The following is a 130,237-nucleotide window of genomic DNA, read 5'->3' as shown; positions in this document are numbered from 1 at the left end:
CCACTCATAGACAAATTTAGAGAGATTCTCCTTTTTTATTTGATTTTCGAAGGAAAATGAAATCCTAATTTTAGTTATACATTTTCTCTCACATTTTCTATCATATTTTTTTTCCATCATATTTTCCTCAATCCAAACAATCTAAGTTATAAAATATGAGGGATTTCTATTTTCTTTTCCCTCATATTTTCCGGGTTCTAAACGGAGCCTTAGTATATCTGCATTATTTAGAGTAGAAACACGTGCAGTCAGCTCAATTTAGGATCCACATACTCAATAATTTTAACAATGGAACCAGCTTTAACAACGCATCATAAACATCTATCACGCAAAAAAGGAAAACAGAAGGACCATGTGGCAAGTAAACTTTTCTTACTATGTTGCAGCGCTAAAAACAAATTAAAGGCATAAGTCAACATCCTTGTACAGCTGGGAAGATAATACTAAAGAATTCGTATTCCAAGTATGAACTATACTTTTTATAATTATACAAATGCTCATTTTATTCAAATTTCTACGTTCAAATATAGCCACGTTTTTAGGCGCATTTTTTGTGTGTGCATAACCCCCAAGGGCTTCTACTGTGACACGGTATATCAGTAAATATGATGTTGATTTGTCTCCGACCATACTGCATTTCACACGCCAATTATACCGTGTGATATTGTATCACACTATATAATGTGATACTGTTCACACACGGTATATCTTTTTTTTTTTTAATCTTTAGTTCGTATATTTGACTACCAAAATTAATATATATATATATATATATAGAGAGAGAGAGAGAGAGAGAGAAATTGCTTAATTTGTCATCAATTTCATAACATTTTTCCACTTTCCACCAAAACGCTAATTTTTCCCAAAATGTCACTTCTATGTCAACAATGTTGACATCTAATAGTGAAGGGTAAACATAGATGTCAACATTGTTGACATAGATGTTGATATTTTGGAAAAAAAATTAACATTTTGGTGGAAAGTGGGAAAATGTTATGAAATTGGTGGCAAATTAAGCAATTTCTCATATATATATATATATAACCCTACAAATTTTCATAAAACACCAAAACTTACAAATTAACTACAAAAATACATTTAAATAAATTTAAAAATTCAATTAAAACATAAATAAATTTAAACATAGATCATAAATTTAATCATCTTGTAATATTTATTTCAGAATATTATTATTTTTTAAGTTAGTACATTTTAATTTTTGTTATAAAAGTATAAGAATTATAACTGTTTATTGAAATATTTATTAGGATAAATTATAAGAATCCCTCCTGAACACAGGTCTTGGTACCGCACCTCATCTTCAATTTGCCACAGAAATTACTCTGAACTCTTGGTTTTCTCTCACGTTGCCCTTTCCGTCAATATTTCTCTGTTATCTCAAAAGATTTTGATCACGTGAGGATGATTTCGAGGTTATAATGATATTTTAACCCAATCGAATACATTTACCTATTCTTTAATATTTGAATAATTTAAAAAATTGTTTTAATTTAAGTTAAAATGCGTAAATATATATATATATATATATATATATATATATCTGATATTAAAATTAAAAACGAAACAAATCCAAAAATCGTAAAATCTAGGATTTCGACAAAATGGTGAAAAAGCTTCGTGGAATCCTCCACGACCCTTGAATCTTAGCATTTCTTGTTTTCGAACGAAGCCTCCTACGAAGAAGAAGAAAGCCCAATCTCCGAAGAAGAAGACGCCTACTAATGTTGAAAAAAAAACCATAAAGATAATTTCACTCGAAATCGTCTTCACGTGATCAAAACGTGCCGAGATAACAGAGAAATATTAGCGGAAGGGGCTACGTGTAAGAAAACCAAGAGTTCAGAGTAATTTTTGTGGCAAATTGGAGATGATGGTGAACATCGTTACCAAGACCTAAGTTCAAGGGGGGTTTTTATAATTTATCCTATTTACTAATAAAGTGGTTATTTAGTTTTAATAATATAATAATAGAGATTATTGTTTTTAGTGGAAAATTTGGTGCTATGACTGGAGTTGGAAATAAAATTAGTGCTAAAATACACAAAAATATTGTGATTTTAATACCAAATTTAGTGTTAGGGTTGGAGATGCTTAATTACCATTCAAGTACTTACTAGACCTGCCAGGTGTCAGATTTGATAATTCATCTCTCGTGGATAATCTCGTTTGATTATCATGATATGATTTGGCTTAATTAGTTCACAAGGATTAATAAAACCAAGGTTCAAATGGATGCATTTTTTGGTGAAATCGACATACTAATCCCAACCTTTCTTCCGTGCTCAATCGTTCATGCCTATTTATTTTTAGTTGGATTTAATAGTATTAAATTCATCATTAGTTGAAACTTAATAATTGATTAAAAACGTAATAGTTCTACTATGTTAAAGTGACTACAAATTGTGACGTTTCATCTTCAAACCAATTTGCAAATGAAAAATGAGTAACACATAAATTTTATAGTTTTTGTTACCTAAGAGTTGGTATAGTGATCACGCCATTGGTTATTTACAAGAGCTGCTGTTTTCAAGCCCTTGAAAATATATTAACTGCCAGTGTTTTTCAGTTTCCAAATATATCATTTTCTAACGACAAGTTATCTCATTCATTCTTATTTCTTCTTACCAGGCAATGTGTCAGCATGTTGTGAATTGGCGAAGATAATTTATAATATTACAAACAATACACAACGGTCATTTTACAGCTTTCAACTAAGGAAAAAATTTATTGAAAAATAGATGTATATAGCAACGAATCAGTTGCTAGCAGGACAGGGTAGTGTTCCATCTTTTACATACTTGCAAGAGACGCAACCAAACGCGTATGTGGTGTGGAGAGCAAAACAAAAGAAAAAAATTTCCATATCCACTTCGGATTTCTCATCTTCTAGTCGAAAAATCAAGAAAAGGAATTCAATTTCTTCTCGAGAAGCTTGGCGTTTCGAAGCACGTCCAAGGCCTCGGCCTGCTTCCCCGAACGCTTCAAGTGGATCGCTTTTAGCTTCTCGGCCTTTATCTGCTCTTCCAGTTGAGCCCGCCGCTCTCTGTCGGGACTATCGTTGGTCGTAGCGGCGGTCGGTTTCGAGGGCTGTGATCGATCTGGGACGGGCGGCGTAGCTCTGGCATCGTCGATCCCGATCGCCCTCAGAGCCGACAAAAGCTGAGGGTCGAGAAAATCTTCGACACCGAGATTATCTCTGTCCGCTTCGGCTCCGTCGTTCGGCGCCGATTCTTCCAGCCGGGCCTCGAGCGATTTGGCAAGCTCGAACTCGGCATCTGCTTCTTCAGCCCTGCCTTCTCTTCTCAGCTTCATAGCCTGACGCTTGTGAGCGAGGGACTCTTGCTGGAGCTTGAACCGGTCGCGGCCCGAGAGTGGCTTTGGTGGGATGGCCGACGAAGAGCCCGCGGCCGATTCCTGGGCCTTGCTTGGGCTGGTTGTGGGCTCGGTGTCGTTTTGGGAGCCACGCTTCTCCAACAGCTTGGCTTGCCTCAGCTCTTCCCGAGCTTCGGCTAGTTTCCCTTCTCTCTTGAAAGCGAGCGCTTTCCTCTTCCGAGCCAAGATTTCTTGCTTGAGGGTCGTTTCGTTGTTCGGAGAAACATGTTCTTCGGCGGGATTTTCTTTCTTCGCGATATTTTCAGTACCCACGTCATTGTTTCTAGAAACAGAAGCATGTTCATCGGTAGGATTCGATTCGTTAACGAGCGGCTTCTCAGCAGCAATTTGAGGTCCGGCCCAGTAATCACCGGTCAACAAATCAATCAAATTTTCTGAGTTTCCGGGTGGAGGAGGGACAGCAGTGCTTGCAACTGGCGGCGAGTTCAAAGGAATCAAAAGATCGGAATTTATGATTCCAAGGTTGGCCATCTCACTACCTATGCTTCCACTATCAGTTTCAGAGTTACTCGGCGGTCCAAAGTTATTTGGTTTCTCATCCTTTGCGGCTTCTTGCATATACACCTGTTGTTTTGGGGCTTCGAGTTCTTCGAGCTGAGCCTCGAGAACCTTTGCCGCATTCTGCAATTCTTCGGCCTCTTCTATTTCTCCTTTCCTTCTTAGGGCAAGGCCTCTTCTTTTCAAATTCAAAAGCTCCCTTTGGATTTCGCCTTTACTCCTCTTTACAGTGACAGACGTGGCATCAGAATAAACAGCAGACTTTGAAGCATTTTCGTTACTCTTTTCGCTAGTGACTAAAGTCTCTTGTGCACCGTCATTCCATCCCAAGTCCTTCAGAACCGATAACATCGCCGGGTCATGCATGTCCTTTTCTGTGACCATCTCTGCATCACCACGGTCTTTATCTGCACTTTGTGGCACTTCTGTTGTTGGTTGTTCCAATTCTGCGATCTGGGCTTCTATATCTTTTGCCTTCCTCGAAACTTCTTCAGCCTCTTCACTCTCTCCCTGACGCCTCAGTGCAAGGGATCTCCTTTTTAGCCCCAAAAGCTCCCTCTGAAGTTCTGCTCTGCTTTTTCTTGGTCTCGCAACCACGGATTCGCGTACTGGCACAGGAGGAGAATCAATTATTTTACGGGGCTCGGCTGAAATGTTCGCTGGAGGGTCGTTATGTTCCTCTTGCCAACCTAAATTCTTCAGTAGAGAGAGATAAGACGGGTCGTTCATGTCTTGATCGGTCACATTCTCGTCCTCCTCATCTACTCCCGGTAGATTGTCATACGCCAAATTTGGGGGCTTAGTGCTTGCAGACACGGGCATCGCTTTCGCATTTGGCGGAGCTTTATCCATCTCTTCAAGCTGCTGCTCGAGAATCTTTCCTTTCTTCAACTCTTCTTCGGCCTCATCCAATCGCCCTTCCCTTTTCAACGCAAGAGCCTTCTTTTTCAAACTGATAAGTTCTTTCTGAATCATCAACTTACTCTTCCTCGGCGCGGGTTTCGATTCGAATCTCTCTACGGCATTTACACTTTCATCGCTCAGGATTGTTTGCGTTGACGAGTGACTAGCAGCTTGAGAAGTAGAATCTTTCGCGAAATCTCCTTCTCGTGACTCAAAGGTTTCAAGATCCTTTTCAAGCAGTTTCGCCTTCTTTAGCAGCGACATCGCCTCCGACACATTACCTGCTCGTTTCTGAGCCAAAGCTTCTCTTTTCAGGGACAGAATTTCTTTAGACAGTGCTTCCGTGTCAACTGCAGCGACCACTGGAGCATCGCTGCCGTGATCATCATCAGCCCATCCTAACGAATTCAAAGCTGCTGCAATATCGGGGTCTTCCATATCCTCTTCCGTCACATCGAAATTACCGTTCATTATTTGATCGGCATCGCCAAGAAGACTGCTTATATCAAAATCGGGCCTTTGCTCATACTGATCAACAGACAAGTCTTGATTATCACTGTCCAAACTTCGGAGCAAAGCAGAAAGCTCGTCGTCGGAATCTTCAGCTCCAGCCAAAAGTTCCTGTTCTTCAAGCTGCTTTTCTAAAACTTTAGCTCTCTTTAGTTCCTCCTTGGCCTCTGCCAGATTCCCTTCACGCTTCAGCTCAAGTGCTCTCTTCTTATGAACAAGAACCTTGCTTTTGTCTATTCCGAGATTACCACCTTTATCTGTTTTTGTCTTTTCTGCCACCTCGCCTAGAAGAGAAGAGAATTCGCCTTCCAAGCTGGTGTTAGCCTTTTTCTTATCTTCACCCTGCAGATCCCTATCGGACCACCCGAGTTCTCTGAGCTCGGCCGCGAGGTCGTCTTTCTCTTTACCCTCTACACGAGCGACCTTATTTCCTCTTCTAGATCCTCCGGCGTCGTCTTTATTCGGGCCCTCTTCAACATTTTGAGACACCAAAGCCTTTCTACGATTTTTCCTTATAGATATCTCCAACGCGTCGGCCTGCCTTTCGAGCTCCTTTCCTCTTTTGAAAGCTCTTAGAGCCTCGTCTGATTTCCCATCCCCTTTCAATACTCTGTACTTCTTTTTCTCTTCCACAGCTTGCCGGCGCAGATCCTCGGGGCTAGCAGGTTCTTTCTCGGCCGCTTGACCATCATTAAACACATCAAGAGAAGCGCTTCTGTTCACTTTCTCTCCCCTGTCAATACTGGTGCTTTCATGAGAAATCAGCGACGTTGCTCTCTCGACGCTTGAAACACTCTTGCTGCTTGATCCCATTCCAGGTGCAAAAGATTCCTTTTTGTCGTTACCCAAAACCTCACTCAAAATGTCATCCTCAGACTTCGGTGGGGGCTTTGAACTTGCTGCAAAAGAGAAATAGAACATGAAAGAAAGAAATCATAATTTCTGATCAAGCAGACCCATGGCACAACCCTTCTAGATTATCTCATTCAAGGGTGTTCTAGCTAATAGCTAATCAAAACTAATCGTTTGCAAAAAAAAGCCAAGCTTTGTCTAAAAGTTGTGAAATAGCCAAAATTTTCAAAAACAAGCAGGCGTCTAATTTTCCGACTCTTATCAACAATTGTTTTTATTGACAGTGTCAAAATACAGAATCATAAAACATTAATTTGACTATTTTGCTAAACATCTAAACCTTTGGCTATGTTGCTAATCAGTAAGTTCAAAAGGCTAATTTGATTTTTTTTTTTTTTTTTATTCAATTTAAAGCCATCATTTCCATGTGCCATTAGATGAACCAGAATGAAACACGGCAAAATAACAGCAAATTAGTTATCTACATTAAGCCTTGTTTTTTGGGCTACAATATCAACACAGGTGATCGGAGGCTTCAGATTCCCGCGACTCATTCAATGAGCGATCATTATGAAACGTGAGAAATAAAGAAGAAGAAGAAGAAGAAAAAGCTGTTACCTTTGCCAGCTCTAGTTCTGTTACCGTATCGCATCTCGAATCTCGCGGCCTCCTCGAGCGTCTTGCAGGGCTGGCAAATCCTCACCGGAGAGTCTCCTTGTCCCCTCAAAACCATCCTTTGGCTCGTACAACTGTTGCAGAGCAAACCACCGCATCGCCGACAGTGATGCTGAGATTTCCACAATATCAAACTCTATGACTTGTTCCAATATTTTTTTTATAAAAATTAATTGAGAGAGCCATCCGTTAATTGAACTGCATCGGATGAATTCAAAACCCTATGATCGAGAACGGGATTAACCTTGCGGTTGATGAAGGAGAACTGAGACGAACAGCCCTGGCAGTGCGAGGCATCGACGACCCAGTTGTTGCCTCGCTGAGACGGCTTCGGTGGGAGTCCGATCTTCTCCAACATCCTTCGCTCTCTTGATGCTTGGCTGCTCAATCAAACAGCATTGACCCACCACACAGAGGCCGATCTTCCTCTTCGAAGCAAAGGTTTCCTTTCTTTATGGCCTTCTCATATTTAAGAGAGAGAGTGTGAAATCGGATGAAACATCAAAGAGGTTGTTATTAGAGAACCGAGAAACTAGACGGAAAGTTGGTTGTGACTTTTGCGCAAGGGGGCAATTAAATTTTAATAATGATGACGAAGATGCAGGTCGACTCGACTTGATGACAGGGAAACGACGACGGATTGCGTCAAAAACGGCGTCGTTTGTCTTCTCTCAAGTATGTCGTTTTGTCTGGGAGAGAGTAAAAAAAAAACTAAAAATGGAAAATTTTCTCTATAATGAGAATGGTGTCTTTTATCACGTGGGAAAATATCGGAAAAATAGACTGGATTGCCCCTTATTATATTATAATAAAGTTGTAGGTTTTTATGCTCAAAAGTTTTTTCTAATTATGTCCCAATACGCAGAACCATTAATAGTTACCGAACGAGAAATTATGTCAAATAATTATTTTTAACACAGTTTTTAATATTTAAAACACTTGCTCAAATACTAAAATCTATAATTTTTCAAACACATCTAAAATTTTAAATTATAATTGAAATAAATATTAAGTTTTTAACAATAGCATATATCGTAACTAGAAGTATCGAGTGAAGTAACTTTAATAGCAAAACTAGTAATCAAATATATCATACAAATGTAACTATATATAAATTTATAAGTAATGACTTATCAAGCTTGCTAAACAAAAAAATTATGGGTACGTTTGATTATCAACTCAAAAACTGTTTTTGAGTTTTTGAGTTTTCAAGAAGTGAAAATAGGAAACAAAACTGGAAAATGTGTTTAGTAAGTTGTTTTCGGAAAAAAATTTCAAAAAATTTTGAAGTTGTTTTGGAAAAAAGTAAAGAAAACTGAAAACAAATAAAATGTGTTTTTGAAAAAAAAATTCTTCTCTTCTCTCCTCTTTCTCCTCATCTTCTCTTTTCATTCTTTCAAAAACAAAAATGAAAACTATACCAAACACTTTTTTCAGTTTTTTCACTTTCTAAAAAAAAAATGAAAACTGTACCAAACAGCTTTTTGAAAACAACTACAAAACAGTTTTTCAGTACAACTACAAAAATTAGAAAACAAAAAACAGTTTGAGTTAACTACCAAACACAATCTATGAGTTTTAACATTACCAAAACCTCTAACTAGAGGTATCAGTCGAAGTTACTGAAATTTTGAAAGTAGCAAAGATTGTAACCGAAAGTATAACAGAATGTATGTATACTAAACTCGGCGACGAGAGACTCGCCGGCTATTTTAACCCTAACTCGCCATTGTTTTTTGTCGGAACGACGACCGAAACACCGATCGGAATCATTGGCAAGAAGCTCTTCTCCGATGTAGATCGGCATGTAACCCGACGGCACTTCCGTCGCCGATGAGGCTCTTCGCAGGAGCTTCACCCGAAACGACTCTGCTCTGCTCACCGGATGATATGATCGATCTCCGATGATCGGAGGATACAATACTGTGACGAGACCGCAGCTTGCGATAGACGCCTTATCAATTGCTTCATTTGGTCAAAGGGATAATAAGTTAACCGCCCAGTTAAATTTAACCGCGATTGATGCGGTCAAAGTTTACGTTAACTATTATATCGTGGTTAAAATTAATAACTGCGGTTAACCATCGGGTTTCACTTGTCGGCTCGTGAGTCGTGCCACTCATGAAATTTCTTTTGCCATCAATAGAGCCCCACTAAAGAAGGCGCACATACCTTTGATTGCACCACATACTTCGACTGGAACTTTATAAATGACACTCATAAAGTCATCCAAACGATTCCCACGTACATTATGGGTTCATTCAAAGTCTCATAGTGTAAGTACTTTATAAAAATAATGGTCCGAAAATTAAAATAAATTGAATAATATATGGGACGCTAAACAGGTCAAATGAATTAAAATTTGAGAAACATGATCAGATAAGCAACAACAAAAATCTATAGGCAAAGAATGTGTGTCACGAAAATAAATATATCGAAAACAGACGATTCCTAATAATTTTCTTTACCGTGTCCTATATGTATCTACCAACAACATATCATAAAAGTCCTACCAAAAAACGTCATTAAAATGATTACTTTTTCCTACTAACTAGCACCCACATAGCTTTGGCAAATATCTCCCGGACCCAGATGTTCTAGTACAAGCCATTTTCTGTGTCGTCGTTGGACAAACCTTCTTCAATTCAACTTCGTTCCAGCCAAGAAGCGCTTGCAAATCTGCTTCAAATTTTCCGTTACCGTCCTCCTGAGAAAGATTTTTAAACTCCTCGAAAAGGTATATTTTACGGATCAAACTCGTGAGATTAGAGCTCTGTGACGTGAAAGCTTTCACAGAAACTCTCGAAGGAAACTTAGAGTTTGCAGCCAAATGTCTCAATGCCTCCGTCGAAAGCTTCTCGTAGTTCAAGGCACGACATAGACTTATTTTCTCTTCTTCGCGCAGCTCTCCGTGGACCTGTAAAATAAAAGAAATTATTTATCACGTCACATTTTATCACGCGAGTTATTTATTTATAGAGTGACGTAGCTAAATAACCAATTTAAAGTCATTAATTTGCAAAATAGTCAAGATTTATCTTAATTTGATAAAATAACAAAAAATGTGTAGTAATCTAGTTTCAAAAAAAAAAATTGACCCCAAGATTAATTTTTTTGAAGTACTAAATTGCTTATAATAATCGTCAAAATTTTGAAAACGTAAATTTGACTATTTTTCTGAAAAGTTGAAACGTTTGCTATTTTGTTAATCAAGAAATTTCGAATAACTATTTTATACAATTTTTCCTTATTTTTGAGATGAAACATGTAATACTTGACTTGGTGTCAAAGCCTAATGTACTCAAATGAGCGTTTGGTCCAAAAATAATCGGATCAGACCTAAAATGAGTGAATCCAAAATATTCCACCGTCTTGAAATGAATATGTTAAGAATCTCGCGCTAAAAAATCACGGAATTCAAAGTTCGATAAGAAATATGAGCAGGAAATAAAATATATCCACGTACCTCGAAATACATGTCGATGGCTTGGTAGAGACGGTCATGAGACTCGGTTGCACAATCCGGCAGAGCCGTGACTAGTTTCAAGAACTTCGAGTGTGTGATATGCGGATCCGAGGCGACCTCCGATAGGTACGAGTCCATCAACAACCCGACCTTATTCAATCGCAAACCACATCGATCGAAGCTCGAAAGAAACCACTTAACCAAGTTGAGAACGAAATCGACGTTGTACGCGAAATCACTCCCCCGAGGAGACGGGACAAGCAAATAGCCGAGCGTGACTCGATCTAGCTGCGAGCCGATCAGGCTCTCCAAGGCACGCATGTGTATCTCGCTCACTCTGACCCTCGAGGCCTCTTGGTAAGCGTCGAACAAGCCCTTGAAAGAGACGGACCGTTTATCGAGCAGAGAGAGAAGACTAATGACCGCCTCGGAGGTCTCGGTGCTGTGACATTTGGACTTTCGATAGTAGAAGAGAAACTCGGAAACCAAACGGTGGTTTAGCCCGTGGGATATCATCGTATTTATCAGCTTCTCGACGAAATCGGGGTTCAAGAACACGAGATCTTCGAACCACCAAGTCCTCGGAGAGTTCCTCAAGCTTCTGGACTTTCTTGCGGTGGAAGGTAATTGAAACGCGGAATGATCTGAAGGACGAGGCAAAGCGAGCTTTTCGACGAGACAGTCCAAGACCCTCTGAGTAATAAAAGGACTGTTTTTGCTTCTAGGAAGTGTTTCTTGACACTCTTTCAGAGCCGTTACGAGCTCGGACCAAGTCCACTCTATCATGTTTAGAGCCAACGGTTGGAAATTTTCGAACTTAGATCTCAAAATATGCTTTTGATTGGACAAAGTTGTGAGATATCGGCCAATGAAAAGCAGAGATGTTATAACTACAGAGAAGAGCAGCTTATATATCGTACCTTAGCCATCACAAAACTTGCTCGCCATTGACGTAGACTGAGAATTTATGTACCAAAAACGACTGATCAACCACGCTTGCCAAGCGTTTACGTAATCTTGGAAAAGGCCTTCGTGGTCGTGTAAACGAGATTAAGGCACTGTGAGAGATAATTAATATCTGTAGTAATTGAAGGTTTAGGAAAGAAAATCAATTCAAGATATATTTGTGGAGCCCGAAAGGCCTGGTTTGTGACAAGGTGATTGAAATGTTTTCATTATTTTTCATCCTCTTTTCTGTATTATTGATATTGGGATTTTGAGCAACATAAGGTCAGTGGGATATGGTCGAGTCCAACGATCTCGATTTTGTTCGTTTTGCACTTGTTCAATGAGAAAGGTATAAAAGAAAAATAGAAAAAGAAAGGAAAAAACAAATACAAGAAAGCAAAAGCGATCTTGAAATTAAGAAACCAAATTAGAAAAAATAAAAATAAAAAAAGGAGGAATAATTCAGCCTCGTCATTAGGGTCCATGCAAAACCATGCTGGTTTACTTTAAGAGTATATTTGGTTTGACCTAATTTTTAGCGTCCATACGATAGATATAACAAAGTTGTTGGTAGTAATTTTCTTTGTTCCGTTACTTATGCCGCCAATTTAACGCTGTAGTTTTGACTGACCGTATTATCTTTGAGGTTGGATTCCACTAATAATTGGAGGAATGTAATTTATTTCTTGATAAAGATTTGACTTGTATCACTTTGCATCTGAATACGGATTTCAATCAATTTTAATCAATTTGATATGTGAAACGAACGCTCATCTACATCAACCACTACTATAATGGTCCCACTCGGTACATGTTGCTACTCCATCCTAGGAAATTCTTAGACCAGAAAAAGAAAATGATTAAACGCGTGTGGGTTTTCAAAGTAATGAATGTCTATCACTATTCAATGGTTGCGGGCGTGTTAATTCTGGATTACTAATGCGAATGTGCTACACGACTTGCAACTCCGTCAATTTTGTGGAAATTTATATATGGTAATTTTTTTTAAACGTCTTTTTCAAATTATTAACAGTTTTTTTTACAAATCTTTACTATTTTGTTATCTATATAACTTTAATTTTATTTATAAAGAAAATGACAACCTACCACTTAAGAAAACGTTATTTAAAAAAACAATATATTTAGAATAAGCACTATTTTGAAAATGTGCACTTTTAATACACTCTTTTTGTAATTATAAAATAAAATAAAGATCAAATAGCACATAAATTTATATGCCAAATTTCTCGTGCGAGTTATCTATGATATCACGTATCACCAAAATCTGAGATGACATTGTACTCAAATCCATTAACCCCTGAGTGCGTTACTGGTAAATCATTATCACGAACAGAAAAATATTATACAGTTAAGAAACATAAAACACACGTAGGCAACTATAACATCACATCACTTTCTCTTAAAAAGTATGAGAAGAATGCAGTACTTGTAAGCCAAGAAGCTCCATGAATGAAAGATAACAAATGGTTTAAGAAAGTTGATTTAAAAAAAAAATGTCCTCTTCCAAAATTTAGAAACTTGAATCAAAGAGACCATTTTCGATGAGAAACAAATGGGCAACCACTGTGCTCTTTGGAAGGGGACAGGTAATTAAAAGGAAAAAGGGATGGTGACAAAGAGGACATTAAAGTGTGTTTTAGTAACCGTTGATCTGAGGCTGAGGCCTTGGCGTCGGACTCGCCAATCGCGAGAAAGGTATCTGAGGCTGAGGGCGGCCAGGTAAATTCCTTTGGGCGGTTGTCCGGTCCTTGGGACTGGACACCGATGACTTGGAGAACGACGTGGCGAGCTCAATGGCCGACGCCACTTTCCCGTAGCGCGGACCGGAAGAGTCGCCGGAGCTCGAGTTTGGCCTCTGCTCGTCGGGTTTACGCCAAGTCTCCGGCGACGGAGCTCTCTCCGGTTGCTGCTGAGGCGCCTTCTCTGTCTCTCTGTTGCTCCTCCGGTTGTCTCCGCTTCGCCAGTTTCTCCGATCGGACTCCGCCACCTGTTCCTTCCTGTCAGCTTTCCTTCCGAGCCGTTGGTCGGCCGCGGGATTCTCGGTCCTCGCCTCGACTTCCCTTCTATCGAATTTCTTTCCGGTCCGCGCGTCGGTAGCGGGATTCTCGTTTCTTGCGTGACCGGAGAATTTCTCGACCCTGTCAACAGCGATTGATGAGTGTAAGTTGACGCTCTCCCCAAGCGAATTTCGGAGAGAAAAGTAACAGTCGGGATAGAGTCTGGATTAAGTAATCACCTCTCGGCATTCTGAACAGTGTCGTGGTTGATTACGACATCGTCGACCCCTCTTTCTTTCAGAACCTTAAAACAAATCAAATGAACAAATTCAACATCAAGCAGAGAAGCCCAGAGTCGCTAGTGATAGTAATTCATTCAGTAGAAGACCATGACAGATGAACATATTCTTGAGATGAGAACTAAGGTTCAGTGTTATATCTTGGTAGAGTTACAAAATAACAATTAAAAGAAAAATGCTAGAAGGGTGTCTGGAGCGGAGGATGCAACATAAGACTTTCAAAGGCATATTTTGTTTGGTGTTAGATAAGGTCTAAAGAAGATACTTATTCACTAGAATCAATTATGCGATTGCACACCTGATAAAATAATGATAATGTATAATAATGTGATTATACACTTGATAAATTAATGATAATGAAATTATACATATGCAAGATTAATTTACTCACTAGTTCGCGTGGACGAGCACCCCCAAATACCGATTTCCTACACCATTGACAGATACAAAAACGTGAGCAAAATTATGAAGTTTACACATCATCAAATAGAAATCATTAAACGGCGCACTGCAGGGAATTAACTCAATCTGCTAAGCTGGAAGGTGTATCACCCACACGGAGAACAAAAAAATAAAAACAGATTCTTAAGATATCTGAGCCAGTTGAATACAAATTATGCATCCACACTAAGGTAGTAATAATGATAACTCAATTCTTCGAACATATTCCGACCATAAAATACATTATAATTTATTTGTAAACAGTTGGTTTGTGTAAACAACCTCCACGTCTTTCATGAATACTGTGTTCATTTTAAATCTCTAAGCATTTTATATTCAGACAAGTAATTTAAGTCAAACTGAGTTCTGCCCAACACTGTTCTGACCTTTATCTTATAGGTATCATAGTAAAGGATGGATATGTGACACATGCAGATATCAATACGAGAAAACAAATTGCCCAATAAATAAATAAATACAGAGAAAACCAATTGTCATATAGTGAGAATCGGAAAGGCAATGGAAACGTGAAACAGGGAAAGGGAGGGGACAGGTAAAGGACGCAACTTGTGTTGTGTACTACACAAGGGAAAAAGTCCAACCAGAATAGTGACAAAAGCTAGTTTTACATTGATGGTTTAATGTAAAGCTTCAGAAGAAAAATGGTCAAAGACAGCTAATAAACGGAAGAGATGTAGAAACAATACAGTCAGCAACACACTGAAATTCTAGCACCGGTAATATCGAACACAAATGATCTTTATTCCAAACGGCAACATATGGTAACTGCACCAGAGAAATTATGTATTTGGTCTAAAAGCCAACCAAATCCAGACACTTTTTTTTTATCTCACACACAGAAAATGATATCTACGCTACAATATCAGATTGTTTGACAGCAATAAGATAACTACAACAAATTAATCAAAATCACAATCGGAAGCATTCAGACTACTGACCTTTCACTTTCAACAACTTCCACTTTCTCAACAGGCTGAGTCCGCGGCTTTAAATTCAACTTTGGGCGCTCTACGGTCTGTTTTTCTTTTTCGCTTTCAACGCTCACTGGACTGGACTTTGCAACGTTCGAAGTTCCGTTCTTTTCAATGTATTGACTCGGACGAACTTCAGTTGCCTGCTGTCAATTGATATCCACAAAATGCATCAGAGATTGAACTCTATTCTCTTTTCTTGTCTTTTGTCTATTACGCTGATAAGAGTAACAACTACCTGAATAACAGGCTCGACTACAGGAGGTTCCAGCGTCTCGAGCGGCTTTGTTCTCGGAAGCAACTTCAACTTGGGCCGCTCCTCAGGTTCCGAACCAGTTTGAGTCTCTGAAACCCTAATGTTCTTCTCCAAATCACCAAACCCCTCGGCCACATGAGAGCCGACCTCTGGCTCCGGAGACCTCACGAGCTCTGTGTCGGCCGAGAAACTTGCGGACGGCTTCGATTGCCACCGCCCCGATGAGACCTTCTCGAGCGCACTGGCGTGGGCGAGCTTCGACACCACGTCCGGAGCCGACCACGCCGGGCGGGCCCGCTGCTCCACGGGGCCCGCCGCTGCCGCCTCCTTCCTCGCGGCCCACGCGTTCTGGTGGGACCCTCCGGTCGGGGGAGCGGGGCCCGGCGACACCTGGCGGCCCCACGAGGCGCCGGAGGAGGAGACGGACTCTCGCTTCGGCTTCGGCTCCGGTCCCGGCCGGAGGCTCTCGTCGCTGACGGTCCTGCGGGGAGCGGAGCCGCCGTCGAGGGGCTTCCTCTCGTCCTCGTCGAAGTTCCGGCCGATGTTTGGCGTGTGAGTGAGGAACGGAGCTTTGTCGTCGAAATGCCTCGCCGCCGGGGAGGTGTGAGGCCGGGGACGATTGTCGGCCCGGCCTAATTGGTTCCCCCACTGGGCCGGCCTGTCGTAACCGGGACGATCGGATGGCCTCACGATTCTGCCCAACAAAATCCCCAAACCAATCGAATCGTATCAGAAATGACAAAGCAACAGAGAAACCTAGGGTTTCGAGTTACAGATCTGGAGGAAGGTTAGTTTAAGGAACTCAAAGGAAATGAACAGATCTCGAGCGGCGATTTAGGGTTTTGATGGCGAGAAGATTAGAAAGGTACTTACAAACCAGGCGCGGAAGGGAGAGGGAGATCGGAGGGGATCGAGCCGCCATGGAAATCCTTGAGCGTCATGGTGCTGCCAGCGACTTTCTTCTTCGACATTCCTTCTCTGTAGGATGGGAAATCCCCAAATCTCAGAGATCACAAAGAAGACGATGATGAAACGCTGTTACTGTGACGCCCAAAAATGGGGAGATTCGAAAGAAAAGGCTTTTGGAGAGCGTATGTCAAAACTAAAAATCTCACGATCTCCTATTTTACTAATATTATTATTATTATTATTTTTTCTTGAAATGATCAATCTTGTAAAGGAAAATGATTGTAGGCTTATGTTAAGTTACTTAAGTCACACTTGAAATCCATGTCGAACCCTTTTAAAAACAAAAAATTTTATTGGTAAAACGTCTAAAATGCTGTTGTTAAAAAACTTCGAAATGATTAAAAGGATAAAAATAAAAATTTCGAAATCACTAAAAAAATAAAGACAAAATTTTCGAAGATATAAAAATAAAAATAAAAACTTTGAAAATAAATTATTTTGAGAATATTGATTTCGAAGTTTTTTGTCTTAATTTTTCTAATCGTTTCGAAAGTTTTGTCTTCAGTTTACTAGTGTTTTTGAAGTTTTTGCCTTCATTTTTTCTCGTGATTTCGAAATTTTTTAAAAAGACATGTTGGACATTTTACCCACCAAAAAACTTGATTTTTTTTAAAGTATTTAACATAAAGCTTTGGTTGAAAGTGAGGAGCACTGAGATTGGTTACTCAAGTTTTCCTTTCAGAAAAGTTGGAGTTCTACCATGAGTTTTATGATAATGACGATATTATACCTTAAATTTTATAAATATGCCGAATGTATACATTTTTTTTACCTTTTTATTTTGACTCTTGACACTTAAAAATACACTATCTTGCCCTCACTTTTTTAACTTATTAATTCAAAAAAATAAATAAATAAGAGAAAAAAAATCTCTCTCTCTCCTAAGTTCATAATTTAGAGAGGGAGGGGTTTTTAAATAAAATTTTTAAATAAGTGAATGCTAAATCGGATTTTCAAAAATTTATCAGAGTCAGTCAAGAAAATATCAACAAAAAATATATATTCGGCATAGTTATGAATTTTAAATATAATGTCGTCATTATCATATAACTCAGAGTACAAGCTAGATATTTCTGAAAACCAAAAGATATATATTACTTAAATTAAAGGTATAAATACGTTATTTTCTCATTTTATAGAGTCCGTTTGAATAATGGCCTATAGGTGTCTGCGTTTAAAAAAAAAAATTATGAACATTTCGACCTCTTTAATCGTTTGATTTTTGTAAACAATCCTCATTCACGGTGTTGAAAATAGGATTATATGTTTTTTTTTTACAATTATAAATTAAAACATTAAAATAGGCCGTCCACTGTGACCATTTTATCAAATATATATTATATTTATTAAAAAAAAAATATGTTTCAACAAAGTTCAGGGGTTTGTTGAAACATTTATTCGAGCTCAATCTCTGCGATTCTCAGCACTCTCTTCAAGCGCAATATATCTATTCGAACCTCAAGCGGATCCGGGTTTCTCTCGGGTTTGGATTCGGTCGCCCGAGAGCGAATGCTATCCGAGAGATCGAAGACAAGGAAAATGGCGGAGACGAACGACGAGCTCGCCGATTCTCTCAACGATCTCTTCACCAGCGTCGTTTCCATGGTCAAATCCGAGCTACAGGTGATTGATTCTATTCCAATTCACGAGGAAGCAAACAGAACTCAGTCGTGAAATTTTCCTTTTCGCCGCTTCTCATTCTCCGTTTCCAGGGGACGAACAACCATCTGGAGCTGTTGGCGAAGATGAACGATCGCCTCACGGAGGAGTACAGAGGCTACGGCGACGTGGCTTCGGGGCTTAGGGTTTTCGTCGAGCAATTGAAGTCCAAAAGCCGTAGCTTCGACGACTACGTCCAGCAAATCGACACGATCGAGCAACAAGTCACGGAGTTCGAAGCTGTCATTTCGATGCTCGATAGATACGTCTCAATGTTGGAGTCCAAAGTTCAATCTTCGTATCGCATTTCTTCTTCTCCACCTCATACTCCGTCCTCTTCCTAAAACCTCCATCAATCTTTTATCTTTCCTGCAAATCAAGTCATTGAAAGAATATTGTACTTATATTTTGGTATTACATTGAATATTTTAGGATGGCTTATATCAAAGAAAATCAAACTACTGTCATCTGATAAAACTAAAAATTACAGTACGTAATTCATTCTGTTACGTGAGGTACAATTGTGGATCTTGGTACTATCGTGTATAAACTTTTCCACATTGTACTTTCTTGGCAATGTGTAACACAACCACCATATATTACATAAATATCTACACTTTTTTTTAGAAGCAATCTATTAGTTGTGAAGTAGTTTGTCACGAGGTGAGAGAAGACAATGTTCTCCGGCGAGAATAAGTCGGTTGCCGATATCTTCGCCGCCGTCGGAGAGGGCGTTTTCTCAAGTTCTGAAGCATCAAAGCCCTGGTTTTGCCGTCCGCTCGTAAGCCAAAAGTTTGCATCTTTGCGTAGAGTTTCTTCGCCAAGTTAGCCTTGCCTCTCAGGCACATTCCCTGTATAGCCACGTTATAGAGCGACCCGTCCGGCGAACCCTCCTGCGGTAGAGAAACACAACAAATTATTGGACTTTCGGAGGCTTAATGTTATAATTTACCCATAATGGTTAAAATTATAAATCATACCAGTCAAGCCCTTTTTGTTAAAACAAAACCAAAAAAATCATATCAATTCAGGAGTTATGGCTAAAATTTAAAATTAACAAAAAGACTAAGCTGATAAGGTTTACGACTTATCGGAACCGGAACCAATATTCAAATAGTAATCATCCTAATACTCTCTCTCTCTCTCTCAAAGTCAAAATACAATGAAAAGATAGGCAGGGCTTACATTGAGGATTTGGTGTACATGGTCCCAGAGAGAGCCCCAAATGCAGAGCCTCAAGATGAGCAGGCGAGTGAAGGTGTCGGGGTCGGAGAGCATGTGGTCGTAGACTTGCAGAGCGACTCGGGGTTTCCTTGCCGTCTCGCAGGCGCCGATGACGAGATTGTACGAAGCCGTCGAGGGCTTCACTCCGCTGCTCTCCATCCGCCACAAGATCTGCACCGCTCTCTCCCACGACCCGAGCTTCGAGCACGACGCCAGAGCCGCGTTGAACACGTGGAGGCTCGGCTCCGCCACCGCCCCGAAGACCCGCAGAGCCTCCCCGTGCCGCCCCGCCCGACCGAGCGCCCCGAGGACCGCCCGCCACGTGTACGAGTCGGCTCGGTGGCCCAGCGAACTCATGGCCTTAAAAGCCCCCAGAGCTTTCTCGGCCTCCCCGGCTTTTCCCAGCGAGTTGATCAGCGCGTTGCAGGCCACGCGGCTCGGCACGAGCTCTCTCCTCAGCATCGCGTCGAAGACGCCCAGAGCGAATTCCCATTTCCCTTCCTTGGCGGCCGCGCCGATCGCGGCTTGCATCGTGTCGGGATCGGGCTCGAGCTCGGTCATTTCGACGTAGGCGTCGAGGGCTAGCTCGTTCTGGCCGCACCGAGCGAATGTGCAGACCAGGACGGAGTAGGTCACCCGGGTCCCGCCGAGGCGGCTCTCCCTCATCGATCTCCACAGCCTCGCGGCTTCGAGCCAGTTGTTTTCTCTCCCGCAGAGGGATATCATAGTGTTGTAGACGATCGGGTCGAAGCGGCTCTTGACATCGGCGTCCTCTTCCATTTCGCCGAAGAGGTCTATGGCGGCGTTGCAGCCCCGGGATTTGGCGACCCCTTTGAGTATCAAGCTACACGAGTGCCCGGTGGTGATCTTTTTCCTCTTCATGTATCCGAACAATCTCATGCCCTCCTCGACTAGGCCGTTCCTCAAAAGACACGACAAGAGCGAATTGCAAGCGTGTGACTGGGGACCAAGCCCCGATGACTCCATGGAATTCAGCAATTCCAGTGCGCTTCTGGGCTTATTCGTTTGACTCAGCGTCAAAATCCTCTGGGATAAGATTTCCACATCAGTTTCCTCCAAGAAATGAACATTATCTACACTTACAATGGCCGGCTCTTCGAGAACAGTCTTTCGCTGGTCTGAAACACCCTCTTCCACATCTGGGTCCTCGTAATTATCCAAATTACCCCAGGGAGGCAATATATTCTCAGAAAAATTGGCTTCGAATTCGAATTCTTTGAGGTCTTCTTCGTGTTCTTCTTCACAAGGATATCCGAACTCATCAGAGGTAACCGCATTCACCTTTGCGGACCCAATCATCGAACTTTTCCTTGGCACATAAACCTCATTCAAAAGGGCAAGCTTTTTACTTGCATTTGAATCCAAATGAGCATGCAAACCCTGGTTTATAGCGTAATTAGGTCTGTTGTGAACAGAGCTAATTGAACCATGGTGTAGTACCAAGCACAAACTAAACCCACTTGTAGAAACCATTTTCATCACATCATAGCCTACAAGATGTAAGGAAATTAAATTATTCAAAACACTCCAGAAAAAATGTGTCCTTGTATGAACACCAACTGTTCGAGAATATGACCAACCTAGAGAACAACAACACCGCACAAACAATAAATAAAAGGAAAAATGACATATTTGCCCCCTATATTATGGCAGATATTTCAAGTTAGTCCCCGAATTCTGAAAACGATCTTATTCATATTTGAACTTTGTTTTTGGACCCATGTAGTCCTTCCGTCATAACTCTGTCAGTCAAATAGGCATATGTTAATCACGTGACAATGAAACAAGGGGCAATATAGTAATGATGCATATGAATTCGAATTGTTTTAAGGAAATTGTTTAATAAAACGTTTTCTTAAAATAACAAATAATTAAAAAAAAGAATACCAAACGTTTTGGATATATGAAGAATTATTTGTTACCCATTCGATTCGACAGACAGAAACCCTAAATCGTGATGGTGAAAAAAAAAGAAAAATCGCCGATGAAGGACAAGCCCAGTTTGTCGAAGTCAAAATCTCCGGCGCGGGGGAAAAAGAAAGGAAAATCGCCGATGAAGGACAAGACCAGGGCGTCGAAGTCAAAATCTCCGGCGCGGGGGAAAAAGAAAGCACAATCGCCGATGAAGGACAAGACCACTCCGTCGAAGTCAAAATCTCCGGCGCGGGGGAAAAAGAAAGAACAATCGCCTTCGAAGGTCAGTCCTCAGTCAAGAAGTGGGAGAGAAGAAAGTTATTCATCATCGACGCGGCAATGTGCATCAAATCGGACCCCACGTGCATCAAATCGGACCCCACTTCAAACTGGGTGTTATGGTAAGTAATAAACGACAAAATCTCTACTGGATTTCTCTTTTGCCGAAAAGATGTTGTTCTATATGGGGGGACCAGTTTATAAAGGAGTAAATATTCTTTGTCTTTGTCCTTTGAATCCTTTTTACTTTATTTGGGGACCACTGAGTCTTTGTTTTTGTGGGACATGCGGTTAGGGTTTCATATTTATTGTGTTTTGTGTGTTGTTGAGAAGTAACTACTAAATTGTTTAACCTTAAATATTTTCGATATTGTTTTCAGAGGAGTTGCTGAACAAGTTTAAACTGAATCTTTATCACGGGGGTTCCATAGCATTCGGCAATGGCACAGCATCTTACGCTGGTGGGTCTATAACAGTATTTGAGAACGCAGACGTAGACCGGATGTCAATTATATTGTTGGATGGAATACTGATGAATCAGCTTGGTTACTGGGCGGGTGCTTTGTACTTCATTAAGCCTCAAAGGCAAAGAAAGCTGGAATATGTGGACGATGACGAGACTTTGTTAGAAGTTATTTCTGATGTTCTTAAGACATCTTGGGAGGTTAACATGTTTTGTGAACACCCAGTACAATCACCAAATACATGTCATGTAGATGAGACTGACCAAGACTTGGTTGTTGCAACTCATGACGTAATTGATGTGGAAGATCACAATGTATTCCAGCAAGGTGAAGACGACACACAACCTGCTGTAGAAGAGCCTGAACAAGTACAACAAGACTGTGGTCAACCTGATGAAGAAATGCATGATGGTGAGCATGATCAAGACAAGCAACAGGGTGATCATGTTCAAGAAGGTGTAGACATAAATGCGATGTTTGAGCAGGCTTGGGATGACATGATAGAAGAAGACCAAGATGAGTTGGCGCAACAAAAACAACAGCAAGAGGATAAAATACATCGAGACATGGCAGATCTGTTTGAAGAGGCTTGGGCTAATGTAGCTGCTGAACGTGTGGATGAGGAGCAACAACACGATGATGAGCCACAACCAGTCCATGATCCTGTTGACAATGAGCCACAACCAGTCCATGATCCTGTTGACAATGAGACACAACCAGTCCATGAAACTGAAGAAATTCAACAGGAATTTGGTTTTGCGGTAAGTGAAGATGATGTACAGGTTGATGGTGACGCTGTCGACATTGGCTTGGGCGGGTTGAATAGAAAAGGCAAAAGGGTAGTTTCCGACCACGACAGCTCAGATAACGGTTCTGACTACGACATAGATGCTGAGATAGGAGGTATTGCGTACTCGACAAGCGAAGACGAGGTTGAAGCTGACAATGGTGCTAGCACTTCAATTCCAGATAAATTCAGGGATCGCCGGAATGTGCAGAAAAAGCTTCCAAGGTTTCAGACTTTCAGAGAAGACACGGACTTGAAAAATCCGACGTTGAAGTTAGGTTTAGTTTTCCCTACGTCAAAGGTATTCAAAGACGCAATTCGCGAGTACGCAATCCGAGCGGGGAAAGACATACACTTCAAGAAGAACGACTCAAACCGAGTCCGAGCGGAGTGCAAGGACCCTAACTGCACGTGGACGTGTTATGCGTCACTCATGGCCGACACAGGTATGTTTATCATAAAGACATACAAGGCTGAGCATACTTGTCCAAGAGTTAACAAGAACAGGTTTGCTACCTCCAAGTGGTTGGCAAAGACCTATCAACAACATTTCAAAGACAGTGAATCGTGGTCCGCAGCTGACTTCATGAATCGGGTTCAGCAGGATTATGTGCTTGAGTGTAACCGGGTAAAAGCGTATAGAGCTAAGAAGATTGCTAATCGTGCAATTGAAGGCTCTTTCAAAGAGCAGTACGCCGGTCTATGGGATTACGCTGCTGAACTCAAAAGATCTAATCCTGGATCAACTGTTGAAATAGAAACCGAGGCGGGATCTGATGGTCAGCCTATTTTCAAGCGGATTTATATATGCTTTCACGGATGCAAAGCAGGGTTCACTCACTGTAGGCCAGTAATTGGCGTTGATGGGTGTCATATTAAGGGTCACCACACCGGTCAACTTCTATCGCCCATTGGAATTGATGCCAACAACTCAATGTTCCCTATTGCATATGCTGTTGTCGAGTCCGAAGGGAAGTCGTCGTGGGCATGGTTCTTGAATTTCTTGAAAGAGGATTTGAGCATCAACAATGGTCATCATTGGACCTTTATCTCTGACAAGCAAAAAGGATTGGCAGAAGCATTGAGCGATATGTGGGAGGATGGCTCAGTTCAAGCTGAACACCGTCACTGTGCACGCCATCTCCTGGGTAACTTCACCAAGGTAACAATATTTACAGTCTTTATGGAATACTTACAGTATTTGAGTAATAAATATATGGAATAGAATATATTTGAGTATACACATTGATTGACAGGTATTTAAAGGACAATATCTCAAAACCTTGATGATGGGAGCTGCTATGGCGTACTCCACACCACGTTTTGAAGCTCAGATGGAGTTGATAAAAGCAGAAGAGCCAGACGCTTACGAATGGCTGATTGCAAAAGAACCGCAACACTGGGCACGATGTAACTTCCGGACTGGCCCCAAGTGCGAAATTTTGCTCAATAACCTCTGCGAGAGCTTCAATGGGACAAGAGCTGTACTCATGGCGAGGCAGAAGCCAATCCTTTCTCTGTTGGAACGACTAAGAATGTACATTTTGCAAAGGTTCAGTAAACAAAGGGTGGCGGGTCAGAAGTGGAAAGGCGAAATTGGACCAAGGATATACAAAATTCTGGAAACAAATAAGGTTCTTAGTGCAGAGAACATTGCATATTGGTGTGAGAATCAAATTACCAGGTCTCAAATGTGTATGGTTCCATGTATGCCGTTAATCTCGCACGTTCTACTTGTTCATGCCGAAGATGGGATTTGTCGGGTACGTGGATGTTCTAAATTTAAATTGAATATTTTCAGAATTATGTCATACTTATCTGTAATGAACTTCAACCTCTATATTTGGCAGGAATACCGTGCGCTCACGCAATAAGTTGTATTTGGCACAAGCATGACGATCCACTCAAGTACGTCTCTCCGTGGTACAAGAAAGAATGTTATACAAACACGTACACCAACATGATAAACCCGATTAACCCAACTGATCAATGGCCAAGAACACGACTCACTCCCATGGAGATGCCACCAGATAGAGCTAAGCCCGGTAGGCCTAAGAAGCTTAGGCGTCTTGAACACGACGAAGTTGTTCCTCAAAAGGGTACGCACATGACACGGAAATATGTGTCTATTAAATGCTCAAAGTGTGGAAAAGTTGGGCACAATGCAAAGACTTGTTACCGGAGACAACAAGAAGAACAGGTTACTCTTTTGTTTTATACTCAAGTATTTGTGCAATTTTGTTACGTATATTAAACTTGCGTATACGTGTGCACTTTTATAGAGACAACAACGTGCAAGCAGAGGCCAAACACAGCAAGGACCTCAAACTACTCAAGCTCAAACATCTTCACAGCCAACAAAGACAAGTGCACAACCCAGTCAACCAGCCGTGCTCAGGGTAAGCAACTTGCGTGCCGTAGTGTCTCCATCCAACTTGCAGTATTAAACTTCATTTAACGTTAATGACCACTTGGATATGCAGAGAAGCCCCAGGTTTAGGACCCGTAACACCAGGCGTGAACCCTCGATGCGCCCCAGAGGTTTATTCAAGGAGTAATTACAAGCTATTGATAAGCAAGTTACATGTATTTTGAAGCTACCTTTTATGTATTACATACTTGTGTTATGGAGTATGTACTCCTTATTTTGGAACAATTATCTATTATTATGTGAATGTTAGGAGTTGTACTCCTTTAAAATTATGTCTACTGATTTTAGGAGATGTACTCCTTCTTTAGAAACAATTTCCAGGATAGACATTTTAAGACTTGTAATCCTTCTTTTGAAACTATTATGGCTACTGATGTTTGTGAATGTATCATGGAGTATTTACTCTTTCTTTTAAAACTAGTTCGGCTATGATTCTATGAAGTTTTTATATGTTATATTTTGGTCATACTAGCACATACCAAGTACACAGCATTCACCACAATTACAATATCAATAAACAAATTTCTAACAACCATGTCTTTCTCATCACATTTTCATTCACAATCACAAGTTCAACAGCCACAAATACAGTCATAGACATCACAACCGTTACATTGTTACTTCAACAACAATAGGCATAATACAACTATGATAACAAATAGAAACAACTTAATTTTTCTTAATTCACTAGCTATCAGAAACCGCATATCAACTGCGTCGATCCCATCACCACCAACTTCATTATTTTCTTCATTTTTTTCGTCTTCAGCAACCACATCCTCCTCAAACATATTGATCTTATTAAGCAACCCGGGAATTATTTGCACGGATCTCTTACACATAGGAGGGTCGATCCATTCCAAAAAGCCACAACCTTTGGAAATGTTTTTCTGAAACAATATCACAATTTCCAATTAACCCAAACCTTCTACCCAGGTTATCGGGGGTCCAGGACGTTCGTTCGACACCGCTCAAGCCGCAAGTGCACGTCGGCGTCCCTCGACCGGACTCTCGTCTTCGCTCGTCGTGACCAGGATTTGTGAATCTGGATTTCTTCCGATTCGATGTTGAGGAGCTCTCACTCGCCATGGGTAAACACGAGTTAGGTCTGTGAGATGGGTTTCGAGAATAAGAAATTGAATCGATTCAATCATTCACATAAACCCAAACAACATTAAATACAAGAAAAAACTTTTTATAATATATTATTGAATATTATTCTTGTATAAGGGTATTTGCATAATTTCACCCAATTTCGACCACACCTGGCGTGCTCTAACAGACTTTTAGACGGCATTGTTGACAGAAGGATTGAACTCGTTAAAAAACAAAGTTTAAACATGAAAAAAATCGTTTTCAGACTACGTACACCAACTTGAAAAACGTGGCAAACTCCAGGGGGCAAGAGTGTCATTTATTCTAAATAAAAATAAAAGTGGAATTTGCCGTTGAAATCGCATTATTTCATTTGTATCACAAATAAGTCTAAATTGCGGAATGTCTTTTTTTTGCATATTTGTCACCTATACAATGTCTTAATTACCCTTCTATTTTATATCCAACAATAATTCATATCCACACACAAACCCTAATCTCTCATCAAATTCCCTCCCAAACCCTAATCTCTCTAGCTCAAGCTCCGACCACGGCGCCGATCGCCGCTCCGACGAGGCCACCGCCGCCGTAACCCTCGCCGGAGCTCTCGCCGGAATCACAAAACCAGCCTTCCCGCAGCCTCGAAGCCGCCGTGCTCCGATCTCTCCTGGTGTTCGTCTTCGCCGGCAGAGATTCAGACTGGGCTCGACGGAGAACCAGTCCACGGAGTACATGGTTTCAACCATGATGAAGTCGATGAACTCACCATCACCGCCTTCACCGAGGACGGCGAGGAAGCCGAGGTGGTGGGAGTTCGTTCCGATGGGGAAGAAGAAGACGAAGGAGTCGAAGTCGGCGCCGGGGAAGCGGAGGCAGCAGAGGCGTTTCCGGCGGGGTTGAGGTCGGAGGGGGGCAAAAGCGATGGCGACGAGAGGACGGAACGACCGGAGCTGAGCCGCTCGGAAAATCGCTGACGAATTCGGATCGATCTCTCTTCTTTCCGATCGTCGGAACCCTAACACAACGACACTCCATTGGAAAACAATCCCTAAGCTTGGGGCGAAAAAAAAGCAATGAATGAGTTTTCAAGGTTTGAAAATGAGATGATCAACAAATAAATAAATTGACTACGCGGCGAAGACCTTCGCCGAAAATGGAATGGCTGACGGAAGACTCTGTATCATCTTCAAAGAGGTAAGAATTGAAGTCGTGTTTTTGGCTTTGGCATTTCGTCGAACAGGTAATACGCGTCGAACAGGTAATACACATTGAAGAGGTTGGTGTGTGTTTTACGGCGGCGAAGTGAGGAGGCAAGGCGGCAGCGTCTTCAAAGGCGGTCACGGCAGAGAATGGTGCCGATAAGTTGTCCAACGGAGTCGAGGCGCTTCAGATTATCGATTTCTTCTTCTAGTCTACTTTTGTTTTGTAAATATTTAACTGTGGCTCTATTTTCTTCTTCTAGTCTACTTTTCTTTTGTAAATATTTAACTGTGGCTCTATTTTCTTCTTCTGGTCTACTTTTCTTTTGTAAATATTTAACTACGGTTCTACTTTAAAGGTATTTTGATCTAATAATAAATAAGAGTGACTTATTTGCAACACGTTCTTTGATGGTGACATAAATGCAATTTTGTTCATAAAAAGTGACTTTGGTGCAAATCTCTCAAAATAAAACAGGTCCGACACAAATAAACTTATCTTCTTGCATCGAGGTTCTTGTTGACCACTTGAGGGTTTAAGGGTCATCTACTCCAATAGAGACCCCCAACTTTAATCCTATAAATTTTTAGATATTGCATATTAGTCCTATATTTAATGATATTACTACTATTATACTTTCATACATAATATTAAAACATATTTTTATATAAAGTCAAATTTTAAATTAAACATAGATTAAAACATAAATTACACACAAATAATAATAAAATAAAAGTTACATTTTTTAAGTCTTAATGTATTTTGTTTAATTCGAGTGATAGTGTATTAAATAGTGTACTCTTCAATTATTTGTGCTCATTTAAATTTATAAAATTAATAGTATGCGTATTTTTTTTATCCATCCACTGGTAAAAATATTTCAATTGGTTATATTAAAGTAGATATAAAATATTTTTATTTATATAAAAAAAACATAAATTTACTAAATTTTATAAAATGAGGTAAATTTATAACAATTTATATAAAAAGTAGGACTTATAAATTATTCAATTTTAATTTTTGAAGATTCAAATAGTGCACCTCAAATAAAATATGAGGATGCTATTGAAAACTTTAAAATGAATCTTTTTGAGTTTTTCATTAGAGGTCCAAAAACTTTAAGTATAAGAGTTTGAAGGCTCCAATGGATATGTTCTTAGCAAACATTAAAAGATGCTCTAGCCCCCTTAATTTGTATTGAATTATTTTCTGTAAAAAGCTGCCGTGGTGATTCTTTTTTAATTCCAAAAAATACTATGCATTCCCAAACAAAAGCAATATTCTCGTAGTTTTTCTATCCAAAACAAGCAGTGAAATTTGTTGTAACTAGTCAAGTTTGTCATTCTTATTGGGGAATAGCTCAAGTTTCATTTTATTAAGTAAATAGTCCATATTTTCGGCTCAGACCATAACGCCCTTGGTAAATTCGTGAATAGGTTAATTTAATTAACCTACTGGAGTGAGTTAGGTTAATTAATTAACTTATTGGTTGAATATTAGTTTAGGTTCTGATTTTTTTTATACAGTTAATTTACTAAATGATTGAATTCGGAACAAGGTAAACAATTGAATGCTTTGAATATCAATTGACTTAAGTTATGATTTTTGCAAATTTTTTGTGAATTTCAAATCCTTCACGAATCAGTTAATTAATTAACCTAACTCACTCCAGTAGGTTAATTAAATTAACCGATTCGCGAATTTACAAAGTGCCACTCCTCAATCCCCTCTGTCGCCGCCGATTTCCTCTCCCCTCGCCGATTTTCGAGTCAATCTGAGCCGTCGATTCTCCGAGCATCGCCGCCGCTGGAGCTCGACAGAATCGACGCCGTCTATGGTGGATCTTGACGGCGTCTATAGCGGATCTCGCCGGCGACGTTATGGATCAGCAACAAGGATGGACGACGATTGGCGACGACGTGAAATGGATCGGCAGCGATCGGTGGCGTGAAGTGGATCGGTGGCGTGAAATGGACGAAAATGAGAACGAGTTTAGGTTTAGGTTTTAGGAAAATTGAATTTTACTCTTATATATGAGAGTAATTTAGATAGTGAAATATTAATTGGGTTATTCACTTAATATATTCAAACTTGGGCTATTCTCTTGTTAGGTTGATCGGGCTATTCACAAGCATGCCTTTCTATTTCCCTTTATAAACTGGCATGCCTTTCTATTTCCCTTTATAAAGTGGCGTTGGAATATCATAATTTGGGCTTTGTAAATGGGCCGATAGAAGTCCGACTTACGCGAGCATGTATGACCTAAGTTAAATTAAATGTATATATAAATGATATAAAACATAAATGATATATAACCAAAATCGTAAAGTGAAACAGGAAAGTACAAGAAGAAAAACACAAACCCGAAGATATCTTCTCTCGATCTCTCCTACCGTAAGACGTCGCTCAAGGTGAGTTTTTTCGAATCTCTCTCGTTCAATTGTTTTATCTATTTATTTATTTTATTTAAAATGGAAAAGGACGATGAGATTAGCGCGACGAAGTTGATCTCGAAAACAGGTTTTGACATTAATCGTCGAACTCGAATGCCTCGAACACGATTTTTGTATTGAATTTAAGTATAAAGCCTTTTTTTTTTCTCCAAATTCAGCTCTAATTGTACCTCAAAAAACGCCAGAATCCAAAGATCCGACTCTGAATTTCAAATCCAACTCTAACTCTTGATAATTGTATTTGTGAGCATGTATTATATATATATATATATATATATATATATATATATATATATGGATGCTAATTAGTTGAGGCAATTATTTGGTACAAACAGAGAGATGGCTGCTCCGACGACGACCCGAAGAAGATGGCTACCGAGACCCGAACAGATTTTGTTCCTAAACGACATTGAATCTTTCATGCTTCGATGTTCGTTCTTCAATGATTTCCTTGCGCCGATTCGAGAGAAACGCCAATCCCGACTCATACCCGCCATAACGGACTTTTTCTTCAATCCCACACCAACAATCTGCACCAGTACTACTACTACTTTCTCTCTTATATTCAATCAGTTCTATACATTCACAAATAAATAAATAATTAGCTAACTGACTAGACCGGGCGCATGTGTTTTCTCAGGTCCCGTGGCAGACAAATTTTACAAGTGTTTTAAAACTGGATCCTTAGGCAACGATGGATTAGATGCTGTCGAAGCCATGTTGTTCAAGTCTTTTTGTGTTTGTGAGAAAGCTGTATTCAAAAGTCATGATTATATCCAGGTGAGCTCCGAGTTTTATATTTTTTAAGTCGGCCCATCTGTCATTTGATATACCTGATTTCGATATCTTTTGCGTGTATGTAAAAAAAAAAGCCGGTTAAGGATTTGTTACGTCTTCATCGGGAATGTGGTTCAGATCGAGCGGCCTTCGTAGCTGCTTTGGAGGTTTGTATGTCAACCTGGCCATTGATTCGAACTCCTTTTCCCAAATTCTCGGAACTTGTATGTTCGATGATTAAGACAGACATATGCGAATTCTTCTATAGAACCCCTCCGCATGGTAACCATTCATTCATCAAAACGCTACAAGTATAACAATTAATCTTTGTACTATATCTAAACTTTTTTTTGGTATGTAGAACGGACCGCGAACGGTTTGGCATCTGCAATATCTGAATACTTTCTTAAGTGGTATGGCGAAGATGTTGATGCTGCCGTATTCCTAGAGGTTCATGATTTTTCCTGATACATGGTTTCTTGGCTGTAAATATTATTTTGTTACAAATCTTTTTTTTTTCTCTCCACAGATGGCAGATCAAATATTTGATATTTTTCATGTTTATGCCGAACGAAATTCTCTCTAGATGATTATTCAATCGTGTTCCGAGGCAATACACATGAGGTTCGTGGGTTGATTAATATATACAAAAATACCACAATGTGATTGCAAAATTAAATCGTGAAACTTAAACATACTTCTTTTCCCGCAGGTGGTTGAAGAAACAAAAATAGCACGAAGATAAACCATCCAAATTTAAGCTTTTTTGTCTCTTTTGTAGGGAGGCTTTAATTTTATAGGAAAAATTATATGAAATAGTCAATTCAAACTATGACTTTTGCAAAATAGCCATAGTTTCATTAGGTATAGCAAAATAGCCAATTGAGAGTACTACAACTTTTAATCCTGCCTCGATTAATTTTAATCCAGCCTTCATAAAGCTTACATTTTGTCTTTATAGTTCGTTGGGATTAAATTTAATACAGCATAGATTAATCTTACTTTGGCTAGTTTGCTTATAGTTGGCAAACTATGGTTATTTTGCAAAAGTTTAAGTTCTATTTGACTATATAGCCGCTTGACCCCATACTGAATGTGTTGCGGTTTAACTACGATCTATGGTGGTTTTTTTTTAATGAATTGTATTTTATAATTGATGTTCTTATCTTTCTGAAGAAAAAAAAAATTAGCAAAATAGCCAAATCAAACGTTATGATTTGCTATATAGTCAAGGTTTTGATCCAATTATATATTTTTCATCTCCGAAAATTGCCCCTGTTTGTGTTTTGAATTTCGAATTTTTTTGAAATTCGAATTATATAACTATCCGGAATTTTTGAATTTAAATTCCTGATTTCTTGTGTGAACATGATCAAGTCTACTTAATGATTCCCTTTATTTAGGGACTAATTTGGACGTGGCAGTTGCAATTTATTTGTTTCCTATTGTATACTATTTTCTTATATTTACTGCTTGATTTATCTTGTCTCGTTTTAATATTTAAATTTCTTTTTTTTCCAACGCACATGTATTTTCAAACGTTGTCATATCTCTCTTCCACGCCATGTCTGGGTTTTCTCTTATTGAATCGGGTGGTGTAATTTTTTAATTCATTGTAGAGGTTCATCCCAGTTTACTAATGTATTTACGTATATTTACTTTGCTGTTATAATGCAGTTAAGTTTTTTGAACGCCAATGGTTGGAGAATCACAATCCTTTGTCAGGTGGTGTAAATACAGAATGTAATTTAAATGATTTACAAACTGTTATTTACGATGATCTTGATTTGAAAAACTTCCCCATGAATTTTGATGTCAATGTCAACAACGTATTTACACGAAAGGATGTTCTCGTGTTAGCTATGAGCATGATTGCATTTCGGGGTAACAAAAAATGGGAGTATCCGATATTTACACATATTTGTTGCATAATATGTCAATTATCTTTCCTTGTAAAATCCAAAGACACCAATTCTTCAAACACATTTACAATTGTATTAGTCATACACTACCACACATTCAAACATGATTTCAATACACTACTACACAACAAGATCTAGACATTACACATCAAAAAATTTAGACATTATACCCGAACCACCAACACCCATTGCAACGATTAGGGTTTATCTAGCAGTAAACAAGGATTTACATAAAACCTTAAAAAATGGAAATCAAAAGAAAATATATTCTTCAACCGGGTTCCCCTAAACTTTTAACATATTTTCAATCACAATAGCTATACACAATGACACATGCAAAGGTGAATTTAAACCACAATAGCCGGATCACCAGTATTTCATTGTGATGATTAGGGTTTTGGGAAAAATTTAGGATAAATGAACATTAACCACGGACACATTACCCAGAGGAAGAAGAATAATCAAAACCATCTTATTTCATAACCGATCCAAAAAAATCACTTTTTCCTTGTTTTATTGTGTAAATCGATGATGAACATTTGTAAATACGAGTTACAATAGGAATAACTCTACACATGCATACCAGTTTGAGATCCCCTGGCCGAAATCGGTAGTCGGAGAAGATGAATGCAGCTCGTTGGAGAGAGTGAAGCGAATTGGAAACTTTTTTTGGGTGAAATATTTTTTTTTTGTTTTTCTTAATTGCCGAGTGAAAAGCGGTTGTGAAGTTGATCGGTTTAAAATTGAAGTAATTACTGTCCTCGATTCTCGGAATCACGTTTCCTTTTTTTTTAAGTCAACAGCTGTGACGATTGGGCGGAAAATCATTTGGGCGTTTTTGTAAATTTGGACGTGTATTAAATGACAACTGGCTATTTACTTAGTATTTACAAAACTTTGGCTATTTAGCAATTTTAAAAGTTTGAGTTGACTATTTTGCTAAATTACCCTTTAATTACGATAAAAAGTCTTGAAGTCAATAAAGTATTTCTTTCTTGTTTAAATTTACGTTTAGTCTTTATGTTTAGCAACCTTTTTCAATTACGAAGTTTTTTGAGATCCACTAAATTTAAAAAAAAATATAATAAATATTTTATCCTAATTTTCTTTGTGATCGTTGGAAGCTCGGATTCCGACATCAACAATATATACATTTTTAATCATGTATTTTGATTATGTAGTTTGACGTGGAAGACCAAAAAAAAAAAATTGACTTTTGATTGTATAATACAAAGGGGTAAAAAAAGTCTACCCGATCTAGTACCCGTTAACTTAAAATGGTGAAGTTGATATGCAGTTTTTTAGAACCTAGCTCTACATAATTTAGAATATTCAAAATAGAAGGTATTAACAAGAAAAGCTATAAGAATCGATAAAAATTTGTTGCAACTAGCCAATCCTCTATCTCATTTTAAGGATTTACTCCAAATTCTCATTTTATTAGGAAAATAGTCCACTAAGCTTGATAACCTACCCTCCTTAAAAAAAAAATAGTCAAAATTTCAGTTTATTAATAAAAATAACAGGCCGAAGTAAATTAATTAACTAATTAACTTGATTTAATTTACATCGGTAAATAGCCTACTAATCCGAAGTTAATTGATTAACCCAACCAACTTAATTAATTTATTTCAGTCTAATTGGCTATTTTTTTTAATAAAATAAAACTTTGACTAGATCTTTAAAATGAGATAGAGGATTGGTTAGTTGCAACAAATACAAGACATTTAGGCTAATAATCCAATAACCCACCCTCCTTTTAAAAAATAGTTAAAGTTTCATTTTATTAAAAAAATATCTCATCAGGCCGAAGTAAATTATATTAACTGGTTAGGTTAATTTAACTTACTTCGGAATATAGTCTTTTAGACCAAAGTAAATTAATTAACCTAATTATGTTAATTTAATTAACTTCGACTTGGTTTGTTATTTTCTCAATAAATAAAACTTGAGCTAGATCCTAAAAAAAAAAAAAAAAGCTAGATAATTGGCAAGTTGCAATAGCCGAATAACCTACTCTTGTATTAAAAAATAGTCAATGTTTTTTTTGACAAAGATGATTGCCAAAGTTTCATTTTTGCTTTCAAGGAGTTAATTTATTCTCGTTTTTTTGACAACTTGTAGGCCATAAGCGTTCTCTGGACGTAACCACTGTCTTGCAAGGGTAGATCAAAATTTTCAGCGTTTTGATGCTTGCTTGGGGTGAGCTCGAATTTCAATCCGATTCCACTGTTATTGATTATAAGAGCATATGATGTTTCTAAAAAGAAAAAGAAAAAGAATAAATAAAATAATAATAAAAAAAATCGCACTCTCTCACAAGATTTTCAATGTATATTGATATTGATATTGAATCTGAAAAGTATCGGTGGATGGGAAGCGCTCATCTTGATTTCTATGTATGTTCCAGCATTTTTTGTCCAACATTCGTTTATAACAGAGTTTTGACCCATTGAGAACTGAGCTGCTAACCCATTGAGAAAAGTAATTATGTGCATAATTATTTCAACTCCTTAGGGTCTTCAACAAGTTTTGCGCTTGAGGCGCTACAATGGGAGTATTTCTTTTGTCCCTGCTCCCGGGTCTGAGAATCACGGAGAACCCATTACAATGCTTATGGCTCAGATGAGGTGAAAGTTCAGAGTCTCGCCTACCAAGGACCCGATATCAACTTGGAGAGTATGGATTGGAGAACTGTTAACGGACCGTTTGTCTCAGTGTGGCTTCACAACGTACCGTGGGGGAGTGAAGATACTACGGCAGCACCGAAGGCCAAGGTCTGGCCTCATTTCAAGTCACCCGGTTTTTTTTACATCTCCTTTTATATGCAAATGTTTAATTTTATTTCTTTTTCTTTTGCTGATGGTGTAGTTTTCAGATGGCTATATAGACTTGATCTACATGAGAGACTGCCAAAAGTTTCCCTTACTCGCTTTGATGATGGAGATGAACAATGGAAACCATGTTAATTCGCCTCATGCTGTCTACTTGAAGGTTGGTTTTGAAACAATGGATTTTTTTTAATATAAAAAATGGTTTGAGTGTGTTTCTATTGAAAAACTGAGTTCAGGTAAAAACATTTGTATTGGAACCCGGTTTTCGAGTAGAAGTTCCGACAAAGGGATGGATTATAGACTCGGACGGAAGGAACATATAAGTGTGAATTTAAAATCATATAAACGTAGAAGTTCAGGTAACAATGAATTTTAATAATCTATTACGTACCACCAGCCAAAACATGCCCCAAGTACTTTAAAAATAATTACACTACAAATGCAATAGATTAGTCTAACATGGACCACAAAAACGTGTGGCAGCACTAGATTAGTCTTTCCTTGCGTAAAATACGAGCATGATATATTGATATATGAGAGCATGGTTTGCACATTTAAAGAATTCTTTCAATGTTATATTGATATATGAGAGCGATGCTTCGCATCGAGTTGATTTGAAAACCTCTCTATTCATACGAGCAAGTAGATGTATACTAACAAGCATCAAGCTTAAAGTTTCCCATACGTCCAAAACCAAAAACAAACCAGGAAAAAAAATATCCAAGCCCCGAGCACCGTTGTACAAGTCTTGCAGCACAGTGACCGATCAGCTTGACGAGGTCGAAGTCAGATGTCGAATCCAGGTTGAATATCTTCTTAAAAGGAATAGGAATGTGAGTATACAAGTGTTTAATACATCCTATGAGCCCCTATTTATACACTTTTAGAGTTTATAAAGTTGTTATTCCTTTCCCATGTGAGACTTTTTTTCACTCCTAGTATTTTTTAGGCTCCACATCTTCTAACACCGCGGAAGGATATGCTAGTTCCCAGCCTGCCTTCTGCGACTGGACGACCATTGCAAAGGCACATCCACAAGTCACTAAGATACACAAAGGATGAGTAAAATACATCCTATGAGCCCCTATTTATACACTTTTAGAGTTTATAAAGTTGTTATTCATTTCCCATGTGGGACTTTTTTCACTCCTAGTATTTTTAGGCTCCACATCTTCTAACACCGCGGAATGATATGCTAGTTCCCAGCCTGCCTTCTGCGACTGGACGAGCATTGCAAAGGCACATCCACAAGTCACTAAGATACACAACAAACGCTCATCAGTTTCTAATTAATTAGGAAGAATTTTTTGAATCTTCGGATCTGAGAGCAGAGATTTCGGGATAAAGAAGAAGAAGAAAAGAAGAAGCAGAGAGCTTCTTGGTTGAGGAATTTCACAAAAGAAAAACTGAATTATTATTGTTGATTGAGAAAAAGAAATAACAAAAGCTTTTAAATACAACAGTTATAAAACCGTTATAGCTGATATGACCATGATCCATATGACACGTCATTATAGCTAAAAAGATAATTAAAGAAGGTCTTCCATGTCTTCCTCGTGCCTGACGGAAATGCCAGCTGCCGATAAGGCTGGAAGCAGCATAAAGACTTTCGACACTTGTCAGAAGTAGCAGGTGTGTGTCGGAAGTTGACGGAAGGGAAAATGTGTCGTTGGGGTGAGAAGGAGAAAGATGGAGATGAAATAAAGCAGCGACTCTTTTCAATTTTTTAAATTTTTCTAATTAATCTCAACCATTAGATCACCAACGGTTTTAATCTAGACGGCTGAAAAAATTTGACCATTATTGATCGTTAGACCTCTGAATTTACACAATGTATTAAATTTTAACCCATTTATTTATTTCTCCTATAAATACATCTCATTTCTAACCATTTTAATCACAAATTAAACATTCACTTCTCTCAAACTTTCAAATTCTCCACAAATATATAATTAAATTTGTATTCTAATTTTATTTATATAGTTAAGTTTATAAAATTTTATTATATACTTAAGTTTGTATTCTACTTCATTTTATATAGTTAAGTTTATAAATTTTTATTCTATACTTAAGTTTGTTCTAATTTTTTTTTATATAGTTAAGTTTATAAAATTTTATTATATACTTAAGTTATATTTATAATTTTTTTTTATATACTTAAGTTTGTGTTATACTTAATTTTACATAGTTAAGTTTGTAAACTTTTTATTATATACTTAAGTCATACAAATATATATTATAGTTTATAAAAAGGTTATAATATATGGAGAGTCATCATCTCACTGAGGTTCTCTTCGAGGTTCACGTGAATCGTGTTAAAGTTTTAGTCGCACTCTCACGCTATCGCAATCACAACAACAAGATGAGCAACACAAAGAAGTTCAACAAACCTCTCCACCAAACCAATTTTCACAAAATTAGCTAAACCTTTCTTAAAATCTCAATTACATCGAATTCCAACGACCACAATGGCATCCTCCAAACGTCCCTCAAGAATTAGCCCGATTCGCCCCGATCTCCCCTTATCAACCAGAATATCTACAACAATTTCTTTCACAACAACTTCCTCCTCCTCCTCGTCCAATTCACGAACAATATCACACACAATATCATCATCCTCATCCAATTGATGACCAACCTTCTAGCTCCCACCAACATCCACCTGAAGACCCTTACCTCGTATAGCAAGAATAACTATGTAGATTTCAAGACTAACACGAGTCACCTCATCCACCACCTCACCATGAGCCACCTCCTCCACCACCTCAACACCAGTCACCTCCTCCATACGAAGCTCCCGAAGAATAAGAAAACCCAATACCTCAACACCGAAGAAGAAAAGAAAATCACGTTTTGAAAAATGTGGAACCACTTCCACACCGATAACATGATTAAGTGGAGCTCAAATTCCTTCTTGGTCGATAGATATGTAGATGTTACACATGAATACGTGAACAGAAACGGAGACCATGACATAACCGAAACAGACATCGCAGTGGCTAAGGTCTTTACTCATTTTCTTCACGTTTTTTTACAATGAAACATGTGCATTATCCACCGTTTACACACCCACATCTTATTTAGCGATACATAGTGTCACAAAAATTGTCTAACATCTTCATGATTACAACCATTTTGAAAACTTTCAACCACGCATCGAATCTAAGAGAGCAAAATTTTCTAAATATTGGAGAACTTCAAAAATTTCTTTCTTATATGGTTTTGCATACATTCTAAACCCCCGAATAAAATTTGAGGGTTATTTGACATTTTTACAGTATTTAAAACGTCATACTAAACAAGATTACGTTACACATGATCTTGCTAAGGTCGTGGAAGAGTTTTACTCATTTTTCAGGTATTACCAGCTCCAACATGTCCCGGGCCGAGTCCACCCTAACACTCATCAACAAGCAAATGAATATTCCGAGATATAACTTGTTTTGCACGGGACGGAAATTCATCTCCAAGATCGTCACCACATCCCCAACCCACTCAAGAGACGCTGAACACGACGAGATCGCTCTACACATCTCTCAACAATCTGCCTCCATGAACCAAGACGACCTCAACTTGCTGGCATGGTGGCGTCAACACGAAAACATGTTTCCGATCTTGTCTAAGATGGCTCGATACGTACATTCGATCCCGGTTTCAACGGTGTCATCCGAGTCCACATTTAGTAGTTCGGGTCGCATCATTGACGATCGAAGGCAGAGTTTGAAACCCGAAATGTCGAGGCACTCACCGTTTACAACGATTGTTGTCAACACGAATAACGTTCTCAAGAAACATTTGTGAACATCGATCTTTTTTATAATTTCGATATAAACTTTGAAACACATGACTATTAATGAAATGTAGTCTCATTGTAATGTTTTACTCATAATATTGTTGTAATGTTTTTATTTATTTATTTTTTTTTTAATATTAATAAAGATGAAATTCAGTTTACATATTAGTACCTTCTTTTAAAATTTAGCAGTCTAATCTATTTCATTTAAATATGATTTTTTTTATTTTTTAATTATTTAATAGAAATTAACGGAAATCCATATTTCTATTAAACCTAATGAAAATTGCACTTCCATTAAACAATGGAAGACACCAATTAGCCTAACGGAAATATCAGTTCCAAGAAGCATTTAGAAGGCCTTATTGGAAGTGGCACTTCCACTTCCTTCCAATAACACCATGATGTGAATCTAGAATCATAACTCTCATTTTTTTTTATCATTTTATTAAGAACAAATAAAGCAAAAGAAGGAGGAGGAAAAAAAGGGTGAAAGAAATCAAACCTACATGGTGATTGTTGCTTTGTTTCTCTTGTCCGAACTCTGTGAATGTGAAATTTCGAGTGATGCCGATGAATTCCACGATCGGAGTGAAATAATTCACCACCTGACGAAAGAGTTGATTTTAACCTAGACAAACCAACTTGCATGCATGCTGCTGGACACTGATACTCGAGTCATACACAATAATTGCTCGTTTGTGCTTTTTTTTTTAAGAAAAAAAAGGTGGAGACGGAAGTGGTGACCTTGCCTACCCCGCTGCCTCATGTTCGGATTTTCTAGGTCGTCCAGATCGGCATTCCACGCAATCCACTAGAGCGACCTACCAGCGCAAGCACTGGCTCCGTCAAAGCAGCCCCACCAAATGCCTAGTATAGTTCCAGAAGCCGAAGGCCACCCAGTCCCAAGCGATTCTCACTCCTCACAATGTCACACAGACAATTGATTTTTGGGGGAATCGAACTCGGGACCAAGCCCTCCAAACCACTTGGGAGTTAGCTTGGAACCACAACACTCGGTGGTGCTCGTTTGTGTTTTTTTGTGTAAATGATTCGAATCCTTTCTTTTGAAATGAGCTAACCTAAACCAATGAATTAGATTGAGAGAACTGAGAATACGCGGAGATAGAGCACGAAGAGGGGAACCAACTAAGAACTAAAAGCCCCCGTTGAGCTAAATTAAAAAATTAATTCCACTCCATGCGATAGTGTTTTTTGAACCAATTGCAAAAATAGTTCGTTTTATAGTGATATTACTATTTTTCAAGCTATATATTTTTCTTGCACGTTTGTGACAAGATAGTGTGTTTTTGTGATAAGTATGAGCAGTCACAAAATCTTTGAATCTGATTCTATTTGAAGATTTTGTAACAAGTTTTAAGCTTTTTTTTTTGGACTGTAGAACTTTTGAAATTGATATCTTGCGGGTTTAACCCCTTGATAGCTCTAATTTCTTTGGGACCGAGGGAAGATGATCTCAATCTCATGACGCGTGTAGCCGAACTTCTCCGCGATATGTATAAGTCGCAAATATTGTGCAAAAAATCGCATTAACATATACCTTAGGTTTAAAAAATATCACCCTTATACATTTAATTTATACTTGAAATGATATTTATGAAGCAAAACTGCCTCTTACTCTTATTTTGTTTTGGATTTTGACTTAATATAAATTTTAAACCCTTAAATAACCTTTATTACACTTATTTAACATTATAATACCCTCTCTTTTCTATTCCATCACTCTCTTTGTCAACAACAACTCGGCCAGTCGGTCTTTTATCTTTCGCCTGAACGGATGCTCACCAAGAAAGATCTTCGCAAAGTGCTCATCATTCTCTACTAATTAAGCCCACGCACTCGGTCCTTGCCAAGCCGAGCGAGCATCCACAGCTCGTCAAGACAAGCTCGCACAAGACCTCATCGTCGTATATCCTTTTTCCCAAGGGCTTCCCTCCAACGTCGAAGCCAGTTCCCTTGTGTTAAAACTAACCCTTAAGGTCACATTGAATATAGAAAATCGAAATATAGCTCACAATGCATCTAAATGTATCACAACACATCCATACTAAAAATGGTTTAATGCCGGGAATAAGAGTAATTGGCCCTTAAGTATATTAATTACAAATGACGAATATACATTTCTTTTCTAACTATTGTATATTTGTATCAACATCAGGGATTGATTTTTGTATGTATACGTTAATCATTGAAATGTGAAGTCTTTTTCCTTGACGAAGGTTCCGTGGAAGCCATAGGGCACACGGCGAGGCAGCTTGACAGAGGCAACAACGTCGAGGTTGGGCGATTTGGCATCCATGACCAAGAACCTCGACTCTCCCGTGCCCTCGTTATGAACGTACGACAAAACAAAGCCGTCGTCTTCGTCGGTGGCGTCGTCTTTAGCCACAAAAAATGGCTCTCCGCCGAAGCAGCCCGGACCGAACATCCTCTTTGCCACCGTGCACTCTCCTCCCGCCTCGTCGGCCTTCTCCACGTCCAGCTTCACCACACCGGATATCTTCGGCATCGGATCTCCCACCCCAGCGTACACGTATCTACCAATTGTACGTACACCAACATTTTAAAATCCACTAATTAATGAAATTCAAAGAGTAATCATAAAGATTCTCTAATTTACCTATTTGGTGATTATTTTTCAACAAAACTTAAATGCTAAGTTATATAAAAAAAATGATTGATTAGAAAGATCTACTTGACGCTCACTTTATTGTAAAAGTTTCTTTTTTCAATGAAACAACAACCATTTAAATTCCTCTTTTAACATAAAATAAAAACCCATCATTTACATATATAGTACTAATTATATGCTGAAACGAAAATACTAGAGACCTGTGTACGTTTCCGTAATGTGAAAGGCCAACCAATTCAATGCTTAAACGAAAAATATAGAGTTTGGACCACTAAATGTGCAATAACAGCCAAGAAAAAAAAAGGATATAGTTGAAAATTTTATAAAATCCAAAATGTATGACAGCGATTAGTTACCGGTTCTTGGCGGCGGTGAAAGCGGGATTGATGACACCGAAATCGAGATTGGCAGCGGACAAGGGAGTCCTGGAAACGACACCTGCCCGGAGATCGATCCTGACGCGCTCGACGACGGCGTGGATGAGCTCCATCCTCTCCAGGGTGTGCTCCACGGAGAGGATGTTCGGCGCCAGCAACACCACCGCGCCGTCGCCGTCGTCCCACGCGTTGACCGCGTGGATGATGTTGAACCCAGGAACGTCGAACCACCGCATCTCCGACTCGTCCTTCGCGTACCTCGGAATCACGCCCACCCTCGGCACCTTGGCGCTGTCCGCCGACACCGGAGACCCGCCCCCGGCGATCATCTCCATCGGGTTCATTCCGATCTGGATGTCCGAGAACACCGCGTATCTAAAGGTGGACATTTTAAGCGGTCAAAAACTTAAAATTAAACGTGGATTAATTTATATTTTAATTAATCAGTTTATTTTTGTCAAATAGTTAATTATAATTAATTCTTTTGATGGTTAACTGCGATTAATCAACTACCAAAAAAAAAAATATTGAAATTAACGGTTAATTGGAGAACGATTCGAAAAAAACAATTGGCTGAATCCAGGGACGGAGGCAATATAGGCCCAAATTTAATTTTTTTTCTTATTTTTACCCTAACTATATACAAAATATCCCCCGAAACAAAAATATTTCACTTTAACCTACTTATATTTGAATGATTAATGGTTATAAAATGGGTAAATGTTTAACCGGTCAACCATTTAGAAAATGATTAACAAATAACCGTTTAAATGGTTAAAGGTTCAACCGGTTTTTCAAAATTTACGCGTACCTCTTTGTCACCGCGAAGTCGTGGACAAACGACGGCGTTCTCATCGAGAAGATGGGGACGTCGCCGTGCTTCTCTCCCGAGGGTCCGAACCGGAAAAACGTCAGGAACGGCGGGACTGGGCCGTACCGGAACGCGAAGGCCTCGCCGGTTTCCGGGTCCACCTTCGGATGGGCCGTCATGGTCCCTGAAAGCTTCCCGTCGAAATCATGGCGTCCGACAGTGACGATGTCTCCGGAGCGAGTGAGGGCGATCTCGTAGGGAAGGTCGGACTCGCCGAGGGCGAAGAGGCGTCGGTCGGCGAAGAGGGCGACACTAGTGTTGGCCAGGCCGATGCCGTTCACTGGGTTGAATTGCCCGGCGGCGACTCTCGCCGCCGTCAGGGCGCCGCGGGCGGCGGAGGGGACGAGGCCGGCGAAGCCCGAGAAGACATTGGGGATGAGGGGGTGGCCGGCGGCGCGCTCGACGGAGTATTTGTAGGTCCTGACGTAACGGCTGCAGAGCGTCGGGGCTCCGCCGCCGTGGGGGAGGCGGAGGGCGTGGAGCATACCGTCGCCGTCGAAGAGGTGGTACGGCCCGCGGGGGAGGAACTGAGGGTTCGGGCCGTTTCTGACGTAGGCTCCGGCGAGGCACTCCGGGATCGCGCCGTGCTCGACTTCGCACTCCGTCGGGGGGAGCTCGTCGTGGACGGGAGCGAAGTTGTCGGAGAGAACCTGCCGGGGGTCCACCGAGGGCCGGCGAGGCGGGTCGATGAAGTTGTTGATTATTCCGTCGACGGCGTTGAATATCGCCCCCGGAAGAGTCGTCGGAGTCGGATCCGGCGATGGTCTGTCTTCGGTCCAGACATTGGAGATGTTGGTGGTACCGGTGCCGAGTAGTTTCGCGGCGGTTGTGGTTCTCGGTCGGAGCGTTTTGGCAGTAAAGGGTGTTGTGAGGAATGTGGATGACAATGCGTCCATTTTTGGTGTGGGCCAGTTAGGGGAGAGGCGTTGGGAAAGATAAATAGGGATTGTCAATAATGTGGAGTGAAGACATTGAGTGTTGAGATATTTTTTGTTCTTTCATTTTTTTCGATGTTCATATATATTTAAATTTGGTTTTCGCATAATAATATGTGGCGCGAGATTAGTACGACAAAGTTTCACTCCATATCATTATTCATATACGTGTCGCCAAAACGGATTAAACCATGTAAGTGACAGGCTGAATTATCATAATGTGTGTGGTGAGATGAAATGAATATGGAACGCTCTAGTGCTCTACTATGTTTGATGGAGGATACAGAAGGATTGTAGATATTTCTATTTTCTCTTTTATTTTATTTTTTGAGAAAATGCACGGGCTATCATTAGATTTAAAGTAAAATACGTTTGATTACAGGAGAAAAATAATTTACATAGCATAATTAAGACCTAAGTCGAAGTGAATTTAACACTAGATACATATAAACGTTCATCTTATGCACGTTTCCGATAAGGGAAAAATCGAATACCACATTAACATTCGAGCACTCATAGTGCTCTTTCAACATATTGATAATAGTTGATGAAATATACACTCAACCGAGGTCCAATGACCATGAAAAAAAATGAATCTTCAGCCTCTATAAATCAACATCTACCAAGAAGTCCATAACGAGACGAGGGATGACAGCTAATCCGTCTCCCATCAAAATCAAACTATGAAATTAACAATCACAAATTAAATTATTCAACCAACTAAAAAGAGGGATAAAAGAAAACAAACAGCAAAAAACCCTCAAAATACCGGAGAGAAACGAAAGCAGATCTTCTCGACACCAATGGAGAGAACACCACCGATCAAACCCCGCAGCCGACTAGACATTCCGCCATGCACCACCCTGCAACCCAACGTTTCCATCATCGCCGAGCAGAGCCGACCATCAAGATCACACAAAAGAAGCGTTGTGGACTAAATTTTCAGGCCTGTCGGAGAAGGAAATACCCATCAATTGCGACAATGGATTGATGTCGTCAGAGACGACAATGACAATGGTGAAGACCCCATTTTATTTCAAGAACTGAAAATATATAAAAACAAATAAGAAAAAAAGGTAGAAAGGGAGGGCTCCCTCCAGGTCGGAACTCACCGTCGTGGCGGCGTCCGAAGCTCGGAGGGGTCGTGGCGGTGACCGCTTCTATTGAGAAATTCTAGAGTTTATTTTTCTGACAGCTGGAAAATCCTAAAAAACAGAGCGTTCTCTTTCATTTTTAATAGATTGGTTTACAACAAATTATGTTGAAATTAAACAAGTTCGGAATAAATAAATAAATTAGATTTTACTAATTTCGAAAATAAATTATATTAACGAGAGAGAGAGTGAACGTGAAAAGAGAGAGAGAGAGAGAGAGAGAGGGATAGATAGAGAGAGAGAGAGAGAGAGAGAGAGTGAGATATCTTATGTCTTAATAATTAGAGATTTTGAATAATAAATTAGATTTTATTAATTTCGAAAATAAATTATATTAACTAATTAATAAGGGTAAAAATGGTATAAACAATGTGCCACATAAGCAGAATGGCTAGAACTTAAAAAAATCTGAAACTTATGACAAAATGAAATTCTTAAATTTGAATAGGCTTAATTAGTTACAAATCTCAAATTAGATTGCTTTTGAAAATCATGTTAGTGGCCTATAGGTCGTCTACGAGACGTTATTTCCTCCTCCGGATGATAGAAAAATGGGCAGGTGTTTAGGAAATAGAATTTTTTTTTTGGTTCAATTTTAGATGATGCCTAAACAATAAAATAAAAAATAAAAAAATCAATTTTAGGAAATGGTCCAGAAAATATGTATTTTCTAAATATACCCTCACGTGCAAATTTCGTTTATTAACTTATCATAGGACCAATTTTGCCAAAATTCAGTACGTTATGGTTGTTTTTGTTTTCTATATATAAAACATTTAAGGACTAAATGCATCAAGCAAATCGTAAATGTTTGACAGAGAAAAAATAACCATTTTTTTAAGAAATTTATAGGCGAAACACATCAAATTTATTGTTTGCTAAATAATCAACATTTTATTAATTATAGTTAATTAATCACTATTTTATTAACAACAATTAATTGACAATTTTGTCCGAATAACTCACACCCATTAATTGTCAATGAGCGAAAATTATTTGGGCAAAATTGTCAATAGATTCAGTAGCTAATCAATTATAATCATTCAAACATTGACTATTTAGCAAAGAAGAAGTTTTTTTATACATTAACGAAAATAAGAAGCCCAATTAAATTTTAAAAGTGTTCAACTTTCGAAATTAGAAAACAATAATTTTAGTCGAAAAAAAACTGCAAAATATATAAAATAAAATAATAAAAATATATTAGGGCAATAACAGTGAAATAAGAAGTAAATTAATAATAGATGTAAGGAATACGAGTATTTAGTTAATTTTAAGATTTCAAAAAGTATGGTCATGTATAGTTTAATTATTATTTATCATTTATCTTTATTTGTCTTCTCCATCTCAATAATAGGACCATAATAATTTCTAACATACTACTATCTGGTATATTGATTTCACGAAAGTAACATGATGCAACTACAAATGCTAAACGAACTCTCTCCTCATCACTCAAACAACTAACCGAAAAATATATAAAACAGTTCAAAATACAAAATCAGTCCTTAATAATTAGAAAACTTCAAACCTAGAAATAACAAAATATACACGGGATCTCAAATACCGGCTTCGAGAGGCTCAACAAGTAAAGACAACAAGCGTTTCTTGTTATCCGACACTTGACCCCCAAAGGCGTCTCCGGATTGATAGAGGCTATGAGCGACACGGGGCGCGTTTAGCATTATGTTGACGAATGGTGATACATCATTAATATTCATATCGGACGGTCCAAAACATTTCATGTTGATCTTCTTCCACGCGCTCGCAATCATGCCTCGGATGTGTTTTCGTGCCACATCCTCGGTCGCGTTCATTTCCTTCATGTAACACACGATCGATGATGGAGCATCGCCTCTCTCTTGCTCTGCCTGCATTCACAAATTTTGTAGAAAAGCGTGGCATATTTAGGTAAGTGTTGCTAATTAACTTAAGTTCAGTTTAAATTAATGGAATTTTAGATACATACACGGAGCTAGATTTAAACATAGGGGTGGCTAAAATGATTTTTTCGAAGGGGGTAGTTTGTAAATTTTCAGTGTAAAAAACAAGAGAGAAAAAATTAAATTTTGGTAAAAAAATATTATTTTTTAGGAGGGGCAGTGGTGGGTCTTAAGAGGCTCTATTCATGTATCCATACATATACCACATTTTTTTACCTTTTAAATTACTATGAACAATATTTACTTTTTCTTTTTAAAGATAAAATACCAAACCCAACAACAAACAGATATATACTTTAAATTTAAACTTAATGTATTTAGAAGCATGGTATAATTTTAACGCCTATTAACACCGGACTACATGCTCTCCAATTTCTACTTAATTACGTACTTTTTTTTTATAAACTTAATTAATTACGTACCTTGGAAGTGCCTATGTCGTTGCAAAGGCGAATTATTAGAGAAATGTTATACATGAGATCATGGTTTTCCTGGAGAAAGTCTGAGATGTCTTTATGTGTATGTTCGTGTCTTGTAGAAAAAAACGCAGAAATGAAAAGAAGTGGTCCTGAGGACGAAATCCATGCGTTGCTTAGATACTCCTCAAATGACGGAATATACCCATTGTAATACCATTCTGCCTCTACAAGTAGTGACTTACAGAAACCTGCCCACTAGTATTTATTATATCAATTATTAGTCCTTTTGTAGTATATAGTAAAAACGAAGAGGAAATATACATAATGCATATACACATAAATATCATGATGATCATATTCTTAAAAGAGATATATACCGCTTTTTGGAGGTGAGGCAACACTAGTGTGTAACCGAGCTCAGTCTCTATGTCTTTAGCTATATCACAAGTAGTGTCATGAAGCGCTTGGAAGCAAATCTTCATACAATCTGGAAGGCTCTGAGTTTCCTTGAAATCCCACCTGATAAATATGATTCCAAACATAATATTAGTCTTGTAACTCAATAAGTATATAGTAAGTACACTAATGAAAGCTGGATTGGCTGTAAAAAGATCTATTCATGAACAATCACCTATCCACGGCGTTGGTGAAGTGCTTGAGCTCTTCAAGAGAACCATAAAGGTCATAAACGTCATCAATGATTAATACGAAGTAGACAACTTTGGTGAGGTATATTCTGAGACACGTGTAGTGAGGCTGGTGAGCGAGTCCCACACTGCACATGAAGCTCTCAACCAGCCTATCTCTCGCAAAATCCACCTTCTGAGTCAACCCAACACTCTTCCACCAACTATATATACATTTAAAAAAGTTGTAATTTTTTTTTTTAAAGAATAATCTTTTAAGCTTCAAAAAATTATAAATAACGGGAAATTAAAGAAAAATATAATATAAATACTATACTGTAATTGAATTATTTGATGACGCTTGTTTCCAAAAAATAAGACGAGTATTGACATAATATGGATCCTGGTCTAACTAAACACACAAGTTGTCGTACTAATAGTAAATTCAAATAAGTGAACGTTTGGTGTTTTTGACCACAACTAACTAAGATTTTTTCAAGACTATGACTAATTGGAAGACTTTTTTATTCCACTTTTATGATTATAGTTGTCTACGACAAAAATAACCTTTTGAAGACATCTTTGTCATTTCTTCATGCCCAATCCAAAAACAACAATTACTAAGACGAATCATTAATATATTCAGAAAAAGACAAAGAGAAGGGTAATTACTAGGAATCCTAACGTTCATTACAATTTTTTTTTTTTTTTATATGGAACCCTGTCATAGAAAATTATTAATACCTTGACAAATGCCTGATATCTTTCTGAAGCGAGCCTTGAACTATGTTGAAGTTAATTCTGGCCAAGGCAACCAAATCTCTGTTCACGTGAACGACCTTTTTCTCCCGGATATTGATTTGCCACTTGACATCAAACCAGTCGACCCTCCAATGCCCAGGAAGCTCCAAAGCGTGGCTCGCCAAATCATAATTATAACCAAAACATGTTGTCAGTGTTTCTCTTGCGAAAGCTCTGGCTTCGTCCAGGGTGTTTTCGCATTCGAACCCCACGTTTGAGGCTTCCAAAAGCTCAACCATGGCTTTCTCTTCCGACGCGCTATTAACGCCATTTCTGAAGCCGCGCAACATGTCTGTGAATATTACAAACATATATAATGCATGTTTATCCGACGTAAAATATATGGTCTAGCAGTCACTATAATTGAAACCTTTCAAATTTTCTAGTTACACATTAAAATATGCGCTATTAGGTAGTTTGAATTACGTGTATGTTTTAAAATCGATACTACCTTGTGAAACTGGATAACCATGCTGTCTGAGGAGCCTGAAATACAGGGAAGTGAGATAGAGATCTTCTCGAAGGACGTCATATTTTGGTGTGTCAATAATGTAGGTGTTTGCTATTTGCTCCAGACATGTTTTCACTTCCTCTTCAAAATGATAGGACAATCCTAGCTTTTTTACGTTGTCAATAAGTTCTAACATCACTTTTAAGTCTCCCATCTCCGCAAACAAGTTTTTCACTTTCTTAATTAGGCTCTCAGCCTCCTTTGTGTGCTCCTTTTTCTGCCAAGTACACATATATCATATGTAAATGTTTTGATATTATTGATTAAGATTAAGGACGGTACGTTAACGATTTGCAAAAGAAGTATTATTATTATTATTATTATTATTATTATTATTATTATTGTTGTTGTTGTTGTTGTTTTCGATTTAAAAATTTATGGGCTAGCTCGCTATCTAGCTCATATTAGGTTTTCTTTTAAAATAATAGTCCAACTATGAGTTTAATTAGGTAAATAGTCTAAACTCAAACCCAACAAGATATAATATCAATTATACCCTTCAGAGTTAATCCGATTAACATTCGCAGTTCATCGGATTAACTATCACAGTTGATACACAAAATTGGACTTGCGACCTTCGAACGATCGGATCGGCGTAGCCATGGGACTCGTCGATGTTCGAGATCGTTTTCGGAGGAGGATCATCACAATTAATCGGATTAACCTTGAAGGTTAATCCGATTGACTATCACAGTTAATAAGCGGACTTGCGACTTTCTAACAGCCAGATCGACGTAAACGCGAGACTCTCGATGTTCGAAATCATTTTCGGAAGAAGTTTCGTCATAGTTAATCGGATTAATTGTCGCCGACGAATGAGAGCCGATCCCGAGACACCACTACTTAACTACAATCCTCTCTCACGCCTCGCTCGAAAGCGCGCTCGCGAATCTCTTAGCCACAAAGCTAAGTGGTCAAACCCTATTGAAAATCACTCTTCACGAGCTCTTCATCGGCGTCCTTTCCGGAGACGAAGTTCATCGATCATTTCCGCGACGAGGGAAGACCTGAAAGCCACGAAGGAGCGATACCGGTCCCAAAACAGAATTTCATTAGAGGCTCTGATCCAGAGCCTAGTGTCGGAGGTTGTCGCAGTTGATATCCATCAGAGAGCGAGGATCGAGGGTGGCATCGTGATGAGAAGCTCGCCGAATCGGAAGGCGTCAATTCCTATAAGGTTGTTGTGGCTGAAATCGATGCCAGAGAGGTGGAGGAGATCGATCGAATTAGCGGAGAAGATGTGGCAATCGGCGTCGAACTCGCGGAACTCCGATTTCCTTGATCGTGTGGAACTCCGACTCTAGATTCTCGTCCCAAACTTCATGGCTTTCCACCGCCTTCATTATTGTTCCTGCACAAACCCTAGAAATCGAGCGATATGTTTATCTGTTTGAGAGAGAGAGAGAGAGAGAGAGAGAGAGAGAGAGAGAGAGGTGTCAATTAATTGATTGTGATTGATATTTGATTGCCCTTCAGTTATCCGCTTGAAATGGGAGGACATTTTAGGTACATTATTTTTTTTTGCTAATTGCTTAATAAAACACAAATTTTTACTATTATTAAAAAAAAAAACTTCTATTAAGTGGCTATTTATTTACCAATCTCAAAATTTATTTCAAATCAGATAAGATATTGTGTTACATTATTATAAATAAGTGAATAATAGACAATAAAATAAACAATTACACGTTATATATAGAAAGGAAAATGATATTTTTGTTTGAAAAATACCATCTGATGAGTAATAACATCATAATATTAGGCTTGAAATGTTAATACGTCACCCCAATTTAGTGTCTCCTTCTATGGCCCCACTGAAAATAAGCAATCGTCATCACCTTAGCATCTTTAATGGTCATTTGCTTAATATTTGGAGGGACTTACTAGTAAATAGCAAAAGTTCTAAGCTACTTGCTTACCATTGTTTTGTATATTAGCTATTGATTTAGCTTAACAAATTAGCTCTATAGAACAAGTTGCTTAACCATTAGCTTAACAAAAAATGGGCCCTATTTTTTTTTTCAATCAATGAGAAGCATGTAACATGGTAAGCTAAATATGACATTTAGCTTACCATTAAAGATGCTCTATTGTTATTAGCTAGTGACTAATTTTCATTGGGGGAAACACGAAAATGAGAATGACTATCTGAATTCATATGCCTTGGCTTCCACCTCCATCCATCAGCCGAAGTCAGCTATGGATAGATCATATATATATATATATATATATATATATATATATATATATATATATATATATATATATATATATATTAACATGAACTAATTCTCACATCATATTTGCTAGTCAGGGAATCTAGGAAATCACATTTCCAAAGGCTAGGCTTGTAGTTGGCAGATCTTCTATGCTGTGAGTCATCGAAAACGGCTTGAGATTTCATAGCCAGCTGAAGAGATCTTGGACGCAGATGAACCTGAAATTGTTTCATTTTATTAATTTTACTCTATATATAGTTTTTAGTGAAAATACTAATGTCACAATCTGATAATATGTATTTGAAAAATGAGAATATGGCAACAAAAATAGGAGTGTGAGTGTGGGGCGGAGCCACCTTGCGTTTTGGAGGGGCAAATGCCCTTCCTTAATTTTTAGAAATTGCAATTTTTATCTTAATTTTTTTTAGTATTTTTATATTTTTGGTCCAAATGTATGCAATTTTTTCAAATTTGTCCCCTTGAATTTTTTAGTCTTCAAATTTTTCTCCCTACCTTGAATTTTTGGCTCCACCAACTGAGTGTTGGTGTCTTTGGCCTATAGAAAAAGGGAAATTGATAACAATAATACCATTTGTTTGTCATTTACCAAAAATCAATCAAAACTCAAATATTGACGCATCTAATATCAAATCGGGCATGAATTGCAACCAGTTCGTGATCAATATATCACAAAATCAACTCAGTTCATGACAAATTTTGTACTAAATGTATCAATATTTGATTTTTGGTAAATGACAAGCAATTGACATTATTATTGATGTCAATTTTCCATAGAAAAACTGTTTCACACTTTGAAAACAAAAGAAAATATACAAAAATAGAATTGCAAACTGAAGTTGTCAAACTAAACTAAATTTGACAAGTGAGATAGTCTATCCTATTTAGAAATAGCTCTATATTTCTAACAATATCCCAAATGTTGGGATTATATATAATATTATATATATATATATATATAATATTATATATATATATATATAATATTATATATATATATAATATATATATACATATATATAAGATCATTGATGAACGCGCATGTTCATTCAATAACATTCTAGGTATTGAAGTTAACCAAGCTGATGTGTCACAGCTTAAAGACTTGATCAACACTCAGCCATTAGATCTCAATTAGTTGAAGTTGTTATGAATCAATGGCTGAGATTGATCAAAGCATAATGTAGGTATTTTAATCAGTTAGTAGTTGAATTCAGTTCAGTCAAATCAGATCCAATTGATCCGAGTTCATCGCCAATTATTCTCTCTGTCTCTCTCTCTCTCTCTCTGCCTAGTTCATCATTTTCTTACTAGGTAACCAACGTATAAAATGAAATTACTAGTACGTAGTATTCATGTAAATATTAATAATATTTGTAAATTGACAATATCATATTATTAATTAAAAATTATCGATGTATATATATATTTATATATATATATATATGATTTCGGACTAGTAGTTCTCACATCATATTTGCTGGTGACCGACTCATTGTTCCAATGGCTAGGCTTACAATTGGCCCAAGAATGAAAAGGCGCCATAGAACTTGGGTGCTGACGAACCTGTATTATTTGTTTCATGATATTTACGCTATATATATATATATATAGTTTAGTGAAAATATGATAAAGATGATATTTGTGTATTATGTTGTATACAGCCTTATATAGGCGAAAGATTCAAAAGATGGCAAATTCGCCAAGATCGTACGGGTGTGGGCCTGTAAGACTTAATACGATGATATTAATTGTCAAATAGTCCCGACATACGTTTACTCAAATGTCACCTCCATTTAATTAGAAGCGGAATTGAACATTTAAAAAGAAATTAGCATGTTAAATTGAGATATTTCCACGAGCATATACGCGTGATTTTTTCCTTTAAAACATTTTGATACATAGATGTTTCTGAGTTTTTTTATGCGCAAAACTATTCACACACAATAAATGAAACGTATTCTCTTTTGAACAGTACACAACCACGAGAATCACATAAATAGAATGTTGACAAGACAGATCAATGAATTTCACGTTAGACTTTTGTTTTATTGATGATAGCTGCGTGAGATTTGTCTCCGCTGATACCCAAAATATCGTGGCTGAATCATTTTTGTTTGCAATTGTATCCGTGAGAAAAGTCGCGATTATATCCCTTTGACAATATTTCAAATAGCCGCGTCTTATTGTGGCTATTGTATAACCGTGATTACAACTTCGACAAATCGCGATTGAATTAAGGTAACTCAGTAGTGTCTGACCTTTTGGATTTTAACAGTTTCCGGAAAGAGCTATAAAAACCAATCAACGCTATTCTTAAGCATCATATAATTGGGTGATGTTAAAGACTTTTTACAGTGCTTTTTCAAAACCGCCGTCTATTTGGTTTCCGCGTACGAGCAACAACGGAATTTTCTGCCGAAATATTAGATGGCGCTCATGTATTAACTTTCGTCAATATATTACACGAAATATTAGACGTGACATACATATCACGTCTGATTCAGCTCTCGCTTGTAATTGTGCTAAACCAGTTGAAACACGATCATACCATCACGAGCACAATTATTCATGTTTAAAACGTAAACTGTGGTAGAAATTGATATCAAAATCTTAAGAAATACATCTCTTGTTAATTTACACCCTCTGTCGACACGGCTAAATGATTAGTCAATGTAGGGGACCCCATCAAAATTGCTTACTTGATCGGCATGGGCTACTGTATTGTGCAATTGACTTCATTTGCATGGCTAGTTCAGTCATGACAATTGACTTCTACTGAAGGTTGGAATTAAAAAAAAAAAAAAAAAACACTTGAGAACTATGAATGTCAACCTTACGTGAAATAGTGAGATAATTACTTGTATTATTTTGTTGAAATATACTTCCTTACTAATGTTACTCTTTAAAAATTCAAGAAAATGATATATTCTAATGGACATGTAAACAATCTATTTTAATTTTCAAATTTGCGTAATGAAACATGCATGTCATCATCTCACGTACGATCCAAATGTGTCCATGATTTATGTGGTCTTAAGTTTTTTTTAGTGTTTCGTTTTTGTGTTTTAAGGTATCCACAAGCTGACGCCAGGTTGGAAACCACTATTTTTCAATAGACCAAGTGATTATGGACTAATTTCTTGAGAAATTCAAAAAGAACTTAACAATGTCTTCAAGAAAATATTATGTTTCGTGGTTTTGTTGTCACGAAATTCCAAGTTTATGTGACAATAAGATCACAAAAATTTTGGATTTCGTGACCACATGATCACAAAATCTTGATATTTTGTGATCTTATTGTCAAGAAACAGAGACCATGTCGTCACGAAACAACATGGTCACGATTTGTTTTTGGGCAAATTCGTTTAGAATCACTTAATTCTTTGACAAATAGTAATTTTCAACGTGGTGTCGAGTCGTTGGAATTTAAAAAAAAAAAAAAAACAAAAAAACAAAAAACACTTAAGAACTATGAATGGTAATGAGGTCGTGAGATAATGACTTTAACCCCCACGATCTGTACTACCATCAATGGAGGAGCATCAATCATCATGAACATAAATAAGATAAACCATTGTCATTCTACAAGCTTCTCTCCTTTTTAGGCTCATCTGTATCCCACTGATCGAAATATGTATAGTCGTCAATTACCAAAGAGTCTCCCATGGATCGCAACAGTAATACAACTTAGTATACACAGATAATATGTTTAAATTCAATCAATTATTGATTATTTTGTGAGAGGCAATAGATTTATTCTTTAGTTCAAAATTTTAATAGATCAAGTATTTATTACAACTACGCAATTATTTGACCTTTTTTTAAGTATCTAATCTAAATTTCATTTTATTAAGAAAATAATCTATCAGATCGAAGTTAATTAAATTAACAGTGCATGTTTATAATTTACGGTAGATTATTTTCCGAAATAAATTAAATTAATATAATGAGTTAATTAATTTATTTAGGTCTGGTGTGGGTTATTTTTGTTTTTAATAAAATAAAGAGTTTTGTAACTGACTAAGCCAATTCAAACCTAAGAATTTCATTCTGTCATACGTTTCAAATTTTTTTGATTTATAGCCATTCTGCTTATGTGGCACATTGTTTATACCATTTTTACCCTTATTAATTAGTTAATATAATTTATTTTCGAAATTAATAAAATCTAATTTATCATTCAAAATCCTTAATTATTAGAATCTCAGTTATCTCTCTCTCTATCTCTCTCTCTCTCTCTCTCTCTCTCTATTTTTCATGTTCACTATCTCTCTCTCATCACATTTTTTTAGTCATGGACAAATGTCAAAATCATAAAAATTGCAGTTAATAATCGTTAATAACTGTTAATAGGTTTCTGCTTTAACTAATAGTCGGTAATAACTGTTAATAGGTTTCTACCAGAAACCTATTAACAGTTATTACCGATTATTAACTGCGAGATGCTGTTTTTTTTAACCTCTATTATGGCTAAAAATGTAATAAAGAGAGGGATAGATAGAGAGAGAGAGAGAGAGAGAGAGAGAGAGAGAGAGTATTTAGGTATAAATAAATTATTTTCATTTAATTTATTTTTGATAAAGAATTAGAGGAAAAAATAAGGATAATTATGTCTTATTGCATCAAAGATTGGTTAATTACCAAATATTACTAAAACGTTGCTATTTCACAATTTTAAGTTTTAAAAAGGGTAATAATCTAGAGCGCCCTAAAATAAAACTTTGCCTATTTTTTAAATAAGAGTGATTTTAATTGCCCCTTAAAAAGATTGCCAGTGTAATCGGCTATTGAGAACATATAATATGTGTGATTGGTTGATTGAGTGAGCTTTCATTTATAGAATTAGACCCCAGTCAAGTATGGCTTCACCTAATTGTTCATGTTGTCGATTTTGTTTTCAATCTGAAAAAAATAGGCATACACTTGCAAATCCTAAAAAGGTACATTCCTACCTCATCACTCACAACACAGCACAAATTAAAGACAAATCAAACGTATAGGAGCTCAGATAAGGGCAACGAAAGGTTCAATGAGTAATGATAAGATTTGTTTCTTGTTATCGGATACTTGGACCCCAAAGGCGTCTCCCGATTGGTAGAGGCTGTGAGCGACACGGGCCATGTTTAGCATTATGTTGACAAATGGCGACACGTCATTAGCAATCGTATCAGACGTGGGTCCGAAACATTTCATGTTGATCTTCTTCCACGCGCTCGCAATCATGCCTCGGATGTGTTTTCGTGCCACATCCTCGGTCGCGTTCATTTCCTTCATGTAACACACGATCGATGACGGAGCATCGCCTCTCTCTTGCTCCGCCTGCATTCACCAATTTGGTAGAAATTATGCTGTATTATTAGATTAGATTCATCAAATGGGTCCTTTATATATATAATATATATATATATATATGACAACAAGTTTTGAATATCAAATAAATGTCTAGTTTCTTTCTTTTTAAATTCCTATGTAATTGGTTTTTTTTTATTTATTAATTATGGCTAATTCAAAATATACCACGTATCATAAATAAGCCTTCACCGGTGTTGTAATAACCGTCTCATCAAGACATTCGCATTGATACCATATATATGTATTGAGTTCTAGTTCATGTAGTATATAATATTTCGAACGTAATTTATTAAATTTTTTTGATGATTAACTAGTATACGATTAAAATAGAATAAACATTTATTAGAGAAATATACTTGTATCCAAATTTCTTTGTATTTATTCCTGATTACTTACAGCGGAAGTGCCTATATCGTTGCAAAGGCGAATAATTAGAGAAATGTTGTAGACGATATCATGGTTTTCCCGGTGAAAGTCTGAGATATCCTTATGTGTGTGTTCATGTCTTGCAGAGAAATATGAATGAATGAAAAGAAGTGGTCCTGACGACGAAATCCATGCGTTGCTTAAATACTCCTCAAATGACGGAATATAGCCGTTGTGATACCATTCTGCCTCTACAAGCAGTGACTTACAGAAACCTGCCCACTATAAAATTTTATATAAAATATTAGTCCTTTTTATAGTACAGTAAACGAAGAGAAAATATATGCATATCCATATATATTATGATGATCATATATTCATTAAGATATATATACCGCTTTTTGGAGGTGAGGCAAGACTAGTGTGTGACCGAGCTCAGTCTCTATGTCTTTAGCTATATCACAAGTAGTGTCATGAAGCGCTTGGAAGCAAATCTTCATACAATCTGGAAGGCTCTGAGTTTCCTTGAAATCCCACCTGATAAATATGATTCCAAACATAATATTAGTCTTGTAACTCAATAAGTATATAGTAAGTACACTAAATGAAAGCTGGATTGGCTATAAAAAAAGATATATATTCATGAACAATCACCTATCCACGGCATTGGTGAAGTGCTTGAGCTCTTCAAGAGAACCATAAAGGTCATAAACGTCATCGATGATTAATATGAAGTTCACGACTTTGGTGATGCACATTCTCAGACACGTGTACTGAGGTTGGTGAGCGAGTCCCACACTGCACATGAAGCTCTCAACCAGCCTATCTCTCGCGAAATTCACCTTCTGAGTCAACCCAACACTCTTCCACCAACTATATATACGTTTTAGTATATATACATATAAAAAAAAAGTTAAATTTTTTATATAGAGTCTGGATATAGTATACATTAGTACAGGAAAAAAAAAAGTAGAGAAATTCTACTGTATTTAAATTGGAATATAGATTTAAGTATTTAACTTCTGTCAATTAGCGTGGAGGAATAAAACATTACAAGTCTCCGCTGCTAAATTTATGCTCATCTTATTATTATATTTTGTGGGTCCATATAAAGATCCGCCATATATTTTAACATCACACAGTGGAAGGAGCACATGCCATATCAGGCCCACCTCTGCCTGTGTCCTATGTTTGATGATTAGTCAAATTTTTGGACCGTTTGTAAGTAAAATGCTATTTAATTTGCTGACAACGTCTTTTTTTATTTTATTCTATGTTATTTATGGAGACAAGTCGGACAACGTTGTTAAAAAAAAAAAAAAAGGGAAAATGACATGTATACACTTCGAGTTTAATTAAGTAGAATACCGAATTCAATTTTCGATTTTAAAAAATGTCAGTTAATACTTTTTATTAAATTAAAATGACTAAATTATACTCTAAAATAAATAACTGTGTCAACAAATTTTATTTTTATTTGTTTTTCATTAATGTTGACTCTGATATTTATAGGTAAATCTCATTTTTATCCTTATTCATTCATGCTTTATAGCCCCATATGTAATTTATTTTATAAAAATAACCTCTAATAATCTCCTATTTTGAAATCGAACTAAATTAAAATACACTAATAAAATTCAAATATCTCAAATTGCGACTTAATTAATTTCTTGATTTCGCGCTCGAATCAGTGATTTCAATAACTTTCGAATGTCGAATTTTAATATTCCTCTAACGATGTTCTCCACAATGTTTCATATTTCAGAGATAAAATAAGATTCACATATAAATAACGGAATCAATATTCATGAAAAGTCAATAAACAAATATTTGTGTCACATGTATTTATTTTAGGGTACAAATTTGTTATTTTAATTAAACAGAATACAAACTCGATATTTTATTTAAATACATGTATCCCTTCCTAAATTTTTTGCGCAAAACATGGCATAACCTATATAATTCTGATAATTTGGCTATTAATTATGGAGTATTATAGTCCCTATATAATTTATTTAGTTGTATTTTTCTAAATAGAAACAAAAAATCGCAAACGAAAATTTAGATGTGAACAATGTAAAATATTTAGGAACATGAGGTCTCTAAGGAATTTCGTAATTTTGATTAATAGTCAAAGGCCAGGACAAACAGACATATACCTGGTTAAAATAACTAAATATCTGAAAGCGACAAGAGAGAAACAAACATTACCTTGACAACTGTCTGAGGTCTCGCTGGAGCGAGGCTTGGACCACGTTGAAGTGAAGTTTGGCCAAAGCAACCAAAACATTGCTCACGTGTGAAACGTTTTTCTCGCGGACGTTGACTTGCCACTTGACGTCAAACCAGTCAACCCTCCAGTGCGACGGAAGCTCCAAAGCGTGGCTCGCCAAATCATTACCGAAACACGTCGCCAATATTTCTGGTGCGAAAGCTCTGGCCTCGTCCAGGGTGTTCTCGCCTTCGAATCCAACGTTCGAGGCCTCCAAAAGCTCGACCATGACTTTCTCTAACTCTGAAATGCCCTTGACTTTGTCCCTGAACCCTCGTAACATGTCTGCGCACATTACAAACACGCATGACCTAATTAACAAGCGCTAAATTTTCAACCAAACTAAAGTAAAACTGTAAAAGTACCATTAATTCGTGAAAAAACAATACAAGAATAAGTTGACACTACTTATTTTCTGGTCAAAATAAAAACTTTAGTTTTTATATATAAATACCTTGTGAGACTGGGTATCCATGTTGTCTTAGGAGCCTGAAACACAGTGAAGCAAGATAGAGATCCTCTCGAACGACGTCGTATTTTGGTGTGTTAATAATATTGCAGGTGTTTTCTATTTTGTCTAGACATGTCTTCACTTCCTCTTCAAAATGATAGGAAAGCCCTAGCTTTTTTATGCTGTCGATTAGCTCTAACATGGCTTTCAAATCTTCCGTCTCAGAGAACATCATTTTCACCTCCTTTACTAGTCTCTCAGCCTCCTCTGTGTACTCTTTCCTCTGCTATGCGAAATATTGGATATATTTATTAGAGATTAATATAAACATTATGAAAGTTAATCAAATTATTTCACGTACGCTTCATGCAAACATTATTTATATAATTTGCATAGATTCATGAAAACTAGTTCTGTTAATGCGCATGCACCGCACAAAACCTAGTAATAGAACAATAAATAAATATTACGATTAAATAGTAGATATACTCGTAGAAGAATTAATAACATAATATATTTTTCTTTGACCCTAAGATGTATTTAACTAATATATACAACGATAAAAGATTATGAAATAGTTCTCACATCATATTCGCTAGTTATGGACTCTAGGAAATCATATTTCCATAGGCTAGGCTTATAATTGGCGGATCGTCTCTGCTGTGAGACATCGTAGTCTAGTTGAGGCGTCGAAGTCTGGAACGGAAGAGAGTTTGGATGCTGATGAACCTGTGATTGTTTCATGATATCGATTTTTGGCTACCGTTAGCTAGGTGAGAAATAATAAAGATCCTGTATATAGTGCTATAGTGAGATGATATATTTCTACACACAACTCGTTCTCTTATTTATAGCCAAGAACGTACATATGAAATTAGAATGATGATGTAGTAACCATGAGTGTGGGTACGTAGAATTGACGTGAGCGTTAAGCATAGTTGTTGTGGAATTGTCCTATATGCATACGAATATTTGACTTATTATTAAGAATATATGTTACACATTCCGAATGTTTGCCTAATAGGTAAAATACTAGCTAATTCTAGCTATGCATGCCTTGATATATTATAGTATAAGAAGAAATTAAACATGAGAAATAAAAAAATTAAATTGAGATGGTTATATAGATATATAGATATATATATGACTTGAACGAATTATATTTTGTTTTTCAAAAGCAAACATTAATTTGTGTAAGACTAAATATCAGGACAAAAACTCAACTTGGCCACCTAGACAAGATTGGGATTAATTAGGATATAATATTCCATAAATAACAAGCATCGACCTTAGATATCGATCAAGTAGCTTTCCATTCTTCTTATCCCTTATATTTTACTTTGTCACACATTTTTTGGGTACAGCCTTTTAGCTTATTCCTTTTGGAACCCACAAAAAAATATGAGAGAAAAGAAAATAGAATGCCTCTTATTTTTCTTTAGTTGTATTTGTATGGTAAGAAAGTAGAAGAAAAACGAACATAAAAGTGAAAATATTATGGAAATTGTATCACTAAGAAGTGATCTATTCTTCATGAAAAATCAGGTGGAAAATAGAATTTATTCAAATTTACACATGTGAGGCCCTGCATTTATTTCTTCTATGTATCCCTCTCATTTTTCATGCCTTCCCAACACACACAAAATATTGATTTATTCTCTTATTTTTCCTTTAATTTTTTTCCCTCATATGTTCGTTTTCCCTCTTATTTTGCTTTTAGGATGCATTATTAATAGAAGGGAAAGGAAAATATAAGGGATAATGCACATTAATTAATGAGTGTATTATCAAATACGACATAAATATTGATATTCCTCGTTATTTTGGGTTCCAAATGTAGCGCTAAGCCTTATTGATACGTTTCTTTAGACGATAAAACCAAGACATTCACGCATGAAGAGAATTGAAATAAAGTATTCTTATTCTCAATTAATAACTTTTCTCATTACGAAATTTGCATTGTTATGGCTCATTAATTTGAGTTACTACTTTTAATCTGTAAATACAATCTCTCCTACCCAGCTGAATCATAAAATAGGCACATTGTGAGATAACCTAATATATTAGACTTTAAAATCCGTACGTGTTCGTTAATCGAGACTATCTCATTTCCTATTGACAGCTTTCTACTATTTGCTCTCATGTATCACTAGATAAATATCTCGCGTAATTTCTCCATTTAAAATAATGGCACGCCGCTAATAAAATTAAATATTTTTTTGAGGCAATAAAATTAAACTATTAGTTGTGGTGTAATTTCACTTTTTTTTTCCCTACCAGATAGTAATGTTAAAATCTTAGCAAGCCAACAAGATTGCAGAAATTAAATTCAATTTATGACCTTTAAAATTGAAAAGGTTGCCTTTAATAAGAAAGAGAAAAAAAAAGTTAAATCGAATGTTCTATTTACGCTGAACAAATTGTGCAGCGCTTTGAAAGCGAGGTGATACACAACAAATAGAGAAGAGGCCCACACGGAGTCGATGATTAATTTATATGAGACACGTAGTAATCCTTCAATAACGACAGGCTAAAAATCCGCTATGAAACACGTATTAAAGTTGTTAAATCAGCAACATTATATGTACAATATGCGTCTTAAACTCATACACCACATGTATATACAGATGTGGGTCACGTACGTCTGAGATATTCCGATTTAAAACCTTGAAATTTTAAGTTTTATTTTGGGCCACGTTAATTTTGTGGTATATATGATATAGTTTGAACTTTGGATACCCACTGACATTGATGGGGGAAGATATATTTCTTGGCAAAATCATTTTCCTGATATTGTTTGTCATGTTTTGTGTTTCGAAAAAATTAATGTTTTCCAGAGTTAGTTATGGACCTTTCCGTGTTTCACCTGCAATTTGTACAAATGCTTAATACTTGTCTAAAACCTGAAAACTCCATTGGATATCACATAAAAAAACAGTAAAAAAAAGGTCGCTTCAATTCGTGCTTAAAAATATGAGATAAACATACTTATCACTTACCAAGATAAAGTAGAAAACTCTACTGTGCTCATCCGCACACTGTTAAACCAATTTGGGAAAAATCCCCGGAAATGTTTTTAGGTCACAAAGCTTGTGATAACCATTTTTCTCATAAACTCACTGATTTACACGACTACTTCTTGTCATTTTTTGACCAACTCATCGTTGGAGTAGTCTCAAACGAACACCAACCGTTTGAGTCTTGTTTATTTACTATACTGTATAGTTCAAAATCATCATATAGAAAAATGTTATGTGGAATTCTCTGAAGTTAATTAATTATATTCTGCAACAGTATTGTGACTTTTAAATATATTATGGTAGCGGTTGCTTATATAGAGAATTAAATTTCACTTACAGAGGCATACGTTTTAAGCACCTTTATTTTGTTTTAATGGCATCTAACGGCCACCTATAAAAATAAGAATTTTTTTTTTTTTTATATTTTTTAACCTAAACCAGAAATCTTATATATGACCTATAAAAATAAGAAACTTTTTTTTTAAATATTTTTTAACCTAAAACCAGAAATCTTTTCAATTTCGGATTCCATAAATTATTACATTTTTTAAATTCGCAAAATAATCTATCACAGGTAAATGTCTTCATATAAACCATCAAACTTTTCATTTTTTTTTTGGGAAAAACTAAACGTCAAGCTTGAAAAAGGTTCTAATAAGTAAGAAGAATTGCTTACATACGTGTTTTTTTTTTTTTTTTTTAATGTGATAAAATCTTAGCTTGATTATTTTTTCACTAAATAAACTTTATTATTATTACATTATCATCGCTGTTTCCGTCGGCAAAAACTTTTACCAACATTATGTCAAATTTCTTGTCGATGTTTTCAGTAACAACCCATTGACATTTCCTAATAAATTTATTTCTTTGCAATATATGGAACGCTGGGTTATCTGATGCCATTCTGTATGAAATGAAGTTTTAACCAAAGACACAGTCATTTTAGATTCAGACCCTAATAGACCCTAATTAATGAATTCAATTGTTCACAACATAACAATCACGTTTTTTTTCCTTAACTCGAACTAACAAAGCTTTCTTAGAAGTAACATCAACCTTTGCGTACTATGACTATCACGTACGTGTGAAAATATCCATCATGTTTACATTTATCACATGGGATATATAATAAAGTACTTAGATAGCATGGTTGACTTTGGCACCCCTAATTTTTTTTAGGGGAATTTACAAAAATATTATCATTTCAACATCACTTTATTAAAATCAACTATAAAACAAGAAAATTACGAATCTATTAAGAGGAAATGTCGGCATAAATACCCAATGTTTTCGAAAACATACACTTAAATATTTATTCTTTTTTTTTTCACGGAAAAAATATCTAATATTAGATTTCAATTCCACAATTAAATAAATCCGTTAAATCTAACGAAAATTCACATGAAAATCTCAAATTAAACATGATCTAACGTTTTTCTTATACAATTAACTAAAAATTAATAATATCATTTTAATAATAATTTTTTAATTATAAACGAATTTTATGTTATAATTAGACATTAATAGTGTTATTAAAACGATTTCATATTCATTTATTTATATTAATCATGTTTGAAAATATTTTTTATTAAAATTTTTTAACAACACAAATAACTATTCGTAATCAATCAAATTTGTTAAATAAATGGTACTATCCATTCAAAAAATTGAATTAATGTGTATTATACATAATATAGAATCATTTTTTTTATCGAAAAATTTATAACAAAATAATTAACTAAAAATAAATTTGATATTATAATCAAGCAATAAATAATATTACTAAAAACGTTTTTTAAATTAAAAAAATCAATTAAACATTTTTCAATAAAAAGAATATTTTCATACTTGATTAATATAAATAATTAAATATAAAATCGTTTTAATAATACTATTAATGTTTAATTATAATATAGAAGTCGTTTATAATTAAAAAAAATTATTATTAAAATGATGTACTAATTTTTAGTTATTTTTATGAAAAAAAAACACTAAACCATGCTTAATTTGAGACTTTCATGTGGATTTCCGTTAGATTTAACGGATTTATTTAACGGTGGAACTGAAACCTAACATTAGGTATTTTTGCCGCGAAAAAAAAAGAATAGGTATTTAAGTGTATGTTTCCGAAAACATTGAGTATTTATGCCGAAATTTCCTCATCTATTAATAAATAGTTGTAAAAACACTATAGTACTCTTAATAATAGTTTGTACTGATCACGAAAAGTGGATAATTCGTTGCTAAATTAATAAATAAAGTGACATAATTATAGTAGTCGGCCACAAAATTATCATGGTACAAAAATCACTTATGCTACCACGAGCTAGACGCGACTCCACCAGATAAACATCCGAGTCGCAGCTACATGCCCCCAAGTTGTAGCTAGGCGACAAGATTAAATGAAATATTGTAATAAATAAAAGGGTAATTGGCGGCATAAATACTTCAACCTTTCGGTTTTATACACTTTAATACCACATCTTTTTTTTTCGCGGCTAAAATACCCAACGTTGGTTATTAGCACCATCGTTAAGTTTAAGACGTGAAGTGCCGACGTGGACTCTCAAAACTTAATAAATCGACTGAAAAACCTTTCTCTGCTTCTCTATTCTGAGTACCTGCAACTAAAAGGACAAAGCGATTCTCTTGTCCTTCTCGTCGAACCTCACGGCATCGCCGAGCTCGATCGCGTGTCTTGATTGGTCTGAGTCGACGGACTGCTGTGCTTGCTAGGAAGGAATCTCCTGCGATGCTGATCGCGACCGAGTCACCGCTCTAGAGGACTCGCCGATCCGATTCCGCTGGCGCTGGCCGGTTTGAGCGGGTTAAGCGAGCTGGACCTCTCGCGGAGCTCTTTCTCCGGTTCAATTCCACCAGAGATTCTCGCATCTATGGCTTAATAACAATAATTATAATAATATAATAGGACATGGAAAGCCCGAGCCTATGGCGGGAACGGCAAGGGATGATATTGTTGGAGCAGCAGCAGGGAAACAGAACGACCATCGGCGGCGGCGAGGCGAGCTTCGACACGAACATGGTGATAATCCACGCCGCGCTTCTCTGCACGCTCATATGTGCTCTGGGGCTGAACTCGATTGTCCGGTGCACGCTGCGCTGCAGGCGCGGCCTCGAGCCAGAGTCCGCCGACCGGAGCACGGCGGCGCGTGGGCTGAAGAAGAGCGCGTTGCGACGAATCCCCGTGGCGGCATACGGACCCGGCGCGGCGGCGGTGGGGACGAACTGCGCGATCTGCTTGGGCGAGTTCGAGTCCGACGAGAGGGTTAGGGTTTTGCCTCTCTGGTTTTTCAGTCGATTTATTAAGTTTTGAGAGTCCACGTCGGCAGTTCACGTCCTAAACTTAACGATGGTGCTAATAACCAACGTTAGATATTTTAGCCGCGAAAAAAGTAAATGTGGTATTAAAGTGTATAAAACCGAAATATTGAGGTATTTATGCCGCCAATTACTCTAAATAAAATTATAAATTTCTAAAAGGTCTTAAACTATAAAATAAGGAAGTCCTTAAGAAGACGTTGCATGAAGAAGTAGTGGATATCTATTCTAAGTCATTGGGCAGATTTAGATCTTTTGTCTGCTTTTGGTGTCTCATTTGTTATATCTCCGATCAAAAGAAATCAATTTAAATATTTTATTTTATTTTGAAATAAATATAAATTAATATTTAAATAATAATGATGACATAATTTATTTTAATTGGAGGGACACCGATTGAGACACAAAATGGACGGACCATCCGAGTTCTCATCGGGCTACATTAACGTTACTTGATGACCGTTGCAATATATTATGATAATTATGAAATAAATACGAGTTTCAAATGAAATATATTAATTAGGAGGACTTCAGTAATAAATTTTGAAAGGGCCTAAGTATCAAGAATTTGAATGGAAGCCCTTGGTCCCAAATTGTAATACTATAGCCGCTTATTTCAGTTTCTTTCTAGCCCCTTCACTCTCTATCTTTCTTCTCATTCTCTTTCTACAGCTAGCACCAAAAGTCCGACTGCCCTTCAGGACCGGCGAGCCACTATATCGCTCATTCCTTTCTCGAGTCACCGCACGAGACCCAGATTTTGCTCGGCCCGTTTTTTAACCACGGCGATCACCGTTTGAAAGTGAGTTCGAACAAATTAACCTCAGTTTAAGCTCGAATTAGTGTATTAATGCGAAATTCAAACCTTCCTTTGATGTTTCCGCAGACTGGCTCTGGAGGCGCGTTGTATTCGTTCGATTATCGAAGTAAGGTAAATTCGAGAGAATTTTTTTAATTTAATTCAATACCTTATTAAGCTTCTGAATAGGAAATGTTAAAAGACTAATCCAAATAAAATTAAGAACGTGTGAATTGTTGGCATTATGCATACAAAAACGAGAAGTGAGGTTATTTATTTATGTATAAACTAAGAACGGTAATTGGTTTTAGCTTGCATTGCATTCTATTTGCATGGCTAGACAAAAAATTTGATAAGCACTTCTTTTTTCATTCACATACAAGTAAACAAATAAAAGATTGGATTTTATTTATTTATTTATTAATTCTGCTTGCAAAGAAAAGGAATTTTATGGCAAACTTGAATCGCGGTAATTAATGAAAAAAACAAAAGCCAATTTATTACTGAAATAGCCAGTTATGCACGGCTTGAACATGTCCCATAACAGCAAGGATAACATATTTCTTAAGGACTTTTCTTTTCTTCATTTCCCTTTCTAGTTCTTCAAAATTCCTTTAGTCTTCAAGTACTCCACAGTCTGGTCGTATATCTCTTCAATCCCGTACTCGAAAGTGAACCCCTCCTTCTTAAGCTTCTCTGAAGAGATGATCAGCTTTGCCTTGGAAGGGAAATCTCCAAAACTGCATTTTTTTTTAAGAAATATACACCATCAGATCTTCCTGAGAACACGTTGTGCTAATATAAACAACATTGAAATATCATTATGTTTTTCATTAACAAAAATAACGTTTTGTTTTGATTGTAATAAGCTTACTCGATAGGGACTTTGTATTGAGGATATCTTGTGGCGAGGAATTTGGCAAGGTCGGGCACGCTGGTGTTGACGGCGCAGCAGATGTATCGGCCCGAGGCCGTTTCTTTCTCGGCCACAAACAGGTGAGCTCTCACCACATCATTGACATGAGATATCGATATCGACCCCGAAAGCATTTGCATTCCTTTCATTGCGTTTATCAGAAACTCATTCCCTGTAACAGCAACAAAAGAAATGTTTAAGTCCGAAGGAAAGTTTCTCTAAAATTGTGCTGCGTGAAAGGTGTTTTTGGCAACAGTTAAATCCTTTCAAAGAATACTATGTATCAAAAGTAGGCTATGTTGTCAAGGCCAGCAAACCTGAAGGACCATCTTTTTTTTTTTTCTTTTTTTAATGCTATTCTTACTATTATTTTGTGTTTTAATTGAACTCCCTTGCTCTTTTAGGTTTATTACAGGCAAGTTATTGAAAAACAGTTATTCTCAATTATTTGTTTACAAGACCTGTGATCAGAGACGTGGACAGGGCAACGCTGCTCGGAGTGTCTGGAGTGAGAGAAGAGCCGGTCATAAGAGAAGGGATTATGGTGACCAAATCAATATTATTTTCTTCGGCAAATTTCAAAGCGGTTTTCTCAGCCAGTGTCTTTGAAGCAGGGTAGCCCTGAAAATGGAAATATCGCTGATTAAAGGCAAGTCCAATAAATAATCAACTTTGTGTCCTCCTCAGACCCGGTGAAAAAAATAAATAAACAAAATTCAAGTACGGACCCAAGTTGGCGGCTTTTGAGTGGTCAAAAAGTCCATGTCACTCCAATCCTCTTCGGTCAGAACCAAACCCGTCCCGCTCAGTGTGTTGATCGAAACGGACGCGGCCGAGGATGTTAAGACGACTCGCTTGACTGTCTTTGCTTTCGCGCAAGATTTCAAGACGTTGAGTACCCCTTGAATTGCGGGCTTGATCATGTCATTCTACGCAACCATTGACATTTTGATTTTTAGAATATGATTGTGTTTTACTGATACGTTTTAAAATTATTAAACTATTTTATTCAAGTAGACATAGATTTTAAACTTTCTAGGTGATGTTTTTAAAAAAAAAAAAAAAAATCGTTTTCTTAAGGACTAAATGTTACAAAATCAAGCTTGTTTGATGAGTCTTTAGCTAAAATTTGTTTAAGAATTAAACAAAATGTCATCTTTATTTGATACGTCGTAGACTACTTGGCGTAGCTCAAGTTCACATCAGCTAGAGGATGTTGGTTTGAGTCACAATGTTATCTTAAAAAAATACTTCCAAGACTACTACGCTAAAGTGTGTATGTTTTTTAATCTATTGAACTTTTTTTTTTTTTACCTCTGGATCTTGGGAGGCAAAATTTACGGGCGTTGCCACATGGAAGACAAAGTCGCAGCCCGATATTGGCTCGTCGAAACTTCCTTCCTCGGTCAGATTGGCTCCGAAGATCTTGAGCTCCCCAAATGTCTGAAGCTGCAAGAGGTGAACTATCTTCTTCGCATTGCCTTCGCCAAAATCAAACACAAAAATCATATATGTTGAGAGAGAGAGAGTCATCACGTAAAGGCATGAGAGAGAGAGAGAGAAGCGAACCGGGCTCTCTAACAGTAGTGTTAACAGCATAGCCTTTCTGAAGCAAGAGCTTGACAAGAAGAGACGCGACGAAGCCGGTACCGCCGACCACGCAAGCCTTCTTTTTCGGTGCAGTTTCAGTTGCCATGGAGCTCTGTGTTTGACTGATTAATTAAGGTAGAGATTTGGTACAAGATTAAACGCTGTGTTTTGGAATTGTTCTATGCTTTGCTTTTTAAATAGACGTTTAGTTCAGTGTGTCTCTTATCTTACCTTCTCTTTTTTTAATTTGATATCTTGTTAATTTTTCGGGGATGAATAAGGTGAGCACGTGGAGTTGAAATGTTTCACACCAACTACTCAAACCTTGGCTTGTGTTGTTATAGCTTAGCTTATTATTTTAGGTCTTTCTATCAGTCTCATAACTTCGTTGTAAAAAGAATTGTCCTTTTTTTGGTGTGTGGTTAGTTGTGAGAATGTCTAATACACCTAACTCGAGTCAAATGTCTTTTCGGTCTCACCCACAATTTGTTTGGCAGGACTTTAAAAAGTTACAGAAATTTTCATCATGTAAAAACTTTACTCGGGTTATGTTGCAAAATGTTATAATCTATACGTAGATTAGCTAAGGTTTTAGTTTTGTAACTATAATATTATTTATTTTATGCCAAAAGTACTCTTATAATTAATTGTTCTGTCTCGTTTCAAACTTAAATCTTTAAAAATTCATGATTAATGAATCAGAGAGCTATTTTTGACATACTTAGATCCACGACAGGCTGTTCTCGACGAGTGTATTGTTTTAAAATGAGTATTGATGAATATTTTAGTCACTGATTATATTTCATAAGTGATAAGTTAGCAATGTTAATAACTAAGGGTTTGATTATAATGTATTTGAAAGTGCACTGTACGAAATACATTACTTGACCAATAATCGCAGGATTTGAATGACATATTCCTTAATAATATAAGTCAATAGAAACAGTGGTTGATACGACAAAATATATTATGTTGCCCATTATGTAGTTGAAAACCATCATAAAACGACATGATTTGAGAATGAGTTGAAAATTGAAATACATGTCAATTTCTTCCCATACTACGATACAGCAGGAACAAAGTGTTGGAGCACCAGCTTAGGGACGTAAACTAAATCTTAATTTGGAATTCATCTCTATTGCTATACAGGAATTTTTACAGTTTCACTGAGCCAGAGTATAATGACATATCAGAAGCTATTGAATCCAACGACTGACATTGGCTTATACTACGAAGCCCAAGGGAGTCTCACTCTCACCTCTCAAGCAGTATTTCCTTTTTGTAAGCAACATTGAATCAATTTAGAAAAGGATCCATACAAAATCAATACTTGGAAGATATTTCGCTCAACGCATATCGAACCTAGCCTATCACCCTTATTATTAATTTAATTAAAGATAAATCCATCAATAAAAAAATTCAAGTATGAGGTAGGGAAAGAAAAGAAAAAATAAAGGATGTGATGTGATGTTCTTCGGGAAGAATCAGAAATTGTGTATATTCTAGATTTTATAAATTACCACGAAGCAAGGAAGCAAAGCTCTGGGATTCAGTAGAATGAGGTCTTCAGCTATGTTCTCTTGACCAACATTCCAAGCCAGAGAATCGAAACCCGAACCAACAGTAATTCTGTGCTTAATTTTCTTGATAGGGCGGTTTATCTTTCCAGCAATTACCCTGCAAACAAACAAGGCCTTGTTGCTCTTGCAATCACCACATTCCTGGCCCCGAGCGTACCTCAGCGCTTTATCGCTATTGGAAGCGGCAAAAATCCCTAAATTCCCAACAAAATCCTCTCTTGTGAAGAACCCCTTTCTCATAATCCTACAAGCACCGCAGTGACTCAGCTCGCAGACACTTGAAGAGCTGTTCACGCCTAGTGAACATGAAAAAGTTGTGGCATAGAACATCAAGAGCTCATTCCCATCCGCCAAGCAGCGAGGGCTGTCTATGCAATCATCGAATTGTTTACTGGCTTTGGTTTTGACCATCTCTCTGTACTCTTCGAAACAATCGAGGACGGGCTGAAAGTTGTGAACCCTCAAGATCCTCTCAATCTTGGCACATTCATTGTCGGCTTCATCGTTAATGAACCCTTGCCTGGACTGACAGATGATCTCTACAATTTTCCTTGATGAGTCTCCTTCCACTAGTTCACTGACTGCACATGAGTTAAGATGCGACATGCTGAGAATTCACTTGACTAAAAAATTAAACCACGTAAAAATGAAATTACATTCAAAAGAAACAAATCAGTCACTAGATGGGCTTCGAGTCACCAGGAACGCAATTTTCTCAGGAAAAAAAAAATTAAAAAAAATTAAAAAAAAATAAATAAATTGCTGCTTCGTTTGTTGTTCCACCAAGTTGATTACTATAGCTCTAACTGAGCAGAGCTGAAATTGGAAGGATTGATAAATGCCCAAGTAAGATAATTAAAACCCAAACAATACGAGATTTTTATCCATTCCGAGAAACGAATAAAATATCGGTGTTAGTTTCCCAAGTACGAAGGAAATATAAGCACTGTAGAAATATGCGAAAAAATGGGATCTGAACCGATGCGATTACCTCCGTTTTTGGATAGGATGTGCTTTGCTTCAATAGAGGCGGGGCATTTGTGTTGCTGACCACATGTTTGACAATCTGGCAAAGCAAGACGAATACTATCACCGCACCGCCTTGAATTCTCCGAAAGCGATCTTCTCAACTCACGCCCCGATATCGAATGATAACAAATGTCAGATTGAAGAGGAGTCTCAATTGTCGGTTTCGGGTCGTCAAGGATTAACTCATCTCCATCTGCTGCGTTGGGATTTTCAGCACCACTGAATTCACCATTCAGACTGCAGATCGACGGCTTTCTGTTGTGTCTCTTGCTTCCATGAATGACACCTTTCAGATTTGCCAAACACCCTACAGAAGAAGATCTCTTTATATTCCTTGCTTGAACATGATCAACGCTGATCCTCGAATTCATATCTTGTGCACCCGACGGCTGCGATTTGCAGGGCAGAGATTTTCTGAGAGCAGACCAAATCCCAGGCATTTTTTTTTCCTATTTAAATCGTTACTTTCTGCTCAACTCTTTTCTCCAATCTGTTTGCAAGGTTTAGGGGAATTCACTGACAGTGGTGCACATATCTTCTCTGTTTGGTAATAAAAAAAAAATCCTTCACGCCCAAAATGTTCTATCCTTTTAACCGGTCTTGAGTCAAACCTCCTAAATTGGACAGTAGTACACTAATAACGATAATTTCATTCAGAAACGAGGGAAAGTAGGACCCTTATGAAGGTATGCATTTAATTTGGAATGATAATAACTTACTTACCATATTAATTCCCAGGGAATATCATAAATGAGCGGAAATCTCTGCTTACCTGTATACTATACTGTTAAACCTGGAAACAAATTGGGGAAACTTAATACGACCCATGTCTACTTTATTACATTTATTAATGACCCCCTTACAGTTCGTCTTACACATTGTCTTGACACACATTCAACAATCCCACAGAAACACAAAAAACAACAATCTTCTAGAAATACAACCCAAGAACAATCCTAGAAGAAACACTTGCACACATTTCTTTTATTTATATCTAGACACACAATCACAAGAACTTCAGAATAGAAAATAAGACGAACCCAGGACTGACGAATGGTTTTTGCCCAAGTTGCGTCCACGGAGACATTCCAGATCCATGATATTTGAGTGGTCAACAAATAGATTCACCTGGACACGAGGACAAGAATAAGAAAGAAGTTGTATAGACCAATTACTTCAAATCTGGCAAATGAAAATCAACGTTGGTGATATAATTACATACTTTTGGACCATAACACTTGATGAACCACTCAGAGGTTTGTGGGTTTGATGCTTCAAACATGATCCTCTCAAGACCAAGTCGGCCAATAATTTTTGCAATTATGTCTGCCCGTACAGCATCGACGTGTTTACAGACATCATCTGCATCAATCATTATCATGTCCGCCCCGGCTTCTAGGCATCTCTCGGCTCTTCTGATCAAAAGATCAACATCTTCCACAAATTCTGCCAACGTAAATAAATAAACAGTACACACAATCAATATCTCAAATTTGCAACACCTAAGTTTGTAATCTCCCTAGCGCAGTCTAATCTACTCATATCTATGATCAGTTTATAAAATGGTAGCCACTCAAGATACAAAAGACCTTTAAAAGAACATGTATATCAAAAAAACAACCACTGCACAAAAGTACTTCTATAAACACATAGTTACATGAGAAACTAATGAAGCATAATGAGACAGTTTTTAAGTTGCAATCATCAAGGATTAAGTCAAGAACAGGCCAGGATTTGTGGCTACCGTGTATTTATCCGCTCGGCACAAAATCAAATTCCTTGTCTACAGGAGAGTAAAATATATTAAGCCATCATTTGTAACAGGTGGTAGAAACTATCGGCAACCAAAACATTCCTTCTCTCTCCAGTAATAGTTCACAGAGTTTCCCATATAATGATGTTTTAAATATCAAGACCGCAAATGGAAAGGTCGTCATTAAATTCAGGATTCATTATTCATAACCAAAACTGTACCGGTAGAACGAGGAGTCGGAGCAATGTAAGCTCCGAAAGCTCTATCACCCCCAACAGGAATGTCCGACTTGTTAAACTTAACAGAGAACTGAGGCTTTGCCTTTAAACCGCCAGTCTTTATCAAACGAACGTATCGCAAAAGTTTCTCTTCTGGAATTTCAAATGATCCCACGTTCAGCTCGACAGTGTCGAAACCCAACTGCTTGCATTCCTGATAACACCATAAGACCCAAAAGAAGGCAATATATTGATATCAAACCTCAATATCACAGCAATCACTCAACGTGGTAACAATCCTCACAGACAAAAAGCCTCACCTGTAGATACTCATCAAAACCCGAGGGTCCTTTGTGAAGAATATGCTCAGCCCAATCGCCGGTACTCACATATATACCATATCGATGAGCCATATCTATCACCTCTTTGATGAAAGACTTGGGCATTAAGCTGTGAGAACCTCCAGAGAATTTCAACCCATCCACGAACTGTCCCATTGACTCAAAAACGTCCTAAAAAAACAACTGTACTCATCAATCAATGTCTCTACATCATTCACTCCAGACATTACAGAACAATAACAATAAGAGGCTTTGGCTCTTTATTTTTAAATAGAAACTCTTCCACTAAACTACCGAGCTAACCTCTATTCTGATAATTGGTCTTGAATCATCTCAAGTATTGATTAAGTTCCCAGAGTTCAAACAATTTCTATAGAGCTAAATGTAAACAGTTTACCCCACTGATCGTCCTTCGCAGAGCCAAATTACGAGACTCGAGAAGCAACGAACAAAAAATGACGAGACGTTTGAGTGATGATTGAATTCGAAGAAGAAACAGAGTAAAAAAGACTACAATGCAAAGAAAAACGAATTACCTGAAGAAGGTTTTGGTTGAGGAGATTGTAATTTGGACCTCGCATCTCGGTGACTCCATAGCTGCGGGGCTTCTCAGGTCGGTCCTCGTCCTCGTCGAACTTCTTCCACCTGTAAGCCGACATTTTGAGACCGACCTTGGCAATGAACTTTCTTCTTTGCTGATGAGAGGTTTGTGAGTTTTGGTCTGGAAATTTCTGATTCCCTCTTATGATCTTTGTACCTGGAGTTTGATCGAAGTTTGAAGCATCTTCTAGAATCCCTCATTTTAATTTTATTTTGTCCTATTTTTTTTAATAAGCATTTTTATTTTGTCTTTTTTGAATTACTTCTATTTTATTGACCTGTTTTTTTGTAAACCCCTGCATAACAATAGAATAATGAAAATTTATAGACGGGAAATGTTGATGGTACTAAAAATTGATCAACGATCAAGAACACACAAAAACAATAAATGTAGGCTCAGGGTTGTGTTAGTATCAAAGAAAACTGTGAGCACTTACTCAGAAAGAATGTAATTATATAAGTGTTTATGGTAAATAAGCCTAAATATCTTGTTTATGAATATTGAAACATTTATTCAAGAAAAAAGTATAAAAAAGCCATATAAAATTAAGTGATTTTTAAAATAGCTAAGATGTTAAGTTTTTAGCGAAATAGTCAAAATTATAAATTTATTTTTGCATAATAGTCCAAATTTGACATTGTCAAGAAAAATATTGAAATTGTTAATACATTTATATAAATATGTCAAAAGGGTCGACCATTTTCTTTAAGTTTAAGAAAGACGAGAGCCTAACACAAACGGATTGAGCCATAAGACTGATCTCAATATTGTAAAATTCGTTGAAAGGTCTAAGTTGGATTTGAGATATAGACCTCAAAGCCCAATTTCTTTAGACCTTTTTTATTGTAAAAAATATTTATTTTTGTTAGAAATTTATGTTGTTATGTATATATAAATTTCTTAGGCCCAGCCGGTCTTTTAATGAAATGGTTTGAGACAAGTTCTCGTCCTTTACTTTGACATCTTTATTTACATATATCAATAAAGCTTTTCGGCGGATCTAACCATTTTCAAAAAAGCTTTTCGGACTCAACCATTCTCGTTGAAGTGCATGAGCTGGGCTTAGGATAATGGCCCCAAGCTCGGCACTCTCTCTAAAAAAAGCCCAACTTGGATTCGGCTCGGTTTGTGCCCAACCCTTTTTACAATTTAAAAATATTTATTTTAGACACCTTTAATTGGTGTACATTAAAGTAGTTTATATAGACGATCGGTACATAGCGTTAGGCCTGTGCACGGTCCGGTCCGGTCCAAAACCGGCCAAAAAACCGGACCGGACCGTTCAAAACGGTTCAAAAAACTCAAACCGGACCGGATCAAAAATCTGTAAAAACCGGACCGGACCGTTCAAAACGGTTCAAAAAACTCAAACCGGACCGGACCAAAAATCTGTAAAAACCGGACCGGACCGGACCGTTTTAAATCATCTAGACCGGACCGGACCGTTTTGAACCGTTTGGACCGTTTTGAACCGTTTAGACCGGACCGAACCGGACCGTTTTGGACCGTTGGACCGTTTTGAACCGTTTTACATAATTTTTTTTAAAAAAACCATTAATTTTCCACCAAAACACAAACATATAGTCATATATGGGAGTTAAATACATGCACAAATGCCTAATTTGGCTAATTGGACATTAATTAATTTTTTTTAATTTTTTTTAATTTTTTTTTTATAAATAAACCGGTCCGGTCCGGTTTAACGGTTTTTTTTTTAAAAAAAAACGGACCGGACCGTTTGCATTGAGTAAACCGGACCGCACCGGACCGGGGAAAAAAAAACCATTTTAAACCGGACCGGCGGTTTAAAAATCACCGGTCCGGTTTACGGTTTTTACGGTTTTTTTGCGCCGCCCTACATAGCGTAGGAAAAAGATGGTCATAAAGGGGTCTTGTGCATGAACTTGAAGTTTTGGGCCCTGAAGACCTGGCCGCAAATGGGCTCCATGGCGCCGCAGAGCCCGTTTATGAGAACTCGATGACATTGTCAGAGGTGAGGCTAGGGGCTTTGAGAGCTCGAGGACTTTGAGCTGCTCAAAAAACGCGGTGGTCATGGCCAATTTCGTGCCATGTCAGGCTCATCACCGCCAACGGAACAACTATTCTTCTTTGAATCTTCAACTCTTCTTGAGGACGCCAAGTCTTGGACCTTAACTCGTCCGAAAAGTCTTCAAATCATCCCAAAGTTGTTCCATTGCCCTCAAAACACTTTTAGCTCATGAAAAACCTATAGTAACAAAGAAAACCACAAAAATATATCAAAAACACTCAAGGATTCACTTCGATTCAAGTTCAAGAACGGTTGAATTGTACTTATAAAATGCACTCATCAAATACACTCAAACTTGAACCGTTGCTTGTCTTTTTGCAACAAAAAAAATAATGCAATAAATAAACGCACCAAAGAAGTTATACTAAAAATGAATGATGATCACAAAATTAGCAACGGTGTCTAGTGTTAGTTGATGCCTCAACCTACAAAAATTTCGGAATACAAGTCAATTAACATATGAACCCAAAAAAATTTAGATTGACTAAATGATCTTCGCAACACGTTCCCGATGAAAAAAAATTTCACGTGTTAAATGTGTCCCGAAATAGAGAGAGATCAAACCGAAAGTTCGTTTGCGCCATCTAATGTCTAATGCTCAAATAAAAGAAATACATTACTCGAACACCATAATATTTTTCACCACTCACTCTTCACTAATGCAAGACACATACTGAGGAAATCAATAAGACTTTGTCAGCTTGTAATGTTAGGTTAGGGTCAACGGTAAGATAGGATAAAAATGTGGCTCAAACGTCAACCCAGCGACTCAACCTCACCAAAACTCACAAACTCTCACATGATATTAATTACTCACTCATTCCCACGTTCATGGCACAAAATTTCGCCTTTCGAGAACGTTTTCTTTTCTAGATCTTTATTTCCTAGTGTTACCCCCCAAAACTTCGACTAGCAACGATCTAATCTCTAAAACTGATATCACAGAACACCACACCAAAAACTAAATGCTTTTGATTCAGCGATTACGTCATTTTGATTCTAACAATAGGCTATCTTTAAATGCTTTTGATTCATTGAAATATTCTATTTAAAAAATATACAAGCACCATTCTCTTAAAAATAATTTTTTTGGGGAATATTTTATGAAATAATTAATATTAAAGTCTAGTAAATATATAACTATATTTATATGTATGATTTGCTATTTAGCTAATCTTTAATAAATATTTGGTAAATAACTAATCTTCGTATAATCAGTTGTAAATAATTGTAAATAATAATGTAAAATAGTTGTAACTTTAGCAAAAATTGGTTATTTACCAAATATTTATCAATGATTGGCTAAATAATACTTTAAAAGTGTATATACGAATAATTTATTAATTATTTGTTAATATTATCATTAAGAAACATTACAAAACAATTATAGTTTTTTTCAAGGGAAGTTTGTCGTAGTCATGACTAGAATTCGCGACCTCAAACTCTTACCACTTGAGTTACCTCAGTTAATCTAAAACATACCTTTGTTAAACATTTTTAAATTACGAACAAATTTTTTTGAAAGAATATACACAATATGACACTGACCCTCCCACCTGGCCAAATTGTGTTCATAAAAAATCGGACATATTTTGGCTATAGTAGCCATCATAATTATTTTAATTTTATGTAACATAGCTTGGATAACACATACCTCGCCATTTTGTCAAGGTCTCCAAATTTATTCTGGATAAAGATTTTGTGCTTTTTATTGTAGCGAAATTCATGACATGATAACTAATCATATGTGCTTTCATAATCAATGCTTAAACGTGGAGTTTGAGGAATTTTAAAAATTCAAGGTTTTTTCAAAATCATATATGGCTGATACTATTAGTGTCTAAACTAAGTATTGACAAAAATAGTCTTTTAATAATTAATTTCTTGTTTTTAAATTATTAGTTTTGTATCATTTAAGTCCTTTCAAAGACGTCTAGACATTTTTTTTTAGTGAAATACACTGCATAAATTTAAAATTTATTCAAAAAATTAAATATATTGTCTATAATTATTGGAACATATTTAGTCAAAAAATAAAATACAAAAATCCATAAAAAAATTAGAGAAATTGCTCAAACTACAACCATTTCAATACTTTTTTCCAAAAATCCACCAAACTATAACTTTGGCCAAAAATACAACTTCCTCAAAAGTGAAAAACCAAATTTACCCTCAACTTTATTTTTTCTTTCAATTTCACACCAACCTCATTTAATATCATTCCAAAATAAAATTTCTATTTTTTATCTCTTTTTTATTCATAATTATTTATATCTCTCTCTCCCTAACCGTGTAAACCCTTTACCATTTACTCTCTCTCTCTCTCATTCGAACTCACCCAGCCAGAATCGCCTCTCTCTCTCACCCTGAATCGCCTCTCTCTCTCTCTCTCTCATTCGAACTCACCCAGACCTCGCGACTCTCTCTCCCTGAATCGCCTCTCTCTCTCCCTGATTCGCGACCAGCCTCACTCACCCAAAATCGCGACCGAACCCGAATCCTTCACGACCAGTCTCACTCTCTCTCTCTCTCTCTCTCTCTCATTCAACTTTGAGCTCACCCTCCGACACGCTCAAGGAAACACGACCAAAGCTCATAGATCCGGACTCAAGGTTAGTTTTGTTTTGTTTTTTGTTTTATCAAACTTTTCTTTGGTTTTTGGGTATGTTTATTCTGGGTATGTTTGAGATTGAAAAAAAAGACTCTTTTTGTTCTGGGCAATTTTTATTGTTTTCTCTTGTTTTTAGGCGAAGTTAATGAGTTGTTGACATCAGATGTCAACAGTTGACGCAACTGTTGACATCTGATGTCAACAACTCATGAACTTCGCTGATAGTAATGTCATCGAAGTTCATCAGTTGTTGACATTAGATGTCAACTGTTGACGTCAACTGTTGACGTAAATTGTTGACATTAGCGAGATTTAGAGATCAACTGTTGACATCAACTGTTGACATCTGAAGTCAACAGTTACTAACTTACCTTTGTTTATTGTATGCAGTGATGACGGAAATTTATTTATTATTCAAGCATAGTGGTACTTGGGTTGAACCTGGTCGGTATCATGAGAAAGGATCTTTCGGAATTATGGTGCCGTCTGAAGTGAGCTTCGCTAGTTTGATGCAAATAATTTACGCGTATTTGCGCAAATCACCATCTACCCATACAATTGGCGTTTCATATTCGATGGCTGGTGCAATGATACCTGTTGAGATAACCAACGACGACTCACTGAAAGGTTATTTATACTTGAGAAGAAGGAGGGAAGATGACACGAAGAAATTACAATTGATATTGGACATAAAAGAAAAACCATCGGGGCTCGATTCTCCAAGAGTTGGATCCACTCGCAACAGCCGTGATAGTGGTTGTGACGGAAATCCCCTTATGCCATCAATACCCGAGGAGGGGTGTGATTCGGTCCCAACTCATGAATCGGCAATTCGTTCTACGTTAGGATTGGATGACATTAGGTTGTCAGACAATGAGACACAACAACAACGACGAGGCTTCCCACCACGAAACCCAACTCCTCCTCAACCACCACAAAACTCCCCCCTGCAACCACCACGAAACTCTATGTCTCCACCACGACGAAACTCCCTTCCTCAACCACCACAAAACTCCCCTCCTCAACCACCACAAAACTCCCCCCCTCAACCACCACAAAACTCCCCCCCTCAACCACCACGAAACTCTATGTCTCCACCACCACAAAACTCCACTCCTCAACCACCACGAAACTCCCCCCATCCACCACCACGAAACTCCCCCATTCCACCGCGAAGAACAAGTCATCCACCGTCCCCTCCACATAGTGTGCCAAGTTCGTCTACTACGAGAGAGGACACCCTTATTTTGGATGGTGATTCCCCTGTATTTATTGAGCGTTATGCATTGTACTCGAATAAAAAGACTTTAAAGAAACACTTGATGTTGTTCGCCATAAGCAACAACTTCTCGTATATGACAAAGAGCTCGGACAAAAACACCTTGCACGTTGTTTGTCCGGGAGAGCATTGTAAATGGGCTGTTCGAGCTGTGAGAAAGGAAAACACACCCATATTTCAAATTAGAAGGTAAACTCTTTGTTGAATTATGAATTTGAATTAGAGTTATCAACTGTTGACATCAATTGTTGACGTTAGTTGTTGACATCTGTGAGATATTTCCTCTCAGTCAACAGAAGGCAAATAAGTCACAGATGTCAACAATTGACGTCAACTGTTGACATCAATTGTTGACGTCGGTGAATTATTTTCCTTCTTTTGACTGAGAGAGAGGACATTTTCCTTCAATCTCAATTGTTGACATTTTGGTTTTGAAACTAATTGTGTAATTTTCATATTTTAGATTTGACAATGAGCACGCTTGTCCCCTAAACTTAAGGCAAGGACGTCACCCTCAAGCAACAGCTTCGTTAATAGGAGAGATGGTTAAGCATAAGTGTATTGATCCAACCGTTGGAATGAGCAAACCAAAAGAGATAAGGAATTACATGCAAATGGATTACGGAGTGTCTATGTCTTACAAAAAGGCTTGGCGGTCCAGAGAAGAGGCTCTAAAGTCCCTCTACGGCAATTCGACAGACTCGTACAAGTTCTTGCCTAAGCTAAGGTACATGATCGAGACTAAGAATCCGGGTTCTTTTTTTGACCTTGTCACTGGTGATGGCGGTGTATTTGTAAGTTTTTTCATGTCACTCGGGCCATGGAGAACGGGGTGGAAGTACGTAAGGCCTGTTATTATTGTCGATGGTACGCATTTGAAGAATTATTACAAAGGGACGTTATATACGGCATGTGGGATGGACGGAAACAAGCAGATTTTTCCACTAGCCTACAGTATTGGTCCTTCAGAATCTAACGAGGCTTGGATTTCCTTCTTTGAAAAATTAAAGGACGCAATTGGGGAACGGGAGCAACAAGTATTTGTATCCGATAGACATGGTGGTATAATCAATGGCCTCAAGACGGTATTTCCAAATTGTGATCATGGTTTTTGCATGTTCCATCTACACGGTAATTTGAAGACTACTTTCAAGGGGATCACGAAGGAGGTGAAGTGGAAATTTTACGGTGCCGCAAAAGCATACACTCAGCGGGAATTTGAAAGTTTTATGGTCATGTTGGACGCTGAAAATCCTGAAATACGTCGCTACTTAGCCAATGATGTCGGGTACCAAAGATGGGCAAGGTGTATGTTCAGGGGAAAGAGGTATGGTATCATGACGAACAACAATGCGGAGTCATTAAATGCATTAAATGTAAAGGTGAGACAATTTCCAGTTTCAAAATTGATGGATTGGCTGAGAGAGCGAAGTATGAGATGGTTTTATGAGCGTCGGGAAGCTGCGGCAAATACACAAACCATTTTGACAAAAGAATACCAAGCCAGAGCAGAAAAATACACTTCATATGCTGTTCGAATGTTGGTAAGTGTTTGAGAATTAACTAACGATGTCAACAGTTGACGTAATTTGTTGACGTTGATATCAACAGTTGACGTAATTTGTTGACGTTGATGTCAACAGTTGACGTCAATTTGTTGACATTGATGTCAACAGTTGACGTCAATTGTTGACATTGATGTCAACAGTTGACGTCCATTGTTGACATCTGTGATGTATGAGCTCTCTGTTTGTATGTCAACAATTGACGTCAATTGTTGATGTTGATGTCAACTGTAGACGGCAATTGTTGACATTGATGTCAACAGTTGACGTCCATTGTTGACATCTGTGATGTATGAGCTCTCTGTTTGTTGACATTGATGTCAACAATTGACGTCAATTGTTGATGTTGATGTCAACAGTAGACGTCAATTGTTGACATTGATGTCAACAGTTGACGTCAATTGTTGACATGGATGTCAACAGTTGACGTCAATTGTTGACATTGATGTCAACAGTTGACGTCCATTGTTGACATCTGTGATGTATGAGCTCTCTGTTTGTATGTCAACAATTGACGTCAATTGTTGATGTTGATGTCAACAGTAGACGTCAATTGTTGACATTGATGTCAACAGTTGACATCAATTGTTGACATCAATGTCAACAATGTAAGAATTCTCAGTAATTAAATAGTAAATATGATTTTTTGTGCCAGGTGAGGCCATCTTCAGTCGAGGAGTTTGAGGTAGTTGACAGAGAGGGCATTGTATATGCCGTTAACTTAGAAGAACATACATGCTCATGCCGGCGATGGCAAGCTCATGAATTTATTTGTCCACATGGAATTGCGGCTTGTCGTGAACGTAATCTTCCGGTTGAGAACTTCATTTCCAAGTTCTATTCAACCGAGTATTTGAGGGCAACCTACGCAGATGTACACCATCCTCATGGCGACATTTCGAGTTGGGTTATCCCCCCCGAGGTGGAGAATATCGTAGTTCTTCCGCCTGAACACGCAGCGCGTGCCGCCGGTAGGCCGAAAAAGAGAAGAATACCCTCTCAAGGAGAGGAAGTTAGGAGGCGCAAGTGTGCGCGATGTGGGGTACTCGGCCACAACCGTCAAACATGCAGTAGTGCTACTCCATTGTCTACGGATTAGTTATAGCTTTATGTATTGTATTAATTATACTTTCTTCAGACTACTTTTGTTAGAGAGAATGTCTTTGTTTAAGAATCTCTTTGTTTAATTATACTTTGTTTAGAGTACTTTTGTATTGTTGACATTGACGTCAATTGTTGACGTAAATAGTTGAAATTGATGTCAACTGTTGACGTTAATTGTTGACATTGACGTCAATTGTTGACATCAATGTCAACAGTTGACGTCAACAATTGACATCAATGTCAACAAACAGAAAGGTAATAAATCGCAGATGTCAACAGTTGACGTAAATTGTTGACACCAATGTCAACAATTGACGTAAAAACCATTAAAAAGAGAAATACAGATTGATAATTGAAATATTGTTGATATTCATTAAACATGATATCATAAAATAAAGAGAAATGAAAAGTTTGAGAAGTTTCCTAATTATCATCTATTGTTAACATTGCTTCCTAATTTACCAAAAGATTAAGATAATAGTACTACGTGAACAACATTTTTTCCTAATTTACCAAAAGATTAAGATAATAGTACTACGTGAACAACATTTTTTCCTAATTTTCATCCATCTCCATGTCCGATCCAACATGGGTCGCCAACTTCACTGCCCCATGCCTGTATAAGTCGATCGTGAGCTGTTGTCGGTGCATGTTCATATGTTCTTGTTTGACCCCAAGCAGATCTATGCCGTGACTCATAAACTCCATAGCCTTGACGACAAACATGCCACAATCACCACTGTTTTGAACAAATTTGCGATTAGACAATTTGTTCATCATATAAATACGGTATTATTAAATAATAGTTATATATGTACCCATTGCTCTGTTGTGGCATGGTGAGCGACGTGGATACTGTGAACGGGGCTGAGCTCGTGTCTTCAATACTCATACGATCAAACGCGTCAATAGAGCACAGGACTAGTGGGAGGAATTCTGCAATTTGTTGGACGTGGCATGTCACCATTTTGTTATGAGGCTTGTTGCTTGACATAGAATCATAGATTGTAATGGACCGTTCTCGAATCGATACAACCAGAAGCAACCAGTGCGTCATATCCTTGAAACAACAGGGCAAATAGACGTGATCGACGTCTACCCAGGGCCAAGAGTGTGTCAAGGACTTGTTGGTCGCGGTTATGTAATCATAGATCCGAGACTGCCTTGACCAATTAAACTTGTCCTTGTCTTTGCATTTCATCCAAGCGTCATACCCAAGGAGGCAATAGGTGACAAAGAAAGCCGGCATAATTGTGAACGACTTTTGCAATTTCCCAGTCATTCTCTTCTTCCGGAGGTAGTAAGAGATGATATCAACATGCTGTCACAAAATATTGAGGGATTAATATTAGAGAACAAAGAGCTTTTAAGTCACAGATGTCAACAGTTGACTTCAATTGTTGACAAAGATGTCAACAATTGACGTACAGTTGACGTCAATTGTTGACATTGATGTCAACAATTGACGTCAACTGTTGACACAGATGTCAACAATTGACGTCAACTGTTGACATTGATGTCAACAGTTGACGCCAATTGTTGACATCTGTGTCAACAAACAGAAAGAAATCGCAGATGTCAACAGTTGACGTCAACTGTTGACACAGATGTCAACAATTGACGTCAACTGTTGACATTGATGTCAACATTTGACGTCAACTGTTGACATCAATGTCAACAGTTGACGTCAATTGTTGACATCTGTGTCAACAAACAGAAAGATAATAAATCGCAGATGTCAACAGTTGACGTCAATTGTTGACACCTATGTCAACAGTTGACGTCAATTGTTGACACCAATGTCTAGACTTCAAAACCATTAAAAAACAACAGTAGAGTTGAATTGTTGTACCTGATCGCTAAGCCATTCTTCTTCGGTCCAGAGGTTACGGAAAAATGTCTTTGATCTAATTTCAACTTCTGTGAAATTCCATCCCCATGGCAATTTATCTTCCAGTGCCTCGTACCAACGTTGTTCATCATCTTTCTTCTTCAACAATCCAAACTTCAGCCATGTCTCCATTACAGTGATGTCCTCAAGATTTGATGGAGTAAAAGGAGGAGTCAATGGATTTTTGAATGGACGCGAAATTCCTTTCGTAAACTTCGCGAACGGCCTCGGAATGGGTGTAGGAGTGTACCTATCCGGCGGTCGAGTGATTCTCACAGGTCTTTGCGGTGAATCGTCTATGTTAATCGGAATCATCTTCCATGAATCCCGATTTTCCTTATCCTTTGCGGCATTTAACACGTCCTCCATTTCCTCGCGGGTTCGTCCCTCAGGAACCGAGCCTACATAGATAACTTGACTATCATCATACATCTCATCTTCAAACTGCTCACAATCTAATTCTAGAAGGCGGGCTCTCGATTGGGACTCTGTTAGTTCTTGACTTGATTCTAACTGGCTGTCTTTGATCAACCCTGAATTTAAAAAGATGAATGTCAACAATTGACATCAACTGTGGACATCAATGTCAACAATTGACGTCAACAATTGATGTCAATTGTTGACGTCAATTGTTGACATTGATGAACATAGATAGACCACAAACCACAAACCAAAAACTTCATAAAAGACAAACCAGAAACTTTTCATCAAACACAAACCAAAAACTTCATAAAAGACAAACAAAAAACTTTTCATAAAACACAAACCAAACTCGACTCTTCAACCAATAATACCTTCTTGAGTCTCTTGTGTATCTCTTATGTCATCTCCTATGCTGACAACCGGCTCAACATCTCCATCTTCTTCTTTGTCTTTTTTTCTCTTTTCAGCCTCTTCCTCATCACCGTCTTTCTCGGTCGAATCTTCTGGATCCTGTAGCTCTTCAGGTTGTGCATCTTGGACAGCTCCCGGTATCCTCTTGGCCAGCTCCATCAACTTTTCATTCACACATCTAGTGAATTCTTTGAAGCTCTGTTCCATCTCCGTCTTGAACGCCGCGAACTCTGTCCTTATATGGGTGACAGAGGCTTCAACGGCCATCAACCGAGCCTATGTTAAAAGTAGACGTAAGCCAATGTTTTCTATTGACATCAACTGTTGACATCAACCGAGCCTATGTTAAAGAGTAAATCATGTATGAAAGATTTACAAACCTCAGAGTTTTCTCCGATGCCGGACGTATGTGTTGTATACGGAGTGGATGTGCCTCCACTTGATTCCACCGGTGCCTGTCAAAATTAATGTCAACAAAGGTTAGGCAACTCTCATAAATCACAGATGTCAACAGTTGACGTCAACTGCTGACATCATTGTCAACAAACAGAAATGTCATAAATCACAGATATCAACAGTTGACATCAATTGTTGACATTGATGTCAACAATTGACGTCAACTGTTGACATTAATGTCAACAATCAGAAATGCCATAAATCACAGATGTCAACAGTTGACGTCAATTGTTGACATTGATGTCAACAATTCGTCAATTGTTGACATTGATGTCAACAATTGATGTCAACTGTTGACATTGATGTCAACGGTTGACGTCAACTGTTGACATCTGTGATTTATGACATTTCTGTTTGTTGACAATGATGTCAACAGTTGACGTCAACTGTTGACATCGATGTCAACGATTGACGTCAACTGTTGACATCGATGTCAACGATTGACGTCAACTGTTGACATCGATGTCAACGATTGACGTCAACTGTTGACATCGATGTCAACGATTGACGTCAACTGTTGACATCGATGTCAACGATTGACGTCAACTGTTGACATCGATGTCAACGATTGACGTCAACTGTTGACATCAATGTCAACGATTGACGTTAAAACCATAAAAAAACACATAATCAAGATTAATCGATTACCTTCTGTTTCAGCTTCGGTTGGCTCGGCTTCTTCATTGTCTTCAAGCTAACCGCTTCTCCTCCCATTGGCTTGAACACAAAGTTCTCAGATTGCCACGAAATGGTTGAGAACGTGTTGTCAACGACATGAGTCGTTGATTTCCACCGACGCATGAGAGGTACAGCGGTATCAGACAATCTCTCGCAATACGAGAGTGTCGAGAACACGGGCATGGTTTCGTACGCCCAAATTTGAAGTGGGTACATGAAAGAAGGAAGGTTTATCTTCGCCTTGGAATCCTTCTTCTCCACATTCTTCACGTACTTACGGCAGTTTTCAACGAAGAACTTCCAAACCACATTGCCCCACGGGTACGAGTTAAACTGGTCCAAGTCCTCTACCAATTTAACGTACGACCAATCTCGAATGGTCGTACCCAAAGGGGCACCGAGAAGTACGTTGAAGAGAAAATGAAGCAGCAAGAGCTTGACTCGCTTCTCATGCGGCCACCCTTGCGATTCCACCAATTTTGTTGTAAGCACGACGCGACTGTTGGTCGTCCCCTTGGAGAACAATTCACTGAACAGTCCACCTTCGGCCGGCTCGGTATAATCCAAGGCTGGGACGTCCCCATGGCGCAGCCCTAAGATAGAACAAAAATCCTCTCTTGTGAACGCCCGCGGTTCTCCCCCGAGCTCAATAAAGAGAGTATCTTCCCTCTCTTCTTCACCGACAAAGTAACCGACCCTCATCAATAAATGGTTAATTATCTTAGAGGATCGGGTGACCTTCGGGACGTCCAGAAATTGGCCAAAACAAGAGTTGCTGAACATAGCCTTCACTTCTGGACCCATAGCCGCTGATTTATCGAACGTCTCCAACGTCCCATAAAAACTGATATTATGATCAACCACATTTGATTCACAAATGTACCTCCTCCACCCCTGAATACCGAGCACAATTTCACACAATTTCAAACACAATTTCAACCAATTTCAAACACAATTTCACACAATTTCAAACACAATTTCCGAGCACAATTTCACACAAATTTCGAGCACAATTTCACACACTTTCAAACACAATTTCCGACCATAATCAAAGATTTTGTAACACATCAATTCACTACCACACCAGAATTCATTCACTACCCAACAGAATTAATTCACTACCCAAAACCAATAAATCTAAGAGATCTAAACCGGTGAGTTTACCTGGTCCGTATCAGAGGTGGGTTTCAGGCCACGGCGGGGCTTCTTCGTAGCCTTCTTCGAGTTCAACTTGGGCGAAGCACTCGTTTTCCTTTTCCGGGCCGGAGAAGTGTTTGGCGTGGTCGCTCCGGACGCCTCCGGTTGTTTGAGCCCTATCATCCTAGGACTCTTTCGCGTTGTGGGTTCGAAAATAGGATTGGGTGGGTCAGACATGGCGACTTGAGGAATTGGTCGAGTGAAATCGAGTTCGGGCAAGGGTTTCGGTCGCGATTGTGGGTCAGTTTGAATAAGAGAGAGAGAGAGTGAGTGAGACTGGTCGCGATTGTGGGTGAGTTTGAATAAGAGAGAGAGAGAGAGAGAGAGTGAGTGAGTGAGAGGCGATTCAGGGAGAGAGAGTCGCGAGGTCTGGGTGAGTTCGAATGAGAGAGAGAGAAATAGGCGATTCAGGGTGAGAGAGAGAGGCGATTCTGGCTGGGTGAGTTCGAATGAGAGAGAGAGAGAGAGAGAGTAAATGGTAAATGGTTTACACGGTTAGGGAGAGAGAGAGATATAAATAATTATGAATAAAAAAGAGATAAAAAATAGAAATTTTATTTTGTAATGATATTAAATGAGGTTGGTGTGAAATTGAAAGAAAAAATAAAGTTGAGGGTAAATTTGGTTTTTCACTTTTGAGGAAGTTGTATTTTTGGCCAAAGTTATAGTTTGGTGGATTTTTGGAAAAAAGTATTGAAATGGTTGTAGTTTGAGCAATTTCTCAAAAAAATTATTGATTTAAAAATAGCCAATATTTTAAGTTCTTAGCAAAATAATCAAATTTGTAAGTTTGTTTTTGGCAAAATATATAGACAAAATAAAAAATTCAAATAATTGAATATTATGATTGACATACTTAACGTTAAGCATTACTCAAAATAAAACTAAAATAATCACATACGAAAAAAAAATGCAGCCTATGTTTCTCTTACTTGGACATGTTACTTTCCTTGTTCTTTGGTGAAAGGAATGAACTAATTCAACTTATTCAAGAAAGGAGGTCATGGAGAGATTCTTTATTCAAATCCTTACAATGATGCAGCTTTGGCCAAAGGAAGACCACCTTTGTTGTGTGCGTGTGTATATGTATACCTTGCTGTTGCTTCATTAATAATCTTTGAGACATATTCTACAGCTTATCATAGCTTCTTTAATGCATTAAGAAGATGCCTATAAATGTTAATTTCCAAACTTGAGAAACCAACAAACCTCTCTTCCCTAGTAAAAAAAAAAAATGGGAAGAAACTTCGGTCCTCTTGTCTGCCTTGCCGTCATTATTATGGACGTCGTCGCTGGGATACTCGGAATTCAAGCAGAGATGGCCGAAAACAAGGTACGTAATCCCGTAATTTTTGAAATTTCACAATGTCCATTTTATCCATAGCCTCATTTTTTTCGCAACTCTACGCTAATGCAGGTGAAACATCTGCGAGTGTGGATTTTCGACTGTAGAGACCCGAGCTACGAAGCTTTCAAGCTGGGAATGGCCGCGGCTGTGTTCCTAATCCTAGCCCATGTTTTAGCCAACCTATTCGGTGGATGCATTTGCATGTGGTCCAAGTCCGACTACAATAGAGCCACCGCGAACAAGCTGTTAGCCGTCACTTTTCTCATCCTCACATGGTAATTATAATAGTACTTCCAAGCTCCAACACTGTTGTCTCTCTCCTCTTTGTTTCTCTCTTTCTATTTTCTCAATAGAGTTGATTGATGATGATGATGATCAGGGTGGTATTGGGTGCTGGGTTTTCGCTTCTCATGATCGGGACAATGTCAAACTCGAGGTCTAGAAAGTCGTGCGGGTTAGCGCACCATAGATTTCTTTCCATCGGAGGGATTTTGTGTTTCATCCATGGCTTCTTCTCCATCGTGTATTACATCTCCGCAGCAGCGACGGCTAAAGAAGATTTGAAGAGCCGCCAAGGTGGCAGCCAGACTTCAGTCGCTTAACTGTCCTTTTTTTTATCTTTTATTTTTTTATTTTATCGTCCATATCTCTAACTCTAACCTTACTTCATCTCTCACTCTCGTTCTTAGGCATGTTGTTTGATAATACATTCCATACTTTTGTTTGAAGGCTGCTTATTTTTCTGAAACTAATTTAAGATTCTTTGTATTCGATTGGGGAGTTAGGATGTTGAGACTGGTATTGATGCTTCTCTGTTTTCATTTCTTGTTTACTAGGTAAAGAAATTACATAAAAAAAAAAAAAAAAAATTAAATACTAACAATTGCTATAAATATAAAACTAATAGCTTCTGCTGAAAGTTAAGTAAGGATTAATACCAAATCTCAACTTTAACTTTCATAGAACAGATTCTCATGTGCTAGAAAGAAACCAAGAACGCTTGATAGAAACCGAAGGCTTAAACATTTGGTACTTGAGTATTATATACACGAGTATAAGCTCAATAGCACCCATTCACTCAAAAAAATAGACTACCTTAGACGTGCACGGGGATAGTTGTTCAACTGATTTGCGAAACAACAAGTTACAAGTTAAGCACAAGTAATAAAAAGTAATTAATGACACAGAGAATTGGTAACTCAATTCGATGGTACCCGTGTCAAATGGTGAAAAACCTTTAATTATACCGAATAGAGTTACAAGGACTCAAACTCGTAGTCTACCTCTCACCAGCTGTCTCCTCTATCTCTCGATGGACAGTAATATAAGCTCTTCTTAGATTAGAGATCTTTTTCTCTTCCACACGACCTTCTCCTAAAGATCGTTTAGCGACCAGACACAAAAACACACCATGATTAATCCTCTACTAGTTTGGTGCGCAACAACGCTTTCACTCATACCCAATGAATAACTGGAATAATGAATGAGTGAGTAGTTAAGTCGGCATGACTAAATGTTGTAACACAATTCCGAAGTATAGGTTTTGTTAGAATTAAAAAAAAAAACAAATCTTTAACATCTCCCGAGGATTGGATAACCAAATTCGATCTTTAAGAATATCGAAACTAAAAATAAAAGATATTTTTGTTTGATTTTCATGGAAGGAACACGCAACTAAAGTGACCATAAAATATTGTTCAAATAATTGCACACATGTTGAACAAATAAATTTTGCCAATAGCAAACTATGCCACAACAAATTAACAAACTTATTTGACTAATTTAGTCTCCTAATGAAAGAGTGCAGTTTCCATACAATTTTTTTTTTGAAGATATAAAGTGGAATTCCCCCTTTAGATTTGCCAACGGCTATAAAAAGGAACCTCATAGCTGGTAATGCTTTCATTCCTCCAAATGACTTGCTTAATACTCAACATTGAAATTCATAGGCTCTCTCTCAATTTAAGTTTTTTTTTTTTTTTTTCGTTTCCTTCAGAAACCAAGATCTCTCTCTCTTTCTCTCTCTCAGTTTGGTCACGCCTAAAGTCTTTCAAAGAAAAAAGTAAAAAGAGAAAGAAAAGGCCTTCTTCAAATGTAATCTTTCTTGTTCTCTTCCTTTTATACGATACGTACTTGCGCTTGCGAATTAAGATTGTTGCTTTTGTTGTGGTTCTTCGAGATTTAATTCTTGTATCCATTCCAATATACCGTGCCTTTATTCCGAGTGACTTAACTCAGACCATGTCTCTTCTATTTGACCTAATTTATCGCAAGATTTCTTTCTCATCTGATCTTCTTTGAACTAGATTTCGTATTTGAGCCAGAATAATAGGGAGATTATTGATTAAAAACCACTTCCGAGTTCTCTGTTTTGCTGCATAAACAGAAACCCTAATTTCGTTTTGACAGAAACCCTTAATTCGAAAAATTCTCACTCGTGAGATGACTGACGATCGTGGCAGATCGAATTAGAGGGTCAAAATGGAATCATCAACTCAGACGCCACACCATTGGGATCAACCCCTCAGAGCGCACCGGCCTTTCGGAATCGATCAAGGCTTGAGATCGAACGCAAATATTGGATGTCGTTTAACAATAATCAGGTGACTTTATTTTTTCTTTCACTCCGATCGGATTTAGTTTCCACTTGCCAAGCCTACGATTCCATGACCTTCACTTCTTCTGTTCATTCAGGAAAGTTTCGTCAAAGAGCTTCAAGATTTCCTCGAAGAAACACGGCGGAGATTTCAAGAAACCGGCCCAGCCACGGACCGGTCGAAAGATCCACAGAGAAAACGAGGCCTCGAAGCTTCCTCTCGAAGTGATCGGCGAGCACATTCTGGTACGGCTTCCGATAAAGTCCCTGCTGAGGTGTAAATCCGTGTCGAAGAAGTGGCGATCGCTGATCGAAGACCGCCGGTTCGTCGAGAAGCAGATGAGCCGAGCCGAGCCGTTGCTGGTGAGGGACTGCGACGAAATCTCGGTCTCGGGTGTCCCAATTCAGTCTCACTGCAACTCGAAGGGCTTTTGGGGGTACGAAATAATAGGAGTCTTCGACGGGTTGGTTGTCCAAAGGATATGGGACAAGTACTTCGTGAAGAACCCGGCGACTCTGCAGATTCTCACCCTGCCACAACCGCTCGGCCAAAACCGCCGAGTGTGGTTCGATCTCGACCCGATCTCCGGCGACGCAAAGCTCGTCTGCGAGTATCGGGTCCTGGCCGGCGATTCCGTCCTCGAGCAAGGGTTCCAAGTCCTCACGATCGAGAAAGACGAGCGATGGAGGAGAATTCCGACTCGGAGCCCTGGCGGAAAAGGGAAAGAGAATCTCCTGATGGCTCTCGGGCCTCGAAACATGCACTTCCTGAGCGTGGCTTGGACCGGCTTGCGAGTCGACTCGTTCGACGTTCGCAGCGAGAGATTGACGAGCAACGATCTCCCTCGAGGCCTCGTCGCCGAAGGCCCGTCCCCGGCCTGCCCGTTCTGGTGGGAAAAGCGCCTCGCTGTCGCCGAGTTCGCGGGCTCGGAGAAGCTCCGGTTCACGGTTCTGGAGGATCGTCGGTGGAGCGAGCCGAGAGAGGTTCCGTTGAGCTTCTTGAGGTCTCGGATGTTCGCGGAGGAGAAGCTCGTCCCGGTCTCGGCCGAGTCCGGCGAGCTGTGGTTCCACTACGACGGAGTCTGCAAGTTCAGCTACGACGTCAAGACCGGGAAGCTGAAGGAGAGAGGGATTCTGGCGAACGAGACGAGACCGGTCTCGACGTTCGAATACCGCCCCAGCCTCAGGTCTCTCAAGGGAATGAGACCCATCATCGGATTCTGGAATCTTCCTAAGCTTAGAGCCGAGATATGAGCTGTTTTTCACGCCTAGAGTTTCATATGGCCTCTGTGTCCTTTTTGTAGAGTGTTTAAAGATATTCCTAGTATAAAATAACTTTGTGGCTATGTTTTTTTTTCCCCCTGATGTATGGTAAACATTGATAGCAGATATTCCTAGTACAAAATAACTCACGTTGATGATTGCATTATGCTCTTTTTATTCATATACTAAAACAATATTATATATAGGCTAGCTTGCAGGTTAAATTGAGATATGCAAATTTGAGGGAAACATGAAACGTACAGAAAGAGATTTAGTTATTGAGCCTTCAATGGATTTCCTTTGAACAAGAACATACAAAGAAGAAGAAAGAAAGAAAGAAGACGACAAAGAAGAGATTACATTCGAGATACACTTCTTTAACCGAGCTTGGAAAGAACAGAGTTGAGGGAAGTTACAGTCTGGGCATAGTACTTCTCGGCTTCGGGGGTGCTCTTGATCTTCGCAGCGTGGTCTAGCTGTTATAACCATACAAAAAAACACAAGAATGAACAATGAAACAAACAAGATGTTGAGTTGTTAAGGAAGTGTATATATAGTAGTCAGGTAGTAGTTACGTTGCTGATGTCAGCGAAGAGCTTGTCGGTGAGTTGTTTGAGGGCCTTCTTCTCCTCCTTGGGCTTGGCGGAGACGACGGTGTTGAGGTCGTAGCGGAGGTAAGAAGAGCGGAGCCGGAGATCCATCTGAACGTAAGTCCAAGCCTTCTTGTCGATCGACTCTTTCACTCCAACGATCTCCTTCGCCGACTCTTTCACCCTCACCGCAGCTTGCTCCGGCGTCAATGGCTGCAAGAAGAATCTCTCCTTCAATGGCAGGTCCAAGTCTCTCGCCTCGTCCGAGTTATCAGTCCCCGCTGCCAATACACAATTGTGTTCAACTCTAATCAGTTTTTTTTTTTTTTTTTTTTTTTTTTTTTTTTTTTTTTTTTTAAGGCTGTTTGGCAATTTGCTCTCCAATTTTGTATGTTTCAGCAAAGGAAAAAAAAAAAATAGAACTTTTGAAATTTTTTCAACAAACATTACAAATTCAGTGTTGAAATTTTATGAAACTAAAAGTATATAAGAAAATGTAGTGACCAGTGTGATTTTTTTTTTTTTTTTTGTTATACCGCGTCATGGAACGGAAATTCATGTCGTCAAATAGACTTGAATCAATTATATTCAACTCTGATCAGTTTTTTTTTTTTTTTTAAGAAACTATATGAAAAAATAATCCAACTCATATCTAGTCTCAAATAATACGTCATTTTGTCTTAATGCCCTTAATTAAACTATGAATTTTAAGATCATATAAGCTTAACTCTCTATCGGATAATTTGATGACGTGACAAGTGATAACAAAGAGTGAAAATTAACCAGTTAACCGCCAAAAATTCAATTTCAACGTTTCAAAAAAACTATACTGCATGAATTATTTAAAAATAAAAAATAAAAAAATTTGTGGCATCGTCGTGATTAAATATTGGAATTAAAATAGCAACTAGAGACTTACGCAGTCCGCCGGAAGGAGGGGGAGGCGGGCCCACCTTGATGGACGAGGCTTCGGCGAGCACCACCTGGGCCAAGGACCCGGCGGAGAGCCCGGCGGCGACGAGGCCCAACACGGCCCTTCGGCTGCTGATGGGCTCGGACTCGGCCGGGGCTTGGTGGGCCCGGACGCTGAGCCCGGGCCTGGCGGCAGAGATTCGGGTTGACCCGGAAATGCCGAGGCGGTTCGACCCGAGGCTGCCTTCGAGGACAGCCTGGGATGAGCCATGTAGACCTGCCATTGAAGCCATTGCTTGTGCCATATTATTCTCCTTTTTCTTTTCTCTTTCTCCTTATTTACTTTTGAAGTCTGAAGGTGTGTGTGTGTGGTGGCAATGTGGAAATTTATTTTTGATGTGATGAAGAATAAACGATCTTTTGTATTTTTTTGGCTTTCAATATTTTCTGTGATGTAGAGTTGTTTTGGGCTATGGCCTTATCTTTGCAGTTTTTCCACTCGGATAATCTGGATATGGTTTGCACCAACCGCGAGGTGACACGTGTTTTCTGATGTGTTATGGCCCTCGACGAGTTGGATATTGTTTGCTTGGAGGGGTAATAGAATTTTGACACGTGGACTTCTTAGATTGTGATTTCGAATTACATGTAAAAGGATCAATTTAAAGTCTTACACACTTTTTTAGTGGTGGCAATTTACAAATTTATAATATTTGGCCCTCATTTGGTTTTTTTTTTTTTTTTTTTTTTTTTTTTTTTATAAAGCCTTCATTTGTTTATAACATCTCTTTTTTGCTCAAGTTCATTTATTTATAACATGTGTAACAAAGTATAAGAGTTCTTACCTATAATTTTATATACAGATCTAAAATTTAGAAATGTTAATTATCTCATCTACCCTTCTTTTTTTCAATCAGAGGCAGATCCACACTCATGTAGATTAAGTAATAGGAAAGACTTAAAAAACAAACCACAGGGGAAATCGCGAAGGTTGTATTTTTATTTGGTATTTCATTGAAACTAAATCATAAATAACACACTATAAGGCACTTAAGACGTTTTTTAAAAATAAAAAAAAAAATTAAAAAAAAAGCCTCCTCAACCCTTTTCGATCATTAAAGAAGGGAAGACTAACAGAGGTTCGAGAATCCGAAGAATTCTCATTAACAATCATAACTGACTTCGACCATACAAAAATTCCGGACAAAGGCCGATATCTCATTCAACAATATATGTGTCTTGAAATGAAAAATGAGAAGTAAAAGACAGCAAAGCAAAGCAAAAGAGTTAAGGTTCTAATCTGTTCAGAATGACGGAATCTGTCACGAACTCTTCGGACTCCTTTAAAGAGATCTTCTGCCATTCCTGGAACGATCACGAATACTGCCTGAAAAAAAGGTCAGAGCTCGAATCTCATGCCACCCTCTAAAGCTAGAGAGGCTCCATATTGACAACTGATAAGCATAACCCTCCAAACTACGATTATTTTTTTTGGTCGGAGGGTAGCACTTCAAGCCCCAAAAAGACGTACTCAAAACCACTCATATAATGGACTAAATTCAAATAGAACACCAAACTAAAAACTACTAACCATAGCACATATATTTTAATCTAACATGAAGAAGCACAAAATGGAATAAATCGTTGGCCTCGACCCCCAACCGCCGTGGACCTGTCGACCAAAGTCTCGCCAATCCTGTATCGGGCTCACCCCATACGAAAAAGAGAAACAGAGCTAGCCCCTCCGCCCCCCGGTCTCCATCTTCGACGAGAATAGCGCCACTACCGTAGGATGAGACAGAGTCTCACTTACGCAACCAAAAACGGCGTCGAGGCCACCGAATCTGGACCGAGCCACTCCAATTGAAGCGTCACCTCAGATCTACGCACAACAGGAGCTCCGCAATAAGTACGTCGGCCGTCGAGAAGGTAGGAAAAGCATCGTCAGGGCCAAGAGAGAAGAGAACCTCGTTCTCAAGAGTCGCGCGCAGGGCTATGAAAGGAGAGCCCTCAAGGAAAGCTACACTCGCGAAAACCTCGTTACCAATGCCCTTTCCCTCGGGTCGGAGTTGTGAAACCGACTTTCGGGTCCTAGGAGCGGCAGCGAAACTAAGGTTTTCTAGAGAGAAAACATTCTTTTGTATATACTTGCTCTTGTTTTACGACGATTTGATACTCGAAATTACAAGCCAAAATGAGACACAATAAAAACTATACCATATTAGAATATACATGCTAAAAGTGCGAAATTATATAAACTAAAATAAAAACCACAGTAGTTTGACCTAAAATTATCCTATATAAAGGGAAAGTGGTCGTTTCCACTCAAAATTCACAAAAAGGCCTCGTCGATTTGACACACATGGTCCCATGCTTTCATATGCATTTTTATGTTGCATCATTCTCTCCGGGTCGGAGAAAATTCGTCCTCGAATTTGTCGGAGCTTCATCTTCTGAAAATGTCATCGATGTAGATAATTATTTGCTTTACGTTGAAGATGTTGGAGGTGCCTTTGTAGTTATAAACTTCAAACGGTACGTGTTGGAGTTTATCTTATCCATTGTTTGCATGAGTTTAATAATATCTTTGCCTTTTAATTTAACTTGTATTTGTGCACAAAGACTCATTTTCTTTCCTACAAATTTGATTCATATATATAGTGACCTAACCTAGAACATTTGATGATTAATATTTTTCATATTTTTGACCTAAATTATAAGAAACTTTTATCATTGCATTGGTGTGTATCTTATTATATATAAGATATTAATATTTTAAAAATTCGTCCACGTCATCATAAAAACATACTAGAAGAATTTCAAGATTAAAATAAAACAACTTATTTAATAAATAGCCAAAATAGCCAAAATGAAACTATAAAATTTGTTTTTAGCCTATGTTTCACAACTTTTAGGGAAATAACCAACATGATTATGTGGCAATAATTAAGGTCTTATTTACCCTTATTTATTAATAAATTCGTCATTTTCTCTCTCCTATTTTTTTCCTACACTTTTTTTACATAAAAACTTCAAAAAATCATATCTATCTCATATGAACTCGAAATTGAGTGATTCCAAATCCTACGGATTTGTGACGCCGAGATCTTCAAAAATAGATCCATTGTGTTTGATGAAAAATAATGTTTAATACCATAGATGTAGAAAAATCTACCTTAAATATGGAAATAACTGAAATTTTTTGAAATTATAAAAAAAAATGGAAATGTAAATATGATGCATTAAAAATAATTTTTCATCAAACACAATAGGTCTATTTTTGAAGATTTCGACGCCACGAATTTGTAGGATTTGAAATCACTCAATTTCGAGTTCGTATGAGAAAGATACAAATTTTTGAAGTTTTGATGAAAAAAAAAATTATTTGAAAAAAATATGAGAGAGAAAGTGACGAATTTTTTAATAAATAAGGGCAAATAAGACCTTAATTATTGCCACATAAGCCAGTTGGTTATATCCTTAAAAATTGTCAAACATAGGCTAGATCCAAAATCACATGTTTAAAGTGGCCTAATTAATTACAAATCTCTAAAAACATACTAGAAGAATTTCAAGATTAAAATAAAACAGTTTATCTTACGTAGAACATATCTTAAATAATCTCAATATTTCAAGTCTCCTTGTTCATCTATATATATATAGTACTATATTATAGCTATTTTGCAACATAAACAAAACATTGACTACCTTATAATTATTTGACTACTTAGCTAAAGCGTTCATTTTTTTTACTTGTTAATTATTAAATTCTAATTGTTATTGCTATTTATACGAACACATCTACTTTTAAAGCCAATTTTTATTTTTTTATATGAATATATAATTATTTTCCTAATAAATATTTGATCATTTTGTTAGGTATGAAATTATTAATAGTTAATGTTATGCATAACAAAAAAAATGTAATTTGAACTATTCGCTTATTAGGGACGGAGGTAGTAAAACCCAGGACGGGATACACTCCCCCTCAACCTTTTTTATTTTTTTTTATAAACCCCCTCAACCCTTTATATTTATTTTTGCTTTTTTATTTGAATTAATTCTTTTTTTACCCCATGGACTGGTACCTCAATTACATTTCACCCCCTGGACTCGGAAATGTTGCATAACTAATCTCAGAACTAATCTCAGAACTTAGATACGTGTTATAACTTGCCACTTCCGTCAGTATTTGGACGTTAAGTTTAACTTTTTGATGACGTGGCAATATTTTAAAGAGTATTAGAGTATTTTCTATTATTTTAAATACTTTTAATATTTAAATATTATTATTAGATATATTAATTATTAAAAAAATAAATATTTCATTTTTTATCTCTCTCTCTCTCTTTTCTTCTTCTTTTCTTCTCTGCAAACCCAATTGACAGAAGCGCATCTCTGACTCCAACCTCGATGAAGAAGCGAGCCTTCCGAAAACAAGAAGTGAAGGACGGCGGAGACGAATGCGAAGACGGAGATCTCCGCTGAGTCAGCGCCGTTGATCTCGATTTCTCTCATTTACAAGTGCAATAGAACTGCGAAAGCTTCATTTACATCTTCAAATGATTAATCGAATGGGTTTGAACAGAAACGCGAAAAAGAATTCATACAAAAAATTACAACACATAACAAGTTACCCAATTTAAGTAGCTACATTATGGTACTTCTGAAAGATAAAGTTACAGTACTAAAATCCAGAATTCTAGTCTCGCTTCCCAAAAATTTGCTCTCGGATTGAATTCTAGTTTCTTCATCTCGCAGAAGCTCTTGTAATCGTTGACAGTCTTAAGCACTAATATTCTCAAAGGCTGCAGTTTTGTCTACTCTCTTCACAATGCGCGCTATAACCTGAGATAAAATAATAACGCAGTACATAGAGTTGTCTGGGAGCGACGCGTAGGGGAAGAGATGGGCGCGCTTGTGGCGCGCGGAGTCGGAGAAGGGGAAGGAGTAGTACGTGGTGGCGCCGGAGAACAGGATTAGGGCAGCGTATCCGACGCACTTCCGGATCTCCTTCGGTGACGGCGAGGTCTCCGTCGAGAGCGGTCGGGAGAGGGGAGGCCGGCTGGGTTTGGGTTTCAGATTGTGGGTTAAGCTTAGAGAGCGCTTGTTCAGTGTCAGATCTCGCAACATTTTGTTGGGTTTTCAGAGAGAGAGAGAGAGAGACTACACAGCTTCACTCTCCTCTGTTTTTTTTATCTCAGGTTGACTGGTGAGTTGGAAATTTTTCATCTTTCATCTTTTTTTTTTTCCAGTGTAAGGGCATTAGTACAGAAAAATCACTTTCCACGGTACACAACATTCCTCGTCGATGAAAAAAATGCAGAGAAGAAAAGAAGGAGAGAGAGAGAGAGAGAGAGAGAGAGAGAGAGAGAGAGATAAGAAATGAAATATTTATTTTTTTAATAATTAATATATCTAATAACAATATTTAAATATTAAAAATATTTAAAATAATATAAAATACTCTAATACTCTTTAAAATATTGCCACGTCATTAAAAAGTTAAACTTAACGTCCAAATACTGACGGAAGTGGCAAATTGTAACACGTGTCTAAGTTCTGAGATTAGTTCTGCAACATTTCCGAGTTCAGGGGGTGAAATGTAATCGGGGTACGAGTCCAGGGGGTAAAAAAGGAATTAATTCTTTTTATTTTCTTTTTCTTTAAAAATTTATTACATTTTAGTCCATAATTTACACGTTCCCTTTACACGTCCCTCCATGAAAACACGGTCCATTCTTTGAATTCGTCTTTGTGGCCCATTGGGTATGTGACCCGAACCGGCCCACATAAAGACCAACGTCTTTATTCTTCCAGGAGCGTTTTTGATGTACCGCCCTATCAAATTTCAAATTTAAATCTCTCTCTATCTCTCTCTCTCTCTAGCACGAACCCTAACTTTCCCAAATTCACTCCAAAGCTGAAATCAGATTTGACTGAGTTCGAAGAGGAACCCTGATCGTTCTCAAGTCTTATCTTTCCATTCTCTTCGTCCACAGTGGCGCATTAAAATTTCTAGATCGTATACTGATTAGGTGTCAAATTTGGTTGTAATTTTCTTGGAAAGACCGAGACTGTTTGATTCGTCAACAAAGAATTCAAGTTATGGCTTCGCGGAACCAGAATCGAGCGCCTCGTAGTTCCTCTGCTGTAAGCCCTACGTTTCCCTCTGAACTTCTGTGATTCACTCTGAATTTGTATCCCGTCGCTGGAATTGGGAATAAATAATGAAGGAATAAGGAGATTACTTTGTGTTTCGTTCCAGTCAAAATTAGTGTATTGCAATTTGGTAACTAGTTATTGAAAAATCGCGTGCTTGTAGAAGTAAATTTGAAGTTTTCTATTCAGGTACAGACAAGGGATTTTATTTTCGATGTTAGTTTAGTAGGTAAGTAATTCCGTGTTTTCTTATATTCGCGCTCTCTGTAGAGAAATGATGGTCAAGATGAAGCTCCGATCGACAAGAAAAGGAGAACCGGAGCAGGGAGAGGAGCGGCACCAACGAGAAATGGCCCTCGACAGCCATTGACAACACACAACCGACAAGATTCTGCGGCCGCCAATGAAGCAGGAAGTACAGATGGCTTGGAGAGTGCGATTGTCGAGTTCACCAAAGAAGAAGTTGAGGCATTGCTGACCGAAAAGTTGAAAGCACCCAAGTTTCCTGATTACAAGGTTAATTGTTTGCTTGGCGTTTTATTCCATGTTATGTTGATAGTTGCTTGCACTGTAACCTACAAAAATGTGTCCTTTACTCTAATGACAGTTTTTGACTTGTTAATCGTGATTGAGCAGAAGAAGACAGAGCTACTCAATGAGAAGAACAAGAGGCTTAAACTTTGTGTTAGGTGGTTTCAACGGCGTGAGGAGGAAAACCTTGCTGAGCATGAAAAGCTTCGAAGTGCATTGGAATTTAGTGAGAAAAAGTGCACTGATGCTGGTACTCGTTCTAGTAATTTTTTTTTTTTTTTTTTTTTTTAACATCAGATTGCCTTCTGTATGTCCTTTTTCACCTGCAGAGGAAATGTACCAAACTGCTAACTTTTGTGTTTACATTATCTTAGAAATGGAGATGAAGGCCAAAGTAGAGGAGTTGAACAGAATTAATTCAGAGTTTCAGAGAAGTATTGCTTTATTAGAAGGCAAACTAGAAACTGAAGAATCAGCTAAGATGGTAAGTTTCGAGTGTGTTCAAGCCTTCGTTTGATTCAAATCTCCCTTACACACCCTCTTGTTTTTATTGATTGTTAGGACGCACTGGATTCTCATAATAGAGAAAGGGAAGCAAGGATTACTGCAGAAAAGTTGCAAGTTTCCCTTTCAGCAGAGTTAGAAAAAGTTAGGATAGAGAAATTAGCGGCTGATCAAAAGGTAACAAAATTACTTTCTTGGATCTCTTCTGTTTCTTTACTGGCTTTGAAAGTTACGACTTATAATTTGTATTGCTATAACTTTAATTTCCCTCTAAAACTAATTGTTTACTATTGCAGATCTCCACGAGTGAGGATTTGCACAGTCGAGCGCAAGAGTATAATAAGAGCCTACAACAATACAATAGCAAGCTCCAAACAGATCTTGAAACTACGAGAGAGTCTCTAAAACGACTAGAAATGGAGAAGCTTACCATCATGGGAAACATTAGCACTTTAAGGGGCCACAATAAGGCACTGCAAGAGCAGTTGACTTCGGTCAAGGTAATTATCTTTGATACTTATCTTTTAATGTATATTTGGATTTTTCTCTCTTCTGTACTTATTAACTTCGTTGTTGTTTTTACCCGTTGAGTTCTCAAGTATTTGTTTGTTTCAGGCTTCTCATGAAAACGCCATGAATGAAAAAACAACTTTTGTAAACGATCTCAAATGTCTTCGAGTGGAACTTCAACGGGCAAGAGAAGACGGAGATCGCAAAGAGACTCAGCTGCAAGCTTTGAATACGGAACTGGAGAAGTTTAGAGAGTATTCAGGGAAATCGGCTGCTGAGTTAGACAACTTGACAATGCAATCAAATGCATTAGAGGTTCGTTGATTGTAATCATAGTATTTTCTCCAAAACACTGTCTTGCTCTGTCAAGGTTTGTTAATTTACTCCCCTGCAGGAAACGTGCACATCACAAAGGGAACGGATGCGATTGCTTGAGCATCAGCTAGCTACTGCCAATGAGAAATTAAAGGTATGTGCTGGCTTGTAGTATTCAAGAAGTTCTTGATGTTAATAGTCTGACTCTAAATCAATTCTTTTATTTTAATTTTTTTAGGTGGCTGATTTGTCATCTTCAGAAACAAGGGCAGAAGTTGAAGAACAAAAGAGGTTTTTACATGACCTAGAAAACCGCCTCGCAGAAGCAGAACTCAAAGTCGTTGAAGGGGAGAAGTTGAGAAAGAAACTGCATAATACTATTCTGGTAAGGATTTGTACTTAGATCACAGGAATTTAAATTTTAGATATTGAATATATTTTTTGTAATTGCAGGAGTTGAAAGGAAATATCCGAGTCTTTTGCCGTGTAAGGCCTTTGTTGCCGGAAGAATCTACTGGATCAGAAAACAGTGTTTTGTCGTATCCAACATCAGGTGAAGCTGTTGGGCGGGGGATCGAAGTGTCCCAAAGTGGTAAGAACAAAGTCCTTTTATCTCTTCCTCTAACCACATTTTTTCCCTTGTAATTCTAAGTCTTTTGGGTGTTTTATACAGTATTTGTTTACCAATTTTCTCCGTTTAATTGCATTTAGTGGGGCAGAAACTTCCTTTTCAATTTGACAAAGTGTTTAACCACGAGGCAACTCAGCAAGATGTTTTTGTAGAGATATCTCAGCTTGTGCAGAGTGCTCTTGATGGCTACAAGGTATTTGTCTTTCCCTTCTATTGGCTGAACTTGCTTATTGTACTCGTCAATCTTGAAGATATTGAACTATCATGCTTCATTCTGTTGTGCTGATAGTCTATTAAGCCATTGTCCTAGTGAGATCTGTTTAAACTTATGCAGCATGTGGTGCTCTTCCTGTTATTCAAATTAGTAGTGTCATTAAGTGCCTTATTTTAAGTTGAGGTTATTTATAATAGTTTATAATTTGTTATTTTATATCTCAACGTCTTAGCCAATTTTTGCTGATGATCCTTATGATTTTTTTTTTCAAGAATAATTGTGAGTTGTCATGCAGGTTTGCATATTTGCCTATGGTCAAACTGGTTCTGGTAAAACCTATACCATGATGGGGAGGCCAGAAGCTTCGGAGCAGAAAGGGATGATACCTCGTTCACTGGAACAAATATTCAAATCTAGTCAGGCTCTTGAGTCCCAGGGCTGGAAATACAAGATGCAGGTACTAATTTAATTTAATTTTTACATTTGCAATTTATCTAATTTAATTCTATTTTTACATTTGCAATTTATCTATGTTTAATGCCGTGTTCCACAACATTCATAGGCCTCGATGCTGGAAATATACAATGAGACCATACGTGATCTATTAGCACCGAACCGAGCGGGTATTCAAGACACAGCTCGAGCTGAAAGTGGTGCTATTGAAAAGCAGCCGTACACAATTAAGCACGATGCAAATGGAAACACACATGTTTCTGACCTGACCATCGTCGATGTTTGTAGCATTAAAGAGATTTCCTCTTTGCTACACCAGGCTGCACAGAGCAGGTACTTTCGAGTCTTAGTGTAACGAGTTTTGTTTAATTGATCAACAAATGTTTAATGGCAGTTTTATTGGAATGGTAGGTCCGTGGGCAAGACCCAGATGAACGAGCAATCTTCTAGAAGCCACTTCGTGTTTACATTGCGAATATCTGGTGTCAATGAGGTTTGAATTTTTTTCCACAATTACTGGCCATTTGTTCCTGCTCAATATCTTGCGTTTAGGATCCTCGTACTTTTAGTGCAAGCAATGAAGCTTGTGAATATGTGTCTTGCAATGATAGGGTACTGAGCAACAAGTTCAAGGTGTTCTGAATCTGATTGATCTTGCTGGAAGTGAACGGCTCTCTAAGAGCGGTGCGACCGGAGACAGACTGAAGGAAACACGGGTAACATTATACTAACCCATTCTGTAAACTCTTCATAGCTTGTTTGGATACTTTTGACATTCAAAACCGACCACAGAGGACTTGCTGATTTTTTCCTTACAAATCAGGCTATCAATAAGAGTTTAGCATGCTTGAGCGACGTCATATTCTCTTTGGCGAAAAAGGAGGACCATGTTCCCTTTAGGAACTCAAAGCTCACATACCTTCTTCAGGTACAGAGTCTTTACCAATTTTAAGTATCGCTTGACTTTGCTGTCATGTTTATAATATTTGCCACTTTGTGAAACAAAAACAGCCATGTCTTGGAGGGGATTCCAAGACACTGATGTTTGTCAATTTATCGCCGGAGCCCTCCTCAGTCAGCGAGTCATTGTGCTCTTTGAGATTCGCTGCGAGAGTCAATGCCTGCGAAATCGGGATTCCCCGGCGACAGACAACTATGCGGATAGCGGATAATCGCTTAAGCTGCGGCTGAAATGTGAGCATTACTGTTGAGTGTAAAATGGAGTCAATGATTTGGTTTTTTTGGGTATCCATTTGTTTGTAGGTGCTTTGATTCTTCAAAGCTACTTCTCTACTAATTTGTACCTCTGGCAAAACCGTACTGACAAGGAATTTGTCTACGATTCCTAAGCTTATAAATTTATTTTTCTTGCTAGTGATGGTTGAATATGTTGTTTTTCTCTTCTCTGAAGATTGTTGAATGAATTACGTAATGAGATTCATGAAGTATTCAATGATCAGTGAATGTCCTTTGACCTCTTCTAAACTAGAAAAACTTTTTCAGAAGCTCACAGAACTCATGTATAGTCTCAGAATGGCGGGTTTTCCATAAATTTATCCTTAAACTGAAAACTAGACTAAAAAAGTGCTAGATTGTTTCAGACAATCGTTCTCTTGAAATTCATTACGTGTTCTAAAACTTCTGCAATACACTGAAAAATCAGGTCCTCTTAAAAAAAAATTCTTAAAATGGATTCATCTTTTCAATAAGTAACCCCATAAAATTTTAAGTCTCCAACCTCAAATGAACAAAATACTACCTAGTTCAAAAATTGTTTTTTTTGAGAAATTGTTTAATTTGCCACAAATTTCATAACATTTTCTCATTTTCCACCAAAAGGCTAATTTTTCCCAAAATGTCAACAACGTTGACATCTAATAGTTGTTGACATAGATGGTGACATCTTGGGAAAAATTAGCATTTTGGTGAAAAGTTGGAAAATGTTATAAAATTGGTGGCAAATTAGGCAATTTCTCTTGTTTTTTTCCTTCTATTCCATAAAACACTAAAATAAAAATAGAAATCACAACTTAGGCAAGCTCTACTGTCGTTGGATGTCATTTTCCAGGCCACCTCTGCTATCATATCCCAGCACCATCTTCGAAGCCTTCAAAATTGTATTCTTCATCATTCTCTGGTTCAAAATAAATACAAGCTTAACATCATCTTAAGTAAATCAAACTTTCGTCACCTTTTAAAACAAATAATATAGATATAAAACACAATTTATATAGGTTCAATAAATTAAATTCAAAGAATGCTCACAGTGTCATGATATAGTTTCAGGTTACAAATAAAAATAGAATAGCAGGTAATCAGATTCCTTAATATCATATCACGACTCTACACCGGCTTAAGTCGAAGAAGCACCGACATTCCAAACAATTAGCTTAAACCCGGAGATGGAGGAAGCAAGCGCTTTCAAATGGTGAGTATGACAGGTATTAAGATTAGGACGGCATTTATTCGATGCATAATTATTACTCGAAAAAATGGACATTAGAGCTAAAATTCGCAAAAACAAACTAGGACAAATAAATAGTAAGTCATTAAAAATAAAATTTAAGTACTTCGAAATCGATATACCAGCAAAATAAAATCAGTTTTTCCCTTCAAAATTAGTATAAAGTAGATTCTTTCAAAAACACGAGTATACCGGCTATAAAGTCAATTTGTTTACATGACATTTCGTTATACGGTCAATTTTTATTTATTTATTGAGATGTAGATGTTTTTGGTGTATTACCGACATTTATCGGTATACCTTTATATTTGAAATCCGGATCCTAACCGAAACATATTCTAGAATATAATTACAAACAGCAATAGTATACTATACTATATCGCCCATAGTAATTATTTGTTTGTAGTCGTATGTGATAGTCAAGAGAATATCGTGGTCCAGCCAAAAATATTAGTTGGCGTTTTTCTATCCTTATCAACTCTCACCACCAACAAACAGATAAACATGAAATGCCTTTGATTATGATGTATGATGATAATATCATATATCACATAAGTGACCGTAACAAAGATATTTTTTCCTGATAAGAAGCGTGTATCTTATAAAAAATTCCAGGACTTGTAACTATTTTGCCAATAGCTTAATGTTCTTATTTGTATTTTTATTTTTCTTATTTTTTTTACTTTTGGGTAATTAATTTGCAAGTGTTGGTGGGGGAGGGGACATAGTTTTAATACATCCAGAGAATTATTTCTTACTGATTTTAGAGTTGGTGTATTTTATTTAGATAACAAAATTTATACCCAAGTAGGCAAGTATTGCATACCAACTTTTTTTATTCAGCTTTAAGTATTTAATGCAAAAAAAAAAAAAAAAAAAAAAAAGAAAAAAAAAAAGAAAGAAAGCTTCCCATTCCTTTTTATATTCATTTTTGTTTTAATTATTGTCATGGGTGATAATCCGGTCCCACAGATATGATATATATATATATATGTATATATATCGTAATCATATATGTAAATAGAACAAGAAGAAGAAGAAGAAGAAGATGGAAGGACATCGAGAAGAGCTGAGAATGGGAAGAGCTGTGAAAGTTGAGTCTGTGGAGTCTTGGGACTTGACTGAGGCCAACAATCAAGACTCTCCTGTGAGATCTCTCTCTCTCTCTCTCTCGAACCTTCTTTACTTCGTTTTATGAAAGCCACTTACCGTTCTACAGTGTTCATGTACACGAATTAGTGGGGCGGGATTTGAAATAAGTCGGTCTTTTGATGTTTGCCTGGGTTATTTATTTTATATTTTATTTTTGCGTTTGATTTTAGGTTATTGTGCACTTCACTGCTTCGTGGTGTATGCCTTCAGTGGCTATGGATTCGGTTTTTGAGGAATTGGCTTCGACCTACAATGAGGTCCTATTCCTCGTCGTTGATGTCGATGAGCTTAAGGTAAATTTTCTTTATTTGAAATGAAACTTTGTTGCTAGGCTTAAGAAATTGTGTTGAGTGCGAAGTAGATGAATTTTTTTTATGCGCATTTTTCTTATATAATATATGAAGTTAACCACTCCATTATAGTCACAATTATCTTCGTACTCTCGAAATCGCGTTATCTTCGGGAAGTGGGTTCGGAAATGAGCTTAATAGTACAAAGATGGTGAGTCGATCGAGTTTGTGGTTTCATAGGGTTTGTGGCTTTAGGCCTTTGTACACGATGGAGACTTTTTTCGTAGAGCTTATATTAGGTGAGGAATCAATCCCCTGAAATCGTGTTGTCGCTCAAAAAATGGCCACCGTTTAAGTCCGACAAGTTCACAAATATATTTGGGAAGTGGGTTCGGAAATGAGTTTAATAGTACAAGCTACGAAGATGGCGGCTCAAAAGGCTCGTAGGAGGGTCGAGTTTCTGGTTTCACTTAGGGCTTGTGGCTTTAGGCCTTAAATTAAGTGAGGAATTAATCCCCTGAAATCAGGGTTTGGTGGATCATCGATACCTACACCTCGTTGATCTTAGGACCACATGTCTCTTTGAGCTCGGATAGTTTTCATACATGAATGCCTTTGGTTTTCCTTCACGACTGCCGTGATTTCATTCTCTAGCAAACCCTAGACCCCTTTTGTCTTTGAGCCGGCCGATGGGACTGCGGGCCATACTTGGGCCTGGCCTTTCTCATGGCCTGCGCTGACTAAGCACCCCAAAAATAGATAGATTTCAATGGAATTCGTTTCAGATTAACTATGTGAGATATTGACGTTTGATCTGAAATCCGAGCTCAACATGCAATCATATATCTTAAAAGTATTTGACAATCAGCCGTTGAACATCTTTCAACAGCGTGTTGTAAACATATGGTTTATAATTTTTCTGGTGTAAATAACGACAATTTCGCCCCCTCGAAAGTGTCTTGTCTAATAATTACTCACTCACGATGTATGTTTTGAGATTAGGGATCTCCTTCCCCCAGGACATCGTGATTTATGCTCAGTTTGTTCGTGCCAAAATTCGCTTTTTTTTTTTGGTATCTCGAAACCTCTTACGGACCTCTTGAATTTGAGTTCAGATTCAAAATCTGTTCTATGCCAATGCATTATTTTTGGCTAATTATACTTTCACAATCTCAAGCTTGTTTATTATGGCCGTTGGACTATATCTTATCCTAATGCTGTTAGAAAACCGGTCAAACACTTGATAATCAGATCTGCAATTTGGTTATAACGTGTGATCTTATAACCTGATCAATGTAGGCTTCCCGAAGCCAGAACTCGTCATTTGGTTCCCATGAATATTTTGAGATATTGATCATACTTTTTGTTTGTTTTGCTAGGAAGTGGCGACTAAAATGGGGATAAAAGCAATGCCCACATTTCTGCTGATGAAGAATGGTTCTCTGGTTGACAAGCTTGTGGGTGCAAATCCAGAGGAGATAAAGAAAAGAATAGACAGTTTTGTCCAGTCCCTTCGTATTTGCATTACCTAGTTGATCCTACAAATGTATACTACACTGGTAAAGAAAGAAATTAAAGGAAAAGAGAAAAAAAAATCAAGTGGTGTGTGATGATAGAGAAGTAAATATGGGTTTTTTTTTATGTCAACTTGGTCACATGTGTGGTTCCGTTTTTTCTGTAACACGTTTGGATTTTTTGTTTGGTGGTTTTAAAATTTTGTATAAAGCAGGCATTGTGGTTTAATTTTGAAGTGGTTTTTAATCAGGTTTAGCTTAGCCCAAATTGGACAAGATGTTGTTGGATCTTAGAATGTCCTTATTTTGTTTTGCTCCCGTTTAAGAAATGTATAGTAGTAGTAAATATGGCTTCTTTTTTTTTTTTTTTTTTTTTTGTCAACTTTAGTCAAATGTGTGGTTTATTATAGTTGTCTATCAAGATTTTAGTACAAGCAAAATTATGTCCCATATGCTATGATTAAAGTAAGGGTACGAAAAAAAAATTGTAATTTGGATCGAACCGTCGATTTTTTACATGGTCGGTCCAATTTAAATGGTTTTTCTCCAGCTCTGACTTTTTAGAAAGGTGTAAACTGATCCAGTCAGATTTCAAAATTTGAAACCACGATTTGGACCAGATCGAACCAATCTTAAGATTCGAAGTTTTTTTGATATTTTTTTTTAGTCCAGAGACATTAAAACTTAAATTTTGAGTTTAACATCTTAATAGCAATTTATCATTGTCAAAAAAACTATTTAGAGGGTCAATCATTTTATTTACATCTAATACTCGCACATGTTTGTAAATTGAAGTTATATTACTAATTTTATATAAAAGAAAATTGGCTACGTAAGCCACATAATCTATAGCAATTTAAATTTAGCCAACGTTTTGTAAATAGCCAAGTTGCTTACGTGGTTGTATATTTATGACGGATTTTTTACAGCTTTGCCCTTGAAATATTCGGATTAGTAACTGTAATTTTGGCAGTTATTTTTTTTTAAAATTTGAATGAAATATATTAAACCAAATTGGTAAGTATTAACTGAAATTTCAAATTTAAGATGAGAATCCTTGAATATTTTGGGACTGAAATTTAAAATTTTGAGGACGTGAATCTTGAATATCTTAGCGCATGTTTTTAGGTGATTAGTTTCTAATTTCGTTACATAACATATCTAACAATCTGTTAAAAATATTTCCATTTATTTATAATTTTTTTTTGGCCGATAGTTACTCATTTTTAGCTGATCTTGTATGCGGGGTACTCGATCGCAATTCAACCCTATAAATACCCATTTACATTAAGAACTGTAAATAAAATATCAATTTCATACAATATTATCTTCAACTGTAAATTACAAGATGTGATCAATATTAACCTGATATTAATTCAAAGTCGTACATATTGAAGACCAATATGTTCCCGCTTATATTAAAATGGAGCTCATCTACGTTCCCGGACTCTACTTGACTGAGCACTAGTAAATGCGTCAGCTTCTTGGGGTATACCTCCCCTTATTCGGTTTCTAGGAGCGACATGAGGTTGTTAATGACGTTGAACGATGAATGAACTATGATTCTTTGTTTTAAATCTCAGTTCTGTCTTTCAACAATCATGTCCCCAATCTACACACAAGCAGTAAAATACCAATCATCATTTGCCTTATTTACAATAGGGGTGAAACTGGATCAGTTCGGTTCGGTTTTTGACAGTTTTAGTATCCGAATCCGAATTTTCGGTTTTTAAAAACTCGGTCCAGTATCCGATCCAATTTAGTCTAAAACCGAAATTCGGTTATCCGAATATTTGATTATCCGGTTTCTTAAATCCAGTATCCAATTTTTAAAATTCGGTTATCCAATTTGTAAAATTTCAGATCCAGTTTAATATTCAGTTTTATAAAATGGATATCCAGTTTCTAAAATCCAAATCCGGTTTGTAAAAATTCAAAAAACGAGTACAAACGACTCTTATAAAGTTCCAAAATGACAATACATAATCTAAAACTGAGTAAAAAAATAAAATTCAAAAGGATACTCGTCTCCAACTACCTGCACATGTAAATATCATAATATATAATTAAAATTACTACCCTAATGATCATAATAAACCATACAACAATTGAATTTGTATGTTACCTTTATAGATCACATAATCAAGTTATAGCAGCAGTATGAGTTGATATATGAGAAGTTTGTTCTTCTATGACAACTTGATCATCATGTGTTAATAATAGTGACATAAATTTGTTTTGATATATATTTATTTTTAATTAAAAAAAATCGGTTAAATATCCGATATCCAAATTTTCCCAAAATCAAATCCGATATCCGGTCCAGTTTTGTAAACCGGATCGGTTATCCGAATCCGAATTTCGGTTAGCTGACGTGGCTCCAAATTTCGGTTTCGGTTCGATTTGGATATCGGTTTTATCCGATTTTCGGTTCGGTTTTGTACAACCCTAATTTACATATTAACACCCTTATTTGTAAACAGTTTTGTTTACAAAATAATTATTTCCTCAATTTACAAAAACAATACTGCAATATAACATTATTATGGTATGTTACAAAAACAATACTGCAATATAACAATATAACAGTTCTTTACATAGCTCACATCTAAAACTTATTTGTATAACAGCTTAGTTACAAAATAACAACTTTATTTACATAACTTCTATTTACAATATATTTACATAACAGATTTATTTACAAAACATTCACGGTTCCAACCACGTAAACAATACTATAATAAATAAGATTAACCAACAACTTTATTTACATATGACCTGTACATACATAACACCTTATTTACCATAGTTATTTACACCCTAACAGTTTTGTTTACAATTCAGCCATATTTTCAAAAACAATAATTTACAATATATCTAAATCAGTAATTTCCCCAATTTACAATAACAATACCGCAATAACAATCATCAACAACTTTCTTTACATTACTCATATCTATAACTTCTATTTACATAACACATTATTTACAAAACTTATTTACATACTAACAACTTTGGTTACAATTCAGCCATATTTACAAATCAAGCGGTCCCCAGTGTTCAAACACATTTATACCTTCAACCATATTTCGAAAATTCAATCATATTTACCATATTTCGACAATCAAACTAGTAATTGTGAATATTAAACCCATTAATTACACAACATACCTTCGGCGCTTTGACTTTTTTTCGAGTGGATTTAATGTCTTTCTCCAGTCTTATTTCGGGGTTGACCCTCTTCTTCGTGGGAGACTTTTTCGCCATTGCTCGTTTTTACTGTAAATTATGTCGATTTGCAAAACAAAACGACACGATGCAAATAATCTTAAAACTTGAAGACTGAAATGACCATTTCTTACCGAATCACTCTGTTTTTACTAACCTGGGTTTGTCTATCCCTGTCTTCTCTGAAATGGGGTCGTTAGTCGCTATATTTCCCTCGCATGGGTTTGATTTTCACTGTAAATCAAGCGGTGGAAGATAATGTCGGCTAAAATTTTGAATAGGTTTTGGGTTTCGGTCAAGAGTTTTTTGGGTTGTTTTTTTTTCTTCAATTATTAAATGCTTGCGTGTTGTGTGTGAAAATTGTATTCGGTTTTAATGACATTCCTCGATTTACGCGATTAGTTAAGGCCGAATATATGATTCCGATTCTAATTAATCGTGTCCAACAAATGGGCGGGAATTTTAAAGGGTAAATGGGTATTTTTCAATACTGTTAATAAATCCAATTGGCTATTAACAATAAATTGACATAATGTGGGCTAAAAATCAATTTCTTATATCCGGGTGACCATATACCTTAATAACCCTTTATATAAACTGTATATATTTTGTATATGCATTAGTTTAAAGGAGCTAATTAGCTATAATACCCATTATTTTAACCTTAAAAAGTGACTTCCAACTAGATTTGGGCATATGAAATTCCAGTTTGTTTCATTATGGGCTTACCGTAATTCTGGGACTAAATGGAATAGAGTGTTCTGCGTCGGAATTCTTGCCAAAGCTGAACGGAACACTACGTTCTGGTTTGTTGACTTTGTTTACCATTTTTTTAAACGGAACGGGAACAGAACATGGAGTGCACTTTTTTTTTTTTTTTTTTTTTTTTTTTTAGAGAAGTGCAACTTGCAAGTATAGCAAAAGACAATTTGATTAATTCTTCATATCATACTAAAATATAAATTTTTTCTTAAAGTTTCTACCACGATGTGACACTTTACTTCTAGGGCACTGTAGCGAAATAACCAAAATAAAACTATTAAATTTGTTTTTAGCTTATGTTTCACAATTTTTAGGGAAATAGCCAACAAACTTATGTGGCAATAATTAAGGTCTGATTTACCCTTATTTATTAACAAATTCGTCACTTTCTCTCTCCTACTTTTTTCCTACACATTTTTTTACATAAAAACTTCAAAAAACTATATCTATCTCATATGAACTCGAAATTGAGTGATTCCAAATCATACGGATTCGTGACGCCGAGATCTTCAAAAATAGATCCATTGTGTTTGATGAAAAATCATGTTTAATACCATAGATGTAGAAAAATCATGTTACTACGTTAAATATAGAAATAAATGGAAATTTTTGAAATTATCAAAAAAATAAATGGAAACGTAACTATGATGCATTAAACATAATTTTTCGTCAAACACAATTGATCTATTTTTGAAGATCTCGACGCCACGAATTTGTAGGATCTGAAATCACTCAATTTCGAGTTCGTATGAGAAAGATACGAATTTTTGAAGTTTTGATGTAAAAAAAATATTTAAAAAAAATAGGAGAGAGAAAGTGACGAATTTGTTAATAAATAAGGGCAAATAAGACCTTAATTATTGCCACATAAGCCATTTGGCTATATCACTAAAAATTGTCAAACATAGGCTAGATCAAAAATCACATGTTTAAAGTGGTCTGGTTACTTACAAATCTCTTACTTCTAATCTATAATATATACATACTGCAATGCAGTTGCAAGCATAATGAGTAAATATATATAAAACTAAACGTAATATATTAATATAAAAACTTATACATCTTAGTTGTTTCCACAAACAAGATACCGCAAAAAAAAAAAAAAAAACAAAAAACAAAAACAAAAACAACATATATATCGACACTATCTGTAATTTATATCTTCAATTTTTATAAATATCAGATATTTCTATTTAATTTAATATAAATGATATATATCTCCCCTAAAAATATATTATATTACAAATATCATCAATTTCGTTTATTTTTTTAACAAAAAAAATTTGAATTCCCCAAAATACTTTTAATAGAATAAATAAATATTTATTTACAGTTTTATTAAAAAAATTCAAAACTTCTCTTCATAAATAAAAATCCTTAACTTTTTATAAAGAAAGTTTTTAATTTAAATTTTATATATATATAAAATAAAAAATTATTTCATTAAAGATATTTTGGGGAATTAAAAATTTTTTGTTGTAAAAATGAATGAAAAATGTGATATTTACAATATATCAAATTTTTATGAAAGATATGTCATTTATATTAAATTAAATGAATATATTTAATATTTTTGAAAATTAATTATATAAATTAATTTCGCATTTTGATTTAACTGAAAGAATACTATTGATATGATAAAAAAAAAAAAAAAAAAAAATCTAGCCATCTTTTGCAAGAATAATTTATGTGGCTTACACAAGTCTTATCGAATGTGTAGACAATAATCGAATAAACAACAGTAAGAAACCGAATAAACAAAATTGCGTAACAAATACTTAAAAGTTAAACAAACCTGCTGAATGTTAATTGGCTCGAATATATACTCATATATAAAATAATACAAAAAAATTAATTACATAATTTGTTGTAAAGAAAACAAGACAATGATCTAATGTAACATTATTTAATTATACATTTTCTTCATCGTATACTAAGTAAATAAGTGCGCTTCGAACTTAGTTTAACATCACATACACGCGGACACAGAACCAAATTAGGTTTCGGGCACCCTAAGCCCCCGTCAAATATCATTTATTGCTTTAAATATTACAAGCGGAATAGCCCGCACGTTGTTGCGGGATGCTTAATGTGTTATCAATAATTAATTATCTATATAATTTATTTTTTTGTGATGACAGACATGACATTTTAAAAAAAAATTACAAAAAGATTTAAATTATATATAAGCTAATCTTATAAATAAAAACTATGTTCATATTAAAAAAATCCACAAATTTATTTCTATTAAAAAATAAGGTATTTTATAGACTATCATATTCAAAGTATTATATATGTACTGAAATTTGAAAATTAAATATTATTTATCTATGATAGTAAAACATATACAAAATTTATTATGTATAGATTTTGGTAATATAAATTAATGAACTGCAATAATAAATATGTAGTTGGAAGAAATAGAATATATTTATATGTACGTATTCACAGATGCAAAAAATATATTATTTAGAAATGAGAGCAACATAATTTATAAATTTATACATGAATATATTAAATTAATTAATATCAATAATAAACATATAGTTGAATGAATTATAATATATATGTATTCAAATAGTGAAACTATATATTATTTATCTGTGACATAAAAATATATATATGGAACCTATTACTTAATTAATTCCAATGAAAATGAGCTCCTTTGAAGTAATTTTTTTTTTTTTACTGATTAGTGGAAAAAAGTACTTTCTTGAATCCATAAAATAACATTGCTCCCATGAATACATACTCAAATAAAAAAGGGAAATTTGCGTGAATGTCACAAATTCGTCGGGTTTTTGCATTTGTGTCATAAAGTTGTCAAAATTGCATTTGTGTCACGTATTTACATCCGAGTCACATGTGCAAATTTGAAATTACTCTCTTTCATAATTTAATCTTTTTATTAATTACTTCATGTCTTCTGAATTTTTACAATACCTCATTAAAAATCACTTCATCTTCTTCTAAAACTTTCTAAAATTTTTGCGTGTGACTTATTTGCAATTGGATTGTCAATTTGTGACATAAGATGCAAATATCACAATAAAAAAACCTACTAATAATTAAACGGAATTGAAAGCCCAATATTAAGCAAAAAAACAGAAGCCCAAATAATAAAGCCCGTATATATATACGCATAATATCTCTTTTCCTTTCTTCATTTCGTAGGATTTCATCACATTCACGGCCGCATGAAATCTGATGAGAGAGAGAGAGAGAGAGAGAGAGATGAACTGACTTAAAAGAGAAAAAAAATGCAACCATCGATCGATAGAAGAAAATCGAAAGAAGGAGATGGATTAGTCATAATAATGGGGGCTGGAGATTTTAATCTTTTTTGGTAATATTGATTATTCTTTCTCTCTTTAAAATTCCTAAACTCCTTACTCCTTTCCGTCAATTTTTTCAGTGAATGGAAATTCGACTGCCAATAGATTTTTATATATATATATTTTTTTTAATGTATGATGTTTCAGTTTTAAATTCTGTAATTGATATCTATTTATTAAAATCTCAGGAGATCCACTTGCGGGCGATTTATTTCTTCTTGGGCCGTGGTTCGGGTATAAAGGTTGTGGTGGTAGTCGATCTGGGTGTCGAAACTTAATTGCTCGAGGTAAGTCTCAAAATTCTTTTTCGCCTACTCGAGCTTCAGAAAAGCTAGGTTTATATTTTATTTTGAATCTATGAAATGAAGATGTTTTGGTGGAATTAAATGGTGAATGGGTTCAATCTGTGAATTTAGAGCTTTCGAATTTAGAATTAACTGAAAGCATCATCGAAGTCCATGTGCTGTTTGCGTTGGATTTGATGATTGTTGATGATTTTAGTAGCGTATTCGAAGACTTGAATATGACTGTTGGGGATTTTAATATAATATAGTTTATGATTTGATTGGGTCGTTGAAATAGATAAAATATGAGGATGACTTATTCAATTGAATCTGAGATTGAGGGTTCGGGAACCTGTAATTTTTTTCCCTTGAATTTTTATTGTTGAAGTATTGATTATCAAGAGTTGGATTTGTTCCTATAATTATGGTACAGATTTGAATGGGTCAAAGCTAATTTGAATGATTGAGTCTTATAAATTCGTTTGACTGTATCCAATTTGAACTGATTCTCATTTATTCTTATAATTATGGTATCGTGCAGATTCGAATGAGTAAGAGATAATCTGAATGAATGAGTCTTATAAATTCGTTTGATTGTATTCAATATCCTATATACAGGTTATATAATTTTATGTACTGAGTAAGAAATCTATGAAGGAAAAAAAAATGAAAGAGTCAAGTTTTTTAGAGTCTATTACTCTTGGTAACTTAGTTGAATGAGAGTAAATATGAGTTGAATATTATATAAGCTGATTGATCTTCTTTCCGTATGAGTTTTAATTTAATCTAAATTCCGGGTTCCTTTTTTCAGGTTTGAATTTTTTCAGGTTAGAATTCTGGCTTTATATGAGTTTTAGCCAACCTTTCGTTAATGTCCCGTAAATAGCCATATTGCGCTTGAAGAGAGTGCTGAGAATCGCAGAGATTGAGCTCGAAATTAAAATGAAAACAAGTTAGTGACCCCTGAAATTTGTTGAACCTTGTTTTCATTTTAATTTCGAGCTCAATCTCTGCGATTCTCAGCACTCTCTTCAAGCGCAATATATCTATTCGAACCTTAAGCGGATTCGCGTTTCTCTCGGGTTTGGATTCGGTCGCCCGAGAGCGAATGCTATCCGAGAGCTCGAAGACTAGGAAAATGGCGGAGACGAACGACGAGCTCGCCGATTCTCTCAACGATCTCTTCACCAGCGTCGTTTCCATGGTCAAATCTGAGCTACAGGTGATTGATTCTATTCCAATTCAGTCATGAAATTTTCCTTTTCGCCGCTTCTCATTCTCCGTTTCCAGGGCACGAACAACCATCTGGAGCTGTTGGCGAAGATGAACGATCGCGTCACGGAGGAGTACAGAGGCTACGGCGACATGGCTTCGGGGCTTAGGGTTTTCGTCGAGCAATTGAAGTCCAAAAGCCGTAGCTTCGACGACTACGTCCAGCAAATCAACACGATCGAGCAACAAGTCACGGAGTTCGAAGTTGTCATTTCAATGCTCGATAGATACGTCTCAATGTTGGAGTCCAAAGTTCAATCTTCGTATCGCATTTCTTCTTCTCCACCTCATACTCCGTCCTCCTCCTAAAACCTCCATCAATCATGTCTCTTTCCTGCAAGTTCAGAAGCTCTGCTCTGGATTGAAGATTAATTGGGAATTCGTTGAGAATTTGTTGAATTGCTCTAATTTTTTTATTTTTTTTTAGAGGACTTCGTTGAGAAGTTGTTATCAATGTTGAGGCTTAGCTGCGTTGATGTCAATGGCACATATTTATAGTTGGTGTCAATAGGGAATTTGAAATGTCTGTTCGAGAAGAATCTTTAATGCTTATTTATCCAGAATAGTCTAGGTTAGATTGGCAATTTTGTAATTTAAAGTCATTTTTGTAATTTTGTAAGTTTTAAAGGTTATTTATGCTATTTTATCCAGAATAGTCTAGGTTAAACTGGCATTTTTGTAATTTTTCATCAATTTTGTAATTTTGTAAGCTTTAAATGTTATTTATGCAATTTTCAAAAAGTAAGTGGTCACTGTAGACATAACAAATATGTAATATCATTTAAAGGGTTTCTGAAATTGGTTTAACATTATCTGGAAGAGTCCGGACACTCCAGACAACATTTTTATTATTGTTGCAGATTTGTAATTTTAAATGGTTTTTGGGTTTTTTTGTTATAGAGCAGATTTGTAAATATTATGTAATTCAATGGCATTTTAATCACTGTAGACTTAACAGTGAACTGAGTTTACGTGAACAGTGATTTCCGGATTCTCCTTTATATATATATATATATATATATATATATATATATATATAATAATTTGAATTATATTTATCATTTCACATAAAAATAAGAGCAACCAATAGTCTAATGACTCCGCCTATTTTAAAAGAGTTTTATAGTAATATAGCTATATAAAAACTTTAAATTTATATCAGCGTAGTAATGGTGGAGAAAATTCTGGAAACTAAGAGTTCCTCCTAAAGTGAAACTATTTATTTGGAGAGTCAGCAAGGGTCGGATCCCGACTCGCACCGTCCTGGCTAGGAGGAAGATTATCACTGACGATCGCTGCCCTATCTGCACCAGTATGGCTGAGACGGTTCACCATGCGCTCTGGGGTTGCAAGTGGAGTAGGAAGGTTTGGAAAGAGGCGGGCTTCGGGGGGATTCTCCCGGCGCACGGGGAGGGCGAGGCTTTTGCCAACATTCTCAGCGCGGCAGACTCTCTCGAGGTAAGTAAGTTTGAATTCTATATCACTATTATCTGGGAATTGTGGAATCACAGGAACAATGTCGTCTCGGGGAGGAAAGTCTGGAATCAGTCAGAGCTTGTTCAGTGGAGTGGGAGTTTCCTCGAAGAGTTCAGAGATGCGAACAAGACAACAGTACGAAGAGAGGAAAAGAGGACGACCAAGCCTAGGTGGATCCCTCCGACGCAAGGAACAATCTCGGTGACTGTGGATGCTGCGCTAGATCGGGACCAGGGAGGATTCGGTGTGGGGTGCATTGCTCGTGACCACACTGGAAGGGTGATAGCCTCGCAAACGTTTTCCCAAGCTAGAGGGTTTTCCCCCCAGCTCGCGGAGGCATTTGCGGTTCTCCAGGGCGTAGTTTTGGCTAGCAGCATTGGCGGGTCGAGATTGGAGCTTCATTCGGATTGCTCGGAGGTGGTCAAGGCGGTGGCCGGGGGAGAGATTCCAACGACTGAGCTCGGGACGATTTTGCATCACATCAAGAGAGAGGTAAATAATCTGATTGAGTTTAAAATTATGCATATTCCTCGTATTTGTAATATTGCGGCTCACAATTTAGCCCGTTTTGCTGTTACTCAAAGTTCGAACTCGAGATGGATGGGGCTTGTCCCTCCGTGCTCGGAAGAGGCTATTAGAGCCGATGACAGAGAGATTCAATCCCACTTGTCGGGATAGGTCTTTTTCGTGTTTGGGTTTGCTGTGTTGGATACGTGGTTGTATGTTTGTTCCTTATCTCTTGTAACCACGGTTTTCCTCCGCCATACGTGAGGGCTTTTATGATATCTCCGTGGCACCGCCCACGTTTCTCAAAAAAAAAAAAAGATGATAACGGTAAACGTTATCTCAAATTTTGGTTGATCCCTCAAGTTTTGAGAATCCGCATACAACCATAAGAGCTTGTGGTATGTATGACACACTCTAAACTTACCATAACTCACGTTTCAAATACCCCGAGTATTTCAGTTCGAACAATACTTGGAATCCGGCTATACTGAAACAGTACACTCCGTTCTATTACATGAACAATATCGAAAGGAACTAAATTTTTTGTTAATGATACTGGAACAAAATTCCAATACCGTTTTGAGGCACTAATAAAACATAATTTCGGGTATGTTCTGGTGAAACGCTGATATCTTTTAGAAAACTAACCTCAACTGTTAGAAATACTGTCACAAAATCCTTGGTAAATAAAACCTCACTTACGTCTTAAAACTCTCCGAGCGACAAAGTATAAACTTAAACTAATAAAAGAAAAGGCAAAAAAGTTGTTATTCTTTTGCCACACTAAATGTGGTGGTGGTGGTGGCGATGGAACAATCAGACTCTCCCAAATCTCTTTTTGGCCTTTCTCCAAATCAATTCCCAACCAAATATTCATTCATATCTTCACATGAGAAGAAAAAGAAAAATTAAAATATTATTTCACATCCCTCAAGGCCTCAACCAAGCAAACCAACCAATCAAATTCACTCGTTTCTTTTCTTATTAATATTCCCTTCTTGATATTATTATCCTGTTTTTATTTTTTCATTTTTTTTTCTTTTCAACGAAAACAAGAGAACAAAACAAAGAGCTTAAAACAGAACCACCAATAACCGCCCACAGGAAAGGAAAAAAGAAAAAAAAAAAAAAAAAGAGAAGAAACTTCAGATTCGGCGGCTATAATTGATCGGGAATGGGATCGCCGGAAAATCCGAACAACTGGGTCTTCGACTATAGCTTGATAGAAGACCTTCCAGCTCTTGACGCTCCGAATTTCGCTTGGCCTGCCCATTCGTTTTCTCCTGCTCCGACCGCTCTCAGGTTCTCTAAATTTCTGTCTGCAATTATGATTATCAGTTTTTTTTCCCTCCGCTTTCACTTAATTTTTTTCCTGGTATTTAGTTGCTTAAGTTTTGTGTGTTTTGAAATAAAAAGAAAGAAGAAGAAGAAAGAATAACTGATATCTTTTCATATTATTTGAATTCGAGGACCAACTTTGAAGACAAAGTGTTTTTCTTCTTTCTATTGAGAAGTAGTTTTATAAAGATGCTTAATTTATCTGAAGCCCGCTAGCTTTGGTTAGTCATACATCGTGTTGTGTTTGTTATTTACTCAGCTCCGACTTTGATGACTCGTTTGTGAACGTTGACGAGCTTAAGGAGGCTGGCTCTCGGAAACGGTATGCCTTACACTCGCTTTTCGATCTTTACTAACATTCATTTTATAGCTCAAGTGATCTCTTCTTCTTCATATGTTAAATGGGACATCATAATATATAGTTTTGGGGCTCTATACTTTTCTCACGCAAGTTCGTTTCTTTAGGTTCTCAGCTGTTTTATCTCACTTTTCGTGCATCTTTCTCATCGAATTTCTGTGTTTTTTTTTTTTTTTTTTTAATTATTATTCTATGGCAGGGCTAGGCCTGAATCGTGCAACGCAACGAGTTCCAAGGCTTGTAGAGAGAAATTGCGGAGGGATAAACTGAACGAAAGGCACGCTTGAATTCTCTCGCTCTCTCAATCCCAATCTCCACTTTTTTGTCCTTCTCTCGCTCATGTATCCGAGAGTTTACTGTATCTCTCCCTCTCTTTTTTGAAGGTTCATCGAATTGGGTTCTATTCTGGAGCCGGGAAGGCCGCCGAAGATGGACAAGGCGGTTATATTGGGCGATGCGGTGCGACTAGTGACTCAGCTGCGAACCGAAGCCCAAAAGCTGAAGGAGTCGAACGAGAGTCTGCAGGAAAAGATCACCGAACTAAAGGTCTCTGATCTCTTTCTACCATTTTTTTTTAAGCCGTTGGGTATGAAATGAAAGCAAAACGAAAAGCACTGTGTGGTTCGAATCTGAAATGAAATGTTGTGTGCACGTATAGGCGGAGAAGAATGAGCTCCGAGACGAGAAGCAGAGGCTCAAGGCAGAGAAAGAGGCGTTGGATAGGCAAATGAAATCGATCGCTGCACCAACGCAGCCCGGGTTTATGCACGGTCCAGCTGGCGGGAAGATGATGCCGTTTGTGGGCTACCCCGGGATTTCGATGTGGCAGTTCATGCCTCCGGCGGCCTTGGACACCTCTCAAGACCACGTTCTTCGACCTCCGGTCGCGTAACTTGCCTCTCAAGTCATCCCGCTACGTGTAGGTCTCTTTTCTCAGAGAGATGAAAGGAATTTGTAAGATTTTTTACGTATGCGATTAATTTCCGGTAAATCCCGTTCCCTTGTTTTCGGTAGTAGCTCCTCTATAGGGCATTGATGTAGAAAGATTTTGAAGGCTTTGATTACAAGTCAGTAATGTATTAACACCGATGAATTCAATTTGTGGTTCTGTTGTTTGTTGTACACTTTTCCCTTCTTTTTTTTTTTTTTTTTCTCTTCTGGATTATGAACTTTTAATTTTTTGGTGGTATAGTTCATTGTCTAGTACTCTAGAAAACATTGGTGATGAAATGTAGCCAAAATTTTTGATTTATACATTAGAATGTGAGAGTACAAGTGTAGATAGCTGATTGATTTTAACAGGGGAATTTGAAGCCCATGTACTTGCCGGTCGATAGATCTCTCAGAACATCGATAACTCCATATGAGGTCATGAGAACGGTGCTGAGAGCCATGACAATGCCGACCGAGAACACTATGAGAGAAGCTCTTCCGTAGCGTTGGATCGCTCTCTGAACGACCACGAGCCCGAGAAGAGACGCGAAGAAACAAATGGCGGAGAACACGAGAGCCACGTCGGTGTGTTCCATCCCCAGCAAAAGGTACTGAAACGCCGACATCGTCGACGAGAAAAACACCATGAACGAGCACGTTGCCGATGTTATCTGCACCCACCAATATTTTCATTTAAAACGTAAAAAAAAAAAAAAAAAAAATAGAAACTAATTGATTAGAATAATAGCAAAAGTAGTCTTGTCTAATTTTGTTGGGATTGTCAATAAAAATATTTACACAGGTATAGATATGACATTAGTGCACAATTAGTAAAATTTAACTGTCACTAATTTTTTTACAAACCGTTGACTATTTTGCAAATTCATTATATACATATGAGATTGTTGGATTCACCTCGGGCGATATGCCGACTTGTAGAAGAAGCGGGCTTATAAGCATACCACCTCCGATTCCAAAGACGCCGCCCAAAGCGCCGGCTAAAAGTGCCATCATTGGGAACATCAATTTGTTTGACTCTCCAGCTTCAGCCAGGTCTTCCAAGACATCCTTCATCAATAAGTCAAGAATGTTTCTTTTAGAGTGAGAGGATATGCATTGTGTGTGATAATTAAGTTTTTTTTTTCTTTATTGTTAATTGTGTTTTTTTTTTCCCAATTATACTTCATAATAGCCCAAGTACCTTCTGGTTCAAGCCATGGTGTTGAGGTCTCTCCTTTCTGTACATAATCCAGGCAGTGTAAACTATGGCTAATGGTATTTGGGATGAAGATAGCAACCAATAAGCTATCCCACAAGGCTTTATCGTAGTGATTCCCTGAAAATATAGTTTTGAACAGATTTAGATGTCAAACATGTTCTAAATATAATTCTGATAGTATGTTTACAAGGAAGATAATTTTTACTTGTATCTAAATGTAGTAATGAAAGGCTTAGAGAAAAATGAAAAAAAAGCACATGTTTCTGCATGTAACGGAAAATTATTATTATTATTTTCTTAATTGCGACAGAAAAAAAAAGGTATCTTCAAAGCGATTGTGGTCCAGGCTCATGTGTAGTGTACAAAAGAACACGCATTTCTATTCAGTTCTTCATGGACCAAGATAAGATGAATTTAAGAGCCACTTAAATTAAAATCCGTCCACATGTAATTAATTCATCTCCAAAGATTCCAATGAATGTACTTCTTTTAGTAGTAAAGCAAAACATAAAAAGCCAGTGACCAACTTCCAAAAAAAATGTTGATTGAAAAAGGACACGCACATATAGAAAAAAGATAAACTTGTTTTTGCATATTTGTTTCCACACAAAACTACGCACCTCTCCATAACGATTCCCTCTGAGAAGATACACAGCGCAAAAGGAACACCAAATAAGAACCAACACGCCAAGCTTCATCCATGGCAGCCCCGACGACGACGAGCGATGCTCACGATCCCGATCACCGCCCAAAAGAGGCTCTCCGACGCCGCCGATAACGACGGCGACTTTGACGGCGTGATCGTTGACGGCGTTCCTCTCTTCGAGGCTCCTCGTCTCGGCCGCCCAACAGGCGAGGCCGTTGAGGAAGGTCTTGGAGGTTGACCAAGCGAGAAACGCGGCGAAGAGCGCGGTGACGAGCCACTCTGGGAACACCACGTTGCAGATCACGCCGGCGCTGACTCCGAGCAGCATCGCCGGCTGAGAGAGCAGAGCAATGTCGAAGTCTATCAGCGACGGCTTTTCGCCGAGCCACGCCAGGTTGGTCGCCACGTTGGCCACCGAGGCACCGGTGACCATGAACGCCGAGAAGCTCGACGCCGTCTTCAGGTCAAGCCCCGCCGCGATGGTCAGTATCGGCACGAACAGCCCGCCGCCGCCAACCCCGCCGGCGCTCGACACCGACGCCGCCAGGAAGCACAGCGCCGCCGCCGCCACCACGCCCCGAGACACGCCCAGCTTCGTTCCCTCGGCGGCGTTATCGTCGTCGTCGCTGATAGGTTTAGACTCCACGAGTGCGGCGGAGAGTGTTAGATAGAAGAGGATCGCGAGAATTGCTATTTGGGTAGTCTTCTTCTTCGTCATGTTTGAGGGGAAAAAAGAAAGGAGAAGAGATAACAAAGACACTAGTCTGTGTGTGTGTGTATATGTGTAATCTCGAGAGTTTTTGTTGTTATATATAAGTACAAGGAAAGGTTTACTTTATGACATTTGGATTTATGTATTTTATTACTTGAATGAGTCGGGAGAGAGTTTGTAGGGCTCGTGTGGGGCTCATGCTGAATTATAGCTATCGTCTCTAATTTTTTTTTAGTTTTTTTTTATATGAACTATAGTCTCTATTTCGTGCAGGGAATTATATTATTATTATTATTTTTGAATTATTCGTTGCTTGTTTTTAGGGTTGGGTCTTGTTTATGATAATTTTTATTATTTTTATGAGATAAAGAACCAGTGGCGAAATAATTAATATATAATTAATGTAAAATATCTGGAGATATATCAAGAAATATCTAAGTTTGAAAGAAGTAATGTAAAATTTTTTGGATACACTTTTTTTTTTCTGATTAATTTTTTTTTTTGTTCATTGAAAAGTGATTTTGTGTTTAAAAATCAAACTTCTACTTTTATAATAATAATAATAATAATAAGGGCAAGGGAGAGAAATAGCCTTCTTAACTTTAACTTATGACTATTAAAAATTAGCCAAAATTTACAATGTTTTAAATGAGTAGTCAGATGGCTCATTTAATGAAATTACTTGTCTAAAATGCTCCTCCTATTTTCAAATTAATTTTTTTTTTTAATGTTGTTTAATGATGTTCTGAATATTATTTGGTTTATTCAAACATTTAATACAAATTGATCGAGATGAATTCGGCATTTGTTCACCAATTAAAGAGAGAGAGAAGCATCCATCGCACAAAGGCAGATTTCACTCTCTTTCTCTATTTCTTTATGTCAGGCAGATTTTAAAAATAAAATAAAATAAGAATATAAAAATCTATTTTCACTTTCCACAGTTTTATTATTTCCGTTTTAATTACTAATTAAATGCAAAATACACCCCGTGTAACGGTTTTGTTCAATAAGTTATGAATTTTGTTTGTTAAAAATAAAAGCCACCAACCATATATCACAAATTCTTTAGCAACCAATACCACAAATAAAAGAAACATTTGTTTTTAAATTAAATAAAAAAACAACTTGCAAATCGTATTATGTTTTTAATAAAAAAAAAAAACAACTTGCAAGTCGTCAAAACTCGATTTCAGAATGTGGACTTGAAATAAAAAAAAAACGAAAAAACTATGTCAGAAATTATATTTTAGTTGATTTCTTATCCTTACAATTATACAATTATAAAAACTCAATATATATACAATTACGTTTAAAAAAAAAAAACACTTATGTTTGTAAACAAACAAACCACGAATTACACTCATTGATTTCGTTTTAAAAAGAAAAAATAACTTTGTTTGTATACACAAAATTGATATTGCTTAAGGTGACTATTTGTAAGACAAACATATCAATAAACAAACATTTTCGTTTAAAAAACACACACATTTATTGTTATTCTTGTTTTTATAATAAATAAACAATTTGTAAAAATATATTATAGGAAATAAATATTGCTAATTGTTCGCAAACAAACTAGAAACCTATTTTTAAACAAATCTGTTTATAAATTGCTTATGATTTTTTTTAAGAGTCCATTAGCTATATAATCATATTTACAGTTTCACACTTCTATATAACCAACGTTTTGTAAATTTTAGTTAAATAGTCACGTCCATATATTTACACATGTAAATCGACGTAAATACCTCATCATTTTATTTCAATAAAATGAAAAAAATAGGAATGTCATGTCATCTTTATGACAATTTACTTAAAATTTACGAAATGTTAGCTATATAGCAATCCTGAATGTTTTAGTTAGCTAATTACCTTTTTTTTTTTTTTTTTTTTTTAACTAACATATGGAAATTTTATGCTCAGTAACTGTTGTATAGGATTTCCTATAATAAATTTCATTCTCGATTCAGTAATTGTTGATTTAATATGCTTTTAGTGATTTCCTATAAATGGATGTTGTTTGTGTAAGTCATTGTTATCCTAAAATATCGTATGATTCAATGTTGGAAAAAGCTATCGTCATATAATTTTTTTTTTCTTCAGATTTTCGCCAGTTTTAAAAAAGGGAAATGTTTAGGAAATTTTAAAAAATTAGCCATTTGCTTTTATTAACTGTCAAAATTTGACAAAAATGCCCCTAAAAATAATTATCGCCATTTTGCAAATTTAAATATTTAAAAGAAACTAAAGAAATAAAGAAAATAAAGTGATAATTACTAGACTAAAAATTGCAACCATTAAAATAATTTTCATTTCAAATAAAATTTTCTTATTAAAAAAAACCAAGAAAAAAATGAGAAAAAACATGAAACACGTCCACCTATTAACAATAATTAACGATTGTTAATTACGCTGAAACCCAAAAATCTGGAAATCCACTAAAAATTAATTGTTATTAAAAATGTGAAATAATTCAAAAACAACGCTTATTAATGATAATTAATCAAAATTTTATTATTATTAACGATTATTTACTATCAATTGGGGAAATCGCAAAATGTGATTATTAACGATTATTACAGTGACATATATCTTTTTCAGATCGATTAATATTTCAGATCTATCTTTTTCTTTCCATTTGAACATCTTACTAAAACAAAAACAAAAAAGTACATTGATCAAAAGATGTAATCGATAATGATATTAGGGCTGTACAAAACCGAACTGAAAATCGGATAAAACCGATATCCAAACCGAACCGAAACCAAAATTTGGAGCCACGTCAACTAACCGAAATTCGGATTCGAATAACCGATCCGGTTTACAAAACTGGACCGGATATCGGATTTGATTTTGGGAAAATCTGGATATCGGTTATTTAACCGATTTTTTTAATTAAAAATAAATATATATTAAAATAAAGACTTGATCCTGTTGTATTGCGAGAATACATGGATGAAGTGGAAGCATTAAATGATTCTAAGCAAGTTGTATCGGGTAAGATAATTAATTTGATATTTTATTTGACATATTCATTTGTTGTTTGTTTATTAAAACAAATTTTTTTAAATTTATGTCATTATTATTAACAGATGAGGGTCAAGTTGTCATAGAAAAAAAACTTCTCATATATCAACTCATACTGCTACTACAACTTGATTATGTGATCTATAAATGTAACATACAAATTCAACTGTTTTATGGTTTATTATGATCATTAGGGTTGTAATTTTAATTTTATATTATGATATTTACATGTGCATGTAGTTGGAGATGAGTATCCTTTTAAATTTTATTTTTTTACTCAGTTTTTGATTATGTATTGTCATTTTGGAGCTTTATAAGAGTCGTTTGTACTCGTTTTTTGAATTTTTACAAACCGGATTTGGATTTTAAAAACTGGATATCCATTTTATAAAACTGGATCTGAAATTTTACAAACTGGATAACCGAATTTTAAAAATTGGATACTGGACTGGATACTAGATTTAAGAAACCAGATGACCGAATATTCGGATAACCGAATTTCGGTTTTAGACTAAATTGGACTGGATACTGGGCCGAGTTTTTAAACACCGAAAATTCGGATTCGGATACTAAAAATGTCAAAAAACGAACCGAACCGATCCAGTTTCACCCCTAAATGATATTACCGAAAAGCTATAACAAATTCCTACTTTAATTGATTGCGTTAATTTGTTATTACTTCACTACAATTATCAATCCTATCTTAAATGAAAATAGCTTATACATTGAATCTTTATCACCGTTCATATTCAATAACAAAAAATTAAATCAG

At 37.0% G+C, this 130,237-nt stretch overlaps 21 protein-coding genes, 1 long non-coding RNA gene and 2 pseudogenes across 29 annotated transcripts; 12 read left to right on the top strand and 12 right to left on the bottom strand.

Annotated features, from left to right (window-relative positions):
• Window positions 1-2,663: 2,663 nt before the first annotated feature.
• LOC149386136 (phosphoinositide binding protein) lies at window positions 2,664-7,423 on the bottom strand. Its single transcript, XM_089625387.1, has 3 exons — window positions 7,097-7,423; window positions 6,796-6,964; window positions 2,664-6,224 (listed from the first exon to the last, which is right to left on the bottom strand). The coding sequence occupies exons 1-3, from the start codon at window positions 7,208-7,210 to the stop codon at window positions 2,920-2,922; spliced, it is 3,588 nt and encodes a 1,195-aa protein (XP_089481513.1). The 5' UTR covers window positions 7,211-7,423; the 3' UTR covers window positions 2,664-2,919.
• Window positions 7,424-9,278: 1,855 nt separating this feature from the next.
• LOC149386135 (BTB/POZ domain-containing protein At3g22104-like) lies at window positions 9,279-11,251 on the bottom strand. The gene is made up of 2 exons (XM_089627251.1): window positions 10,319-11,251; window positions 9,279-9,769 (listed from the first exon to the last, which is right to left on the bottom strand). The coding sequence occupies exons 1-2, from the start codon at window positions 11,102-11,104 to the stop codon at window positions 9,404-9,406; spliced, it is 1,152 nt and encodes a 383-aa protein (XP_089483377.1). The 5' UTR covers window positions 11,105-11,251; the 3' UTR covers window positions 9,279-9,403.
• Window positions 11,252-12,656: 1,405 nt separating this feature from the next.
• On the bottom strand, window positions 12,657-16,436 carry LOC149386134 (eukaryotic translation initiation factor-like protein). 2 transcript variants are annotated; one of them, XM_089626053.1, is made up of 6 exons: window positions 16,146-16,436; window positions 15,255-15,966; window positions 14,984-15,162; window positions 13,975-14,011; window positions 13,524-13,588; window positions 12,657-13,425 (listed from the first exon to the last, which is right to left on the bottom strand). In XM_089626053.1, exons 1-6 carry the CDS (start codon window positions 16,241-16,243, stop codon window positions 12,924-12,926), a joined length of 1,593 nt encoding a protein of 530 aa, XP_089482179.1. In that variant the 5' UTR covers window positions 16,244-16,436; the 3' UTR covers window positions 12,657-12,923. The 2 variants fall into 2 exon arrangements, with proteins under 2 accessions (XP_089482179.1, XP_089482180.1); XM_089626054.1 differs by having other exon boundaries at window positions 14,984-15,159.
• A 1,152-nt stretch (window positions 16,437-17,588) lies between these two features.
• LOC149386133 (biogenesis of lysosome-related organelles complex 1 subunit 2-like) lies at window positions 17,589-18,529 on the top strand. Its single transcript, XM_089627158.1, has 2 exons — window positions 17,589-17,864; window positions 17,954-18,529. The coding sequence occupies exons 1-2, from the start codon at window positions 17,751-17,753 to the stop codon at window positions 18,242-18,244; spliced, it is 405 nt and encodes a 134-aa protein (XP_089483284.1). The 5' UTR covers window positions 17,589-17,750; the 3' UTR covers window positions 18,245-18,529.
• On the bottom strand, window positions 18,488-20,693 carry EMB2076 (Pentatricopeptide repeat (PPR) superfamily protein). Its single transcript, XM_089627157.1, has 2 exons — window positions 19,086-20,693; window positions 18,488-18,793 (listed from the first exon to the last, which is right to left on the bottom strand). Exons 1-2 carry the CDS (start codon window positions 20,622-20,624, stop codon window positions 18,557-18,559), a joined length of 1,776 nt encoding a protein of 591 aa, XP_089483283.1. The 5' UTR covers window positions 20,625-20,693; the 3' UTR covers window positions 18,488-18,556.
• An 8,937-nt stretch (window positions 20,694-29,630) lies between these two features.
• Window positions 29,631-31,546, top strand: LOC149386131 (uncharacterized). Its single transcript, XM_089626655.1, has 7 exons — window positions 29,631-29,726; window positions 30,104-30,306; window positions 30,409-30,548; window positions 30,641-30,827; window positions 30,907-30,995; window positions 31,075-31,169; window positions 31,258-31,546. Exons 2-6 carry the CDS (start codon window positions 30,108-30,110, stop codon window positions 31,129-31,131), a joined length of 672 nt encoding a protein of 223 aa, XP_089482781.1. The 5' UTR covers window positions 29,631-29,726; window positions 30,104-30,107; the 3' UTR covers window positions 31,132-31,169; window positions 31,258-31,546.
• A 1,247-nt stretch (window positions 31,547-32,793) lies between these two features.
• On the top strand, window positions 32,794-35,624 carry LOC149386130 (sphingosine kinase 2-like; annotated as a pseudogene).
• A 5,536-nt stretch (window positions 35,625-41,160) lies between these two features.
• Window positions 41,161-43,981, bottom strand: LOC149386129 (putative carotenoid cleavage dioxygenase 4, chloroplastic). The gene is made up of 3 exons (XM_089626596.1): window positions 42,936-43,981; window positions 42,104-42,499; window positions 41,161-41,652 (listed from the first exon to the last, which is right to left on the bottom strand). The coding sequence occupies exons 1-3, from the start codon at window positions 43,889-43,891 to the stop codon at window positions 41,301-41,303; spliced, it is 1,704 nt and encodes a 567-aa protein (XP_089482722.1). The 5' UTR covers window positions 43,892-43,981; the 3' UTR covers window positions 41,161-41,300.
• Window positions 43,982-46,534: 2,553 nt separating this feature from the next.
• LOC149386128 ((E,E)-alpha-farnesene synthase-like) lies at window positions 46,535-53,184 on the bottom strand. Its single transcript, XM_089625471.1, has 8 exons — window positions 53,092-53,184; window positions 51,681-51,821; window positions 49,325-49,601; window positions 48,817-49,165; window positions 48,078-48,296; window positions 47,824-47,965; window positions 47,446-47,701; window positions 46,535-46,951 (listed from the first exon to the last, which is right to left on the bottom strand). The coding sequence occupies exons 1-8, from the start codon at window positions 53,164-53,166 to the stop codon at window positions 46,644-46,646; spliced, it is 1,767 nt and encodes a 588-aa protein (XP_089481597.1). The 5' UTR covers window positions 53,167-53,184; the 3' UTR covers window positions 46,535-46,643.
• A 3,304-nt stretch (window positions 53,185-56,488) lies between these two features.
• Window positions 56,489-60,861, bottom strand: LOC149386127 ((E,E)-alpha-farnesene synthase-like). The gene is made up of 7 exons (XM_089625470.1): window positions 60,651-60,861; window positions 60,069-60,348; window positions 59,554-59,899; window positions 57,997-58,215; window positions 57,738-57,879; window positions 57,373-57,624; window positions 56,489-56,943 (listed from the first exon to the last, which is right to left on the bottom strand). Exons 1-7 carry the CDS (start codon window positions 60,807-60,809, stop codon window positions 56,629-56,631), a joined length of 1,713 nt encoding a protein of 570 aa, XP_089481596.1. The 5' UTR covers window positions 60,810-60,861; the 3' UTR covers window positions 56,489-56,628.
• Window positions 60,862-66,017: 5,156 nt separating this feature from the next.
• Window positions 66,018-66,419, top strand: LOC149386126 (RING-H2 finger protein ATL74 pseudogene; annotated as a pseudogene).
• A 609-nt stretch (window positions 66,420-67,028) lies between these two features.
• LOC149386124 (uncharacterized) lies at window positions 67,029-70,103 on the top strand. Of its 2 annotated transcripts, none has more exons than XR_016301239.1 (4): window positions 67,029-67,226; window positions 67,311-67,355; window positions 68,093-68,219; window positions 68,544-70,103. It is a non-coding gene; the product is annotated as an uncharacterized LOC149386124 (long non-coding RNA). The 2 variants fall into 2 exon arrangements; XR_016301240.1 differs by having other exon boundaries at window positions 67,031-67,226; window positions 68,599-70,103.
• BAN (NAD(P)-binding Rossmann-fold superfamily protein) lies at window positions 67,803-69,843 on the bottom strand. 2 transcript variants are annotated; one of them, XM_089625425.1, is made up of 6 exons: window positions 69,709-69,843; window positions 69,454-69,620; window positions 68,868-69,068; window positions 68,601-68,760; window positions 68,098-68,311; window positions 67,803-67,963 (listed from the first exon to the last, which is right to left on the bottom strand). In XM_089625425.1, the coding sequence occupies exons 1-6, from the start codon at window positions 69,833-69,835 to the stop codon at window positions 67,819-67,821; spliced, it is 1,014 nt and encodes a 337-aa protein (XP_089481551.1). In that variant the 5' UTR covers window positions 69,836-69,843; the 3' UTR covers window positions 67,803-67,818. The 2 variants fall into 2 exon arrangements, with proteins under 2 accessions (XP_089481551.1, XP_089481552.1); XM_089625426.1 differs by lacking the exon at window positions 68,868-69,068.
• Window positions 70,104-70,954: 851 nt separating the features above from the next.
• Window positions 70,955-73,169, bottom strand: LOC149386123 (uncharacterized). The gene is made up of 3 exons (XM_089626887.1): window positions 73,062-73,169; window positions 72,301-72,952; window positions 70,955-71,890 (listed from the first exon to the last, which is right to left on the bottom strand). Exons 2-3 carry the CDS (start codon window positions 72,776-72,778, stop codon window positions 71,232-71,234), a joined length of 1,137 nt encoding a protein of 378 aa, XP_089483013.1. The 5' UTR covers window positions 72,779-72,952; window positions 73,062-73,169; the 3' UTR covers window positions 70,955-71,231.
• HSA32 (Aldolase-type TIM barrel family protein) lies at window positions 73,148-75,461 on the bottom strand. Its single transcript, XM_089626888.1, has 5 exons — window positions 75,187-75,461; window positions 74,630-74,821; window positions 74,313-74,523; window positions 73,561-73,784; window positions 73,148-73,466 (listed from the first exon to the last, which is right to left on the bottom strand). The coding sequence occupies exons 1-5, from the start codon at window positions 75,307-75,309 to the stop codon at window positions 73,356-73,358; spliced, it is 861 nt and encodes a 286-aa protein (XP_089483014.1). The 5' UTR covers window positions 75,310-75,461; the 3' UTR covers window positions 73,148-73,355.
• A 14,672-nt stretch (window positions 75,462-90,133) lies between these two features.
• On the top strand, window positions 90,134-91,035 carry LOC149386121 (protein DESIGUAL 2-like). The gene is made up of 3 exons (XM_089626808.1): window positions 90,134-90,249; window positions 90,334-90,539; window positions 90,644-91,035. Exons 1-3 carry the CDS (start codon window positions 90,151-90,153, stop codon window positions 90,864-90,866), a joined length of 528 nt encoding a protein of 175 aa, XP_089482934.1. The 5' UTR covers window positions 90,134-90,150; the 3' UTR covers window positions 90,867-91,035.
• Window positions 91,036-92,258: 1,223 nt separating this feature from the next.
• On the top strand, window positions 92,259-94,240 carry LOC149386120 (putative F-box protein At1g47790). Its single transcript, XM_089625716.1, has 3 exons — window positions 92,259-92,358; window positions 92,727-92,867; window positions 92,959-94,240. The coding sequence occupies exons 2-3, from the start codon at window positions 92,746-92,748 to the stop codon at window positions 94,112-94,114; spliced, it is 1,278 nt and encodes a 425-aa protein (XP_089481842.1). The 5' UTR covers window positions 92,259-92,358; window positions 92,727-92,745; the 3' UTR covers window positions 94,115-94,240.
• A 38-nt stretch (window positions 94,241-94,278) lies between these two features.
• On the bottom strand, window positions 94,279-96,063 carry LOC149386119 (oxygen-evolving enhancer protein 3-2, chloroplastic-like). Its single transcript, XM_089625717.1, has 3 exons — window positions 95,633-96,063; window positions 94,699-94,994; window positions 94,279-94,599 (listed from the first exon to the last, which is right to left on the bottom strand). The coding sequence occupies exons 1-3, from the start codon at window positions 95,928-95,930 to the stop codon at window positions 94,501-94,503; spliced, it is 693 nt and encodes a 230-aa protein (XP_089481843.1). The 5' UTR covers window positions 95,931-96,063; the 3' UTR covers window positions 94,279-94,500.
• Window positions 96,064-101,496: 5,433 nt separating this feature from the next.
• On the top strand, window positions 101,497-106,319 carry ATK1 (kinesin 1). The gene is made up of 17 exons (XM_089625710.1): window positions 101,497-101,778; window positions 102,058-102,303; window positions 102,424-102,568; window positions 102,693-102,802; window positions 102,880-102,999; window positions 103,119-103,322; window positions 103,438-103,647; window positions 103,727-103,801; window positions 103,886-104,032; window positions 104,101-104,239; window positions 104,359-104,471; window positions 104,788-104,949; window positions 105,055-105,278; window positions 105,357-105,438; window positions 105,557-105,661; window positions 105,769-105,873; window positions 105,957-106,319. Exons 1-17 carry the CDS (start codon window positions 101,734-101,736, stop codon window positions 106,134-106,136), a joined length of 2,412 nt encoding a protein of 803 aa, XP_089481836.1. The 5' UTR covers window positions 101,497-101,733; the 3' UTR covers window positions 106,137-106,319.
• Window positions 106,320-108,376: 2,057 nt separating this feature from the next.
• Window positions 108,377-110,594, top strand: LOC149386117 (thioredoxin-like protein CXXS1). The gene is made up of 3 exons (XM_089624930.1): window positions 108,377-108,556; window positions 108,732-108,854; window positions 110,231-110,594. Exons 1-3 carry the CDS (start codon window positions 108,458-108,460, stop codon window positions 110,381-110,383), a joined length of 375 nt encoding a protein of 124 aa, XP_089481056.1. The 5' UTR covers window positions 108,377-108,457; the 3' UTR covers window positions 110,384-110,594.
• Window positions 110,595-117,500: 6,906 nt separating this feature from the next.
• On the top strand, window positions 117,501-119,887 carry LOC149386116 (biogenesis of lysosome-related organelles complex 1 subunit 2-like). 4 transcript variants are annotated; one of them, XM_089627078.1, is made up of 5 exons: window positions 117,501-117,701; window positions 117,879-117,977; window positions 118,786-118,801; window positions 118,998-119,196; window positions 119,265-119,887. In XM_089627078.1, exons 4-5 carry the CDS (start codon window positions 119,083-119,085, stop codon window positions 119,553-119,555), a joined length of 405 nt encoding a protein of 134 aa, XP_089483204.1. In that variant the 5' UTR covers window positions 117,501-117,701; window positions 117,879-117,977; window positions 118,786-118,801; window positions 118,998-119,082; the 3' UTR covers window positions 119,556-119,887. The 4 variants fall into 4 exon arrangements, with proteins under 4 accessions (XP_089483204.1, XP_089483202.1, XP_089483205.1 ...); XM_089627076.1 differs by having other exon boundaries at window positions 118,786-118,926; XM_089627079.1 differs by lacking the exon at window positions 118,786-118,801.
• Window positions 119,888-120,560: 673 nt separating this feature from the next.
• On the top strand, window positions 120,561-121,400 carry LOC149386115 (uncharacterized). The gene has a single exon (XM_089626472.1). The coding sequence runs from the start codon at window positions 120,561-120,563 to the stop codon at window positions 121,398-121,400; it is 840 nt and encodes a 279-aa protein (XP_089482598.1).
• Window positions 121,401-122,030: 630 nt separating this feature from the next.
• Window positions 122,031-124,047, top strand: LOC149386114 (transcription factor ILR3-like). The gene is made up of 5 exons (XM_089625435.1): window positions 122,031-122,531; window positions 122,827-122,889; window positions 123,125-123,202; window positions 123,309-123,471; window positions 123,584-124,047. Exons 1-5 carry the CDS (start codon window positions 122,404-122,406, stop codon window positions 123,815-123,817), a joined length of 666 nt encoding a protein of 221 aa, XP_089481561.1. The 5' UTR covers window positions 122,031-122,403; the 3' UTR covers window positions 123,818-124,047.
• A 57-nt stretch (window positions 124,048-124,104) lies between these two features.
• On the bottom strand, window positions 124,105-126,622 carry LOC149386113 (sulfite exporter TauE/SafE family protein 2-like). Of its 2 annotated transcripts, none has more exons than XM_089625433.1 (4): window positions 125,698-126,622; window positions 125,060-125,194; window positions 124,746-124,926; window positions 124,105-124,466 (listed from the first exon to the last, which is right to left on the bottom strand). In XM_089625433.1, exons 1-4 carry the CDS (start codon window positions 126,439-126,441, stop codon window positions 124,126-124,128), a joined length of 1,401 nt encoding a protein of 466 aa, XP_089481559.1. In that variant the 5' UTR covers window positions 126,442-126,622; the 3' UTR covers window positions 124,105-124,125. The 2 variants fall into 2 exon arrangements, with proteins under 2 accessions (XP_089481559.1, XP_089481560.1); XM_089625434.1 differs by having other exon boundaries at window positions 124,148-124,529; window positions 124,774-124,926.
• Window positions 126,623-130,237: the final 3,615 nt, after the last annotated feature.

The sequence above is a fragment of the Urtica dioica genome, chromosome 9 (genome assembly GCF_054948205.1).
Source record: "Urtica dioica subsp. dioica isolate 48M chromosome 9, U.dioica_male_clone48M_v1_H2, whole genome shotgun sequence".
Classification (NCBI taxonomy): domain Eukaryota; kingdom Viridiplantae; phylum Streptophyta; class Magnoliopsida; order Rosales; family Urticaceae; genus Urtica; species Urtica dioica.
This window is presented reverse-complemented; position numbering and strand designations above follow the sequence as displayed.

Excerpts from the sequence above, each read along its gene's own strand:
- LOC149386114 (XM_089625435.1), top strand. The coding sequence starts at position 122,404 with ATGGGATCGCCGGAAAATCCGAACAACTGGGTCTTCGACTATAGCTTG. Across the intron at positions 122,890-123,124 it reads GAGGCTGGCTCTCGGAAACG|GGCTAGGCCTGAATCGTGCA; the intron begins GTATGCCTTACA and ends ATTCTATGGCAG. Across the intron at positions 123,203-123,308 it reads AGGGATAAACTGAACGAAAG|GTTCATCGAATTGGGTTCTA; the intron begins GCACGCTTGAAT and ends TCTTTTTTGAAG.
- EMB2076 (XM_089627157.1), bottom strand. The coding sequence starts at position 20,624 with ATGAAAATGGTTTCTACAAGTGGGTTTAGTTTGTGCTTGGTACTACAC. Across the intron at positions 18,794-19,085 it reads ATGTACACCAAATCCTCAAT|GAGGGTTCGCCGGACGGGTC; the intron begins GTAAGCCCTGCC and ends TCTCTACCGCAG.
- LOC149386115 (XM_089626472.1), top strand. The coding sequence starts at position 120,561 with ATGGCTGAGACGGTTCACCATGCGCTCTGGGGTTGCAAGTGGAGTAGG.
- LOC149386127 (XM_089625470.1), bottom strand. The coding sequence starts at position 60,809 with ATGAAACAATCACAGGTTCATCAGCATCCAAACTCTCTTCCGTTCCAG. Across the intron at positions 57,625-57,737 it reads TGCCTCACCTCCAAAAAGCG|TGGGCAGGTTTCTGTAAGTC; the intron begins GTATATATATCT and ends AAAATTTTATAG. Across the intron at positions 56,944-57,372 it reads ACGATATAGGCACTTCCGCT|GCGGAGCAAGAGAGAGGCGA; the intron begins GTAAGTAATCAG and ends TGGTGAATGCAG.
- HSA32 (XM_089626888.1), bottom strand. The coding sequence starts at position 75,309 with ATGTCGGCTTACAGGTGGAAGAAGTTCGACGAGGACGAGGACCGACCT. Across the intron at positions 74,822-75,186 it reads TCAACCAAAACCTTCTTCAG|GACGTTTTTGAGTCAATGGG; the intron begins GTAATTCGTTTT and ends TTGTTTTTTTAG. Across the intron at positions 74,524-74,629 it reads GTTTTGATGAGTATCTACAG|GAATGCAAGCAGTTGGGTTT; the intron begins GTGAGGCTTTTT and ends TGGTGTTATCAG.
- LOC149386120 (XM_089625716.1), top strand. The coding sequence starts at position 92,746 with ATGGAATCATCAACTCAGACGCCACACCATTGGGATCAACCCCTCAGA. Across the intron at positions 92,868-92,958 it reads TGTCGTTTAACAATAATCAG|GAAAGTTTCGTCAAAGAGCT; the intron begins GTGACTTTATTT and ends CTGTTCATTCAG.
- LOC149386136 (XM_089625387.1), bottom strand. The coding sequence starts at position 7,210 with ATGTTGGAGAAGATCGGACTCCCACCGAAGCCGTCTCAGCGAGGCAAC. Across the intron at positions 6,965-7,096 it reads TCTCCTTCATCAACCGCAAG|CATCACTGTCGGCGATGCGG; the intron begins GTTAATCCCGTT and ends TGGAAATCTCAG. Across the intron at positions 6,225-6,795 it reads CAGAACTAGAGCTGGCAAAG|CAAGTTCAAAGCCCCCACCG; the intron begins GTAACAGCTTTT and ends TCTCTTTTGCAG.
- LOC149386128 (XM_089625471.1), bottom strand. The coding sequence starts at position 53,166 with ATGGCGCCTTTTCATTCTTGGGCCAATTGTAAGCCTAGCCATTGGAAC. Across the intron at positions 51,822-53,091 it reads CGGTCACCAGCAAATATGAT|GTTCATCTGCGTCCAAGATC; the intron begins GTGAGAACTACT and ends AAACAATTTCAG. Across the intron at positions 48,297-48,816 it reads GATATCAGGCATTTGTCAAG|TTGGTGGAAGAGTGTTGGGT; the intron begins GTATTAATAATT and ends ATGTATATATAG.
- LOC149386133 (XM_089627158.1), top strand. The coding sequence starts at position 17,751 with ATGCTATCCGAGAGATCGAAGACAAGGAAAATGGCGGAGACGAACGAC. Across the intron at positions 17,865-17,953 it reads TGGTCAAATCCGAGCTACAG|GGGACGAACAACCATCTGGA; the intron begins GTGATTGATTCT and ends CTCCGTTTCCAG.
- LOC149386119 (XM_089625717.1), bottom strand. The coding sequence starts at position 95,930 with ATGGCACAAGCAATGGCTTCAATGGCAGGTCTACATGGCTCATCCCAG. Across the intron at positions 94,995-95,632 it reads CCCTCCTTCCGGCGGACTGC|CGGGGACTGATAACTCGGAC; the intron begins GTAAGTCTCTAG and ends GTGTATTGGCAG. Across the intron at positions 94,600-94,698 it reads TCTTCGCTGACATCAGCAAC|CTAGACCACGCTGCGAAGAT; the intron begins GTAACTACTACC and ends TGGTTATAACAG.
- ATK1 (XM_089625710.1), top strand. The coding sequence starts at position 101,734 with ATGGCTTCGCGGAACCAGAATCGAGCGCCTCGTAGTTCCTCTGCT. Across the intron at positions 101,779-102,057 it reads CGCCTCGTAGTTCCTCTGCT|AGAAATGATGGTCAAGATGA; the intron begins GTAAGCCCTACG and ends CGCTCTCTGTAG. Across the intron at positions 103,648-103,726 it reads TGCAATCAAATGCATTAGAG|GAAACGTGCACATCACAAAG; the intron begins GTTCGTTGATTG and ends ACTCCCCTGCAG.
- LOC149386135 (XM_089627251.1), bottom strand. The coding sequence starts at position 11,104 with ATGATAGAGTGGACTTGGTCCGAGCTCGTAACGGCTCTGAAAGAGTGT. Across the intron at positions 9,770-10,318 it reads CCATCGACATGTATTTCGAG|GTCCACGGAGAGCTGCGCGA; the intron begins GTACGTGGATAT and ends TTTATTTTACAG.
- BAN (XM_089625425.1), bottom strand. The coding sequence starts at position 69,835 with ATGGCAACTGAAACTGCACCGAAAAAGAAGGCTTGCGTGGTCGGCGGT. Across the intron at positions 69,621-69,708 it reads CACTACTGTTAGAGAGCCCG|GCAATGCGAAGAAGATAGTT; the intron begins GTTCGCTTCTCT and ends ATTTTGGCGAAG. Across the intron at positions 68,761-68,867 it reads CTCAAAAGCCGCCAACTTGG|GGCTACCCTGCTTCAAAGAC; the intron begins GTCCGTACTTGA and ends TTCCATTTTCAG.
- LOC149386113 (XM_089625433.1), bottom strand. The coding sequence starts at position 126,441 with ATGACGAAGAAGAAGACTACCCAAATAGCAATTCTCGCGATCCTCTTC. Across the intron at positions 125,195-125,697 it reads GAGGGAATCGTTATGGAGAG|GGAATCACTACGATAAAGCC; the intron begins GTGCGTAGTTTT and ends CTATATTTTCAG. Across the intron at positions 124,467-124,745 it reads AACAATCTCATATGTATATA|CTTTTGCTGGGGATGGAACA; the intron begins ATGAATTTGCAA and ends GCGTTTCAGTAC.
- LOC149386116 (XM_089627079.1), top strand. The coding sequence starts at position 119,083 with ATGCTATCCGAGAGCTCGAAGACTAGGAAAATGGCGGAGACGAACGAC. Across the intron at positions 119,197-119,264 it reads TGGTCAAATCTGAGCTACAG|GGCACGAACAACCATCTGGA; the intron begins GTGATTGATTCT and ends CTCCGTTTCCAG.
- LOC149386129 (XM_089626596.1), bottom strand. The coding sequence starts at position 43,891 with ATGGACGCATTGTCATCCACATTCCTCACAACACCCTTTACTGCCAAA. Across the intron at positions 42,500-42,935 it reads GACTTCGCGGTGACAAAGAG|ATACGCGGTGTTCTCGGACA; the intron begins GTACGCGTAAAT and ends GTCCACCTTTAG. Across the intron at positions 41,653-42,103 it reads TTCACCGCCGCCAAGAACCG|ATACGTGTACGCTGGGGTGG; the intron begins GTAACTAATCGC and ends TACAATTGGTAG.
- LOC149386134 (XM_089626053.1), bottom strand. The coding sequence starts at position 16,243 with ATGTCGAAGAAGAAAGTCGCTGGCAGCACCATGACGCTCAAGGATTTC. Across the intron at positions 15,967-16,145 it reads CTCCCTTCCGCGCCTGGTTT|AATCGTGAGGCCATCCGATC; the intron begins GTAAGTACCTTT and ends TTTGTTGGGCAG. Across the intron at positions 14,012-14,983 it reads GAAGTTGTTGAAAGTGAAAG|GAAATCGGTATTTGGGGGTG; the intron begins GTCAGTAGTCTG and ends TCAATGGTGTAG.
- LOC149386123 (XM_089626887.1), bottom strand. The coding sequence starts at position 72,778 with ATGCCTGGGATTTGGTCTGCTCTCAGAAAATCTCTGCCCTGCAAATCG. Across the intron at positions 71,891-72,300 it reads CATCCTATCCAAAAACGGAG|TCAGTGAACTAGTGGAAGGA; the intron begins GTAATCGCATCG and ends ACTCATGTGCAG.
- LOC149386117 (XM_089624930.1), top strand. The coding sequence starts at position 108,458 with ATGGAAGGACATCGAGAAGAGCTGAGAATGGGAAGAGCTGTGAAAGTT. Across the intron at positions 108,557-108,731 it reads CCAACAATCAAGACTCTCCT|GTTATTGTGCACTTCACTGC; the intron begins GTGAGATCTCTC and ends GTTTGATTTTAG. Across the intron at positions 108,855-110,230 it reads TTGATGTCGATGAGCTTAAG|GAAGTGGCGACTAAAATGGG; the intron begins GTAAATTTTCTT and ends TTGTTTTGCTAG.
- LOC149386131 (XM_089626655.1), top strand. The coding sequence starts at position 30,108 with ATGGCTGCTCCGACGACGACCCGAAGAAGATGGCTACCGAGACCCGAA. Across the intron at positions 30,549-30,640 it reads AAAGTCATGATTATATCCAG|CCGGTTAAGGATTTGTTACG; the intron begins GTGAGCTCCGAG and ends TAAAAAAAAAAG. Across the intron at positions 30,996-31,074 it reads ATGCTGCCGTATTCCTAGAG|ATGGCAGATCAAATATTTGA; the intron begins GTTCATGATTTT and ends TTCTCTCCACAG.
- LOC149386121 (XM_089626808.1), top strand. The coding sequence starts at position 90,151 with ATGGGAAGAAACTTCGGTCCTCTTGTCTGCCTTGCCGTCATTATTATG. Across the intron at positions 90,250-90,333 it reads CAGAGATGGCCGAAAACAAG|GTGAAACATCTGCGAGTGTG; the intron begins GTACGTAATCCC and ends ACGCTAATGCAG. Across the intron at positions 90,540-90,643 it reads ACTTTTCTCATCCTCACATG|GGTGGTATTGGGTGCTGGGT; the intron begins GTAATTATAATA and ends GATGATGATCAG.